Genomic DNA, 117,152 nt, shown 5'->3' on the forward strand with positions numbered 1-117,152 from the left:
ACAGGAGTGTAACAGGGTTGTATGACAGATGACCCATCAAATTAACAAAGCAAAAGCCTGACATTGTCATAGGAATTGTTCCAAAGTCTCATCATTTTCTCCATTTGCCCTAAACACGCTATGACTTGCTGCACCATAGTCCTTAGTGTCCCGTAATGATACTGATAGCCATACTGACCTACTTCCAACTTTCTCTCAATTGAGACCCAATTTGTATTGTTGGACAAAAAAGTCAGTTTTGACGGTGCAACAGATGCCAGATACCAAATTTTAATAATAGATTTGTAATCTACTTCAAATACCTTTCATTTGATAGATAACAAAGGTATGGGAGGAGACCACCGTAGCGCAGAAGTTAGGATGTCTGCCTATGACGCTGAACGCTTGTGTTCGAATTCTGGAGAGAACATCACAACATTTACAGCGATGGTTATCCCCTAATGCTAGCGACATTTGTGAGGTACTTTGCCATGTAAAAATTTCTCCCTAAAGAGGTGTCACACTACGGCATGCCATTCGGACTCGACTCCGCTATAAAAAGGAGGGCTCTTATCACTGACCTTAAACTTGAACCATACCGTACTCATTGATATGTGAGAAGTTTATCCCTGTTCCTTAATAGAATGAACATGAGCAAATTTGAATTTCCAACGAAGATATGGGAATAGTTAGAGACCAGTAGCATTTTGTCATTTTCCCTTTACGAAATCAGCTGGTATCAATAAGTTGGCGAACAAATCGAGTAAAAAATGTTAGTGAGGCGTGCTTTAACCAGAATCTATGCCTTGTGCACAACTCTGATCTAAAGACTGGCACTGTATTCACTTTTCGCGATATTTTTCTCCGACTACTTTTTTGAGATAATAGATTTTAAACAAAATAAACTTGCTGATTTCGTTGAGTAGGACATTCCTCCTTACTTATGGTAAAATTTTAATAAAACGGTTATTTTATCATTGGGTTTTCAACGGTAAAAAAAACGAACAAAGTACCAGCCATAAGAAAAAAAAGCAAGATCGTGCTAAGTTGGGCCGGGCCGAATCTTATATACCCTCCACCATGGATCTAAGAAGCCATTGTACAAAATATCTGGCAAATAGGAATAGAACTGCGCCCTATGGAGGCTCAAGAAATCAAGATCCAAGATCGGTTTATATGGTAGCTATATGAAGTTATGCACCGATTTACAGTTGTTGGAAGTCAAAACAAAACACCTCATGCAAAATTTTAGCCAAATTGGATGAGAATTGCGACTTCTAGCGGCTCAAGAAGTCAAGATCCCAGATCGGTTTATATGGCAGCTATACCAGGTTATGGACCGATTTGGACCATATTTAGCGCAGTTGTTAGAAATGATACCAAAACACCACGTCCGCCCTCTAGAGGCTCAAGAAGTCAAGACCCAAGATTATATGGCAGCTATATCAAAATATGGACCGATTTGGCCCATTTGCAATGCCAACCGACCTACACTAATTAAAAGTATTTGTCTAAAATCTCAAGCGGCTAGCCTTACACCTTCAAAACTTAGCGTGCTTTCGGCAGACGGACGGACATGACTAGATCGACTTAAAATGTCATGACGATCAAGAATATATATACTTTATGGGATCTTAGACGCATATTTCGAGGTGTTACAAACAGAATGACGAAATTAGTATACCCCCATCCTTTTGTGGAGGTTATAAAATGCGATCGAGAAAACACAATGAGCCACACAGTAGTCTTGGCATATAAAGGGACAAGTCTGTTATCATCCTATTATCAACCTAACCTAATAGAGCTTCTAATCATTCTAAAAAAGATTCTTTTCTCAGTCTTTATATTACTAATTTTGAAAGACAGAAATAAATCCTCTGGGTGATACTAGCTAGATCCAAAGAAACATTGGCAGCGTTTGGTTCTCTTCAAACTTAAGACCTTAAACAAATATGTATACCTATAGCATTAATTGTTATCATGTAAACTTTAAGTATTGCTTAATTTTTTTTAAATTTCAACTCTATTTATATCTGTGCTAATTTTTCTTATTGCCATTGTTTACAATTTTAACAAACATTAACTTTCCGACAGTAATTTTTATGTAGACAAAAGGTTTTATATTTGTCATAATATGTGATTAGGTGTTTTCATTATCACTCATAATCATTTTAAACAGTACATACTATAAATATTAAAAATTTTTAATTGATCAATATTATATATAGGTCAAACATCAAAGACGACTTTGGTTAAGTAAAGCAAATTGATTAAACTGTGACAAAACAATTACATATGTACTAACCTTGCTGATAGTTTATAATTGATAAGTTTTTAGATAATTGTTTAAAAACTTAAATTTGATACTGGCTAAATCTTGATACACATGCTCGAGTTTTGTTTCCCTTTTTAAAATTTTTATTTGGAAACGATGTGTACTCTCTCTCTCTCACATGAACTTTAGGGAAGTATGAGCTGCATGAACATGAACGATCCCTGCAAACATTTTCAATTGTCAAACGAACATAGACGATTCTCGGTGATGATTAATTTGCTCACAGATGAGCTCGTCAAAAGATAAACGTCGGAACATGAACGTAAAGTAAGTGTTTATTCGAAACGATTCATTCGAAGGAGTAGTACGTGAAACATATCGATGAGTCTTATCTATTATAATCTATTATTTTTGTGAAGATGACATTTGAAAATCACTATATTACATTTTTGTAACTGAAATTAAAAGTTTGGAATTTTTTGTGCTGGGTATGCACCTCTAGCGAAATTTTCAGTTGCAGCCAAGACATTTATGACGCCACTGAAAAATAGAAAATAGATGGAGACAGAAATCAATTTTTCACGAATTTTAATAATTTTTGGCAAATAAAGTGCATATGTGCTGTAAAAAAACATTTTCATTCGTAGTTGCAAGAAAAATTCACAAAATTTCGCCAGAGATGCATACTGCGCTTATAGCAAGAATTATTTACCGTTATGTTGAGGTATACACCAGGATACACTAATAAGGTGAGGTCATGCGAACAGCTGAGTACAGTTTTTTTACACACAGCTATAATATTTTTCTAAAATCTTAGAAACATGTTCTATTTGATCCGATATTCTACACATAAGCAACAAAACAGATAAGTTGTAAAACAAAGTTTATTTTTTAAACCACTTTGGCATTTCGATTTAAGGCATTTGCTACTCAAGGTAGTTTGTTGCGGGTAGATTTTTGTTATTGTGCTAATGACGCTACCTCTTAGTTGTACCATGGGTATACACTAACATCGCAATTCACAAAACTTCAAAAACATTCAAAAAAAGAGCCGCAGAAGATTTGTTTTTTTTTTCAAACAATCCTATTGCTGAGTTTACATGGCACATCTGATGTATAGTCATTGTAATAGTATTGGTGAAAACAAAGGTTATTCGTCACATATACACACAACCATCAGTCATGGCTGAAAAATCATAATCATTTGATTTTTTCGTTGAATGACGTCTATTGATTACCGTTTACAAATGTCTAATCATTAATTGACACATATTGAAATTGATAGGATTGAAAAACGTTCTGTGACAAATAAGGTTAAGAAATGAGAAAAGTAAAGTATGAAAAATTAAATAAAATCAAAGACAAAAAATCGATGTACCGTTTTAGGCAAAAGCTGTAATCAACACGTACACACGATGAATACGATCATGATGTGCCATGTAAACTCTGCTTAAGAAATTTCTAAAACTGTTGGCAGGTTGGCAATTTGGTTGGCTTTGAGGGTCAGTAGGGCGGAGCAGTTGGGGCCCACTGACACTTGGCCCTTAGATTTTAATATAAGGATTCATACTCTACTCCCAAATATATTTCATTTAAATTGTTTTAACTACCGATCCATCTATCCACCCGTTATGGGTTATTTGAGGGTAGGCGGGCCTACTAAGCTTGGCCCTAATATTTGTATCAGATCCATGCTCTACTCTTAAATATATTTAATTTAGGTTCAGTTTGGTTTATATGACCTTTTGATGGGATTCATGGGGAGGGGTTTCTACCAGGGCTGCGGAGCCGAGTTTTTTAAGGCCGGCGTCGAAGTCGGAGTCGGACTATTGAACAAGAGTCGGAGTTTGGTTTGGAGTTCAGCATGTTAGCACCGACTCCGAACCGCACTCCGACTCCGGCTTAATACTTCGACTTAGACTCCGACCCGGGGCCCTGGTTTTCACCCAACGAAAATTCAAATAAATCGATCCACCTATCTCTGATATATCTCGGATATACGTGTATAGGTCATATTAAAATAATGGAAATTTGCCCATGAACATTCTTTTAAGGAACAGGAGCAAACTATTCACATATCAATGAGTGCTGGACCATATCTTCATTCTACAGTGGGACCTTTTCTTTACAATTTTGGTGCTCAACTGTATTCATTGTACTAAAAAAACAACAAATTATGGCACATTTACTAAAATCTATATATGAGCTTCTTCTATTTCTTTCTTTTACAAATTTGTACTCTATTTTAAATATCATTCCAATCTCGTCAAAAATCATACATGAATTTATACCCTAAATTATTTTATGCATTTATATCCCAAGTTTTAACTGTAAATAACATTAAAGTATTTGGGGTGGCTATGAAAACTGTGGGGTCTATTTGCATGTAGATGTTTTGGGTGAAACTGTATTATGAAAATACACCCTAAACTTTAAAACAAAATTATAACCAAATCTAATATGTGGGCTCAAAATGCATATATCTTTGGGTGCATTTGTTTTGGAGTCGATTTTCATTATGAAAAATCACCACTAATTTGGGGTCTTTTTTCTTCTTCAATTAGGGGCGTATTTTTTGGGCCCATCATCATGGCACTTAAGAGAAAAAGTAAAGCGATCGATAATTTGTGACATAAATTAAAGATCTTTGGGAATGGAGTACAAATCAGACAACAATATGGAGCGTCTTTGGGAGTAAAGTACGAATCTCATTTCAGGTTAACCCAACCTGAAAATATGCGCATGGTGCCAAGACATATTCATTTACAGATAGTGGCGGTTGTCCAACAACAAAATATTGAGTGCACTATCTGTCAAAATCAGTGATTAGTGCAACTCTGATTTTGAGTATGTTACTAGTTTGCACGATTTTTTGTTGTTTTTGTGTGTGTTATAGTTCTTAACTATAATACACACACACACAACCACATATAGTTGATAGATAGTGCACTTCGAGAGGAAAAATTGTACTATGTTATGCATGGTGCTTTGTTATGACTTCCAGAAGTCATGCAAAGTGTGGAAGATATGTAGATATAACTCCTATATAAACCTATTTTCCGATTTGGAGTGTGTATGGAGTCTGGATGATATTTTGTACATGGTGTTTGTATGAAATTTTACATCTGCACCCAATATGGTCCAACTTGGTTGTTAGCCAAATATGGCTCCCACATGAACCGATCTTACGATTTGACCTGTGCAAATATTATCCGATTTGGCTGACATTTTACACATGGTGGCCCCCAGTGAAAATAAGGTACTTGTAATTTTTTGTAATTCGAAGTTGAGGCAGATCGTGCCCCTTGCCTTAATTTCCAGAAACCCTAGATCTCAAAAATGACTTCACTGATTAAAGCGATTTTGTTACCACCCTTATAGTAAACCGCAAAATTGTTATAAAACTTTTGGGTTCGAATAACCAGGGCAGGTCCCACAACACTCACCATATTGACATGTAACAAGAATAGAACAATATAGGTATCAAATTAAAAGTATTTTAGAGTAGAGGACGAATCTGAGCAACAATTTGGCCCAAATACTAGGTGACCGCCCCATAGTCAAACTTCCCTCCCCAAACCCACCAAAAATATATGTTTACTCGTGCGAAGACATGCTGTCCAAGCAATACCTTCTGAACTGTTATCGCAGAGGCCATCCAAATCAACGTCTTGTGGATAGATATCCACCGCCCGGAAGCCGTAGACTGGAACTACTTGATCAGGAGCGAGAGGCTACAAGAGAGAACCTGTAGATAAAGCTGGTCTACACAACATTCATGCATACACGGCATCAGTTGCAGTGAATACCTACCGCGTGCATTTGATCCTTGGGGAACGACCGCCTCCCATTGCAATTGCAGAAATTGATTTCCCCTCAAACCATAGTAGTTCTGGCTCAATTACGATCCGGCAGATGCAGCCGCTTCAGAGCCGACGTGCAGGATGTGTGTCTTGATTGTGAGCTGGGACCACACGTCACCAGTTTTACTGACCAGCCAGACCCATTCGACTCAGAACCAGATCCCTCTGTACGCACCCCACCGTAGTCGCTGAGTTTCTGTCCTCTGAATATTCAACAGAACCCAGCAGACGAAAGATAGAACACAACACTCTGCTACAACTACAACAACCGCGCACGGGATAGCTGTAAGCCCCACACAGGCTGGAACATTGAGGTTCGATCTGTGTGGTGTTCATTGCTATTACGAGAAGCTTAGCTGCGAGCTACAGAGCGCGTCCACAGGTTGCGGATAGTGGAATGCTTCATGCGGAATAGCTGCAAAGGCAGTCTGGGACAATCAACGGTATCGAGCGGAGTCTCAATGACAGGCCTGGCGGCATCGGCTCTTGCACAAATACTGAGTGCCTATGATGCCCGACAAGGCGAGTTATTGGCGCCTTTAAATAACCAATGGCCACCCTGTTCCCGCGGAGATCGGTCCTTTCGACCGGAACGAGCTTGTTCACATACAGGAGCTTGATGAGGATCGCCACCCCCACATGAAAATGGAAGACCCTAAGAAGTCCGTCAACCTAAAAGTTTGTAGGTCTTACCATATATAACGATTAACATTAAAGCGGACAAACTATCGATAATCGCAAAATTTGATATTTTCGATAATTTTAATAAATAATATCGATAGTATCGTTACTATTGCATTGCTCACATACAGGAGCTTGGCGAGGATCGGGACCTCCACATGGAAATATGGCTACAACAACAAGAGTCGTGGTAACATTTGGAAGACCCTAAGCAGTCCGTCAACCTAAAATATTGTAAGTATTACCATATATAACGATTAACATTAAAGCTGGCAAACAATTGATAATCGCAACATTCGATATTTTCGATAATTTTAATAAAAAAGATAGTATCGATACTATTGCGAATCACCTAAATTTCAAACGAAAATGATAAGTAAAAATCAGGAGATCGATTTATATAGAAGCAATAACAATGCACAGACCGAACAAAAAAACAATTTAATAAAGTCAATTGCAAGTTACGGGAGAAATCATTGTAAAAAATTTTAGCCCAGTCGGACGAAAATTGCGACCTCTGTAGGCGCAATGTATCTTATAGGATACTTCCACTTTGCAAAAAATTTAACTTTACCGATAGTATCGATAGGGAAAATATCAATCGATATTCAGACAAAAAATAAAATATCGACGTTGTGTCAGCTCTAATAAATATTGCAGTCAGTGATCGATCCAGGGTTACCCCTGGCCAAGGACTGCTCCTTCTCCGCAAATTTACCGCTGGAACAACAACAACTACCCCACGGGAAATGTGTAGTCAATTGTCCCACATATACCGGTCCCAAACTGGACAATTAGTTACCTGTTACAGGACATATCCTACAGGGAATGAAAAGTTTCAATTGTTATAACCTTTGATTCTTAATAATTTTTTAAAAAGTCGCTTAATTATTGTTAAAAATTTCTTAACCGTTAAATATATTTGCTAATGTTATGTCCCTTACAAATACTTGCAAAGTATGCTCATCCTTTTCGAACTGTCCCAGCACCTATACTACGGTGTTAAAATGGTGGCAGTTCGTCACCTCGAACGACAAACCCTTATAAGTGATAGGTTTTTTCCATGTAAGGGGACGAGAACTGAGACCTGTCCCTATCACCAGAGGACCTACCCCGTCATAGGTTTGGAACCTATCCCATATTCCGTAGGGTATGTATAACCCAATTCTTTTATGCTTTCTTTTGCAAGATCCGAAAGCGTTGTTCGATAATGTTAATAAATAATTTTCAAAACAAGATTGTTTTGTATAAATATAATAGATTTTGTATGGCTTTATTATGTGATGTATAATAGTGATCATAATGATAAAAATATTGTGAATGCTTTTTTTTGGTATTTAATTATATTATCTAAACATTAATTTATGTGGTAAAAGTAAATTTAAGAACTCCCGGTGGATTTGAGTCTTGTAGAGATTGTTTGAAATCTAGCTTGAGATATTGATTGCTATACATGTAACGAGGATCCTGAAAAGAAGAAAGAAAATAAATAAAAATTTTACCAGCACATATAACGACAAAAAATAATTTAAGAAATCTTAAAATTGACAGTTGAGCCCAGTATCTTGCCCAACAATTATGGCATTCTGAAAGATGAACCAGCAAGGATGGGTTAAAGTTGGACAAAGCCGACTGTTTGATACCCTACAACGAAATTAAAATTTCCTTTAATTTGATGTGTAGGATTTTGACCAAAATCCATTCATATTGCAGGAATGACAAAGGAAATCGTTGTGCACAACTTTGAGGCCGGTTTATAAATGCCTTTGCAAAGCTCCTAAAAGTTAAAGAGGGGAGATACTTACATTTATATGGGAGTTATATCTAAATCAAAAGCGATTTCTTTCGAATTCACTTGTGATTAGAAAAGTCGTAAGAAAGAATTCGTTCCTAGTTTGTATCGGTACATATACATGGGAGCTATATCTAAATCAAAACAGATTTCTATAAAATTTACCAGAGAGACTTATTGTTGTAGCAGTGGGTAGTAAACCGAGGCGGCATTCCTTTCCGAAGAAGGAATTCATCAGATCAATCCGATACGTACAAACGGCTGCCATGGGATTAACCAGAGAGAGTCTTAAAGGAATACCTTGTGAAAATTTTCGTGAGAGTCGGTTAACAAACGACGATATTATGGCAATAAAAGTCCAAATCCGATGAACATATATATGGGAGCTATTTTCAAATCTGTACCGATTTCTTCCAATTTCAATTAAGTTTCGCCTTAAATTTTAAGACGAAAATTGCGACCTGTACTTCGTATACATATTAACATGGACATACAGACAGACGAACGGATATACCAGCGGACATAGCTCAATCGAAACAGAAAGTGATTCTTAGTCGATCCGTATACTTACCAATGGGTTTATTTCTCTTCTTTTTGGGTGTTACCAACAAATGCACTAAGTTATAAATAGACATCGGAAACATATGCAAATGCGTATATTTTTTGAAGCATCGTTAAAACTCTAAGCAATTTTTGCATATATTGCTTATTATACCCACCTCCGAAGGATGGGGGTATATTCATTTTGTCATTCCGTTTGCAACACATCGAAATATCCATTTCCGACCATATAAAGTATATATATATTCTTGATCGTCGTTAAAATCTAAGACGATTTAGTCATGTTCGTCCGTCCGTCCGACCGTCTGTCTGTTGAAATCACCCTACAATCTGTTAAAATAGAGACATTGAGCTGAAACTTCGCACAGACATTGTGCTGAAACCTTGCACATAATCCGATTCGCCGATTTAAGGTCTTAGGCCCATAAAACCCACATTTATTATCCGATTTTGCTGAAATTTGATACAGTGCGTTGTGTTAGGGCCTTCGACATTTTACTTCAATTTGGTCCCGATCGGTCCAGATTTGGATATAGCTGCAATATAGACCGATCCGCCGATTTAGGGTCTTAGGCCCATAAAGCCACATTTATTATTCGATTTTGCTGTAATTTGGGACTGTGAGTTGTATTAAGCCCTTCGACATCTTTCTTCAATTTGGGCCAGATCGGTCCAGATTTGGATATAGCTACCATATAGACCGATCCGCCGATTTAGGATCTCACGCCCATAAAAGCCACATTTATTATCCGATGTCGCCGAAATTTGGGACAGTGAGTTAGGTTAAGCCCCTCGACATACTTCTGCATTATGGCTCAGATCGGTCCAGATTTGGATATAGCTGCAATATAGACCGATCCGCCGATTTAAGGTCTTAGGCCCATAAAGCCACATTTATTATTCGATTTTGCTGTAATTTGGGACTGTGAGTTGTATTAAGCCCTTCGACATCTTTCTTCAATTTGGCCCAGATCGGTCCAAATTTGGATATAGCTACCATATAGACCGATCAGTCGATTTAGGATCTCACGCCCATAAAAGCCACATTTATTATCCGATGTCGCCGAAATTTGGGACAGTGAGTTGGGTTAAGCCCCTCGACATACTTCTGCATTAAGGCACAGATCGGTTCAGATTTGAATATAGCTGCCATTTGGACCGATCTCTCGATTTAAGGGTTTCGGCCAATAAAAGGCGCATTATTGTCCGATATCGCCGAAATTTGGGACAGTGAATTAAGTTTCTGCAATTTAGCCTAGATCGATCAAGATTTACATATAGCTGTCATATAGAACGATTTCTTGATTTAAGGCTTCGGGCCCATAAAAGGCGCATTTATGTAGGGCTTTTCGACATCCGTGTCGTATATGGTTCAGATCGGTTTATTTTTAGATATAGTTACTGAAAAGACCAATATGTTGTTATATACAATTGAACAATGACTTGTACTTATTAGTATTTGGTCCAAATCGGAACCTATTTCGATATAGCTGCTATGGGGCATAAGGTGGTATGCATTTTTCACCGGATTTTGACGAAAGGTGGTTTACATATATATACCCGAGTTGGTGGGTATCCAAAGATCGGCCCAGCTGAACAATATTTCTGCAATACATTTAAAATATGCCATGATTGGCTTTCTATGTATCGAATTTCAATAAATAAATAACTAAATCAGGAGATCGGTCTATATGGTGGCTATATTAAGATACACAACAATCTGAACCATATTCGACATTGATATCAAGGACCTTAACACAACACGTTATGCCAAATTTCATCGCAATCGGATATAAATGTGGCTTTTATAAGCATAAGAACCTTAATCGGAAGATCTGTACAAATTTGGACGTTGTAGGTCCTCAGGATACAATTAGAGCAAAATGTGTCTAAATATCACATTTGCATGCAGAAAAGTACTTAAAAACTGACCATTAACTTATTTAAGATTCTGAATTTCTCTTTTTGGCTTGTACATTTTACACATATTTTGCATAAAAAAATTCATATTTCAGATATGCATTCAAAGTTCGTTTTCTTTCACCAAATTATGCCTAAATACAAATTTTGGCCTAAGATCGTAAATCAGAAGATCGACACAAATTTTGGCGTTGTAGATCCTCAGGGTACAATAAGAGCAAAATGGGTTTAAAGATCACATTTGCATCCAGAAAAGTACTTAAAAAACTAATTGTTAACTTCTCTATATCGGCTAGTACATTTTACATATATTTTTTGCATAAAAAATGCATATTTCAGACATGCACTCAAAATTTCTTTTCTTACACCAAATTATGCCAAAATAAAAATTTTGGTAAAAATCGCCCCACAAACAAAAAATTCATATATTTCCGCTCTCTAGTTTTAATGCACTAAGTGGCACCAGAGGCTTTGGTCTGTCGCTCCAGGGCTATAAGAATGAAGAAAATTGTGTAAGCGGACCTGTTTAAAAAGGCTGCCACGAAATTGGGATCACATTACAAATCGATTCTGTTTAAAAACAATTGCCAATCTCACTTTTTAGGTACACAAGTTCTTAAAGTGATTAGCAGGCTTAAAATCGCATTAAAAAAATAAAAGCCAAGATATTCTAACGACTAGACGCCCCCCAAACAATTCATCTACTCTATTTATTGCCAATTATTACCCTTGAAACAAAAACAATAGCAACTAAGCTTGTTGACGTTGTTAGATAACCTAACAAGTTTATCGTAGCTGACCGATAATGGCGCATGGGAGGCCTTCAACGGACGGAGAATGGACGCACACAAGGGAATTTCACGCTAAAAATTCATAAACAAGGTGTGTTTAACCCCCCTTTCATAGGATGCAAATTTTTTTTGATTGCCTACTTAAGTAGCTCTAGCTGTACAACCGATTAATCGATTATTCATGACCTTTCAAATTATCGAACAATTAATAATTATAAATTTCCAAATAAACACATAATATAGGACGGTAAATCTATTAATCGTCTGGATGTTAAACAAGTAAGAGCGTGCTAAGTTCGGCCGGGCCGAATCATATATACTCTCCACCATGAATCGCATTTGGAGAGTTTTTTGCGCGGTATCTCGTTTTAGGCAAACAAAGAATAATGGATAAGAATTGTTATGCTATCGGAGCTATATCAAGTTCTAGTCCGATACGGAACATAAATTAATTGAATGTTGAAGCCCATAGTAGAAGTCATTGGGTAATATTTCAGTCCATTCGGATAAGAAATGCGCCTTGTAGGGGTTCGAGAAGCATAATCGGGAGATCGGTTAATATGGGAGCTGTATCAGGCTATAGATTGATTCAGACCATATTGGACACGAATGTTGAAGGCCATGGGAGAAGCCGTTGTACCAACTTTCAGTTAAATCGGATAAAAATTTCGCCCTCTATGGGCTTTAGAAGTCAAGATCCCAGATCGGTTTATACCGGTTATATACTGTTGTTGTTGTTGTAGCAGTTTATTGTGTTCTTTCTTTCGTCTGCTTGATTCTGTTGAGTGTCTAGACTCAGGAACTCTGCGACTAAAATGGGGTTGTCCACAGGGATCTGGATCTGAGTCGAATGGGTCTGGCCGGGCAGATAAACAGGTGACATGTATCGTGCGGTCCCTGGTTACAATCGGGACATACATCTTGCACGTCGGCGTCAATCCTTGCTCTGTAGGAGTTGAGGCGGCTTCATCTGCCGGAACGTAATTGAGCCAGAACTACTCTGGTTTGCCGGGGGAGGTCGATTTCTTCAGATGCAATGTGAGGCGGTCGTTCTCCAAGGAATACATTCACCCGGTAGACAATTATCGCATCTGCTACCGAGTCTGCATGAATGTTGTTTAGACCTGCTTGATATGCCGCTTGATCTAGGCGTTCTCTCTTGTAGCGCTGAACCTCACGCTCGAAATCATGTAGATCTACCTTAAGGCTTCATCCACAAGATGATGTTTTGGATGGTCTCTGTATGTAGTTATGTCTTCGCACTGGTAGGATCTTTGTCTCCTGATGGAGGTGGTCCACATAAGAGCTAAGGAGACAGCCCGTCGCAATTCAGTGGGCGGCATTCTGACAGATCTGAATATTATTCCACTGTGTGTCACAAAGTTGGCGAGACCACACTGGCGCATCGTACCGTTATGAACCATACTTAGCACATATTTTGGTAGTCATAACAATACACTTCATGCACAATTTCAGCCAAATCGGATAAAAATAGCGCTCTCCAGTGGCTCAAGAAGTCAAGATCCAACATAGGTTTATATGGCAGCTACATCAGTTTATTTACCGATTTAAACCATACTTAGAACAGTTGTTGGAAGCCATAATCAAATCACTTCATGCCAAATCGGATAAGAATTGCGCCCACTAGACGTCTAAGAAGTCAAGATTCCAAATCGGTTTATGTGGCAGGTATATCAAAACATGGACCGATATGGTCCATTTACTATCCCAACTGACTTACACTGATAAGAAGTTTTTGTGCAAAATTTCAAGTCCTTAGCTTTAGTCTTTCCAAAGTTAGCGTGCTTTCGACGGACGGACGGTCGATCTAGCCATATCGACATAAAATGTCACGACGATCAAGAATATTTTTTACTTTATGGGGTCCTAGACGAATATTTCGAGATGATACAAACGGAATGACGAAATTAGTATACCCCCATCCTATGGGGGAAGGTATAAAAGGCTTAAAATATATGAATTGTGCAATTTGAATTTTTTTGACCATCTGGGCCCTACTCGGGTAAATTTTCATTCAATAAGGATGAGAATATTTTAGTCGGATCCATATTTAATCGGATCCATACACCCTATTTACAAATCAAATCGACATACATACATATATGAGATATGTCTATTGGACATGTTAAACAGTTAATCGAATAAATGACATCCTCTTGCGGTCTTGTTCGGTTCATCATTTCAATTGAATTTTCAAATATACTCTTAATCAAATAATCCAAAAATACAAATAAATGTACACCCTCCTATTACAATTACAAGTATACAAATTGATTTATTCTGAGTTTATTCCGACTCAGATTAGCTCCATGAATCTGGACTCTTCAATTAGAGCAGTTAATAGTGATTTTGTAATTAGATAAATTTGTATTTCCGGACATGTAAATAGGTGATTGTTGTAGGGGGGTTCTGTTTGGCATGCAGGGCAGATATCAGGGATGGTGCCGTCTAAACTGGTCCACCGTAGCTCGAACTTCTCGGACATGTCTGTCTTTGACGCTGAACGCCTGGGTGCAAATCGCGGCAACACTCATTGGTATGAGAGAAGTATCCCCACTGTTCCTTAATCGAATGCTCATGGACACATTTAAATTTGCATCATCTAACCTCGAGCGATATGAGTTTAGTTTGCTACACCGTATGGATCATAATTGAGCCATAGTAGCTGTGGTTTCACTCGTTATCTGCAATGGGTTGTGGGCGTTCACCAAGGATTATATTTTCGTCTGGTATGATGAAGTCGCTATGGCTACAGCATCCCGGTGAATATCCTGCAAGCCCATTCTTCACAGCAATCCCGTGCCGGCAATAGCAGTGTGTTGTACACTGAAGGTGATGCACATGCAAATTTGCCCATGAAAATTCCATTAAGGAACAAAGGCAAACTTCTCACATGTCAATGAGTGCTGCCAAATTCAAGTCTAAGCTCAATGTTAGGTGGCCTCCTTTTTATAGCCGAGTCCGAACAGCGTGCCGCAGTGCGATACCTCTTTTGGGGAAAAGTTTTCACATGGCTACCATAAAAATGTCGCCAGCACTAGGAGGAGATAACCACCGCTGAAAATTTTTCGATGTTCTCACCAGGATTCGCCCGGATTTTTCAGTGCAATATGCGGACATGCTAACCTCAGGGCTATGATGGCTTCCAAACCGAACGTTGTTGTTGTTATAGCAGTGTGTAGTACACTGAGGCGGCAGCCCTTGCCGATTAAAGACCCCATCGGGCCAATCCGGTACGTAAAACCGGCTGCCATGGGATTGCCAAATTGAACGTCATATCCATTGGTTATTTAAAGGCGTCAATAACTCGCCTTGACGTATCGAGCATTATAGGCACTCAGTATTTAAACAAAAGCTACTGCCGTCCGGTCTCTCACTGGGACCACCACTCAATACCACTGATTGTCCACGACACCAATTACTGTTACTCCGTATGGATCATTCCACCATCCGCAACTTGGGGACGTGACCGGTAGCTCCCAGCTAAGCTTCTCGTGATAACGATGAACACCAACAAAAATCGGTGCGCAGAGTTCCAACTTGTATGGTGGTCATAGTTATCCGGGTCGGCCAATCGTCTTCGTCTTTGTCCATACCACAAGTTCGGCCGCCAAAGATTTGATAACTTTGTTTCTTTTCAAGTCTTATTCAAGATTGCAGTAGCTTGTACTAAGAATGAGAAGAGGCTCTCGAAGGTCATCCCTAGGATCTTCAGGAGATATGCCTTCGGAATTTTTTGTTTTTCGACTTTGATTCATGATCCATTGAGTAATCTTTCGTGTGACTGATGATTTCCTAGGAAAGAATTTTAGGTTGCGACTCCTAGGAAAGAATTTTAGGTTGCGACTCCTAAAAATATCTGCTCTTGGAGATAAACGTCATCGACTTTGCGGCAACAGGGAACGGAACAGTCATCCAGGATAGAGCAGTCATCCGCGTATGATATTATCACCACCCTAGTAGGGGTGAAGGGAGCTGAGAGAGGTGGATGCTAAAAGTAGGGGGAGAGAACAACGAGTTTTTAAGCTCTACGTATTGCTAGAGGCGGCACGTGAAGTTCACAATTCAACTCTTCGTCCAATTCGGGAGATCTGACGTGATGACGTTATCAAAGAGTATGATGTGAATGACCGCATTTTTCATACCTCAGGTATAACAATTATGAAGGACAAATTAAGGGGATTCCGTCAGGTATTTGACTTCTAATTCCCCTCGACGAGAATCGTAAAAAGTACAAAATACGTACACTAAGGAAATAGCCCCTTGCCATGGGCCAATTGCTCGCACAATTGTCTTTGTCGTTGTATGTTTTTCATCTCCTTACCTATTATCTATGCTTATGGCTACAAATTATATTTCCACCTACCTGCAATATGCCTTTATCAATCTCAGTATCCTTGAGCCAAATTTCCAATTCTCTGGTTCGCCATTTCTGCTTCTTCATCATTTCGATGCAACGCCATACCACAGATTCCGTAATACCACGAAGGCAACCAGACAAATTGATCAGCCTCAATTCACGACAATTTTGGACAAAACTCAAAACACCACGTTCACTTTCCAAATCACATGAGCATAAATGAATCTCTTCCAATTCAGTAAATTGTCTACTTATATCACTCAACATATGATCATGTATAGCCTCGGTGTCAAAACCTCGACAGGCATAGAACAACTTCTTCAAATGGTTCATGTGATTTAATTCACGAAAGAACCTTTCAAAGTCTGGCAGCACTCCATTGAATTTGAAAGCTTCAATTTGTTTGAGATTTGTTCGGGAAATTCTCTCTAAAACGTCGAAAACGAAATTTTTCGAATAAATTGAGAGTTTTTTAAGCCTTGGCATACGCAAAATGTCATTAACAATATCTGTGTCAAAGCACAAATGATAATCGGCTATCTTGATATGCTCCAAGGTGGGACACTTCTTTAGCTCAATCAGATCACAGCAATTGATTTCGTCGCAGTCTTGCATTATGTCCAATTTTCTTAATTTCAGTTCTTGAAATACTTCTTGGAAATTTTGTGATTCTAGGCACTGACATGTATCCAAAGACAAGTGCTTCAAAGGCAATAGATGGGCCAAATATTTCCCAGTTATTTGACACGACTTAAGCTTTAGTGATGTCAACTTGGGAAATATTCGCACAAGCATATTGACATCTTCATCTAGAAAATGATTTTCCCGCACGACCTCGACATCCTCCAACTCTTCAGAGTCCAAGCCCTCCGTCAGGCCTATCCAACAGAAACTTTCCGTCTGAACGAATTCCAAATCGCTTAGAAGTCGTAGGTATCTAATATCACAGAGCCTCATAGTCAGTCTCTTCATATGTGGGGCCATCTCCATCATAAAGGCCACAAACATGGAATCATCTAAATTCTCAAGCATCTCAGAGTGTAGACTAACATGGTCGAGTTTACAACGCCAAAGGGATTTTACAATTTGCTTGAATCTTGTGTGGAGCTTGGATATCTGGTATTGTTGAATAATGTCCAAGCGTCGTAGTATCATTTCCAAACAATCATCGTTTAAATCTAATATATAGGCTGGCCTTTGCATTTGGGATATTTCTGGAACAGAGAGAAACTTTAACTATTTTCAAGGAATCGAGAATCAGGTCCTACCTTTCGATGTTACCATAGCTAGTTGAGTTTTTAGGACAACAAGCTGCAAACTTATTTAAAAAATTATAAAAACCTTTCTTTGGGCAACCAAACCGATAAAGAAAATTGTTTGTTTTGGTTCTTGTTCTTATTATTCATTCAATGGATTTAATTGAAGGATATCAATAACTGTGAATATCAACCTGATTAATGGGTAAGCCTTTCGATAGCAAATCCAAATACGATTAACGATAACTGGCTCCATAAATGTGGAAGATACAGTACATCAAGGTAGATTTTCAAGTGAATGGTTTGTAATCAGCTGATGGCGTGGACCCTTAATACAAGGTATTTTAATGAAAGTATTTTTATTTTGAGCGTATTAAGCGTGTTATTTACATATTAAAAGAGTGATTTTTTTGCCAACACTGGTGTAAATATCTCATGCACGTTTCGTGTTTTGTTTCACTGTCACACATTTTCAGTTTTGCCTGTAATTTAACCATGAATCATCTTACAAACGAACAACGCTTGCAAGTTATTGAATTTAATTATCAAAATGCGTGCTCAGTTAAGAAAGCTCTTCGCGCTAAAATTGTGTTCATCGGCGAATCTCATTTTTGGCCCAATAGATACATACATAAATAAGCAGAATTGTCGATTTTGGTCTGTTACGGTTTATGGGCTGGTGGCATCATAGGACCGTACACCACTGACAACAGAATCACCAGAGCTGCCGCCACTGAGACATGTTAGGACGAGTGTCTAGATGTTTAAAGACGAAATCTGACAACATATTACCGGTATGTACGCTTTACATACCGAAAAGCAAGCCCGAAAATGTATGTAAAATATTCCGTGGAGCTCAAAAAATCCTTATTCGTTATCTATACCCACTCTACTCCACTTAGTTGGTTCAATTCTGATATTGTATCTGCACTACACTGACACTGTTTGTCGAATGATACCGGAATCCATACTGATCTTCTTACTACCGATCTCGTCTAAAACTCTCGTCTTCTCACGGTTCGGAACCCCCCATTACATTTTTGTCATCTTGCATATCGTTTCACTTTGCCACAGTACTATATTCGCGCTTGTCGTCCACTTCCTAAACTCAGACGGCGTTGATCTAAAGAGCTTCGCATTCATCAAGTTTATTGGTGGGAGTCCCATTCAATTACTCCGCTTTGACTGGCACCTGATTTTTGTCTTCCTTCAGACCTGAAGAAGTAAACTTCTCACGTCAAAACAGAGTAGTTTCTGCTTCACTGCCATTCGGCCTATACTACTGCCTCAATTCCCATAGATGTGTATCTCGCTTGTTTGCTAGGACCACACGTCAGCTGTTTATATGATGAGCCAATCCCTTTCAATTTACAACTAAGCACGCCCTCTTTTGCAGAGATCTGGATATTTTACAACAACGTAGCCATCAAAGAATAGATGAAGGCATAACCCTTTGTTAAAACAACATTTAAATTAATAATTTCATGGTTTGATATTTATTGAGAATTCTATATAAAATATGTATTTACCAAAGATCACATATGGGCTTAATTTGCAAGATGTCGCGAAGCTAAAAATTTTTCCATTCTTAATTAATATTTATAATTCACATTTGTTCGATAAAAATTTTAAGTTTAATTTTAAAAATAAATGAAGACTTTATTTTTCTACAGCAAAGACTGTTCTTCATAACTATAATTATATTTGACAGAAGATTATACATATACAATGTACGTAAAAATACTGCATTAATATATAAAAAAAATCATAACGGTAATGATAATAGTAAAAAAAAATTTTACGAAATAGAGCTTTTAGTCCGGTTTATGAAATAAAATCTAAAAACTATCTCTAGATATATTATATAAAACCTTATGCACTATAAAACTTTTAGAAAAATCAACAGTGATATATAGTTTGGGGAATTCTCTTATGATACATTTGCATTTGCCATGGGAGTATTGATGAAACTAAAAAAGCTGCTAGAGTTTAACAAAGGTCCACCTGGCAACCCTAAATATACTCTAAAGAGATTAACGACGAATCGAATTATCGCTACATGTGAGCGATGTATTAGAAATGTATTTGACATTTGTTCTTTAGAACTTACGGACTGCTTACACTTATGAATTATCTGATAAAGTTTTGATATATGTATTCATAAATGTAACTGATATATGCTCGTTTTGGCATGCTTCTTCGAAAGTAAACAGCCCATAATGATGTTCTTATTTTACTACTGTCGTCATAAACTATTCTCATTCACAACACTGTCAATTAATGTATACTCATAGGCATTCCTATTGGAAGGATATGGTGTAATGGCTAGTGATTTGGTTTAATTCTGGCTACTTTTGCCATTTGAAATGCTGCTCATTGGATTAGATTTCTCAGTCGTTGCCTCATCTTTGGCAGTTTTTTTCAATAGCGGTGACTGGTCAGGTGTGCTGTCTGAATTTCGCTTCTTTGGAATGGAAGGCGATTTTGTAGGTGTATGATTTAAAGGCTTCAACTCACATGGTGAGGCTTGGCCCAATTTACCATTTTCAGTACCATGAATTTTACTTGACTTATTACGGCTGCTATTTGAACACAACTGTTGCATGGGATACCAGCCCATCATTAAAAGCCCCAGTGCAAAAAGGATACCGGCAAATATTTGTCCGCCCAGTAGTACGCGAGGAATCAACTTCAATTCGGTGGCAATTTCTGGAGTAATACGAACTTTTTGTTCGAACCAAATCAAGGGAAGGAAAGTACGTGGCACATCTTCGTAAAGACTGAAAGAAGATAAATGAAAATGTCTTTAGTATTTAAGTTCTCATAAAAATATTTTTTTTAATAAAAGTCAGAGTTAGTTTTGGCAGAAATAGTCACTAATGATATTGATACCTATGGCTCAATAACAGGATGTACTTATAAGGTGAGATCATGCGAACAGCTGAGCACAATTTTTTATTTGTTTTGATTTTTTGGTAAATCTTAATTTCAAAGGCTTGATCACTTTGCATTTAGAATTCGTCTGAAGTGGACGCTTCGGGATTCGGTGCATAGTCATCGTTATACTCAGTACAGTTATAACTGTACATTGTTTTTAATTCTGTAATTTTATTACACGTGTTTTTATATACAGTTGGTGGGGACACCAACTTCGGAAGTACAACCTGGCATATAGAGTCGTACTCTGCCATTTCAATTAAAGTCCAAAAAAAAAAAAAAAAAAGGCTTGATAACAGCTGTGATTTTTTTTTAATCTCGAGGGGATGTTCTATTTGATCCGATTTTCCACACATAAGCCACACAACAATGTTCTAATGATGAAAATACTAAAATAAATCACATTTGAAGAAAATAAGTTGTAAAATAAAGTTTATTTCTAAAACCACGTTGATATTTCAATTTACGGCATTTCCCACTCAAGGTTGGTTTTTGGGGCTAGAGTTTTGTTTTTGTGCTAATGACCCTACCTCTTAATTGTACCATGGCTCAATAATCAGGTTGTCTTATTTCTAAAACAATCAAAAAACATCTGGTAGAAATCCACAGAATAGGCTATCTTGTCATCAATAAGAGTGTTTGGGTACTTTCCAGCAAACATTTTGAAGACTGAATGAACAACCATTACTCTCTTTCGTTATTTAAGTAAAGCGGTTGGTCCCACAAAACATCTGTTCGAAGCTGTAAATTGGTGATAGGAAAAAACTCCAGCAGAAATTTAAAGGCTCCCAAATATAAAATATTGGAAAATTTTGTGTATGTTATTAGTTCGCGCCATTTTTCATTATATGTGTGTTATATGGTTCTTAACTATAATACACACACACAACGAAAACTCGATGACAGATAGTGCACTTCGCGAGAAAAAATTGTACTCAGCTGTTTACGTACTCAGCTGTTTAAACTACCTGGTAATTATGTCATGGACAATTAACATGTTTAATAGGGCCTTTCCATTTGCGAAAAACAACATGTGTTCCAAGTTCTTTTTATTTAAATTCTTTTACCTGACTCCTTTCAGAGGCTCTATCAACATGTTAACTTGAAATCGAGCGACTACTTCCAAAGCAATTCCCGTTCTTGGTTCCAATACCATGTAGAACTCATGATGCTTTTTATTGGGATTCAATCCTTCAACTTGATCGACGTATGACGGATCGGCCTGATAAAAATGTGGGAATGACATGAATACTGGTGTACCGAAACGACAGGATGAGACATTCATAACACCAGAGGGAGTACATTCACCACCACAAAAACAGGAATTCTCTGGATACAAGGTACCTGAAATATAAAGATTAAAAATGTGATAACAGCTTACATAATGATAAATCTATTACTAAGTATTTTCTGTCAAATTAGCTGCCACTCTTTTCGCTAACTGTATGTTAGGTTAGGTCGGAGGGATCGCAATTAGCAACCTCGGTTGATAGCCGCTTAACTTGCAGATCTTAAGCTTTTTGTGTTTGCCCTAGAAGAAGTTAGAAGTTAAAAAGAAGATGGGGAAACGGCAAGAGAGATACACCCCAGGTAAGCTGCAAGACAAAAACACCCAAACCATTTTACAAGACAAAAATGTAAGGAAAAAAGTGGGAAACCATGAAAATTGTAGCCGAAACGAAGAAAATCAAGCCTCCACAAAACTCCAGAGTGACAAAAAGTCATAGTGCATGGAGAAAACCCAGGATCTGTAATAGCCAATTTGCCTGCAATTGCCCGTCAGTAGCACAAATAGTGTTCGACCATCTTAAACTTTTTCTCGTGATCACATAACCTGCATAAGTCAGCTTCTCCCTTAAATTAACGTGACGCCAAGGACCTAACGCTGCAATGACCAGTCAGGACTCCTATCAGCAGTCCGAAGTCATTTATTCTCAGCGATGTGGGGTTTCTCGAAATATTCGGCCACAGAGCCTGCAAATCATAGGATAAGCTTAAGTCTCAATCTTTCAGATATCGAAGAAAGATCCCACCCTACCAAAAATCTCATACAGGAGAGGGTTCACTGCTTCCTTAGCAAGATCCGCACTTGTTAAAGATCCATTCCTGGCCAGCTTGACGGCGCATAGTTCCACGCCACCTCTTGGGGGCCTGAGACTAGGCAGAGCCTGACCGCAATCCCATGGTTTCAAGAATTTCTTGTAACTTTCAACCAGTCATAACCCAACGTAGCCCAATGCTATGGCCATATATCGTGACACATCGATCAGGCTGCCTGGGACGTTGTGCCCCGAGTCCAGAGATCCCTTTCCATGAAACTACGTCCAACCCCATTAACAAGGAAAATAATGCGGTAAATCATCCCTAGTGACGCATGCAGCATCTCCAGCCCACGGCAAAACAGAAGATAGCCCAAAGTTTATGGAGTATCATGTACCTGGAAATGCAAATTGCAAATTTTGCCCATGAACATTCCACTAAGGAACAGGGACAAACTTCTCGCATACCTCACAAATGTTGACAGCATTAGGAGGGGAAAACCACCGTTGAAAATATTTTTCTTATGGTCTCGCCAGAATTCGAACCCAGGCATTCGGACATGCTAACCTCTGCGCTACGGTAGCCTCCTGTCATGTACCTGTCTCCCTCAATTTTAGGGAACCATCGTCTCGACACATCCAACATACAGGTGCAAAGGCCAAAGATCGAGAATAACATTTAGTGCCTCTCCCAGGGAGCTTTCCCTTGCCCCAGAGATCAGCACCACCGCGTCACCCTGAACCTTCTCGATCATAGCACTATTGTCCTGAGGCTGATGACACAATATGCATCCCTAGGTTAGAATCGGCCGAAGAACTTCCGGAAATATCCAGTGTACCGTCTCTGGCCTAAGACCCCAACTCCTACCTATCGAGCTGCGACTGGAGTGGAACGCATTCAGTTTTCCTTTAGCATTTCCTCGACGTTCTTTTCTCTCTGGTCTAGAATTACGCCAGGTACTTGGCCTCCGGAGGCCGCGCAGAGGATAGCATATCCCCCTATGACGCTGAACCCCTGGGTTCAAATCCTGGCGAGACCATCATAAAATTTTCAGCGGTGGTTATCCCCTCCTAATGCTGACGACATTCGTGAGGTACTATGCCATGTAAAAACTTCTCCGCAAAAGAGGTGTCGCACTGCGGCACGCCTTCTGGACTCGGCTATAAAAGGTCCCTTATCATTGAGCTTAACTTGAATCGGACTGCACTCATTGATATGTGAGAATTTTCCCCCTGTTTCTTAAGGGAATGTTCATGGGCATTAGTACTTGGCCGCCGGAGAGAGCTGCAACTCCACCACATCCGGGACTGGTCCTATAGAACTACCCTGCGATTGGAGTGGATCACATTCAGCCTTCCTTTCACCATTTCTTCGGCGTTCCTTTTTTCTCTGGTCTAAAATTACGCCAGGTACTTGACCTCCGGAGAGAGCTGCAGCTCCATAACATCCGGGACTGGAACTTGAAACTACCCTGTGAAAAGCATCAGCTCAGTCTTTCTTGGGTTTATGCCTAGCCCCTTTATTATTATTAATATACCACAGAGTCCCATTGATAACCAAAAAGCACATTGCGGAGTTCCTCTAGTCACAATCTTCCTAATCGAGACATGCGCAAGTGATGCGTTGATAATCTGACTCTTCAGCATTGTATCAACCCAATTCACCAAATGGGTTTCGCAAGGCCAACAGAAAGACATGTTAATTGTAAATTTTAAACAAACAAAAGATCTGCACATCCAGGAGAGCATATCAATCTGAGCAGTCCCAAGGATAATTAGCATATCATACTCTACAGAGTAGATGTCTGGAATGTAAGAACAAAACAAACAGACATCACGCCGAAACCTAGACAGATTTTTATAAAACAGGATGTAGCAGCATTATGCTCGATCGGAGTTCTGGATAACAGTTAATAACTACTAACATTGGATTTAAGGTTTTATTTTTATTTATAATAAACTTTAACTTATCTTCCATTTAAAATCCCACCACAAATAAGAAACGTAACCAAAATATTTTTTTAAATGATCATCATCATCTAACTGATGACACTCACTTCAAGAGAAACCATTGGCCTATTTAAATCATCCTTCAAATTCTATTCTATCAATTTGAAATTATTCACAGCCCAATGTCTATTTATATTGACACATAGAAGTCAATAGACAATATATGATAATGATTTTGCCTTTTTACAGCAAAATTGATTTTGGGATGAAAATAAGGTAGGTCTATGACCAGCGTTATCAATGATGGTGGAATTAATCGTTACAGCTTCATAAATCATGATGATTTGGTATTACTTTTTCTTTGTCTGCATTGGAGCATATGGAAGATTCATTTACCTCAATATTGATTTAAAGGTTCATTTGTGGGGCAGGTGAATGAAATATTCTGATTTAGTGAAGCCAAGGAAAAATGAGCACAAAGTATCAGCGTTTAATAAGTTAAAGTTTGCTGCACTTGGGAAAATTTTACTTTACTCGGGAGAACGTTTCAGTCTTAACATTTTCGTTAAAATTTTGAAGAATACCTTTTTCGTCGCAGATTATTATCATACGCTTGGTCATAAGGCTCCTTATCAGGTGGCGCATCAACCCAGCTGATAGAACTTGATATGTCAACTCATTTTTGAATTCGCCTTACAAAAATATAAGCTTCAAAATATATATTTTTTAAATAGATTTTTGTGTTTACTGCTGTTATGATTCTTTAACTTAGATTATATGATGGCACGCGTATAACAACCTTAATCGCTATAAATTTCAGGGAACTTAGGTCCCTTGTGTCGCCCCAAAAAAGATTGAAAATGCGCAGAAGAACCCAGGTATAATTTACGTCAAAACAATGTCAGACATTAGAATAAGAAGCCAACATGCATGACAAAACGGCGACCAGGCGGACTGAAGAGTTTTCTCTAATCTGCCATTTAAGGCTATAGTTGTCAAGAAAGGCGAAAGGACTAAGTGCCTAAATATAATTTAGACCTAAAAAATGTGTTCGTTTAGCCATAGTCCTGCACCTGCCCTCGCAATTTCTGGGCAATGCCACGATAGGTGCTCAATCGTTTACAGCTCATCCTCATCCCCACAAATCAAATGTATGTCCGTCATATGTCCAGCGCGACATCAAAGTCCTGACATTGCAATAAGTGCGGTAGCTTCATCCCATCTAGGAGAGATCCCATGAACACACCAAATTATCTCATATTGGTGAATAGCACAAACTTTATCTTTCGGAGGATACATCAGGCCCATTTGTCAATCTTGCCACACGGCCACATGCCATAATGACAACGTCATCCTCATAGCCAACATATTTTAACTGTCCTCTTCAAATGACCTGAAAATTCCACGAATATCCAAGAGCTTCAAAAAGTCAATATCTTCCTTTTTGAGCCCTTTGCCCTATGATAATAATTCTGCAGTTTTCTACATCAGCTTCACTTGTAAGCTATCTACCGCTATAATAACCTTGTGAAAACGACGCCTTCTTGACGGTTTTGTGCCTTTGGAGCTAATGGGAGTTTTGTACAATTGTAAGTTTGTTTTTTTCTAGCTTGACACTCAAAAATAAATAAACTTCTTGCTCTGATTGGTCGAAACAAATTTTGCGAATAGAATTTTATTCGCCTTGCTTACAAATTTTGACATATTAAGTTCCCAAAAAAGATGCTTTGTTGTACCAATTCGCCGATACGGCCACCTTATTAAATACGCCTTGGCTCCTTATAACCATAACAAACAGTGTTGCCAGATTTATAGTTAACATAGCGGTTATTATCGATAATACCCGCACAATGATTTATCGACAACAACTCTTATAAAAATTAAAAAACTTACCATTGTCTACCGATCTTGGACCGCCAGCATATTTGTAACCTTTAATCCCTTCGATTTCCATAGTCTCTGTATAATCCAAAGGTACCGTGCGACACATATCAGGTGTGAATAAACCCACAATGCTGTCGGGTGTCAAATTGGGTGGATAAAATTCTCCAGCCGAGCCATTTGTCATACCACAGTGAGAGTCAAAGAAGCCGCTATGTGATTTATAATTCCAGGTATGCATTTGACCTAAACGGGAAATATCATCAGCACCAGTGTAAACGTTAAAAACGCCCGTTAAATCGGCACTGCCGTTGCGCTAAAAATTAACATAAAGTGTATCATAACAATTGCCAACCATTTGGAAGAATAAAACCTATTCTTACCGTATAAAACCAACCAAATTTATCGAAAGGCACCTCCACCTTCTTACCAAATATGCTTGTCATGGTACGAGCTGTCGTTATCATATCATCACTATAGCCTGTAAATAACAACTCATCGACAGTTTTTGTTACCGTCATCTCCTGCTGATACATAGTAAGCCCCATATTAACCAATCGTGTGTTCATGACATCCCAATATTTGGTTTTAGCACCAGCCGACTACAAAATGAAACATTTAATTATGTATATGCAAACAAAAGGCCCAGATCCTAAACTTACCAATGCCACCGCATTGAGTGTTATAATCTCATCATCTAAACTTCCATTGCTGCCAGCAGCATCAAAGTAGTAATAACTTTTTCTGCGATATGTTACCGAGGCATTCTTGTCGTGCCAATCAATATCAACTTTGTCCGGTTTCTCCACAAAACGATAAGGACCACACTGTTCCAGTATAGGTTTTGTAGAAGAATTTCCAAAATCTTCGGAATTTGTCCAATTGTATAAATATATGTCTAGATTTAATTCTACCGGTGGATTTTTCCATCTGTCATAAACTACTGAATTTGGTCGAAGGATCATTTGCTGAAAGTAGATGTTATTTGCAGTTAGTATTGAAATATAACGGAACAATCCATTACATGAGAGAAAAGTAACTTTCAAAATCTATGGACTTTTTTGGATTTAGTTAATGGTTAAATATGGGTTTCTAACGGGTAAATACCCAATAAATACCTTTTTTGGGCATTTATTTGGGTACTTATAATTTTGCAGATATTTGGGTATAAAAAAAATTTCCAAACAATTTTTGATGATTTCTTATTCTTCTGATCTCATTAAGTCGGATTTTAGTTTTATATAGCCGCTATATAGACAGATCTCCAGACCTAAAGTCTTGAGGCAATAAATTGGTAATTTTTCATCCGATTTGGATGAAATTTGGCACAGTGAGTTCTGGTAGACCCCTATTAATTTCTGTGAAGTGCGGTTCAGATCGGACTATATTTGGATAAATCTGTCATATATACCGGTCATACCGAAACAGTGTGATTTGATAGACATCCACACATGTTTGTTGAATATCGTCCAGATCGGACCATATTTGGATATAGCTGCTATATAGACCGATCTCCCAAAATAGAATGAACCCACGCGTTCGAATGAACCCAGACGTTCGAATGAACCCAGGCGTTCGAATAAACTCAGGCGTTCAGCCTAATAGGCGGACATGCTAACCTCTGCGCTACGGTGGCCTATTGTGACTTCTATACGGATGGTGCCAAACTAGACGACCAGGTGGGCTTTGGGGTGTACTCTGAAAAACTAGACCTGGTCATATCGAAAAGGTTACCTGACAACTGTAGTGTGTATCAAGCGGAGATACTTGCAATTAAAGATGTGGTGGAATGGTTAAGATATAATATTATAACGACGATTGGCATAAATATCTTCTTAGACAGATAGGCATCAAATCCCTGGAGAACGTATTTCTGAATTCAAAAACCGAACCGACTGTCGCATATCTCTCAACGAGATAGCTGAACAGTTCAAAATACACCTCTTCTGGGTGCCGGGGCAGAGAGATATCCCAGGGAATTGTAGAGCAGACGAGCTTGCGAGATTAGGAACTACCTTACACATTCCAAGGGAATTGCAATTTGTGGGCATGCCTCTAGCGACATGTAAGCTAAGTTTTCAGGATCAGGCCCAAAGGCAAAGGTATCACAGATGGTCACAAAGGGTGGGTTGTGAACATTCCAAAATTATGAGCCCTAATCTAGACTTGAAGCGGTAGACCTCTTCAAGTTTAGATTAGGCCACAGTCTAGATTAGACAGCTGCTCAGTGATTGTGTCCGTCATGACAGGTCACTATCTGATCGGAAAACATGCTGACAGGCATGTTGTTGGCAGTAACGACTTTATTTGTAAATATATCATTTTCAATTGTTTGATTATTTCGAAGGAATAATAGATTAATCGAATAACGATTAATCGAGTGTACACCATACTACTTACCTTATTTAGTAAAGCATTGAATATCTGCTCCCAAAACATGCCACATAAAATACCGCAAATGCCGAGAATGAAGCCTAAAATACCTATGAAAAGAGCTCTGCGGCTTGCAGAACTCCAAATACGAAGATCTCTTGATTTCTGTGGCATTTTGATGAGGTAGATAAAGTCAGAGGAGTAGCCTGAAAAATAGTAAAAAAAAATAAAATTACTTAAAAAATATATAATTTATAGAAAAAAAAAAACAGTTATACCCCAGGTTTGCTTCACTACCCACTTTTAAAAAGAATGGCCTAGAGAATCATATTGGTCTGGAAGGAAACATTTGCTATACCCAAAAATTGAAGTGTACCAATCGGAATAACATGAGGCTCAAACGAAAAGTATTCAGGAGCAGAGTACCAATTTCATATCAAAAATTGGGTTCAAGTAACTAGGGGGCCGCCCCAAACCCCTTAAAACAGGTTTACTGGGCGATCATGACAATATGGGACTTAAAGAAAAGGTATTCGGGTGTAGATTGCGGATATGGGCAGGAGAGAGGAACAGGATTTATAGTTTTTTGATATCAAAAGAGTGCGAACCCTCCCCCGATACCCCAAAAACACCGACCAATATCAAAAGTGGAGCGATAATGACAATATGGGTATCAAATGAAAGGTATTGTAGAGTAGAATACAATACGGTATTAAAAATTGGGTCCAAATACGCAGGAAGTCGCCCTAACCCCAAAACTCCTCCAAGCAGACTAATTAAACGTTTATATCAAATGAAAGGTATTCGGGAGTAGATTACAAATCTGGAATACAAAATCAGATTGAAGCATTGGGGGTCACACAAACCCCCCGAATACGCCCCAAAGGGGCATATTAACCAATTATGACTAAATGGGTTCTGGTTTCTTTGTTTGTTCCGTAAACTCAAAAACGGCTTAACCGACTTTCCTAAATTTTTCACAGATTGTGTAGGTTGGTCTGTTTGGGGATAAGAAATAAATCACTCCCTCAACTGAGCTTCATTTGGGCGTCCCACCCCCAAAACGCCCTCTAAACGATTCACCTTTACCGACCATGGCAATATAGGGCTCAAAAAAAAGGGATTTGGGAGTGAATCACAAATTTAATATCGATATTTGAGTCGAAATGTCTAAGATGCCATTCTCCCCTAAAAAGCATTTCTCATTACCCTAATTTTCAAAAAAAAACAGATCTGGGAGATTGGTAATGCGATTCGTTCCAAGTTTTTTTTGCACTCTTACTGTCACCTAAAACAAAACATGGTTTCTATTGTTGGGATCGGGGGCCACCCAAAACCCGTCAAATGGATATATAGACCAATCACGACAACATAGGGCTCAAACGAAAGGTTCTTGAGAGAAAAAATAATAATTTGATAATTAATTGGAGAGCCATGTGTTTGGGGGTCGCCCCACCCCAAAATACCTTCTTATCGGACGTATTTACCAACCATTGCAATATGGGAGTAGAGTACGAAATTGATACTCATATTTGGGACGAAGACCCTGGGTTCCACCCCACCCTCAAACAGAACTTATTTACCGATCATGTCAATATGGGGCTCATATAAAATGTATTTGAAAGTGGAGCACGAAGCTTATATTTACTTTTAGGGCCAAGTATCTGGGTGGCCACCCCACCCCCAAAATACTCCGTAAACAGGAAATATTTACCAAAGTTGTAATATGGAATTTAAAAGACCATTTTGGAGTAGAGTAAAATTTTCTCACACATTAATGAGTGCTTTCCGTTTAAATGCAAGTTTAAATGCAATAATAAGGGACCTTTTTTTTAATAGTCAATTCCGAACGGCATAGGCGGACTTGGGCTACAGTGGCACGAATTCGATATCTACATTCAGGACAAAGTGTCCCCACCCTAAAAAGGCATTAGAGAGTTAAAGAAGGCGCAACGGAGCGGGCCCGGTTCGGCTAGTTTAAGAATATTATTGATATTTTCGCATAAAAAAAAACAATTGTTTTACTCCAGTCGATTAATTGAGAATGAAAAATTAAATGTGTTGCATTAAAATATTTTGTCATTTTATTAAAAAGAAAATTGTAATGATTTTTACAATAGGAGAGGATCTTTATGGCACAACAAAGGATAACTATATGAATCTGAATACTCAGCAGTCTGAGTTTATATATATTGTTGCGTGAATACTGTCTCCATACAATTTTTTCAACCCTGATTGCCTTTTGTCTTACTGCGGCCAATAACAATCTTTTGAAAATGTGGCTTCAAATTAAAGTTAATAAAGGAACATTATACATAACTATTTCCTTCATCTATGCCTCATACAATTGTCAATTATGTTAAGTGAATAATGAAGAAATTAAAATATGGAATTAAATTGTAATGGGTACCAACATCAGTATTTCGCGTATAATATCTCGAAGAATTGATCCACATGAAGGGATGTAGTTTGGAAGTAATACTTTTGCCAATTCCAAAACAAAAGGGTAAGATTAATATACATAAGTGCCTTATTTAATTTCTACAAAGCTCTCCATTTTCGACTGCGTTTCGCAATACAATTGCCCCTCCTACCATTTCCACTTTAAATTTATTTTATTTCAAAATTATTGAACTTATACATATGTATATTTTACACTTTCCAGAGTTTGTTTTTTTGAAAATTTAATATTGTTTAGCCATATGTTTTCTTGACTTACATCAGGGATGCACGAATGAGAAGCAAAAAATTTTGTTGTTGCATTCAGTGGTGTATGCGTACATATATGTTTGCGTCTTATTGACTCTCATATTAGGATAACATGTATGTGAAACACAATACCATTACCTTTTGTAGAAACAGGTACATACTGTTTATGACCTTAAATAACAATTTTAATTAGTGTATTTCAAAATTTTTTGTTAAACAATAGTCTCTGACTTTCTTTTCCCATTTGCAAAGAAGAATCTCCAATCATTGAACTCATCTCGAAAGAGAAACAAACTAAATTTAATTATCTTCGCTCTATCAGGCAAAAAAAAATTGGAAATGAAAAAATTCGGCAGATCCCAGACGGGTTTCGAATCTGGACACACGGAGCCACAGCATGAGCCGTTGCCGTTGTTTAGCATTCGAAGCCATCAATACAACCTTCAACACATGCACAGTATGTAAGCATAGGAGTAGTGTAATTTGTGTAGACAAAAAATCTGCCATTACACAAAAACATAAGCATTGAGAAAAGTACAGCTAATAGACAGGGTTGTCGAACGTAGTTAATGTGGTATTTATATCATAGGGGCGTTTTCGGTATAAGTACAACATACCAACGTACGAACCTTGAAGCCTTCACAAATAATATGGCCCATGAGATAAAGAAACCCAATATCCAGTGATCAATCAGTCAATCATTGCAATATCAGGAAAACGATATAACATATCTTCAGTGACTTCAACATGTTACAAAGATTTCATAATGGTCCCAAGATATTTAAGCTAGCGGGAAAATCTCAAAAAGTAAAGGGATATGCTCTTGATAGGGTTAGTATCATAGATTAAATGTGGTTAGAATGTAAGCTAACCGTTAATATAGTAAAACAATCTCCCAAGATATCTAACACTATGTTCCATTTTACTGGAAATTCCAACAAACAAACAATGACAATATATTATATCATTTTCGTCAACATTTGCCTTTTTTCGTTTAGCAATCATATTTAAAAGCAATTATAAATTATTTCCACTGAAACAGAAATGCTTTGTCATATATTTTAAGATCACAAAGTGTTAAGTAACTCCAATATTTTAATACAACAACCTTACAAATAATTGTTAAATAAAATTTCAAACAGATTATTACAGATGAATAATAGAGGGGAAAATACGATTTTATGCAACAGACCATACTTTCTAATTGAAGTCGAATTCAAACTTTTTGAACGATAAAATGTTTTCTAATTAAAATAATAAATTTGTACTACATTCTAAAATTACTCAGGTCGGGACAGAATACCAGACATGAACCAACTTGGGGAAGTGGTATGGAAAACAATTAAGGATTTTGTAAGTAGCACTAATAATTTTCTTTTTCGAGGTTACTTTTTATACCCTCCACCATAGGATGGGGGTATACTAATTTCGTCATTCTGTTTGTATCACCTCGAAATAGGCGTCTGAGACACCATATGTTATTGTTATGTAATTTTAAGTCGATCCAGCCATGTCCGTCCGTCCGTCTATCCGTCGAAAGCACGCTAACTTTCGAAGGAGTAAATCTAGCCGTTTGAAATTTTGCACAAATATTTTAATTAGCGTAGGTCGGTTGGGATTGTAAATGGACCAAATCGGCCCATGTTTTGATATAACTCCCATATAAACCTATCTCCCGATTTTGCTTCTTGAGCCCCTACAAGGCGCAATTCTTATCCGAATGAACTGAAATATTACACAATGACTTCTACAATATTCAGCATTCATTTATGGTCCGAATCGGACTATAACTTGATATAGCTCCAATAGCATAACAGTTCTTATTCAATATTCTTTGTTTGCCTTAAAAGAGATACCGCCCATAGAACTCGACAAATGCGATCCATGGTGGAGGGTATATAAGATTCGGCAAGGCCGAACTTAGCACGAACTTATAGACATTAAAATTTATTTTCGGCTCAAAGTGCATTTGTCCTAACATTATAGGTTTGAACTAAAGATAATGAATTAAATCAAACATTTTCGAAGGAAAAAATGTTTGTCCATGGTGAAGATAATAAAAGACTTGCCCCAGCCGAAAAAATGTGTTTACTGGATTTTTCATTAGCTCGAAATTATTATCAAAATTTGGTGATCAAAGAAAATATTCTTTTTTTCTGTAACGCAAAATTCTAAAGCAGCTTCAGCAACAATTTCAAGAAAATGGTAAAATCGGTTCGAAACTACAGAGATATCCAAAAAAACAATAAAACCCACTTAAACTGCTCCCCAGTAGGTTCTCGGACTATCTAAGAACCTGATATTTTGTACATCATCTGGCTAACACCTTTAAAATATTTTATTCGTTAAAAATTATTTTTTGTTTTATTGTTTTCTATCCCACTGTGCGCAGTTCAGACTCGGCTATTAGAAAAGGTCCCATGTCATTGAGGTAAAAGTGTAATCGGACAGCACTCATTGATAAGATAGAAATCTCCCCATCTGTTCCATAATGACAGGTTAGTAGGAACATCTGAATTTGCATTGCACGCCAGATATTTTGGAGAAGACTATAGGATAAGATAGTTTTATCTATTTTTCGCAAAACGAATCCGTTTCTGCGGCATGCATTGCGAATGAGAACTAGCATTAAAAAAAAGTTAGTTATTTAGTTTTTATTTTTTTTTGTTATTCATTGATAAGCCTCAAATGCCAAAATTTAAACAAATTCGTCAGGAAATCCATTCAAATCCGTGTATAAGCTGATTATTACTGTTAAGATACCAATGGCTGATTGGCGAGTGGAGCAAAACATTAAACTTGAAGGCTATTGTGTATTGTATAATATCAGAGAAGGCAGACTACCACTTAAACTTCAGTGATATATGACAAATTTCAATGAAAATGGGTCAGAATCAATATCGATAAGAAAATTCGCAATAGTTTTGACGAGAAACGGAAGAAAAATGGTGGAATTCTATCTAACTGGAAGAGAAATATATGAGAGTGGAATAATGATAAACGTTAAATTACACCCAAAAAAAGTTTATCCTAACTTTAAAGATTTGATGCAAAGACAACGAACTTAACTTTAATCTGTCTCATCTATGAACGATCTTGGGATCGATTTGGATCGCCGACTAAACATCCGCAAACATATTTCTGTAATTACTAACAAGGCATAAAAAAGCATAGGCTTTATAAATCGCTGGAGTAAAGAATTCTCAGATACAATAGTTACTAAGCAGTTGTATATTTCTTTTGTGCGTTGTATCGTAGAGTACGGTTCTGTAGTTTGGGACCCAGTTTACCTTATTCATTCCAATAAAACAAAAAAAAACAATTTTTTATTATTTTGCCTCAGGAATTGTGGCTGGAACCGGCAGGATTTGCCTAGTTATAATTACAGATTGAATCTAATTCAATTACCAACTCTGAAAAGTCGTCATCTTATGCAATATGTAACTTTTCTAATGAACATTATTCATGGTAAAATATTATCAGATTTTATTTTAGACCGACTTTATATAAACGTTCCAATCAGACCAAAGCAATAGCTCAAAACAATATATATACATATATTTTTGTTTGTACATATATATTTAGCATTACATTTAGTCTCTAAGGATTTTGTAATCTATAGACTTAAGACAAATAAATAAAAAAACAAATATGCCTATACATTTTGTCAACTATTTAAGGAAATCTTTACTTTGGTAAACCATTTTTAATCTTATTACAGGTTCAATAAGTTCCTAAAGTTTGCGTTTTAGTTTTTAAGAATAAATATTCTAAAGGAAATTGGCCTTAGGATAAAATTGTTAATTGCAAATTTGCCCTTGAAATGCAAATTTGCCCTTGCCCTCCGATTCAAGTATTTAGCTCAATGATAAAAGTCCTCCTTTTTTTATAGGCGAGTCCGAACGGAGTGCCGCAATGCGACAACTCTTAGGGGCGACGTTTGTACCTGATTTCTATGCATGGCAGAGTACTTCGCAATTGTCGCCAGCATTAGGAGAGGAAAACCATCGCTGAAAAAAATTGTCTGGCCTCCACCACAATATTTTCACATTTTTACAAAATTTTCAACGCTTTGAAATTTATACAAATATTAAAGCATTTTGGGACGAATGTCGGGAGGCTTAAAATAACCCACTATTTTAAATTTTAGCGATATCGGGTAATAAATAAAGCTTTTATGGGCTTCAGACCCTTTATCAGAAATCGGTCTATATGTCATCTATATCTAAATATGGACCGATCTAATCCATATTTAAGTCAGAAGTCGGGAGGCTTAAAATAACCCACTGTTGCTAATTTCAGCGAAATCGGGTAATAAGTAAAGCTTTTAGGGGCTTCAGCCCCTTTATCAACAGATCGGTCGAAATGACAGCTATATCTAAATATAGTCTGATCTGAACCATATTTGGGACGGATGTCGGAAGGCTTAAAATAACCCACTGTTCCAAATTTCGAAATCGGATAAAAAATAAAGCTTTTATGGTCTTCAGACCCTTTATCGGGAGATCGGCCTGTATGGCAGCCATATCTAAATATAGTCCAATCTGAACCATATCTAGGTCGACATCTGACCTGAGGCTTAAACTAAAACTAATGTTTTAAATTTCAGCGAAATCGGGTAATAAATAAAGCTTTTATGGGCTTCAGACCCTCTATCGGCAGATCGGTTTATATAGCAGCTATATCTAAATATAATCCGATCTGAACCATATTTAGGTCAGTTGTAGGGAGGCTTAAACTACTCACTGTTTAAAATACAGAATTTACGGGCATTAGACCCTTTATCGGCAGATCGGTCTATATAGCAGCTATATCCAAATATGGTCCGATTTGGCCCGTTCAAGAACTTAACCAGCGCGCTTCAAAAAAACCGTATCTGTGCCAAATTTCAGCTCAATATCTCAATTTTTGAAGGCTGTAGAGTAATTACAACGGGCGGATAGAGGGGCAGACACACGGACATCGTTGAATCGTCTTAGATTAAGACGTCCGTCCGTCTATCCGTTTGTCTGTTGAAATAACGCTACAGTCTTTAAAAATAGAGGTATTGAGCTGAAACTTTGCATAGATTATTTTTTGTTTATAAGCAGGTTAAGATCGAAGATGGGCAATATCGGACTTTATCTGTGTATAGCCCCCATATAGACCGATCCTCCGATTTAGGGTCTTAGGCCCCATCGATTTAAGGTTTAAGGCCCATAAAGGGCGCATTTGTTGTCCGATTTTGCCAAAATTTGTGACCGTGAGTTTTGTTAGGCCCTTCGACATCTTTCTTTAATTTGGCCCAGATAGGTTCACATTTGGATATAGCTGTCATATAGACCGATCTCTCGATTTATGGTTTTGGGCCCATAAAAGACGCATTTATTGTCCGATTTCACCGAAATTTAGGACAGTGAGTTGTGTCAGCTTCGACAACTTTCTGCAATTTGGCCCAGATCGGTTCAGATTTGGATATAGCTGGCATATAGAACGATCTCTCGATTTATGGTTTTGGGCCCATAAAAGGCGCATTTATTGGGCGATTCCATCGAAATTTGGGACAGTGAGTTGTGTTAGGCCCGTTGACATCCCTCTCCAATTTGGCCCAGATGGGTTCAGATTTGGATTCAGCTGCCATATAGACCGATCTCTCGATTTAATGTCTTAGCCCCATAAAAACCACATTTATAATCCGATTTCGCTGAAGTTTGACACAGTGACTTATGTAGGCTTTTCGACATCAGATCGGTCTATATTTGGATATGGCTACCAAAAACGAAAATTTTTTGTTCTCCAAAATTGAGCAATGACTAGTACATTTTGGTCTAAATCAGACCATATTTCGATATAGCTGCTATGAGGGCATAAATTATGCATTTTTCACCGGATTTTGACAAAAGGTGGTTTACATATATACCCGAGATGGTGGGTATCCAAAGTTCGACCCGGCGGAACTTAACGCCTTTTTATTTGTTTGTTTAACTTAATGTAGATATTGAATTTTATAAATCTATAAAAAATTTGGACTTTGATGATATTTAATATAGAAATCATATCCAAATTCTATCCTACCTTGGGACCCCTAGTAATGTGGCTACCACAACAACAATCCACAGTAATATTAAAAACAATTACAATTTGTTATATGTTCGTATATTACAGTAAAGTTAACATAGATGGACCAAACTATTTAAATCCTCTAATAGTCCTCAGTTTTAGTAAATAAATCAATAAGTTTTTTATTTTAGAAACATACGTACTTAACATGCCAAGTGAGGTCCATGCGTTGCAGTGTGCTTCACGAAAAATATGTTTTTTCCAGTTTCGTTGGCTTCGAGTTTGAAGTTTCAATTAAATAATCAGATTTAATCACACAGGCCGAACAACACAAAAATTTTATCGGTCTGAATAGCATATATATTTTAAAGTTTAGCTTCTTTGGCTCGCAAACATTACGAAAATTCTTTGATAAAGGAAAAAAAAATCAATTTGTAATATTTATTTTTTTTTTTGCAATAAAATCAAAAACCTTGAAGTCATGATTTTCCAATTTCAGAAGAGGTGCATTCAATTAACAGAAGCTTGGGTCTATGCGTGCACTATTAAGTCGATGGGGTCCTAACTTTTGCAACAATTTCTCTGCTCATTCTAAGTGGAATACATGCTCCAAGCTCACCATTCCATATGGAATAATTACGTGTGTGTATGATTTCTTTTTTGTTTCATTGCCTTTCCTTGTGTTCGTTGTACTTTGGAGAAAAAAGAAGAAAAGATGACGATGGACCCATAAAGACGACAAAAATTTAATGTACTATAATTGAATAAATCAATTGACCCCATGATCCCGTATGTTGATTCTATGGGTCTTTGACATTATTGTTACTCTTCGTGTTTTTTTTTACTTTTTTCCTTAAAAGTTTTCTTTTGTCGCAAGTTAGTGACGAAAGATAAAACATGCAATCAGCACCATCACGAAATGGTTCTAGTATGGACAGATAACCTCATGTATGGGTGGACAGACGACCAGGCAACCGCCGACAGCAAAGTTTTCTGGGCCATATCAAATATCATTTTGTGTCTATGATCGCCATAAACGCAGCCAACAACAATGCTGATACACCGACGAATATGCATCTGCTGCTGCTACTGATGGGGCTGGAACACATTCACATAAGAGCAATAATCAATTATAAACGACAGACTGGCCGGCTGACGACTGTTCGTGGGTTTTATAATATGGATGTAGTGTTGTAATTGTTGTACTTTAATTTTTGTAGTTGGGAAAAATGTTTAATTATTCGTCATAATATTAATTGCGCTGATATTGGTTATTGGGTCGTAGCAATAAGGCGGAAATAATTGCGAATCAACAACAACAAATGTTCTCTCAAGATGAGAGAGCAAGAGATCATGAGACAATCAATGAAAATGATGACCATGTACTCGTATTGTTACATATAGAAAAGAGTATTTATCTCATAAAAGTTTTTTTATTTCGAGAGTATAACAAATGAGAGGTACGCTCAGGGCTGATATATTGTATTTGCCGGTTTTTTAGCTTCAAAAATAGCAAAATGCCGAATATCCAATTTTTACTTTAAAAATGCCGTTTTTATACCCACCACCGTAGGATAGGGGGTACATTCATTTAGTCATTCCGTTTGCAACACATCGAAATGTTAATTTCCGAACCTACAAAGTATATATATTTCGGATCGTCGTAAAATTCTAAGACGATTTAACGATGCCCGTGTGTCTGTCCGTCCGTCTGTTCTGTGTAAGCACTCTAGAGCCTTCCAAAATTGAGATACTGAGCTGAAATTTGACACAGATACGTCTCTTTTATGCCCGCTGGTTAAGTTCTTGAACGGGCCAAATTGGACCATATTTCGATATATAGACCGATCTGCCGATAAAGGGTCTAATAATGCTTTATTTTTTATCCAATTTCTCTGAAATTTGAAACAGTGGATTACTTTAAGCCTTCCCGACATCTGACCCAAATATGGTTCAGATCGGACTGTATTTATATATAGCTGCCATACATACCGATCTGCCCATAATGGGTCAGAAGCCCATAAAAGCTTTATTTATATATTTATATATTATATATATAGATTTCGCTAAAATTTGAAACAGTATGTAATTTCAAGCCTCTCGAGATATGAGCTAAATATGGTTTAGATCGAACTATATTTAGATATAGACCGATATCCCGATTTAGGGTCTGAAGACTATATGAACTTTATTTTTTATCCGATTTCGCTAAAATTTGAAACATTGAGTTGTTTTAGGCCTCCCAACATCCGACCTTAATATAGTTCAGATCGGACTATATTTAGATATAGCTGTCATATAGACCAATATCCCGATTTAGGGTCTGAAGACCATAAAAGCTTTATTTTTTATTCGAGTTTGCTGAAACATGAAACAGTAAGTTATCTTAAGCCTCCCGACGTTCGACCTAAATATGGTTGAGATCGGATTATTTTTAGATATTGCTGTCATATAGACCGATATGCCTATTAAGGATCTGAAGCTCACAAAAGCTTTATTTATTACCCGATTTTGTTGAAATTTAAAAAAACAAAATTTTACAGTGACTTATATTTATTAGACCACCCAATGTCCACGCGAATTTGGGTGCTTGTTATCCAATTTTCACCGGATTTTGACGAAAGGGTTTATATATATATATCCGAGGTGGTGGGTATCCAAAGTTCGGCCCGGTTGAACTTAATGCCTTTTTACTTGTTTCAAATATTTTAAAAATTTATTTTTTTTTTAATTTTTATACCCACAACCGAATGATGGATGTATTTTTATTTTGTTATTCCGCTTTCAGTACATCGAAACTTCTATTCACGACACTGAAAGGTATAAAATTCTTAATCATAGTAAAATTATAAGACAAACCCTGTCTGATAGAAATCAATCTACAGTCGTTATTTTTCCCCTGTGCAGATTAAGTTCGTAAAAAGCCCATATCTTGATATTGTTCACATATCAAAATTCATATTTATCTTCTTCAGTTCACAAAGGGCGTATTTTTTACCAGATTCGACTAAAATTGGGTACACAAAAAAAACAAAAATTGGTTTCAATCACGAAAATCATTAATACAATTAATTTTTTAATTGAAACTGCTTCAATCACGAAGATGATTGTAACAATCGCAGCATATTCAATTAGAAAAATGAATGAAAATTTTGAAATTTCCAATTAATTTTTTAATAAATCCAATTAAAAAGATTGTTGAAATGTTCAATTAATTTCTAATTAAAAACATGATTGAAATTTCCGTAATATCCTATTCTTTTTTGAATTGGATCGATTAAAAATTTAATCGACTTTGAACATAAATAAGATTAGAATTGCTTGTAAAAATTTAAACATCTACTGTTTTTAAGCGAGTTCAGTCTTATATACAATATATCTTATATATAGGAATCCATTCGTTTTGTTTGCTTGTTTGTACGTTTGTTTATTTGTCTGTTTGTTCAGTATAACTTAAAAACGACTGAACCGATTACCTTGATAATTTCACAGATTATGTAGGTTGGTCTGGAAGGAAACATAGGTTATATAATTTTTTGATATCGGAAGGGGGGCGGACCCTCCCCCTTACCACAAAAGTACTACCCAGAAATAAAAGTGTACCGATCGGGACAATATGGGACTCAAATGAAAGGTATTTAGGAGTAGAGTACGAATTTATTAATAATTGGATTCAAGTAACTGGGGGCTGCCCCGACCCCAAAACCCCTTAAAATAGGTCTATTGGAAGATCTTGGCAATATGAATGAAAGGTATTGGGGAGTACATTGCGAATATAGGCAAGAGGGAGGAACAGGATTAAAGTTAAAGCTCCGAAATGCCTTACAAATGAGAGAGTCTTTAAAACCAAAGGTACTAAGGATACTAAAAAAAGAAATTTAGAGTCATCTGTGAAGTAAAATGAGAACCAGTTAGCAATTGAAATTCGAATTGGAAGATAGTGTCAGTTTGTACATAGCGCCTTCAAATTAAAGATAGCATCGTTATCTCAAGATTCGTTTCTATGGTTGCAACCATTACAAAAATCCTTCGATCAAGGAAAAAAATCTTTTATCATTTGTATTCTTTTTTTGTGGTCATCGAAAGATTTAACTAGCATCATGCATTGTGATACAAACTGCCAACTCATTTTTGTTGTTTTGTAAAAATATTGTAAATCACATAAAATTATACCCAAGTGGGCTTTTCCTCACATTTTTTACAAACCATATTTACATTTGTCATAATATTGTTTTATCAAAACAAAAAGTGTCAAAAAGCATGACCGAAACAATACACATGGGATGTCGATAATTATTAACAAAGCATGTCATCCATCATTCATCATCATTCGGCAAGTTTTGTTTTGCAGCGCAGTTGCAGGCAACACTATAAAGGTTTCAATTAAAAATTCAAATTAAGAATTTTTTTTATACCCCTCCCAATTCTTTAGTGCTATTGGATACGCTCAGAAGGGGAGAGGTAGAGCCAAGTATGCAGATCGTCTTTGAATCATTTTCTGAGTCGATTTAGCCATGTATGTCCGTCTGTCTTTCCAAAGTATATTTGTTTATTTTAATGTGTAAATTTAAGGGTTTGAGCAAATGATAAAGAACTTAATTTAAAGATGTCCGATGATCTAAATTAAAAAAAAAAACTTTTTTTAAACAGTATATCCATATTTTGAAGACTTGCTTCGTTGCTTATCAAAATTCTAAAATCAATGAAGAAAACTCCAATTTTTAGAAATATTCTTGTTTGTGTATTAAACTTATTGAAAAGATTTACTATATGTATGTGCATTTATACTGGTCCACTGTACTTATTTTATAGTTGTTGTCATTGCAATAGTTTTTTTTTTTTTTGGCTGCATTATAGCTTTCTTTTTTCTGATAACAAATACAATTTTGAAAAAGAATCATGGATGTTATCAGTAATACTTTAAATTGAGGGCATAATTTGTAATCTCTCCCTGTTCCTGTTTCAGTCTCTTATTTTATTTTTGTCATTATTTAAAAATAGTTTTTTTTTCTTATTCAAATGACAATTACATTGGTCGTCTACTTTTAGATGACATTTAAAATGCACATGTAAACAGCTGACAAAACGGGCAATTTTATTTCTTGCATGTTGATATGTAGATACATATTATAAGAAGATTCGAGCTTAATGCACACGAGGAGGTCGAGACGTCTCTCCGGCAGAAGGATTACACTTTGGCGGCCTTCTTGATGTTGAGGGGGCTTTCGATAATGTGTAGATTGGGGCGATAGTCACCGCATTGAATCGCACGGGGTTTCAACCCTTAATCTCTTAATGGACAAATAATATGCTTTATGGCAGGATTATTAATGAAAACACGGGAGATTGTGTGGCGGGTGACCAGAGGAACGCCCCAAGGAGGGGTTTTCTCGCCGATAATGTGAAACCTCGTGATTAATGAAATCCTGATGGATCTCGGTGGGGACGGCACGAAGATTATCGCTTATGCGGAAAACGTCGTGCTGCTGGTCCGAGACAGGTTTCTGTCAACGATCAGCGAGATCATGGAAGGGTCACTGAGGAGGTTGTCGCGATGGGCTACCAGAAATGGGTTAAGGACCAACACAGGGAAGACGGAGCTGGTGCTCTTTACGCATAGGTATAAGATACCGGAGTTCAGACTCCCGTCCTTGGACGTGGTCACCCTGCGGCTGTCGAAGGAGGCGAAGTACCTAGGCATAATCCTAGATTCGAAACTGTCCTGGAAGAGGAACACCGAGGAAAGAAGACGAAGGACCTGTGCGCTTTTTACAGGAGGATGTTCGGTAGAAAGTGGGGGGTAACTCCCAAGATGATTTATTGGATGTATACGACCATCGTGAGACCAGTACTGGCCAATGGAGCATTGGTGTGGTGGGACGCCGTAGGGAAGAGGACGCGTGCGAGGAAGTTCGAGAAGGTCCAGAATCTGGCCTGCATCGGGATCACAGGGGCGCTGAGATCCGCACCTAGAGGCAATGCTGAATATGCAGCCCATTGGGACCTATAATTGGAACTGCGCCGCCAGGGTAGCGCTTCGGCTTGGAGAGCTCGGCATGCGGCCACAGTTCGATACTGGGTGTTATGGATACGGAGGGTAGACTAAGGGAGATCTCCGACTACCTGGCACCACTGCCGACTGGAGTGAGGGCATTTGCGATTTTTTTCCTGAGAGGGACGAATGGAGGGCGGATGGTGTACTTGAGAAGGAAGAGACCTCGATCTACACAGATGGCTCCAAGGTGGAGTCACGTACTGGATTGGGGGTCTACTCTGATGCACTCAATATCAGTATGTCTCTGAGACTGCCGGACGAGTGTACGGTCTTTCAGGCAGAGGTCTGTGCCATTGCAGTAGTCGCAAGAGAAATTCTGGCAAGGGGCCTCCCACCCTCGAAACTCAAAATATTGTGGACAGTTTGGCTACGCTCTAGGACTTGGGGTCGAGCATGGTGAGGTCGAGATGCGTGGCGGACTGTTTGGAATCCCTGGATAGGCACCAGTCATCGATCTTGCCTACGTGCCATTTGTCCAGCTACTGAACACAGTAGAGGGGATGGCAAGGGCGGCGTCTGTGGCGAGGTGGGACACGGTGGATGATTGTCGCAAAGGCGCTATGACCGGTCATCGACCGGAGGAGGACGAGGGAGTTGCTGGCGTTCAATAAGAGTTCGAAGAGTCTTTGACCGGGGTCATAACCGGACGCTGTGCCATAGGCTGCATGGCGGCGCGCATGGGGATACCGCACAATGGCTTCTGTAGGAGTTGCCTCGATGAGGATGAGGAGGAGACTGTTAAGCACTTGCTTTGTTCCTGCCCGGGACTGCAGAGACGTAAGTAGTAGTCTTTGTCTTTTTATTCGTGTATAACCTCTAGTACGAGGTCTCACATTTTCATTTTTCTTCCCTTTCTCTCTCTAGGCTACCACAATGGACCAAACTGGCCTCCAAGTTAACTCACCTCTGGTGGGCGACCCATTCAACCTAACCTAACATCGAAACCGCATAGCTATAATAGGCTTAAGCGAAAAATCCGCATAAATGAAACTCAATGGAAGTAATCATTTTTTTGCCTTATCCAATGCATTTGAATTTGCTTTACGTGAAATATCGCAATACAGCATATCTTAAAATACCGCTTAACTGAAAATTAAACTGTATTTTCAGTTATGCTGTATATTCAAAAAAGGCAAAGGAAAAGTTTTTTACAACCCAAATTTTGTTTTACATGAAAATAAAATCGCATAACTAAAAGGTATTCCTGCAGTAAAATATCTGGAATTGAAAACAGTTGCGTCATTTTCAACTACAGTTATTCATACACAACTAGTATGATGACGTAAAAATTCTCTTCACTTATGTCTTATGGCTTAACTGCAATTCAATTTCACTTTTCCGAACCACGCTTAACTAAAAATTGCTTTTAAGTGAAACAAAATATATAGAGTTTCACTTATCCGGTTTCCACTGTACATAAGTTTCTATACATTGTTATATAACCACATTTTTCGATCCACCCTAATTGAATGGATCAAAATAGTTGATAACTGTATGTATGCATCTCTTATTTGTAATTATATTATTTTTTATTTATTTATATTTTTGCTATTCCAAATGAAACAAATTGCTGAATTCCCACCTGGAAGTGAGAAAACATTATAATTAAAAAAAGGTGTTACATGCAAGGTAAGTTTATTTCCATGAATGACATTTAGTGCACATGAAGTGTACAGTACAATATATAAGATATAAAGGAGATTGTTTAATTTAATTGAAAGCAATCTGAAAAGTGCCTTTTGAGCGTAGACATAAATCCCTGTAATTTTGAATAGTTAAAGCTGAGGTGTTAACAAGATGATGTTCAAAATGCACGGCCCTAGTTAGTCTGGGAGCTTTGGGCAAACTCCTAAAGTTGATCAAATAAGTTCGCCTGAGTACTTAAAATTCTCCTGAGAAGCCTTGTACTAAAAATAGCTTATAAAACATGAAACAAGCTAAACATTTGTTGTAACATTACCTTTATTTATAAAATACTAACTGAGCCACGTGAAAAAATATTTCTTATTCTTACACCCAGAAAAATTAGTCTGCTGATATCAGCAAACACTGTCTGCTGATAATAAATAAAAAATTTTGAACTTTTGAATAAATCCATTCAAAATTTTTGAACTTCGTAACAACAATTGGGGCGTTTGTTATATATTAGTAAAAAAAATTGTCAATTTTGGTCGCTAACTTTTTGTTTAAAAGCATATATTAGAACGTAGTTGTTATTTCGTCTGCTGTTAAATTGTAGAAAATTTTAAGTTATATGATTGTAAAATTTAACAATAAGATGGAATATCAAAATTTTTTAAATATTCATGCCATTTTTGAGCTTTTTCTAACTTTTCCATATTTGAAAACTGCAGAAAATGTATGCTGCTTTAGCAACGAATAACTGCTATCTCATTTTCAGCAGACTTTCTTCTGTTTCAGCATTCATTTGCTGTTCTTACTAAAAAAATTTTATGAGTATACTCTAAAATTGTGACAAGATTTTAATTTATCAAATTATTCTCCAAAATTCTTTATTCTTTAGAAATTTTTTGTACTTATGTTTATCTACTACAACGAAATTCCTATGTTTTTTTTTTCTTTACAAAATCCCTATAATTTATTATACCTTCCACCGTAGGATGGGGGTATACTAATTTCGTCCGTCTGTTTGTAACACCTCGAAATATGCGTCTGAGACTCCATAAAGTATATATATTCTTGTTTTTATTTATTTTTAGGACCGATAGGTTGCCATAATAAATATAAATGCTACATGATCAATTTTGACCACACTGCCCTATCTCTGTTCGGGTTGGCGTCTCCATTCAGTTTGTCTAATTGTATACAGCCAATAGATGGCGCTAACTTAAATGTTAGTGCTTCTCCCTTAGAGTGGCTTAACGTCTATAACATTGATCATCATGTGGTAGTTGTATATTAATGAATACCCCGAAGGATGGGATATATTCATTTTGTCATTCCGTTTGCAACACATCGAAATATCCATTTCCGACCCTATAAAGTATGTATATTCTTGATCAGCGTAAAAAATCTAGGACTATCTAGCCATGTCCTTCCGTCTGAAATCGCGCTACAGTCTTTAAAAATAGCGATATTGATCTGAAACTTTGCACAGATTCTTGTTTTGCAGATAAGCAGGTTAAGTTCGAAGATGGGCTATATCAGACTGTATCTTCATATAGCCCTTATATAGAACGGTCCGCCGATTTAGGGTCTTAGGCACAGTAAGTTGTGTTAGGCCTTTCGACATCCTTCTTCAATCCAGATTTGGATATAGCTGCCATATAGACCGATATTTCGATTTAATTCTTTGGACCCATAAAAGCCGCATTTATCGCAGGGATTTGAAACAATGAGTTGTATTAGGACCTTTGACGTTCTTCATTAATTTGGCTCAGATCGGTCCAGATTTGGATATGCTGCCATATAGTCTGATCTCTCGATTTAAGGTTTTGGGGCCATACAAAGCGCACTTATTGTCCGATTTCGCCGAAATTTGGGACAGTGAGTTGTGTTAGGATCTTCGACATTTTTCTGCAACTTGGCTCAAATCGGTCCATCTCGATTTAAAGTCTTGGCCCCATAAAAGGCTCATATATAATCCGATTTCACTGAAATTTGACACAGTGACCTATGTTAGGCTTTTCGACATCTGTGTCGTATATGGTTCTGATCGGTTTATTTTTGGATATAGCTCTTTAAAAGACCAATATTTTGTTATACACAATTGTACAATGACTTGTACTTATTACTATTTGGTCCAAATCGGAACATATTTCAATATAGCTGTTATGGGGCGTAAGGTATGTATTTTTCACCGGATTTTGACGAAAAGTGGTTTACATATATACCCGAGGTGGTGGGTATCCAAAATTCGGCCCGGCCGAACTTTACGCTTTTTACTTGTTCTTTATTAATTCGAATTGCCATATTAAACGATTTTCTGTGCTAAAGAACTAATTGTGAATAAAAAACTGTTGCGACCGTTTATCGGTGAGCTAATAATGGTGGCAACCTCAACCTTAAGGTTTCCAACTCCTTCTATCACGCTTAACGTAATAATTTTGGGGGTGTGGCGGCCTAAATTTATTTGTGTCCCCAAGTTATATAAATCACACAGTGTTCTGTTAGGTCATTATGATTGATTGACTATTTTGGGGTGAGGTGGTCCATATATGAGCAGCATAAAGATATAGGATTCTCAGTCCACAACCTTATACCTTTCATTTGAAGCCCATATTGTCATGATTGGTGTATACAGCCGTTTGGTGGAGGGTGCCTACAGGAGGGTTGTGCGCCACAAGCCATCCGCCACTTGAGCACAAATTTGAATGACACACTACACACAAAAAAATATCTATCACTTGATCCCCAATCGTTTAAATGGTTCAAATAACCTATTAGAGGCGATTTTAGGAGATAAAGGACCACCTAGATTCTTGGCCACAAAGTTTAATTTCATATTCGTAATCAGCCCCCAAATATCATTCATTTGAGTCTCATATAGCTATGATCGAGTAATATTCCCATTTGGGCGGCTTTTTGGGGGTAGGACCTCATTTCGTATGTCATATTCGTAGTCTACTTGCAAATACCTTTTATTTGAGTTTTGGAGGTGAGTGACCCCTTGGGTACTTGAACCTAATTTATACAGTAATATTCGTATTCTACTCTCCAATACCTTTCATTTGATACCCACATTTTCCTTATCGGTCCACTTTTGATTTTGGGTGATATTTTTGTCGGAAAGGGGGAGGGTCCGCCACCTTCCGATATTAACAAATTAATCTACTCCCAAATACCTTCCATTTGAGTCCAATATTCTCATATAAGCCTATTTTAGTGGGTTTTGAGGTTGGGACGTTCCCAGTTACTTGGACCTAATTTTTAACATGAAATTCGTAGTCTACTCTTTAATACCTTTTATTTGAGCCCCACATTGTCCCGATCGGTCCACTTTAATTTTTGGGTAGTACAGATATCAGAAAATTATATAGCCTATTGTTCCTTCCAGTGGTTTGGACCCCACAAATCTGCCAATTGAAATGTAAAAAGAATGTAAAAAGGGAACAAGTTGTTATCCTCAATGCCAAGTACTGCCAAAAACTAAAAAAATTATGTGTCGGCTGATCGTTTGGCTTTACCTTAACCTCCACCACTGCGCGTCGTACCGCAGAGCGACACCATTTAGTAAAGAAGCTTTGCACAGCTAAATTCCTCATGAATGTTCCCTGTATTAGCGAGTGATATCCACCGCAGAAAATGAGTCTGGCTCTCCTCATTCTTAGCGTTGCAAACAAGTGTACAAGTTATAATAAAGATGTATGGATTAACGGCAATGGGGAACCTCCTATTTTGTTACTCATTGTCACGTACAGGAATACGAGTATAAATTACATGTGATTTTCATACTAACCAATGGGGGTTATATGAATCGTAGAGACCAAAAAGATGCATATGATCTGCATTGCTCTAAAACATGCGTCATGCGACTTAATAGTTCTGAATATGTTTTTTTATCACTGTCATGCCCTTTGATGCTTCTGTTTTTGGATGTATAGACATAATTATAGCCATACTTCATACTCGTGTTGTATGTAGTACATATAACAACATGCTCTATTTGCTTATCTGTGATAACCAGCGAGTGTCTAAGTGCTAATAAAAAACCTACAATTAATTGAACGCGCCTATGCATTGTTTATAAACAATGTTGGGTTTAGTCCTCAGGTTAACACTCCAAAACCCAAAACATGCATCATCATCATCGTCATCGTCACTGCCATGCAATTGAAGGTGATTATTATCGTAACGCAATCGAAAAACCAAAACAAATAATATTCTTGCTAAAAACAAAAACAATAAAAATGTCTAGATTGTGATGCACGAAAAAGCCCAAAAATAACATTTACGGCATGTGGATGCTACAAAGGAGTTATGGGTATTAGAACCCTAAAACAAATCGAACATGATTTGCCTACAGATAGTTTTAGGGTAAAAAATAACTTGTGTCAATAAGCAACAATTTGATTTGTTGAATATATTACTTTCGCATTTTCTCCTTTTTCGTCTAGGTTTGAAAAAAGAATGCATTTCAATACAGTAATGAGAATTTTTTTTTCCCCAAAACTACAACCCAAAAATGAAAGTAAACCGATCGGGACAATATAGGATTCAAATGAAAGGTGTTCAAGAGCACAGTACGGATTTCATAATAAAAGTCAGGCCCAAGTACCTGAAATGAAAGGTATTCGGGAGTAGATTACGTATGTATATGGCCTGCAATAGACTTTATAATTTACTGATAAAGGAAGGGGTCAGACCCTCCATCGTTACCCTAAAATCAAAAGTGAATCGATAAGGACAATAAGGTTATCAAATGACAAGTAGATAACGAATCTGGCATACAAATTCATCTCGAAGTATAGGGGCTCACCCCACAAAAACGCCCAAAATAGATACATTAGGCAATCACGGATATATGGGACTCGGTTTGTTTATTCCGTATAGACTAAAAAACGGCAGAACCGATTTTCTCGAAATTTTCGCATATTGTGTAGATTGGTCTGGAAGGAAACGTAGGCTATATAATTTGTCGGTATCGGAAGGGGGACGGACCCTCCTCCATATGCCAAAAACACAACCCAAAATCAAAAGTAAACCGATCGGGACAATATAGGTATCAAATGAATGGTATCAATGGAGAGTAGAATACGAATATGGTATTAAAACTTGAGTCTAAGTACCCGTCGAGCCGCCCCAATCTCAAAACTCCTCCAAACACACATATTCATTTCAATATGGGGCTTAAATTAAAGGTATTCGGGAGAAGATTTCGAATCTGGCATACAAAATCAGATCGAAGTATAGGGGGTCACGCCACCCCTCAACAACGCCATTAGACCCATTATGACTATATGATACTTGCCTGAACCGATTTTCTTTAAATTTGTATAGATTGTGTAGGTTGGTCTGCAAGGAAACATAGGCTATAGAATTTTATGATATCGGATGGAGGCGGACCCTCCCCCTTACCCCAAAAACGCCACCCATACCCGAGGTCCGATGGGCGCAAGGGCATCAAATGAAAGGTATTGGAGGCCAGAAAACGAATATTGCATTTAAATTTGGGTCCAAGTACCCAGCGGGCCACCCTCCAACCTCAAAACAGATATATTCGAAGTTTATGTCAATATGAGACTCAAATGAAAAAGCAGTAGATTACAAAAATGGCATACAAAATTAGGTCCAAGTAATAAAGAGGTCGCCCACCCCCAAATACCCCCAAATGGGCATATTAGCCGACCATGGCTTTATGGGTTCAAATGAGTAGATTACGAATATGACATTAAAATTTACGTTCAAGTCTAGGTGGCGCTTTTCCTTCTAAAGATACGTCAAATGGGTTAATTGACCCATTATGAGAATATGGGGCTCAAATGAAAGGTATTTGAGAGTAGAAATTGTTTTGGGGTACGCCTTGAAGCACCCCCTTAACTAAACTTCAATTTCGACTATGGCAATATGGAGCTCTAATCAACGGTATTTGGGAATTAAGAATGAATTTGATATCTATTTTCAGTGCAAAGTGCCGGTGGCCGCACTTGCCCTAAAACACCATCCAAACGGTTCATATCTACCGACCATGGCAATATGGGGCTCAAATTAGAGGGATTTGGAAGTGCAGCACGAATTTGATATGCATATTTAAGTCGGAATGTTTGAGGTGTCATACCTCCCTTAAAAAGCACTTCTCATTACCCTAATTTTTAAAAACACCACGAACCGAGCAGGGGCAAACTTCTCACACATCAATGAGTGCTTTCCGATTCAAGATTAAACTCAATGAAAAGGGTCCTTTTTTTAAAACCGATTCCGAATGGCGTCCCACAGTGCGACACCTCTTTGGGGAAAATTTTTTAAATGACCATGCATGGCGTTGTACCTAGCAACTGTCGCCAGCATTAAGAAGGGATAACCGCCACTTTGTTCGATGTTTCCGCCAGGATTCGAACGCGTTCAACGTCATAGGCTACAATGACAAATACAAATGCAAATTTTGCCTATGTACATTCCACTAAGGAACAATGAGTGCAGTCCGATTCAAGTTTAAGCTCAATGTTAAGTGGCCTCCTTTTTATAGCCGAGTCCGAACGGCATGCCGCAGTGGGACACCTCTTTGGGTAGAAGTTTTACCTGGCATAGTACCTCACCAATGTTGCCAGCATTAGGAGGAGAAAACCACCGTTGAAAATTTTTCTGATGGTCTCGCGAGGATTCAAGGCGGACATGCGAACGGTGGCAGCAATGGCACGAATTCGATATCCACATTCAGAGCGAAGTGTCCCCACCCTAAAAAGATTTTAGAGAGTTAAACAAGAGCGGACCAGGTTCGGCTAGTCGACTTATAAGACTATATCCCTACAATGAAGGATCATAAGTATTTTCGCAAACTTTCAAATATTACAAATGTGTCCAACCATTTTTCTAATTCCGAAATTCAAGATGAAATATCTGTATTTTGATCACTGTTTGACAGCCAATAATTGTTTCTTCACATAAATCTTGACAACTTTTACTTTTTATGTACATACGTCAGATTTTATGCAAATAAAAAAAAACACATCAAAAGATTGTGATTTTGAAATTTTGCTGAGATACACCTCATGTGGACTTATAAAAGTGGGTGCATATGTATTTGTATGTGTAATCATGGGAAAAATGCAAACTGAATTAATTTGTTGCTCTAAGTACAAGTATATAAACATTTTACTCATAAATATTAAATTTATTCAATTATTACGAAATATATTTTACTGAGACGTGATCAAGTTTGAGGAAAAATGATTTTATAATAAGCAAGAAAAATGTGCTATGTTTAGCCAGCCCGAATGTTGTATACCCTCCACCATGGATTGCATTTGTCCAGATAGGCCATAAATAGATAATAGCTGTGTTTTATTTCAGTACTGTATAGTGCAGTGCAATGAAATTTGTATGCAAATGACATCTATCCAGGACAACGAAGTTCTGGATAAATTACCGGTGCAAGCTTATGTAGAGCATCTGTTGCCAGGATTGAAAGACATGTTTATCACAAATAAGTGTTGCCACTTGTAGAAATACCTCTATTGTGAATAGTAATATAAAATTGAAACCAATTATTTATACCGCAAAACCAGCCTGTTTCTTTCTCAAAATGTCAAGTGCCGGCTAAATACGCTGCAGAAGGAGACTTGCCAGCACGTTTAGCAATGTAATCCCCTTCCAGTTTTTACACTGGACGAGGTCACCCTTATTTAAGATTGTGACCATGATCCCATTCTTCCATTCCGAGTGGATAGTGTTTGTATCCAAGGCCTCTCTGATTATTGGGGTGATCGCTTGAGATATGGGACGTGCAACAGTTCAGCAGGTATGTTATCAGGGCCGGCTGATTTCCCGTTTTTGAATGAGACGACTTAAATTTCTTCGTAGGTGGCTGGAGCTGTAGATATATCACTGCGTGGGTTTTGGCGCTCAGGGGGATTAGAAGGGTCGGTTGCTGGTCCTTCGAAGTTGAAGGAACCGCGCCATCGCTCTAATTGCTGTTTAGGTGTTATTTATTCCAATCCGTCCTCATCTTTTATTATTGCCGTGGGCCTTATATTGTTGCCGCTCATTTGTTTTATTGACTCGTAACCACTAGGTATTTGACCAGCAAAGCGAAGGCGCGATATTTAGTTGCGGTTTCTGTTACACTTGATTTTGTTCATAGCAGAGCGTTGCGTAGACGTTTCCGGTCTTTTATTTCCTCTATAGTTTCGTTGCTTCCATCGTTTATGAGATGGTCGAGCAATGCCTATGATGGAGGTGGCCGTCTCCGTTCATGCCGCTGTTATGTCGGCCCATGTATGGGTGTTACTTTGCAGCTTCTCCTTTAATGTTGTCTTGTATTCGCGCGCTGTTACGGGATCTTTTAAGTTCAAGAGTTTAAACTTTGTGCTTTTTTGAGTCCTTTTTACTACGACATGGTGTAGACTAAGAGAGCATGTGGTCACTATCGATTTCGGCTCCTCGTCTAGTTTTTAAATCCATCAGAAAACCCAGAAAGAGTTTGCTGATAAGTACGTGGTCGATTAGATTACGGGTGTTTCCATCTGGTGATTCCCAAGTATATTTGTGTATATTTTTTATGGGGGAATTTGGTGCCTCCAATAAAAAGCCAGTTTCTTGCGCAGAAATCAACCAATCTGTCGCCATTGTCATTTCTGGTATGGCCAAGTCCTTGCATTCCCATGCAATCAATCATGGGATTAATTGTTGTTATAGATTATTGTTGTTACTGCCCATCATGGCATTAAAATCTCCCATAACAAGTTAAATGTCTCCTTTTCGTAGAGAGTATGTCACTGAGTCGAATTGGGAATAGGATTGATCCTTTGATTCGTCCTCATGGGGTTCGGTTGGCGCGCAGCATTGTACAGTAGATATTTTGCAGAATTTTGCATTAAATCTTGCGTCATGATGCGCTCAGCTTGTTTTGCTTTCCGCGACAGTAAAAAACCGACCCCATTTATTCGATGGATTTCATTGCCTGAAAAAATGTAGTGGTAACCACCTTAAAGATCCAGAGTTCCGGATTTCGGCCATCATACTTCACTTAAACCGAGGATGTCTAGGTTGTAGTTTGACATCTCGTTTTGGACTTGGTAAAGTATCGATGCTTCTGAGAGACTTCTGAGGTTCCGTGATCATAAACCATGTTCTGAATCCACATGTCGTCATCGGGGAGTTGTCAGATCCATTATTTCTTGTTGATGTTTCTGTAATCGTGATTTTTAGATGGATGGCGAATTGGGCCATCGCATCGGCACATAGTGCTGGGGCTTCCAGCGACCCCCTAGGCTGGGTTTTCTTGATGGTAAATCTTCTGAAAATCTGCGAGCGCCACCATTGGCCATTTCTATTCGCTCATCCGCTGTCGACCCTATTGCACGGACCCATCGTGTTCGTGCACCGACACGAAGGTGCAAGCGGGACACCCTTGCTTGTGCTTACTTTTTAATTCGCCTCGCATATTTTATTTCTGCCGTACCCGTCATATCTGATGAGGTTTCCCCAATTCACCACCTTGGGAGGGGTCCGATGGGAGAAGTACCATGAAAACTCCCACGACCGCTATCGTAACTTCCACGAACGGGCAGGCGGACGATCAAGAATAAATATACTTTATGTGGTCCTAGATCAATATTTCAATGTGTTACAAACGGAAAGACTAGATTAATATACGCCCTTCCTATGATGATGGGTATAAAAATCAAAACAACTTGGTTTTATAATATTACATTGTGAAATTGAATTTCAAGTCTGGAAGCTAACAATTAAAAAACTGTAATAAACCGATTAAGATTAGATTATTTCGAACAAGTAACAACCTTAAGCCGGCGATTTCAATGTGTAAAATTTTTGCACATTTTTGCACGCCTATAATGTTTTTTTCAAAACGTGCTGACGTATTAGGACAGAATTTTAATTGACATGATTAAAGAAAAGTAGCTAACTTTATTAAAATATTTGCCATTAATATGTGATTTCTTATAAATATTGACAAAATGTTACATTTGTATACCCTACACCATTACTGTGGTAAAGAGTACTAACATTGGCCATTCTCAGCCGATAATCTACATCTTTATCTATAGCCTAAAGACTTAGCCTATTGAAAATGGCAGAAAACAGTTCAGATTTCGATATAGCTCTCATATTTATGTTCGTCAAATTTAGTCTAATATTGCAATAAAATGGTAATTTTTCAACCGAACCTGACGATAATTAGCGCTAAGTCTTCTCTTACTATCTCTTCTCTCAGACTCCTACTGTCACATTTTGTTACAGCTCTCATACTGGGTAGTTAAACTTCACGCCGGTATATCTGTGAAGCTAGAAATTACAGCTACATGATATTTTTTTTAATGAGGAGCTGGAAAATTGTACTCGTCTATTGTTGGCAAACTGAAACACCTCAAAGTGAACAAATCAAACTAATGGCGTTGCCAAACGCCATGTTCTTGACCCAAGAAAATGCAAAAACACCTGAAATGGTTCTGCGAGTGAAGGCTCGAATTCCTCGCCTTAGTGGCCATCAAATAAAGATCTAACAAGTAAAAGCGTGCTACGTTTGGCCGGGCCGAATCTTATATACTCTCCACCATGGATCGCATTTGTCGAGTTCTTTCCCGGTATCTCCTTTTAGGTAAACATATGATAAAAGGAAAAAATTGCTTTGATATTGGAGCTATAATATCAAATTATCGTCCGATTCGGACCACAATTGAACTGAATGTTGGAGACCATAGTAGAAGTCGTTGTGTAAAATTTCAGCCAATTCGAATAAAAAATGCGCCCTTAAGGGGCTCAAGAAGTAAAATAGGGAGCTCGGTTTATATGGAAGCTGCATCAGGCTATAGACCGATTCAGACCATAATTGACACGTATGTTGAAGTTCATAAGAGAAGTTGTTGTACAAATTTTCAGCCAAATCGGATAATAATTGCGACCTCTAGATGTTCACGAAGATCAAGATCCCAGATAGGTTTATATGGCAACTATTTCAGGTTATGGACCAATTAAAACCATATTTGGCACAGTTGCTGGAAGTTATAACAAAACACCTCATGCTAAATTTCAGCCAAATCGGATTCGAATTGCGCCCTATAGAGGCAGTAGAAGTCAAGAGCCCAGATCGGTTTATATGACAGCTATATCAGATTATGGAACGATTTGAACCACACTTAACACAGTTATTGGAAATCATAACAAAACACCACAAGAAATCAAGATCCAAGATCGGTTTAAAGGGCATAGGATATGGCCCATTTACAATTCCAATCGACCTACACTAATAAGAAGTATACGTGGCAAATTTCAAGCGGCTAGCTTTACTTCTTCGAAAGTTAGCGTGCTCAGAGGAATATTTCGAGGAGTTACAAACAGAACGACGAAATTAGCAACATATGTATATTGTAAAGTCATACAAGTTCCAAAGGCACACGAACTTACACCAAACCAAAAATATGTTAGACTCGAAAGAGAAAAAAAGTTGCTCCGCCTGCACGAACGTTGTGAAATTCGTGCTATCTGACGAGAAGATTTCGCAATTGAGCAATTTGTTTACTCCTAAAATGAACGTGTTTACTTAACCGAGCGCTGATTTTCAAACATACAAACGGCCACCTAAAGTAATTTTCCATTTCTAAAGATGGTATTAGCAGTGTGCCGCTGATGACCGCTCTGGCCTGGCGTTAAAGTAAATGCGACTTATTATCGGGAAAACATTTTAGAAGATGTTTCCTAGCCGTGTTTACCCAGAAATTTCTGTCGTGAAGCATAGGCGTACAAACAAGACTCAGCAAGTTCACATTAAGCACGAGTAAACCAACCATAACTAAAAAGATATGTTCCGCTATTCATTTCGTTCGCAATTCGGCTATCGATTTGCCAGAATCCAATCCGATGAACTTTTCTATTTAAGCCTTTTTAGAGAACAAGGTAAGGACTAAAAACTATGCCAGTACGGAAGCTCTGAACAAAGCGATTACATAGGAATTAGCCAAAATACCGACAGATTGCATTCATGCAGCTTCTAACTCGTTTTTTGAACGACTCAGAGCAATAGTCACGGAAAAAAGTGGTCATACCGAGCAAAAGTGAAATGAGTCTGACATTTGGATTACCACACAAATCTATTTCATTTGAATTAATAAAAATATTTTCACATAAAAAAAATGTATTGTTTGAATTGGTAACCCTTCGTATCAGCTACCCTGCATAAAAAGGTCCTGTTTTATTTAATAACTATGCAGCGCAGTGCAACGAAAATTGTATAGAAATGAATTTATACAACGAAGTTCTGGATAAATTACGAGTGCAGGCTTATGTTGAACATCTGTCTTCAGGATTGTGGGATACTATGTACATGCCTTCATACTTTGAAGGTAAAATCTATTTAGGACTCGTGTAAGTTTGGTAGGCTGAGAGAAAAATAAATAAAATTAGTTAGGTTGTTATAGGCGGAGATCCGGGCGATCACGGAATGCGTGAAGTGGTGTGGTGCTAACGCGAGGACGTCGAGTGTGAACATCTTTACCGACAGTAAAATTGCCATAAGGGCAATAACAAACAGGACGGTAAGCTTACGAACAGTCTTGCAGTGTAAGAAGGAGATTAACGCCTTCTCTGAGGATGTCAAAATCCGCATCGTTTGGGTGCCGGGCCATAACAGAGGGGAAATGAAAGGGCAGACGATTTGGCGGTGAAGGCCAGAGGACTACCGCCAATAAATTTGGTTAACCCGAAGCCTTTCGGGTCGACGCGGTCCGAGTTAAGGGAGTGGGCGACGAGTGGACAAATCGTGAGAAGACGAGGCTATTACTGAGACATAATACCAGACATGAACCAACTTAGGGGAGTGGTATTGAAAACAATTAAGTAGCACGGAATTCCTAACTTAAAATTTTCTTTTTATTGGGTTGCCCAAAAAGTAATTGCGGATTTTTTAAAAGAAAGTAAATGCATTTTTAATAAAACTTAGAATGAACTTTAATCAAATATATTTTTTTTTTCACTTTTTTTTCTAAAGCAATCTAAAAGTAACAGCTGATACCTGACAGAAGAAAGAATGCAATTACAGAGTCACAAGCTATGAAAAAATTGGCCAACGCCGACTATATGAAAAATCCGCAATTACTTTTTGGGCAACCCATAGATCGTCTAGGCATAAGATGTAGCAGATGTAGACGATCTAGCGATGTCCTAGATAGATAGATACTTTATAGTTTAGTTACTTTATAGTTTTTAGAGCGCACAACAAGCCGATTACTGGCTTTGGTGTATGTTCACAGTGGCATGGGGCGGATTAATATCTCCACCCTAGGTTGGTATGGAAAAGGAAAAAAGAAAATTTTGATGATTAATTGAAAACTTGAATACATACTTATTTTTGTGCTACCGAGGAAAAAAATTATTCTTAAAACTATTGAAAATCAAGAAGAAAAAGGATTAAAATTGTGCCAATAAGAACATAAAAGCGAATTATAACTGAACTATCTACAAAGGCGCTATCTGAAAAGAGTTGTGAAAACAGTTCGGTTCGAATTTTAAGACCTTAAGGTTGAAGTCAATTTGCAAACCAAGGACACGTTATGGACCTAGAATTCACAACTAACTAATTGGATGCCATAAATTTTTATGCTCCCCTTTTCAACATTTCGCTGAAACAAACATTGAATACTTAAATTACGATTTTAAGCGAATGCGTCAAATTAAATGTTTCAACTTTAAAAAAATACATGGGTTTCGTAAATAATATTTTGGCTTATCAACCAGGGGCAAACTTCTCACATTCAATGAGTGTAGTCCGATTCAAGTTAAAGCTCAATGATAAGGGCCCCCTTTTTAAAGCCGAGTCCGAACAGCGTGCCGCAGTGCGACATTTCTTTGGAGAGAAGTTCTACATGGCATATTACTTCACAAATGTTACCAGCATTAGGAGGGGAAGATCACTGCTGAAAATTTTTTCTGATGATGTCGCCAGGATTTGAACCCAGGCATTCAGCGTCATAGGCGGACATGCTAATCTCAGCGCTACGGTGGCCTCTTTGCAAAAATATAAACATTAATTTCATCACAGTTATTGTAAGTATTTTTAGTTAAAACCAACGTTTGTAAAAATATAATATGAAATTAAGAAGACCACCGTTAACAGGCCTGAAGACATCGTGGTATTGATTTGGTATGCCCAAAAATACGGGATTCTCTACTTAGTAAATAATTAAATTTTACTTAACTTCCCTTTAAATCGAATTTTTAAAATAAAATTAACAATTTTTATCCAATCATTGATCTCGTTTCGAAAGAGAAACTAACGCAAATTATAAAATTTTGTGATCTTTGAACTAAGAGGCAAAAAACTTGAAAATTAAGAAAACGAAAATTATTAAATTTAATGATCTTTGCCCTAACACGCAAAAAACTTGAAAATTAAAAATCTTTCTTTTACACTCAAAACTTTATTCTTGCATTGAAATACGTAAAACAAATATTCAAGATTTTTATCTTTATGTTAATTATCATTAACTTATATATATAAGTATATAATGCTTTGTTGTTGAATATGAAACTTTAAAGGGTTTCATTATGTCACGAAAAGCGAGAGCAATCTCTTAGAAAGTATTGAGTCAGTGAAGAGAAGTGGTGAGTCAGCAGGTTGGGAGACTAAAGAGTCCAGAGCAACAACCTTACATCTAATGTTGCTCACTATCTAATAACGCCACATATCCGGGTTCGCTCGGATATATCGCTAACACATGGTACAATTAGAAGGTAGCGTCATTGGCACAACAACAAAAATCTACCCCCTAAAAAACTACCTTGGGTGGCAAATGCCGTAAATTGAAATGTCAAAGTGGTTTTAGAGATAAACTTTGTTTTACAATTTATATTCTTCAAATGTGTTTTATATTTGTATTTTCATCATTATAACACTGTCTTGTTGCTTATGTATGGAAAATCGGATCAAATGGAACATCTTTTGAAGATTTTAGAAAAAAATTCACAGCTGTGTTATCAAGCATTTGACATTTAGATTTACTACAAAATCAAAAATAAAAAAAACTTGTACTCAGCTATTCCTACGACCTCACCTTATAAGTGCATCCTGTCGCTAAAACTAAAACACACGCACATTACATATGACACAAGAGTTACCTTACACTTTACTTTTATGCGGTCGTATCCGAATTACTCTCTGAAGGAAAATAACTGCCACAAGACTGAGCACGGCCGGGGCCAGAAGGTAGCCAGCTCCGGAGAGGACTGAAGCAGATGTGCATGTCATCACAGTTGTCATTAATGTTTTTCCCAATTAAGTGTGGGCACCTGCAGAAATACCTTTATTGTGAATGGCAGTATAAAATTTAAACAAATTTTTTGTGCTAGATACCTGACGCATTTTCCAATTGCCGATACCACCTCATGACAAAACCAGTAAAGAAAGGCAAAATTCGAATGGTGCCGACTGTATAATACCCTATAAGTGGGAGCTATATCTAATTTGGAACCAATTTGGTAGACCTTGGCGTATGTTTTCAAGTGGGTTATTAAACAATCCGTATCAAATTTTCAGCAAATGTGTTCAAACTGTAAAAACTACGGTTGATAATTACAACATTATTGCAAAATACCCAAAATCTGACCAACATATATATGGGAGCTATGTCTAAATATTGTAGTGTTCGTCGAGGAAAGCGTTGTGAGCTTGCAGTGGCGGAATTCAAATCGGGAGATATATTTTTTCCATCACCTCTTTCAAAAACTTTTATTGATATTATCATTTTTGTGTTTGAGCAATTAAAAAATTAATTGAATCAATTAATTTTGTGATGGAAACCGATTTTTATTTTTCTGTTTTGTGCCATTTCAACCAAATCAGCTTCTAATCTCCGGACCAGTTTTTGGGCCTATATCTGTACGATGCTTAAAGTGGTTGTTTCACAGCATTAGTGTACTCTGCGTTCCAAATTTCAGGCAATTTTCATGCTGTTAACTCAGACTCAGTTTTAACAAAGAGTGGACCCGTTTGCCACTGTAGCGCAGAGGATAGCACATCCGCATATAACGCTGAACGCCTGGGTTTGAATCCCGGCGAGACCAACAGAAATAATTTTGTAATATTTTTTATAATATTGTATAATTTTGCAACATTTGTAAGGTACTATGCCATGTTAAAACTTCTCTCCGGAGGGGTGTCGCACTGCGGCACGCCGTGCTTAAATTGAATCGGACTGCACTCATTGATTATGAAAAGTGTGCCACTGTTCCCTTGTGAAATATTCATGGCCAAAATTTGCAATTTGGACCTATTTGTGAGCCCGGACCATCAATTTAAAGATTTATAAATCAACGAATGAGTTGCTCTTACTTTAGCCCTCGATCAGGAAAATTACACACTTGTTGAGAGAATGTATTGTTTTGGCATAGGTGGGGCAAAGAGAACCAATTAATTGATTCAAACCCACACGGAAGCACGGGTTGGAATTCTGCGCTCCGATTTGTGTGATTTACACCTGTTGTCGAGGACAATCAGCAGTATCGAGTACATTTTCTCAATGAGAGGCCGGTCGATGCCGACTCTTGCCTAAATGCTGACTGCCTGTGCTACACAGAAAACATAAAAATTGGTTTCCATCACGAAATTAATTGATCTTATTAATTTTTTAATATAATATAATTGATAATATGAATCAGTTTTTGAAAAAAACCATTGACAATTTTTTCAATAAAAAAATTGCATATTCCATTAAAAAATTACAGCAGTTTTCAAACAATTTTTAATTGATCGAATCAAAAAAATGATTGAGTATTCAATCAATTTGTTAATTGCATATTTTATTGAAAAAATTATTGAAATTTTAAATTAATTTCTTAATTGATCAAATTAAAAAAAATATTGCAATTTTTGAGTTTCTCCATTAATTTCTTAATTGAAAATTGAAAATTTTTGGAAATTCGATTTAATTTCTATACTTGGTACACATATGTTTACCTCCTGGAAGTTGGCGTCCGTATGAAAAAGTCCCTAGCCCTTGGTAGATGAAGGACTCCATAGGGTTAATCCGGCACGTCAAACCGGTTGCCATGATGTTGCTATAGATTTTTCGAAATGTGGGACGTATGGGTCTTTGAAATTTAACTATATTTACTTAAGCACAATATTAGACAATTTTTTTAAAATTCGACAAAAAAAAATTTGTATTTTCAATTGAAAATGACATAACAACTTTAATTGAAAAAAATCATATTCAGTTAAAAAATGATTAAATCAATTAATTTTTTAATTGATAACAATTTTATTTTCAATTAAATTTTAATTGTAATTTTTTTCATGTATTTGATATACAAGGCGAGTTATTGGCTATAACGAACCCGTGGTGTTCGTATGGACCGGAATAAGTTCTCACCTACGGAGCTTGGCGAGGACCACTAACAAATGTAGCGACAATAACAACAACAATTGAGGTCGGGTGTGAGACATTTTTTCTAGCGTCACAATCTTCTATTGACTGAAATCTAATAGTTCATACTACTTGAAAGGATCAAAGATAGAAGAGAGAACTCGTCTAGGCGCCTGTATTAAGAACCTATAGACCGATTTCTGCGTCAGGTGGTATGCTTTTAATGCGAGCAAGTCGAGGGTGAATATCTTCTTGGATAGTAAACGGCCAAGAACAGTCCTAGAGTGTAAGGAGCAATTGAAGCCTTCTCTGAACATGACATTATTTAAAAAAAACTTACAGACCACCACTAATAACCTGATTGACGCAAGAACGTCAAGGATGAACGTTTTTATGGACAGTTAGTTGTCTAATAGGGAAATAACAACCAAGATGGTGAAGTCACGCACTGTCTTGGAGTTCTTGCCTTTAGTGAGTATGACAAAATCCGCATCGATTTGGTGCTGGGCCATAGTGGAGTAAAGGGGAATGAAAGGGTAGACGTCCTGACTGTAAGGGCTAGAGGACGGCAAAATTCCATTTTATTGGGCGCACTTTTCGCTGAAATTTATTGTGTAGATGTGTGTTGACCCCAGGACACGAAGCCAAAGTCTGTTTTTGGGGCCGAGACCCCTGGGCCTCTCTAGGGGAGAATCTTGCACCTTGTTAAATATACATCCATAGCGGCATAAGATAGGAAAAATCTTTAAACCAGCACCAAACCACAAAAAAAACTAATTTTTTATTTATTTTTATTAACAATTTGTCATTGTCAAATAACCGGAATTGTCATATAAAAAAAACATCAAAAAAATTAGAAAAACATTCAATAGTTATTATGTGTTTGTGAATACGAAATTTTAAAATCAGTTTTTAAGCAAAAAAGGAGTATTAGTTAAAATACATTTTAAACCCATAATAAATTTTTTTGTGAATAAGGCCGTATAAATAAATATTTAGCTATTTAAACTAGAATGCAAAATTTTTATCTAATTAAAAAGAAATTCTGAATTTTAGCTTAGTTTCTTGGCTTTTTCCTCAAACCAAGTTAAAACCACTTTAGAATTTAATATTATTAATTTCCATAACCTGTAAAAATACGAAAGAGTTTTATATGTCTTAAACACTTATGATTCATTTAATTATTTTAAAAATCATTTTCATATAAATACCCAAAGTACTTACAAGAATTCTAGTTTGGTAATGTTCAAAGCAATCTCTATATTCCTTTCAATTAAGATGTCTGTTGTTGTTGTTGTTTATTTGTTTTACTTAGTTTATTGTAGTTGTAGTCGTTTTTCCTGGTGATTATCCCAGCAGTTGTCTGACGCTTTTGTTTTGATGCAAATCAAAATATACGTTTACATTACGCATTTGATACCAATGTGTAATTTATGAAACATAAGTAAATATTGATATACAATTGCGATTATTTGGCTATCGATTTGCGTGTCAGCCTTTTGTTTATACACCCCCGAAGTTTCACCGACTAGATTAGCTTGTAATGCGAATAAAAGGGAAATATGCGACCGTTATGCTTATTTGTTTTTGTTTTGGATGCCTTATTAATTCACTTAATCTAACAGCCGACGCCTGTTTAACGGTTTTGTAAACGAAAACGACCACTCTCGCCGCATGCTAAGTTAGAACTGCAGAATGAGCCGCACTCAGTTTGCGAGATTGATAATGACGACGACGACGACGATTCAATGCCGGCGTTGAGTGTGCCTGCTGCTCATTAAGAATAAAATGCGACCAATTTAATGGAACAAATACATACATGTATAGAAGCTGCTTAGCTCCACAATGCTCCATCCAGACAAGCAGCCAGTCAGTCTCAATCGCCTTCACTCACACTCAATTTTAGCTCATAAAGCTAGGAATGATAGTTGCTTTAGTTGTTGTACTTGCCAACGATGATGTTGATGAGAGACACTGACTGAAATATGTCATCAAATGAAAGCGAATATAACTGTAAATTTCTCAATGGGTTTATTAGTGTTCGATCGCAAGCGCCCCAGTCAGCATCATCTAATGATTAGTGTTGCCAATTTTTATACCCTCCACCATATGATGGGGGTATACTAATTTCGTCATTCTGTTTGTAACTCCTCGAAATATTCGTCTCAGACCCCATAAAGTATATATATTCCTGATCGTCGTGACATTTTATGAAGATCTAGCCATGTCCTTCCGTCTGTCTCTCGCACGCAAACTTTCGCAGGAGTAAAGCTAGCCGCTTGAAATTTTGCACAAATACTTCTTATTAGTGTAGGTTGGTTAGGATTGTAAATGGGCCTTATCGGTCCATGTTTTGATATGGGTGCCATATAAACCGATCTTGGGTCCTGACTTCTGGAGCCTATAGAGGTCACAATTTTAGTCCGATTTGACTGAAATTTTGCACGTAGTGTTTTGGCCAAGTATGGTTCAAATCGGTTAATAACCTGATATAGCTGTCATATAAACCGATTTGGGGTCTTGAATTCTTGAGCATCTAGAAGGCGCAATTCTTATCCGATTTGGCTGACATTTAGCATGACGTGTTTCGTCACAACTCCCAACAACTGTGCCAAGTATTGTTCAAATCGGTCCATAACCTGATATAGCTGTCATATAAACCAATCTTGAATCTTGACTTCTTGCGACACTAAAGGATGCTATTCTTCTTCGATTTGGCTAACATTTTGGACGAGATATTTTGTTATGATTTTCAACAACTGTGCCAAGTATGTGTGAAATCGGTGCATAACCTGATATAGCTGTCATATAATCCGATCTGGGGTCATGACTTCTTAAGCCTTTCGAGGGCGCAAATCCTATCCGAGGCCACCGTAGCGCAGAGGTTAGCCTGTTCGCCTATGACGCTGAACGCCTGGGTTCGAATCCTGGCGAGACCATGAGAAAAAAATGTCAACGGTGGTTTTCCCCTCCTAATGCTGGCAACATTTGTGAGGTACTATGACATGTAAAACTTCTCTCTAAAGAGGCGTCGCACAGCGGCACGCCGTTCGGACTCGGCTATAAAAAAGGAGACCCCTTATCATTGAGCTTAAAACTTGAATCGGACTGCACTCATTGATATGTGAGAAGTTTGCCCCTGTTCCTTAGTGGAATGTTCATGGGCAAAATTTGAATTTGCAAATTTGCAAATCCTATCCGATTTCGCTTAAATTTTGCATGACATGTTTAGTTACGACTTTCAACAACTGTGCAATTTATGGTTCAAATCGGTTCATAATCTGATATAGCTGCCATATAAACCGATGTGTGATCTTGACTTCTTGAACCTCTATAGGGCGCAATTATTATCTTATTTGGGTGAAATTTGTACAACATGACCTTCAACATACGTGTCAAATATGGTCTGAATCGGTTTATAGCCTCATACAGCTCCCCTATAAAACGATTTCCCTATTTTACTTTTTGAGCCCCTAAAGGGCGATATTCTTATTCGAGTTGGCTGAAATTTTACACAACGACTTCCACTATGGTCTCCAACATTCATGTCATTATGGTCCGAATCTGACCATAACTTGGTATAGCTCCAATAGCATAGCAATTATTTTCTTTTATCCCCCTTCCTTTATTTTGTTTGCCTAAAAAGAGACACCGAGAAAAGAACTCGACAAATGCGATCCATGCACGATTTTACTTGTTTTTAGTTACTTCGTATGATTGTGTGTTTTACCCTTGCACGCAGAAAAGTACTATGTTGCAATTTCTTTGATATATTGGGTTGCCCAAAAAGTAATTGCGGATTTTTAAATGAAATGAAAGTAAATGCTTTTTTAATAAAACTTAGAATGAACTTTAATCAAATATACTTTTTTTACACTTTTTTTCTAAAGCAAGCTAAAAGTAACAGCTGATAACTGACAGAAGAAAGAATGCAATTACAGAGTCACAAGCTGTGAAAAAATTTGTCAACGTCGACTATATGAAAAATCCGCAATTACTTTTTGGGCAACCCTACATAATTGATAATTGGTTTAGAAAGAAGGCATATAAGTCTTGTCACGCCAAGATTGGCAGAAAGTTTATGCAAGTGTATTACGGCAATCAAAAATTTATTAATACCTTAAGGTTGACGCTGTGACTCTGAACGCCTGGGTTCGAAGAAAAATTTTTCAACTATGATTTTCCCCTGTAAAACTTCTCCACAAAGAGATGTCGCACCATGCCGTTCGAACTCGGCTATAAAAAGGAGTTCCCTTAACATTGAGTTTAAACTTGAATCGGGCAGCAGTTGCTATGTTTTATTTACCAATCTAGCGGATCAGCTCTAGCGTTGGCAGCTCCGACACCACATATGAAATACTTAAATATCAACAAATCAAACAAAATAAGCCATTTAAATTTTAAATAAATGTTTCTCAGGGTTCATAATGTTATTTTATTAAAACCCTAAGCAATTTTGCCATTTCAGAACTTTTAATCAGCGAATAAATATGTTGCGTTTTTCTTCTTTCAGTTTTGTCATTCAAATTGAATGATGACAACATATATTTTAATTAACGGCATGGTAACCGGCGAGAAGATTGGCCGCTTAGCTAAACTTGGATAGCATTTTTCTCATGACATTATTACTAGGTAGTGCAGGTAATGTATCGTAAACAGCTGAGTACAAATTTTTTCTCGCGAAGTGCACAATCTGTCAACGGGTTTTGGTTGTGTTTGTGTATATTATAGTTAAGAACCATAACACACAAAAACAACGAAAAATGGCGCGAACTAGTAACATATACAAAATCTGAGTTGCACTAATCACTGATTTTGACAGATAGTGAAATCAACATTTTGTTGTTGGACAACTGCCACTACCTGTAAATGAATATATCTTGATTTTGATGTGATTTCAATTGTGAAAAACGAACATTGTACCAGCCTTTACCCCATTTAGTGGCATAAATTAACTTCGTCATGCCGCTTGTAACATCTTTAAATATTGACCTAACTACTGACCACCAAAGTTCAGAGGTTGGCATGTCAGCCTTTGACGCTGAATGTCTGGGTTCGAAACCCGATGAGAACATTAGACAATTTTTTCAACAGTGGTTGTCCCATCCTAGTCATGGTTGAACATTCCATTAAGGAACAGTGGATACTTCTCTCATTTCAAAAGGTGCAGTCTCATTCAAGTTTTAGCTCAATGATATCTGTCCTCCTTTTTTAGGCCGAGTCCGAATGGCGTACCGCCTTGCGACACCACTTGTTAGAGAAGTTTTAACATGGCTGGATACCTTACAAATGTCACTAGCATTTATAAGACCACAACCACCACTAACAAATTTTTTATAATGTTCTGACCAGGATTCCAACCCAGGCGTTTTGTGTCATAGGCGGACATGTCAACCTTTGCTCCACCACAGTGTCCTCCTTGTGAGGTATTTACCTCAGATAATCAGTCATATAAACTTCTCCACTAAGGCTGGTACTATATTCGTTTTCCCCAGTTGAAAACACACATTGTTCACGGTTACTTTTTTGAAACACTACAATAATCTCTATGAAAACACAATACTTCTATTTTCTATATATCGAAAGGGGTTTTCAAAATTAAGAGCTGCTAGAATATTTCAAAAATTCAAATCTGAATCAAGTTTTATGAATATCGATATTAGCCTGCTGTCTAAGTTTCATTATGTCGAGTTTCATCATTTCATTATGTCGAGTTTCAAAAATAGTACATATCCATTAAATTCACTTAGAATGATAATATCAATTTACTTTGAGACTATTTTTATATAAAAAAAACTAATCTAAACAAATGGTAGGTAGGCCTTTTGTCAACGTAAGCAATGACTAGATAGGCAAATGCATTCAAATGTTGTTTGAAGATGATTGCCACACAACCACATGAAGTGCACTTTAAGTGCATTTGATTTCGTGCAAAAACGTTATTTGATATGTATCTAGCACCATGAAATAAAATTTACAGCAAAAATTTTTGTTTGGCTATTTTTAGTTAATTCATCCAGATTTGATTTTAAAGAAAATTTATTCAAAACTAATTTTTCTTTAATTTTTTTTTCAAATTTGATTTTGAAGTTAACTCTGTTCGTCTTTCGGTATAGTTGTGAAAAACTTTAACAACATATCTTTTTTTTTAAACATAATTACAATAAATTTCTTGTACCAACTTGATTTCATATTGCACTAGAATTGATTGTTTCTAACTACTATAGCTGATCCATAAGCGCAAAACGGTGTGGCGTTTTTTCACACATTTTTCATTTAAATTTGTTTGTTTTTTTATATGGATTTTGACAGTTGTTCACGTGAAGAGACGAACAGAGTACCAACCTTATTATAGAAAATTTTGTTAAAATACAATTTTTATAGAAAATTTCGTTAAAATTTAGTCGAAATTTGATTTTCAAAAAATTTTGACAAAATTTGACTTCCATGGAAAATTTCGATGAAATTAAATTTTTATGGAATCCTTTGGCGATTTCCATAAAAAATTAAATTTCAACGAATTTTTCTTTGAAATCAAATAACGACGAATTCTTCTATGCAAATCAAGATTTCTATGAAAAGGAATATTGTAAAGGCTACCGAGGCCACCGTAGCGCAGAGGGTAGCATGTCCGCCTATAACGCTAAACGCTTGGGTTCGTATCCTGGCAGGAACATCAGAAAAATTTTCCCTATTGCTGGCGGCATTTGTGGGCTACTTTGCCATGTAGAATCTTCTCCCCAAAGAGATGTCGCTCTGCGGCACGCCGCTCGGACTCAGCTATAAAAAGGAGGTCCCTTATCATTGAGCTTAAAATTGAATCGAACAGCACTCATTGATTTGTGAGAAGTTTGCCCCAGTTCCTTAATGAAATGCTCATGTGTAAATTTGCATTTGCAAGAAAAGGCTAAAATCGGGCGGAGCCGACTATATAAAACCCTACACCACTGAGTATACTACATTTTATACATAGAACCTAAATCCAGTCAGACTTTGATTTGGTTATGATTATCGAATAGAACTTTGCAAGATCTTCTTATGATAGGACCTAATTTATGGCTGGTGCAGTCTTAAAAGCGCATATTAGCCAAAAGATATATATGGAAGCTTTATCTAAATAACGATCGATTTTGACGAAACTTTGCGCAAATATTGGGTTGTTAAATAAAACACCTCATGATAAATTTTATTAGGATCAGGCTAAAATTTTGGATTATACAGCCGTATAAGGGACGTTGAAGAAAACACCTCATGTTAAACTTCGCCAAGATAGCACATTGTTGCTTCTACAACCTAAAGGGCCATATCAGATGAAACATATATAGGGGAGCTATATCTAAATCTGAACCCATTTTTATGCACACACATAGAGATGTCAAATTAAACATCTCACGTAAAATTTTGTAAAGATCGGACCAAAATTGTGGCTCCCACTGTCTTAAAAGGCATTATCGGGTGAAAGTTGCATATGGTATACATCTAATACGATTTTGTTCAGAATAAATTTGGTTGGTGCTTGGACCAAAAAAGTCACTTGAGCAAAATCTTACGAAAATCGGACAATAAATCCGACCTGTACCTTGATCACAAGAAGACAGACAGACATAGCCATGACATAATTACCAGGTAGTGTACCACAGCTGAGTAAAATTTTTTCTCGCGGGTGCACTATCTGTCAACGAGTTTTGGTTGTGTGTATTATAGTTAAGAACCATAATACACAAACAATAAAAAATGGAGCGAACTAGTAACATACATACACAAAATAAGAGTTGCACTACTCACTGATTTTAACAGATAGAGCAATCCATATTTTGTTGTTGGGCAACTGCCACTACCTGTAAGTGAATATATCTTGGACATAGCTATGTATATCTAATCAGGAAGTGATTCTAAGTGGGTGCAACGATTTAAGTAAAATTTCGTATGCCCCTTATGGTAGCCTAAAAACACCAAACTGTTATAAACCGTGGGGGACGACCTACCTCAAAACCCACCCAAACGGACATGTCCACCGTTTGGTACATCAAATGGGTATCAAATTAAAAGCATTTAAGAGTAGAATTCGAACTGATATAACAATTTGATCGCAAGTGCCCCTCACCCAAAAACCGTCCAAAAATTACATATTTACCGATTGGTTTTATATGGGTATTTATTGAAAGTAGAAAACGAAACTTATACAAACATTTTTGGTCAAGTCATGTATACCAAACGGGACAATATGGGATTCTAACAAAAGGTATTTTACATGTGAACATGTCAAAAGGGGGCCGCAATCACTTAAGGTTGTAGCGAAGCACACCGGGCCAGCTAGTCTATAACATAAAAATGGAAGTTTTTGGTCAAAAACCACTAAACCGATTTTCATAAAATTTTCAAAGATGATGGAGTTTGCTCCTCCGGTGAATATACATATTAACCACATTTCGTCAAAGTACGGTGGAAAATGCACTATGAACCCATAGCAGCTATATATATCTATAATCTGATCTCCACCGTATTCTGGAAGGCTATACGATATAAGGGTCTAACACAACTTTTCTTTTTTACATCCCAAGAGATGGCGTACCCCCCACCTCACACAATTTTCAAAAAAGCCAGATCTCGGAGATGGATGCACCAATTTAAGTATTCATTGGTAAACCAAAAACACAAAATTGGTATAAAACTTCGGGGACGAATAACCTGGGGGGACGCCGCGCCCCAAAATCCATCTAAAAGGTAATGGATGGATTTTACCTTTATCCATTACCTTTTGGGATAATGTGGGTATCACATTTAAGAGCAGAGTACGAACTTCAAAGAAACATTTGACCACAAGTATCGGGTGGTTCACCCACCCCCAAAAACCGACCAAAAATAACATATTTACCGGCGCGGAATAACTATGAGCATCACACAGGCTGGAGCTTTGAGCTCCAATCTGTGTTGTATTCTTCGTTATAACGAGAAACTTAGCTGGGAGCTACCGGGCGCGTCCACAGGTTGCGGATAGTGGAATGCTCCGTATGGAATAGCTGCAACTGCAGTCGCGGACAATTAGCGGTATCGAGCGGAGGGTCTCAGTGAGAGACCAGGTGGCACCGGCTCTTGCTTAAATACTGAGTGCCTATTATGCTCTATACGACAAAGTAAGATACTCGTACTGGTGCCTTTAAATAACCATCATAATCCTGCGGCGTTCGGTCGCACAGACCTGAACGAGCTTGACGAGGATCGCCACCACTATATACAAATGTGACTACAACAACATCATCGTATTTACCGATTGGGGTAATATGGGTATCAAATGAAAGGTATTTAGAAGTTGAATATGAATATGGTATGAACGTTTGCTTCAAATATCTTGGGGCCACCCCACATCCCAAAAATCGCCGACCTGATATTGTTACCGACAGGTTCAATATGGCTATCACATTAAAGGTATTTGGAAGTAAAGTACAAGTCTTAGTGAGAAGACTACGAATCCAGTACAAATATTTGGGACAAATTTTTTGGCGATCGCTCCACCTCCAAAAAAACCCCAACCAGGACATGTAGGACAATAAGAAACTTGAATGAAAGGTATTTGATAGCAGAGTATGACTCTGATATTAATATTAGGGTTCAAGTATCTGGATCATATCCTGTCCTTCACGGAACATGTATATTGCGACAATAAGAAACACAAATAAAAGGTCGTTGATAGTATAGTACAAATGTGATGTTATTTGGGACTAAGCGGGACTAAATGGTACTCAAATGGAAGGTCTATGGAAGCAGAGCACGAATTTGATACTTAGGAAAAACAAACGGACATGTATGTCGTTTAGGACATAATAGGACTGCAATGAAAGGTTGTTGGTAGTAGACTGCAAATGTTGACCTCCAGTTTGGGTTGACATAGCAAGAACCTGAAAATGGGATGGACAAATAAAAAGTGGGATTTGAAATATTCCCATACCTCTAAATGATTTGATAATTTTTAAAGCAATAACATTTCGACAAAATTTCAATCAAATCTAATTTCAATTTCAACGAAATTTTATAGAAAATCCAATTTCATTTTTCTATGAAAATCAAATGTTGACAAAAATTTCAAAAAAAATCTAATTATAAATCAAATATAACTAAAATCCCTAAAAATCAAATTTTCAGTAAAAATTAAAGTTTTAACCTAATTTTCAAAAATCGAATTTTGACAAAAATTTCTATAAAGCTCAAAATTCAACGAAATTGTATATAATTAAATTTTTGGGAAATTTTCGATGAAAACGAATTTCGACAAAATTTCATTATTTAAATTCGACAATATTTGATTCTCATAAGAAAATTTCTTTAAAATTAAATTTTCATAGAAAACTTTTTCGAAATTTGATTGCATAGAAAATTCCATCAAAATGTATTTAAATCAAAATTTTGTCGAAATTCGATTTTCATATTTTTTATATTTTATTAAAATCTTTTGAAAAAAAATTGTAGAAATTTGACAGTGTCGGGACTAGTTAGTCTATTGTATGCATTTCATACAGGGTCTCTCGCAATTTCTTCGAGATAAATACAACCTTCCAATGTACGACCTTTGAAACCCTCACACCTAAAGACTTCTGATGATAACCTCTTTACCAAGGGGCCGAAAGGCTTCAAATCATGGTTGGTATGGTGTATGTACTATGTATAAAAATTTTCCGATCACCAAGCTCATCTCGAAATAGAAAATTTACACATCATAAGAAAAATTATCTTCGCTCTAACGAGCAAACAAAAATGGAAATTAAAAAATTCGGTGGAGCCATGGAGCCGCTCTACAAAAGTATATTAATCTTAAAAAAAAAAAACTTCAAATAAGAACAATTAAAAAAAATAATATCATGGTTTCACCTTTAAGTGCATCCTGAGATTTTCTTTAAAATTGCTCTGACTCGACTATTAAAAGGACAACCATTGAGCAACAATTTCAAATTGAACATCACTCAATGATACCTTAGGAGTACCTCAACTGTTCAATCCCATGGCAGCCAATTGTACGTACCGGATTGACCCGATGGAGTCCTTCATCGGCAAGGGCTGCCGCCTCAGTGTACAACACACTGCTAGAACAAAAACAACCTCACAAATATCGCTAGCATTAAGAGAAAATAACCAAAATTACAATTTGCATATGAACATTTCACTAAGGAACAGAGGAAAACTTCTCACATATCAATGAGTGCTGTCCGATTCAATTTTTAAGCTCAATGATAAGGGACCCCTTTGTATAGCCGAGCCCGAACGAAGTGCTTCTCTTTAGGGAGAAGTTATTACATGGCTGTCATACCAAATGTCGCAAGCAAACCACCGCTTATATTTTTTTGTAGTTTTCTCGCCAGATTCGAACCCAGGCGTTCAGCGTCATAGGCGGAAATGCTAACCCCTGCGCTACAGTGGCCTCCATACACCTCAATAAACGAAAACTGTAATGAGTCTGATTGCAGAAGTGCCGTTGGATATTTCGGTATTTATCTATGTAGTTGGAAATAGTTGACCTGTTGTTTTTATTTGGAGTTAGTTAGGCTAGAGGTCATTTGTTATTTATCAATTGTTGGAAATAATAACTATTTTTGAGAGTAAATGTTCAATTTAATATGATTTATTATATTTTGTAAGATTAACTTCAAACTAACTTCTAATTCAGATATTTTTTCCAACTGACGTGTAAAACAAAACGCAGACATAAAATTCAAGTACATATTCAAGCAATAATTCAGTGGTGTGGTAATTAGTACATAAAAATAGAAAATCAAGTTTTTGTCGACACCATCTATATTATATTTAAGGTTCAGAAATCTGTTTAAAATCAGTTGATACTAAATAATAAGCATACATATATTAACTAAATTCCTTAAATATACGAAAATTCGCCTTACTTAAGATAGACCTAGATGTACATCTTCACACAAAATATTGTGGTTTGCGCATAGTAATACCATGGTCAGCCAATGCTGGAGTTAAATCTTCTATGGCCAGTGTATATTTGCGATCCTTTATTGATTTCTTGTCCTGCAAATTAAAAAAAAAAATAGATATTTTATAAAGATTAAATGCTGAGATAACATAAAGAACAGTAAGAAAAGGCAAAAGTCCGGCGGTACCGACTGTATAATACTCTACTCCTACCCTAAAGGTACAAAGTGGGAGCTATATACTATTCCAAACCAATTTGATGGACCTCGGCGGATGTTAACAGATGGGTTATAAAACAATCCGTATCAAATTTCGAGCTATTACGTTCAAATTATAATAACTACAGTTGACAAATGACAACATTAATGTAAATTACCCAAAATCTGACAAAAATATATATGGGAGCTATATCTAAATCTGAATTAATTTCGACCGAACTTTATAGATTATTGGTAGTCGTGGGGAGCAGCGTTGTGCAAGATTTGTCAATTAATGTGCTTGCAGTGGCTCTAGAAGGGAAAATCAGGCGATATACAAATATGGCATATAAATCTGATCCGATTTCTATGAAATTCACCAGTAACATTAAGAATCATAAGAAAATCCTTCCTGACAAATTTCGAGAGATTTGTTTAACAAATGAGCAGCTTATTTCAATATTTTTCAAAATCGGACGAACACATATATATGTGAACTATATTCAAATCTGAACTGATTTTTCAATTTCAATGGGCTTTATCTCTTTGCCAAAAAAATGGCAGTACCAATTTTGAAGACGATCGGATGAATATTGCGACTTGTACACTAAATAACATGGATAGACGGACATCGAATCAGAAAGTGATTCTGAGTCGATCGGCATACTTATCAACGGGCCTATCTCTCCTCCACAGAGCTGGTGTAGGATATAAATATTCATATTTATAGTATTTGTGGATTCAGGTTTCGCTTAATGGTTAGGAAAAATGCCTTGCCTATGAAATTAAACTTACCTTATTTGATCCATGACCTCCTGAATGTTGGCTATTGCTGCGAGTTTTGCAATGTTGTAGTGCATCATTTGCAACATCCGATATGAATTTTTGCGCTGTCACCGCTATGATACGCACAATGCGTGGATCTACCGTTTCAAATCCGGCCATATGTAAATATTTTTCAGCAACTGCATCAGGGACAGTTGGTGTATAGTCCTCCAAATGCTGTAGCAGCTCGCTTAAAGCGTCACCAGGAGCAGACTCCAAGCCTTCTAACGCAAACTCACTAGAATCAATTTCATCATCATTGCTGACAACCATTATGTCGATCAACAACTGTTTAATTAACTATTTACTAATTATAATTTTTTTTACGATGCCAATTGCAAATTCAACTATCTACAAATCAAATCAGCTGTGTTGTCTTCAATTCGCTAATACGTTTCCTAAACAATGACGCAGAGAGGATTTGAAGTGACACGATGCAATAATGAAGGGATCCCACAGACACACAAATAGGAATAATTTTTAACGCATAGATGGCATTATATTTAATGCGATGGAAATACTACGACATATTCTACAAAAATGACATATATACTGGCCCAGTGCAAGTGCGGCTTAAATTAATTGATAAATATATTTATTTATTGGCTCACTTAAAATATTGAATTTTAGGAAAAACGCAAAAAAAAGGTCGGGTGAAAGTGACCTGTTGGCCACTACTTGTAATTAAAAGATGGAGCCAATTTTATTAACAACATTTGACATACAAAAGTTGCAATCTTTACATATTGTATGTTTTTGGGATCTCTCTGAACGCCATATAAAGCACTGAAACTTTCTAATTTCATTATTCTAAATGTTTTCATGCTAATTATTTTTCTATAGATATTGTTGCCAGTGTCCAAAGCAGCCGTTTTTTATACATAAATATCACACTGAAACATTTATCTACAATATCCGTGTGAACGTGAGCATAACGATAAACAGCTCACAATTTTTCGCTGGCATTTGTTCTAGGGATCCCAGGTTGGGATGAAAAGTCGACTTTTCGACTTTCATCAAAACGACAAGTCAATTTCTCGAGTTTTTTTTTGGCAAAAAGTCGACTTTTTGACTTCAAAGTCGATTATTCGTATTTGGTATACAGTAAAAGTCGACTTCGACTTTTCTACTTTTTTATACCAAAAATCGATTATACGATTAGTCGAAAGTCGACTTTTGGTTCCCTAATTTATTTGTCTGCAAACATGATTGGTACAAACTTTGGTATTTTTCGTCCTGCAAATGCCAGTTCCACTAGCAATGGTCCTACCCAGAATTCTACTTCTAACACGGGAAATCCCATACAAGAAGTAAGTAAAAACACGTACGTTGTCCTAAATAATCTGTTGCAATGATTTGTTTTAGGGCTCTCAATTAAGTGATTTTCTCCTTCAGTTGGAAGATTATGTTCCGACTGTACCCGATCCTGTTACTGCATTTTACTTAAACTCTGCCGGATTCGATTCAAATGATCCCCGTATTGTTCGTCTAATATCGGTGGCGACTCAGAAATTCATTTCAGATGTAGCCAATGATGCACTGCAGCATTGTAAAACCCGTACCAATAATCAACAAAATGGTTCAGCCAAAATGATAAAACCCAAGGATAGAAAATACACTATGACCATGGAAGACTTAGCTCCCGCTTTAGCAGACTATGGAATAACAGTGCGAAAATCCCAATACTTTCCTTAGTTCTATATCGAAAGTTTTATTTTTTTAAGTATAAATAAAATGTATACTAGGATTAATACAAGTAATTATCAATTAAATGATGTCTTTTTGTGTGTCTAAGACTAAATTGGAGTATATAAGGTTAAGTTTATTGGCATGTTACAAAACGTTTAAATGATCGTCCAGTACCGCCAGCTACGCGATATGCCAGAACAGCGGTAATTACAGTTACAATTAAATTGATAGATAAGGAAACGGCATAAAGTTGTTGAGCATTAAGTAATGTTATAAGGCTAACAAATAAGTGGGAGCCCACCACATACGAAACGTGTATATAGTTTGTGGTATCGAATGCATTAAAGAATATCACACTCCAGAAGACGTGAAGTAAACATATTGACAGAGCCTGGGCCGCAGAAACCATGAAGAAACTTTCGGTTCCTCCATTTAAACCCAATGTTCCGGGTCCAGTCTGAAAAATTGTTTTCAATGGTTAAAGAACCTTTAAAAAAATATAGCTTTTCTTACCAAATCTGCCAAAACATTCACCAGGGCAAACATAGCTGAAATTATACCAAATCCAAAACCAGACACATACGCCAGTATGTGTTTGTTTTCTATTAACCTTCTGTCATCGGCCACAGCTTCAAGGCCTTCTTCAAATTTTCTCAGCAACAAATAGAGCAAATAACGAAAATACTCTTGAAATAAAACTGAAAATACGGTTCCAAATGCCAGCACACTCCTTAAAGGCACCACAGAATACCACAGCAAAGAGGACGCCACCAGGGAGAGCAGCCAGAAGAAGGCAGCCACCACCAGTATAATTACTCGAATTGGATTCTTTGCAATGGTAAATACAAACAAAGAAAAAGGGGGACCAAAGGCTATTAAGGAACAGCCGAAAAATTCCGGTAATGTCATATTTAAAGCTGTTTTGTTTTATTAAAACTGAAAAAACCTTTCACAAAAAATAACAAAACGGGATTAGTCAACAGCGTTCAGAAGAGAACAGCTGTTAGTGGGCGTTTTGCACAAATATAAGGAATGACGTAACGCAAAATTGAAACGTAAAGTGGTAATAAAATTTCAACAATTTTTTGCAAAAATGCAGAAGAAATCACGAAAATGTGCCCATAAATTAATTTAATGAACCATTTTACAAACAAGCAAACTTTATGTTGAGAATAAATCATTGGATTTATTATTCTGAGTTCTGTAGTCCGAATTTACATCCCTTGAAGTTACTCATCAATTCTCCCCAGAAATTAAAGTAGTCTTTCAACAAACAATAGCAATAGCAAACAGGATGTCATTTGGCATCCCAATCTAGTTTAACCAACTTGACTTCGATTTTATGACACAAAAAGGGTTTGTGTCAATTGATAGCTAAGTTGAAGAATTAGTGTGGGAAAAACTTGGTTATGGTGAAAAAAAATTGTTTAACCATTAACATTTTTGACAGAAGAGGTGTAAGTTTTGACATTTACAGAATAGTAGTAAATAGATGCCCAGGTCTAATACAATTGCGTGCGTTGATTACTAGCCACTTCGACACATTAGTTGTTTATAATATAATTATAGTATTATTAAAAATATTACATTATGAGAATGCCTTTCAAAAAATGGATGATAACTCACTGTTGAATGAAAATGGCAAAACAAATTGTTTTCATTAGAGACATATCCAACCGCTGTGTAAAATTTTATTTGACGGCGTCGACATCACAAATCATTTGGCTTTCATATATTAATGAAATCTTAGTACAACAAAAGCATTAATCCAAAGAGACTTTATTTCTGTGAACAATGCCCAAGTATTTATATGTTCTTATAGCAAGTTTACTAAACAAATGATTTTCAAGCAAGTCATGGGCTCAATTTTTTTCAATAAATTTTGATTATTTAAATAGCGTGGCTTGCTTTTGCTCTGCCAGAAATTTAATACATTTGCATAGCGAGAAAGTTACCTTTTGACACAGCAAAATTTTATTTTTTCTCACCTGTTGGAAAAATATTCACCAAAGCATTTTTATATCTCACCATTGTGAATTGTTATCAATTGGCACACACCCAAAGTAGTCGATGATTCAAGTTTGGGTTCTCTTTTTTTAAATTAACATTAAACAATACCTATAACTTCAAACCGCCTGTTCGGAAAATTAAAAGTTAAGAGCAAAATTTATAAGCAATAAAAATTAAGCTGCAGGCATAAGAAAGGAGCAAAGAAAAACACCTTAAGCACCCTTGATTAAAAAACTCTCAGGGTCACTTTGAACATCCTTCCTGCTTGAAAACACAAATATCTGGGTTTAATTTTCATAGAAGTTCTCTAACAAAAGCTTACTGAATTAATCATGCAGTGCGAAGAGATAAAGGATGATGAAGGTCCTTCCAACACACTGGAGCATTTTACAGAACTAGAGCAGGTTTTGAGCATGATCGATAATCTACGGCCAACGGATGCTGCAGGATTTGAGAAAGACTTTGAACAATACTCAGAGGTTCTGTCAAGGTATGTAGTACGTATGTAGTGCCTTTAACAAAGGATTACCAACTTCTTTTTATCTGTCACCAGATATCAAGAACAGCCTCACCTGCTGGACCCACATTTGGAATTGCTGCTGCAAAAGTTATTGACAAAAGTACGTGACGCCAATTTGCCTGAGAACCAAATGCATGCTGCCTTCAAATATCTATACATCATCTGTAAAGTTCGAACCTACAAAGTCTTAGTAAAGTTTCTACCACATGAACTGAGCGACCTGGAGTTTGCTCTGGATCTATTGGAAAAACAGAATCCCAAGGAGTTTAAGCATTGGGAAACTCGTTATATGCTTCTCCTATGGATGTCCATATTGGTTCTGAATCCTTTCCATATGTCTCGATTGGACGCATATGTCGTCGATGGTGCCAGTAATGAGTTGATAACAAACCATATCCAGAATAAAACCAAAATGGAACGTATTTTCGACCTGTGTAAATTGTATACATCTTCCAATGATACATGCAGCAATATGTCAGCTTATTTAGCTGCAAAATATTTCGTTAGAGCTGACATTAAAGATTTGTATTTGGATCGATTTTTCGATTGGGTTATATCACAACATCAGTCTGCTACAGTGGAAATCAAATTTGGACAACTAGCCGCCGTGGCTGCCATATTAAAGCATGGTAAACGTGAAGATCTATTGCCGTATGCAGACAAACTGCTGCAGTGGATAGTAAGTTGCGAGTATAAAGATGGATCGGACTTCTTGAAATACAAGTCATATATAAAGATTATACAAAGGATAGGTTTGATTTATCTAAAACCTCGTATAGCCAGCTGGCGCTATAAAAGAGGTACACGCTCGCTTGCCTCAAATCTTCAAGGGCACAATGTACACAATTCAATTAATACAAGCGACGAAAGGCAGCAGCAGCCAGAAGAGGTTGAAAGCTCGGAGGAGGAAATTTTGGTTCCCGATGCAATAGAAGAAGTCATAGAGGAACTTTTGCAAGCCCTAAGAAGTGGGGGCAATGACATACGCTGGTCAGCAGCCAAAGGTATTGGCAGAGTTACAAACCGTCTGTCTAGAGAATTGGCTGACGAGGTCATAGGATCAGTCATTGACATATTAAATCCCTTGGAACCCCATGAGGCCTGGCATGGTGGCTGCTTGGCCTTGGCCGAATTGGCAAAAAGGGGATTATTGCTGCCCTATCGCCTAAAGGAATTGGTTCCATTGCTGCTGCAAGCATTATTCTATGATGAAATGAAGGGTTATATGTCTGTAGGCCAGCATATTCGAGATTCCGCCTGTTATATGTGTTGGGCATTTGCGAGGGCCTATAATCCAGATGATTTTCAACCCTTTGCCCAAGATGTTTCAGCTGGTCTGCTAACAGTAGCTGTTTTTGATCGTGAGATCAATTGCCGCAGAGCCGCTTCAGCTGCTTTTCAAGAAAGTGTTGGACGTTTGGGTAATTTTCCCTATGGCATTGAGATTTCCACTACCACGGATTTCTATTCAGTGGGTTTGAGGCATAACTCATACCTAAACATTAGCAACTTTATAGCACAGTATGAGGAATATCAAAAACCCTTAATTGATCACCTTATCGAGCGCAAAGTAAATCATTGGGATCCAGCAATAAGGGAGCTGACTGCCAAAGCGCTGAACAAATTGACACGCAGGGCGCCTGAGTATATGTCGCATGTAGTTTTGGATAAACTGTTTGTAAAGACTGATTCAATCGATATAAATACCAGACATGGCAGCGTGCTAGCCTTGGGTGAGATAATATTGGCATTGCACCAACTGGAGGATGAACGAGAGGAAAAGATCAATTCACTATCCAATCAAACAATTTGCAACATGAATGAATTAATCGCAAAATTTTTGCAACGTGATCTGTTTCGTGGCATGAGCGGAGAAATGATGAAACAATGTTGCACTGACTTCATACGCAATTGTAGTTCGGCCAAGGTTTCATGCACTCCTCAATGCTTGGGTAATTATGGGCATACTTCTATGACTTAAAAAAGTTTAATTGATTCATTTTTATTCATTTTCTGTTTAAATTTCAGATTCTTGGCAGGATGTTATTGACAAATGTTTGCTTCACAAAACTGCGCCCATTCGAGAATCGGCCACTTTGGCCTTTTCCAAACTTTGCGAAGCTCATTATAATACACCAGAAAGAAGTTCTGCCAATGCGGAAATTGTCACATTCTATCTTAAAGGATCCGACAATGACCAGGAGGAGAATATACGCATGGGTTATATAAGTGCATTGGGAGCTTTGCCTTTATTTATGATTGCCCCGCTATTTGATGATATTTTAGAAAATCTCATAAGACATTCCTTAACACCATATCAAGCAATTTGTGAAGGTGAATCACTAAAAGAACAAGAAGTTCAAAGCACAAAAAACTGGAGCGAAGCTCGTAGAGATAGCGTTAAAGCCCTTAACAATGTGGTAAAGGCTGTTGGCTTTGAAAAAAATGCAAGAGGTATTTAGAAATGCAATCTATAAGATAAAACTTTTAAAACTTTAAAGCACTTGTTTGTTTCCTAAAATTTTAGTATCGTTTGGAAATTCCAAATACTTAAACAGAGTAATCGATTGTTATCTAAAAGCCATGGATGAATACACCTTGGACAATCGTGGTGATATTGGGGCATGGGTTAGAGAAGCCGCCATGAGTGGTAGGAGCATGATTTTTTATATATTCTATCCGGGAATCGTTATCACTTTTTTTCCTTCCATTTTATATTAAAGCTATTTTTGATCTCCTAAAGCATTGTCCCAAGGATTTACTACAACCACAACAAATACGAAATATTATACTTGGTTTTATGCAACAATCAGTGGAAAAAATAGATCGAACTCGTGGTCTGGGTGGTCGTTTGCTATGTCAAATTGTACACTTAGATCCCATCATACCTTATATATCTCATCACGAAAAACTACAGGAAATCTTTCCTCAAGATGCCAACTCTGTGTTATGGCTATTTGCTGATCACACATTTCCTCTATTTTGTTCTTTACTCGAATTTCCCGAATATTCCAGAAGGATTTTGCTGGGCCTGAGTGCAAGTATTGGCCAACTGACTGAATCCCTTATAAAGTATGCATCGGCGGCATTATTCCAATTCCTAAGAAGTCACAATGCCGAAATTGGGAGACTATGTAAGGAAATTGTATTGAACTTCGAAGAAAACCTTTTGAATGAACGCGTGACATATCCCATGCTGAATTTTTTGGACATTATTATAGCATCGGGTAAGTAGTCGATATTTCAAATACTATTTTTTATTATACCCACCATTTCACGCATAAGGGTATAAAAGTGTTCGTGGACTTGACAGCAACAACAAAAACGGATATGAACAGAAACAAAATAATCACGAAAATAATTAATTCAATTAATTTTTTAATTGTTTTAACTTAAGCTAAGCTCACAATAGATACTTATCTCAGCATTCGTATTTCGTTATACGGATTTCGCCAAGAAGTTTTAAAACATACAAAGCAAAGCATGCGAGCATGGCATAGGAGCTGTATAGCTTTTTATTCGCAACAGCTTTATTCGTGCCACAGAAACTACTTGGTTACTAAAGAAGAATGGGTGGCAGCCGTAATGGCCATTACTAAGTTTCAACTATACGTGGAAATCAAGCAATTCTGCGTAATAAGCGACCATACAGCCTCCAGTAGCTTAAGAAAAGGCCTCATATCTATCGCCAGATATGCTCTCCCACGTACCCACAGCGGAAGAGCTGGACATTGATCAAGTGTTTGAATTCAAAACAAAGAATTTGATAGCCAAGAATATATTTGGCAAATTGCGCGGTGTGCAAAGAAACCAAACCAACTAATGAATACACCCAACCGCCTATTGAAAATGCAGTTGTCACCGACGGCGCTTTCCGAAACTGTATATTGACTTTTTGTGTAACTACCCCAGATCTAAAAACGGAAACAATTTTATAGTTCTCTATGTGCGTTCAAGATCACGTGTTTTTGGTTGGCATATGGAGAACTATCCAAAAAAAAGCAGACAAAAAAAAAACCAAAAATTATAACCATGGTTCAGATCGGACTATGTTTGGATATAGCTGCCATATAGACCGATTTCCCGATAAAGGGTTCTGAAGCCCATAAAAGCCTTGTTTTTTATCCGATTTCGCGGAAATTTCAAACAGTGAGTTGTTTTAGGCCTCCCAACATCCGACCCAAATATGGTTCAGATCGGACTATATACAGATATAACTGCCATATAGAACGTTCTCCCGATAAAGGGTCTGAAGCCCATAAAAGCTTTATTTTTTATCCGATTTCGCTGAAATTTGAAACAGTGGTGATGCAGATGTGTATGTCCCGTTTTGAAGCAAACGAGTGACGTCTGTGTTTAAACTAGCACCGCAAATACTTATGCTCATGTGTCTATATGCGACGGTATGATGAGTGTTTGTTAAAAAAAAAAGCAAACACTGCAATTTTTTTTAAATAAAAAGTTTGAAGAAATCTTATAATAAAATTAGTAATAAGGAACGAAATAAAATGGTGCTTTATTATCTTCATTGCAAAAGCAATACCGCAATTATGATTCGAGCCAATGGGTTTTGTTGAAGCGTTTTTTCCATTCTCATCCTACATTCACTCGTAACGCCACGGTCACGCCAAGCATAAAATTGAATGTACCATTATGCATACTATCGCCACTCCTATCAGTATGCTGGTCATAACACCGCATCATTTGCGGTGGCGATAAATACTAACACTGCATTTTTATGAGAATACCGCAAATCGGAAAATATCATCGCTTGCAGTTTTTTGTTGTACACTGAGGTGGCAGCCCTTACCGACGAAGAACTCCGTCGGATCAATCCGGTATGTACAACCGTCGGGTCAATCTGGCATGTACAATGGCTGGTCATAATTGACATATCAAAAGACGGATTGGGTCCGAGAAATGTACATAAATAGTTAAAAATTTTCATTCAAATGTTGTATACATAAAGTGTTAAATATATTTTTTATTGCATATCTATAATTTTATACCCCCCACCATAGAATGGGGTTATACTAATTTCGTCATTCCGTTTATAACACATCGAAATATGCATCTAACATCCCATAAAGCATATCTATTCTTGATCGTCATGCCATTTAAATTCGATCTAGCCATGTCCGTCCGTCCACCGAAAGCGCGCTAATTTTCGAAGGAACAAAGGTAACCGCTTGAAATTTTGCAAAAATACTTCCTATTAATGTTGGCCGATTTATAATTGTAAATGGGCCAAATCGATCCATGTTTAGGTAGAGCTTCCATATAAACCAATCTCCCGACATGTGAGTGAAGATAAATTCCGAATTAAACTAGTGGAGACACAAACCACTAGCTTTACAGCCATATGATACTGGCATAGCAGGTCACTGTTAAACATTTTTACACATATTAAAAATTAAATTAAATCTGAAAAAAATCATTTATTAATACAAAATAATTTTCAAGCGCAACAAAGCCCTAATACAATTAAAAATTTAAATGAATAATAAAATTTATTTCCCTCAATATCAATAAAATGCTCTAACAGGATAAAGAATATTTCAAAATCTTTTAAACCACTGTGCAAAAATGGAAGAAGTTGATACGTTGAAACCGACCTCAAACTATAGCTTATGAAGTCTAGTTTCTAATCCAAAAACGCCTATATTCCAAATAATCGTATAACTATCGAATTTTTGAGAAAAACTTGAAAAAATTCGTTACAAGTCTTGAAAAATCTATTTTGCTTGAACCAATGTGCAAAAATAGAAAAATTTGATACTTTGAAACTTATCTCAAACGGCAGCTTATGTAGTCTAGTTTCTAATCCAAATGGGCGTATATTCCAAATAATCGTCTAACTATAGAATTTTTGAGAAAAACTTGAACAAATTCGCTACAAGTCATGAAAAATCTATTTTGCGTAAACCAATGTGCAAAAATAGAAAAAGTTGATACTTTGAAAACGATCTCAAACGACGCCTTATGAAGTCTAGTTTCTAATTCAAAAGGGCATATATTCCAAATAATCGTCTAACTATCGAATTTTTGAGGCGCTAGAGATCGCACTTCCTATTTGCACAATAACTCCTCCTATGACCTCCAATATACAATACTTGCCAATTATTGTCTCAATCGGCCTAAAACCTGATATAGATCCCATATAAACCGATCTCCCGATTTGACATCTCGAGCCACTGGATGTCGCTATCATTATGCGATTTGACTGAAATTGTGCACGCAGCGCTTTTTATGATTTTCAACTTCCGTGGCAAGTATTTTCCAAATCGGTCTATAACTTGATATAGCTTCCATATAAACCGATTTTCTGATTAATCTTCTACGACCACTAGGAGCTTCGATTTGTGCCTAATTTAGAATCATAGCATGCTTGTACTTGTTTTGTATGTGACAGTATTATGTAGCCATTTAAAAAATGGACAATTTTTATTATATCGTACGAACTTTATTTTGTAGGCTTCTGTCGACTTGCTCTTATGCCAGCGGGTGCTGTCCGATTCATTTTGAAGCTCTTCGACTGAAGCGTATAGTTCCCGATTAATAACACCAGGTTAGGTTAGGTTGAAAATAGGGTGCAGATATTAATCCGCCCCATGCCACTATGGACATACACCTAAGCCAGTAATCGGCTTGTTGTGCGCTCTAAAAACTATAAAGTAACCTCTAAAAAGAAAATTTGAAGCTCTTCGGCTGACGAGTATAGTACACGACTAATAACACCAACGAATTACATACTCCAATGACGAATTACATACTCCAATGAAGTGATGCGTGCTTTGTTGTGGTCGAAGCCACAAAGAAAGCCCTACCTCCGAAGTAGAACTTTACATTTTTTTTAAACAATATGTATGTCGAATAATGAATACAACCCAGGCGGATTGAATGCCCATAGCCTACGGCGAGCTATAAATCTAGTTGGAAAGCCGAAACTCAACTCCAATATAGGGGAAATTAACGAAATGAAATTTATTAAATTTTGCAATTTATTTTTTAATTGATTTAAGATAATTGAACATTTTCAATTAATGGTCGGATTTTGAAATGTTTTTTTTTTTTTTGAAAATTCCAATTGTACGCTTTTTTATTTCCAATTAAATTTTTGTTTGTGCAATTTTTTCGCATGGGTGTAGGTGAGCTAAAAAACTCACCAAGCGAAAAATTCTAAACAAATATGTCCAGAAATCCATGGGTCTAAAATCTAAATAAAGCTTGCAACTTGTTTGGCTCCGCATAAAGAACACTTACGAGTTTGTCATTAAAAATCAGAAACTCGATTTAGATTTTAAACCCATAATTTCTTGTGAAAAAAATTCTTGAAATTTGTCATAGATTACGATTTTGACAACCGCCAAAAATTACTCAACCTAGTGTGTATCTCCAGTTATTCACCCCCTAACTAGACCCTTTTCGTAAAAGGCCTTCTTTCCTCAGCGCTAGGTCTGGCTAAAATATTTATGTATATATAAATTATTTAATTATTTTAACTTGACACCACTTACTTCCTAATGGTAAAGCATTCGAGGACCTATTTAAATGTTTTCTTTCTTTTCCTAGGTACAATTAATACCGTTCTGCTGGATGATTCTTCAACATTTGCCGATGATATATATCGTTTACTCAATTTAGAAATCAAAGGTCACAAAAAACTTTACAAATTGGTATCCAGTATTAATGTCTACTGTCAACTGGTGCAAGTTCCACGTTTATGCAAAAAAGTCCTTTCCAAGATGTCTGTGTTTCTCGGCCTTACACATGTGCATGTGCGCAAAACTACAGCCACCAAACTCTATGAAGCCTTGGCATTGCATGGTGATATTTGTGAGATAAGTGAAGATAATATGGACGAGATCTTAAATATACTCTCGGAAACGGATTGGGGTTTGCCCTTGGTTGAAGTTAGGCCAATACGTAATCAACTGTGTGATCTCATGGGCATAAAAGCACCCATGTCTGCAGCAACTAATAGCACTAATAATTAAATAACAATAAAAAAAAGAAATCACAAAACCGTTAAACGGATTCCATTTGGCACAATAAGAAAAACAGAAAACGTTAATATATTTGAAAATAAAACATAACCCATAATAATGCAATTACTTAACCTTTTTGTTATTTCTCTGTTCTTTGTTTTTATTGTTTTTACTCATATATGATAATATAAGTTCATATATGACTAGATCAATGGCATGAAAAATAAGTGATGTACAATTAGTAATGAGTTGTTTTCCTTTACCTGGGTCACTTTGCTTCTTTGAGTAGCTTTTCAGTTTGTGTGCATTCGTGTAACTGTTGTTTGTAACTACAACGACATTTGTCTCGCTTTATTTAATGCCAATTTTGTTTTCAACACATTCATCGCTTTTCCATTTAATTTGACTAATTTTTAAACTATATATCTAAGTCAGTTTATAATTGCTTTGCTTGCTTTCAAAGGAGTATGTACGAGTATGTATGTATGCATGTTTTTAGATCAACTTGAAATGATTGAAATGAAAATTAGTTAACAGGTAGTTGACAGGGTTTGCAATACAATCTGTTTTTTGATTATTTCCTATATGCTAAGGTATAACTAAAAAATATGTTGCATTTACTTTTAATTTGCCGGTTGCTTTCATGATCAAAAACAAACATTAACAAATTCAATTTTTGTTAAATTAAAAAGTATAAATGTTACAACTAAAAATTTACACATTAAATTAAAATATTTAAAATCTTTGAGAATTTCTTTTTTGTCGTTTTTTTCTTTTGTCAAAGTCCAATTAAAGTTGTTTTGTTTTTCATATTACTCATATTGCTGATTGCATAAATAGAGTAGCAGTAGTAGTAACGCACACATATAAATTTAAATATTTTTAAATTTAGCGATATAATCGGGTAAACGTCTTCAAAGCCAAAGTGACTGATTTGGTGGTTGTTGATCTGTAAATGGAAAAAAAACAAAAAACAATTATAAAATGTTATAGCAGGGAATCTTAAAAGGATTTACTTCATAACTGTTTCCTTAAATTCAAGTAGTTGTGCATCTGTGGCCGTCACATAACCTCCAGTGTTTTTCTTTGGCAAACTTTGTAATGCTGTTTTGAGAAACGCCTCCATCTGCTCTGGTGATATGACATCCTTCAATTCGGTCAACACATCCGCCACATCGGGCAGCATGTATGAGTGCAAGCAAAATACTGATGCTTGTATAAGATTAATAACTAGGGCCTCACCATTTTGTTCGGCTATTTCCTTGACCAGTGGCTTACATTCGGCTAATTTGTAATTGTTGCTGCGGCCCCATTTCAGGAGATTTACGAAAAATTTCATAACTGAGGAGTTGGCTTCGCGATGGTCCAGCGTACAAGCCAAAAGAGCACATTGAAATATAGGCGTTACCAGGGAACTTTGCAAAAATGGCAAAGGACAACAGTCAATGAAACGCGAGCACAAACGAAAGAAATCGTCCACTGTGTCAGGATTATTCTTTAAACCGTTTTCTACTTGCAACATTTTGAAAGTGGGTTCAATGAAAGATTTCAACATTACCAAGAGACCATTGATGCAATCCTCCACCTTGGCGAACTCATCCACCAGCACAGAGCCCAAATACAGAAAGCAGCTGTGGTGGTGCAAAGCATACAGAGTCACCATTTGATGTATAAGTGGTTCTACTAGCATAGAGGCTTGTTTTCGCACCATTCGCACACTGTAACGTATGAGTCGACAGGTGCGTTCCATAACGCGCACATCCGTTTGATATTTATCCATAACACGTGATATAAGAGGCCAGGCATCCGTCAGTATATTTAAAGTGGGATGTATTTCGCTATCTGGTACGTCGGGGTTGGTATGACGTATAACTGCACAGGCTCTATCTACCCAGTAGGCGGGGTCAGTACGTTCTCCTTTACAAATTGTGTTTGCTGTGGCGGGACTTTCCACCATTATTGCTAGTGGCTGCAATTGAAATGATATAATTTCTCTCATCGCCGACTCCAGCTGGCCTTTGGGCAACCTAGACAGTATCAATGATATACCCTTGAGTAGGCCAATGGCCAGATCATTGCCAATTTCAAAACTATCCAAACTTCTTGCTATTTCAACCAAACCACTAATGTGAAATACCATTTTTTGTCTACACGAAGCACAAATCGAGGTCAAAGCAATGGCCGCTGCTCCCGCTAAACCATTCTTTTGTTGCAATGAGAATAGTAGGAAATTTAATACAGCCTGAAGACTTTCTGCGTGGTTTTCTATCCAATCGCATAATTCTCCTAACAGCATAATGGAGGTATAGCGTACCGCAATGTGCGTGTTTTCGGGAAGATTTAGAATTGCCTCAACCACCTTAGGTATAACTTCGTTTTCATCACTGTAGAGAAGGGAAGTCACATTAGTAAGACGAACATTTCTCTGTTCCTTTGTTACAAACTTACGGTATTATGTTTTTAGCCACATTTTGCATGATAAACAATGCAGACTCAGTTGATTCCCAGGTACAACCAGGCTCTTGAAGTTTGTAAAACATTTGCTTAAAGCAGTTTCCAGATCCCACAATGAAAGCCACATCCTTTATTAAATCGGAAACCTTTCGTCGAAAATCCTATAAATCCTTCCATGGGTTATTGTCCTATTACAAATAAATTACATTTCTACTCACATTAAAGCCATCATTCTCATCTATAAGTCCCTCTTGATCAGGTTCCATTTGTGTCAAACGATATAGTGCACCCAGCAATCGTTCTATGTGCGGGGTAAAGTGTGATGTCAGTTTGTCGTTGTTGCGCTGAAAAAGCTCTTCACTTAGGCGATACCAAAGGTTAAAAGTAATTTCCGCCACTTCATATTCATAGTGGCCCACACAAATCAACACCAGATCCAAGCCCTTAGTCGAATAATGAGGTATGTCTTCGTTGGCGAACATTTCATAGAAAAAGGCTTCGCACAGCACCGTAAATATGCGACAATAATTCATAGTCTTGTCTATATCTTCCATGCCGACCGATGTATGGTAAGCAGATTCAAGCATGCAGACTGCATTAAATATTTGCATCTTAAGCTGAGGATCCAGTACATCACGCCCACTATTCGCTTCCATACAGCTTAGCAGCGCACACAGGCATTCGGTCGAGGTATCGTGTAACTTTCTCGAAGTAGTATCCATACTCAAAAGACGGAAAACTTGCTGGGTGAGAGGATTTTGTGCCGATTGCTGCAGAGGAATTGCTTGTATGGCAACCCAGGCACAATAACAGCGCAAAGTGGAGTTGATGATCTTTTCTTGAATTGTATCACCATGCTGCATGCACAAACACAGGAATTCCAACACTTTTGGAGCAGCTGCATCCAATTGCTTATGTATCTCCTCGCGGCGATTGGCACCCAACCTCAAATATCTTGAGTCAATTTCTTCCGGTATTAAAGTTAGAATTTCCAGAAGTGGCCACACGGATTGAGGTTGCGTCGACAGCATATCCAACAAATCGATCACTGGCTGTTTCCATGTTGCCATCAGCAAAGCCAAGTCTGCCACCGCCAAGCACAATTGTGTTACAATGATGGAGTTTGTTTCGTCCGTAATTTGCCCCACATGCACAATCAAGGAATCCCTAAGGGATTCGTGCGAATTCAATGGCAGCTCATTAAACGAGTTTTGTATTTTGTTACGCATAGTCTGGGCAGCGAAATAGCATGAATGCAAGTCTCTCTTTTGCTGCAACAATTCATCAGCTATTGTCCATGAATATATCTGTGAAAGATATGCCAAAAAAATTAACATTAGGTGCTCGCTCGCTCCCATACCAAATTTATTCTCAAACGATCCTCTTCTTTACTCACTGATTTCTGAAACTCCTCCAACCATTTGTTGGCCTTCTCCTTTTCTTTGGGATTGGTGTTGTGAAAGAGTGTGCATATGCCCTGATACACCAAGTCAGCGGTGGGCGCCGTCTCCATCATTGTTTTACCAAAAATGAACCTCGTTTTTATCAAAAACTACTTTAGAGTTTTTACATTAATTTCTGCACTGAATTAAAAAATAATTTGTTGATGCAGCTAGTTGTCAGTTGGTGTGACAAAATCGTAACGTAGAACGTATAGAAAAACAGCGCCAGCTTGCAGACTAATTAGACTAGAATAGAATATAAGACCCCAGTATGCACGGGGGCTTTTTTCATAGGGTGTAGATGTTGGTGTTCTATATGGCTTTTCCCGTGAACAACTGTCAAACTTTATATAAAAGTAGAAGGTAAAAATATGTGAAATAAAAAATGCCTTTTCACGCTAAAAGTAGGCATTAAGTTCGGTTTTTACGGCGAAACTATATATAAACAACTAGTGGAAAAAATCTGTGAACATATTTTCCTTTGTGGTACTAAGTTCTTCACTGAGTAGTAATTTGACATTCATAAGAAGCATGTACGAAACTTTTCTCAACTGTGGCCAACATGAAAAAAAAATAATTTTTTCGCATTTTCGTACATTGTATTTTAAATAAATTACAATTATTAGCAAATACATATCTTCCACTTTTATTTTTTATGATAACACTACGCAAATTACGCAATTTTCCAAATGCTGGTGGTAAAACATATGATCTAGTTTTCCTATAAGTGTGAACTCAACAATTTGTGCAAATGTGCACAAATTGTTACTGGAAGTCGTTCGCGTACTATATTTGCCAGCAGAAGAGAGTGGGAGAGTACGTGAGGGCAAGCAAAATTTTGGGAGTTTGGTAATTGAGAGCTTGTAAATTTCTACTAGAGGATTTTTTCTTAATAGAAAATTGCAGTCTGTTTTCAATGGAGCGGCAAATCTAGAGCCCGGGAATAGGCTTACAATGGACTCCAAAGACCCAACAGCTGTGGGTGGTGGTATCAGGCCGTAGCATGTTGTCTGCTACTGAAACCTCGACTGGTTGAGCAGCTGCTGCAGGCTCCACTAGCCGACAGGTCAGCAGGGGCTTTTGACGAAGGCACCTGGCTCGAGTCTAAAGGGCAAGGCCGAACATATTCTTTCTTCGCATGCCTATAATTTGCCTAGGTCATCGGCCTTTCCCGGCAAACCAACACGCCAACACAATGATCCTAACACTCTCACTAATAGTGAAAGAGATTCCCTAAATTGGACTCGGGAATTCGCTGCACAGGCTACCCCAAAACAACACGTCTAGATTCGGAAACTGCACTGCCGTCAGCCAAAAGGCTGCGGTCACCTGGAGGGCATCCCATGCCTAAAAGAACTAGGGCGAACAACAGTAAGATGGGTCCAAGAACCTTTGCTAATGTAAATTTAGTCAAGAAGGAAGATATTCCTTCTCTACCAATGGCGCATGCTTGGATACCAAGGATTTCCTCAGATCCTGAAGCGATACTTGGAAGACTAAGGGAATGTAATCCCGATCTTTCAAGATTGGTAGATTGGATGAGGCTAATGGTGACCGGAGACAAGCAGTATTCAGACTAAAGTCCGGCTGTCTCGCGGACCTCAACAAGTCTGAAGGGGTTGTATCCTACGGATTCAACAAGTTGAAACTGAAAGTCTTTAGAAGCGGTGGGGTTGGGGAATCAGGAGACGACTCAGCGGTTGTTACTGACTACTTGTCTGAGGAACTATCGACCACAAGGCTAAAGTTTTTCGGATTGCAGGAGACTGAAAATCCTCCTGCCACAATCGAGACAGGAAGGGATTGCATCGAAACGGGACTCGAAAAGCCTTGTGTGGGTGGGTCACAAAGTTGGACTGGGCTCAAAGTGCCCAGTCCAACTCAGAAGTACTTCGACAGCAGGAGTTAGTGAAGAATCTAAGAAGAAATCGTCCACACCGCAAGTGCCCAGTGTCCTGAGGAAGAGTGGTTCCATAGCTTTCTCACCTGCCCCTGGATGCGTACGGAAGCTCATCATGACAAGTTCTGACGAATTTTGTGAGGATGAACTCCTGGTGGAGTCAGAAGACGAGACTAACACAACAGTGGTGGAAGTTCTGAATCCTAGCTATGGCCCGGTTTCTACAGATAAATCTCCACCATTGTAAGGCCGTTTCGGCGGCACTAAAGGTCCTCCTGATGGCTGGGGAATTTGACATTGTTCTTGTCCAGGAACTATGGGTGTGTGGAGGAATGGTACGTGGACTAAAAATTCAGGGATTTTAACTTCTCAAAGGTACGGGGAATGGGAGACACAGAGCATGTATTCTTGCAAAGGGTAGTCTAAATGTTTTTCTTCTTCCGTCGCTTAGCACTGAAGATTTAGTAGTAGCCAGCCATGAAATAAACAAGTTTAGTTACTGGCTGGCTTCCCTATATATGGCACACGATTCAGAGATGCCGCCTTCAAACCTTAAGTCGCTGGTTGAAGTTGCTTCTAAAGGGAACAAAAGTCTCATTGTAAGAGTGATGGTAATGCACATCACCAGATATGGGAAAGTTCGGATGTCAACAAAAGGGGTGAGCCGCTTTTTGAATATATTATAAGCTGCAATCGGGCGATTTGTAATAAAGGGGATAAACCGACCTTTATTACCGGGGACAGGCAGGAGGTACTAGATATTACCTTTGTATCGGAAGATATAAGTGGAAGAATATGCGACTGGGAAGTGTTGGACGATTACAGCTTCTCTGATCATCGTTATATTAGTTTCAGCCTTGGAGAAAATACTAGAGTAGTGGTCCCTCGGCTAAACAGAAGAAAGGCGGATTGGGATAAATTTTGGCACAAATTCTGCACCACTATCCCTTCTAGACTAGAAAAGGAAGTGGAAATTACGGAGGATATAGACATAGTTGTCAAGCGGATCACGAAAGCCCTGAATGACTCGCTTGTGTCAGCATGCCCTAATGCCAAGCCAAGAGGCAAACAACGACCGCCAAGGTGGCTGCGTAGAGGGTTCTCTCGCTGTCAATAAATATACAATGGTAGCAAATCTTGACATTAAAGGTGCTTTCAATAATGTAAAACCGACGTCAATCATAAAGGTGTTGCAGTTTCTAGGCATCAACTCTACCGTAAGAAAGTTTATTAATAACTTACTTACTAAAGGTTGCATTATGGCAGGCTTGGAATCTGAGGATCTTAAAAGATGGGTCAGCAGAGGAACTCCCCAAGGAGGTGTACTGTCTCCTCTACTTTGGAATATAGCCATTAACAATATGTTATTGTCTCTGAAAAAAGGCGGAAAAGTGGTTGCGTTTGCTGACGACGTGGCAATTGCGGTATGGGGAAAGTTTCTCAGCAATCTAAGAGATATACTTCAGGAAGCTCTACGTGCAACTGCAAAGTGGGCTACCGAAAGTGAAAGATAAAAGTAGTTCTTTTCAGAAGGAGATACAAGTTGCCTAGAGTGGAACCTGTCTCCTTGGGTGGAAAGAATGTTCCATTTACAGCAAGCGTAAAATACCTGGGTGTATTGCTGGACAGGAAATCGAACTTCAAATCCAACATTTTGGAAAGGGCAAGAAAGGCCACTTTTGCCCTATACATCTGCAAGAGAGCCATTGGCAAAAGTTGGGGATTTAGACCGCTTGTCATGCATTAGGTATATACTGCAGTTGTCAGACCTATTATGCTATATGGTGTTGTGGTCTGGTAGACGCGCTTCAAAAATCCATCTACTGCTTAATACTTAACTGGATTCAAAGGATGGCTTGAGGATGGCACTGAGGACGACACCATCTGATGCACTGAATATAATGCTACATCTTATGCCTCTGGACAGTGTGGATACGCAAATTGCAGCGACCACTGCCGCGAGGTTAAGGGAGCTTTCTCATTGGTCATGTGGCGACTACGGACACTGTGTTATCCGATTGGAACTACGATATCCCTGGTAACAGAAGTTACATAGAATTCTATACGGATGGTTCCAAACTAAACGACCAGGTGGGCTTTGGGGTTGTACTCTAAAGATCTAGAACTGGTCACATCGAAGAGGTTACCCGACCACTGCAGTGTGTATCAAGCAGAGATCATCGCGATTAGGGAAGTGGTGGAATGGCTACCATTAAATCCCAGGAGAACGTATTTCTGAACACTAAAACCGCCCTCGAAACCGTCGCAGATCTTTTATTAAGATGGCTGAACAGTTTAAAATTCACCTGTTCTGGGTGCCGGGCCACATAGATATCCCAGGGAATTCTAAAGCAGACGAGCTTGCGAGACTAGGATCTACTTTACATACTCCAGGGACACTGGAATCTGTGGATATGCCTCTAGCGACATGTAAGCTTAGTTTTCAGGACCAGGCCAGAAGGGCAACGAATAATAGATGGTCACAAAGACGGGGCTGTGAGCATTCCAAAACTATGTGGCCTCATCTAGACTTGAAGAGGTCTACTACTTTGCTGTCATTGGCTAGAACAGACATCTCAGTCATTGTGTTCGTCATGACAGGTCACTGTCTAATCGGAAACATGCTGACAGACTGAAGGTTGCCAGCAATGACTTTTGCAGAAGCTGTACATCGGGACATCGAGGAAGAAGAGGCTATAGAACACCTTCTGTGTGTGTGTCCCGCACTAGCAGTTAGAAGGAGTTCCACTTTAGGTTCTCATTTCTTTGAGAACCTGTCTCAATTAGCGGATGTGAACACACGCAGGTTATTGGGATCTGGATGGTTCAACGGCAGGAACTAGAAGGATCTTTCTTCTTCTGTTCCTGTTGTATCACAATGGACGAAAACGTCTAAGTGATGAGTCTGATGGCAGACTGCCACTTAAACCTAACCTAACCTATGGTAGCGAAAGTAGTGAACAGCTATCGAATGAATGCCGTTCATGGATACCATCCTCCCATAAAACCTGATGAGGTTAACCTCCCCAACGGCCGTAACGTTCTCACGGCAATCGGTCCAAATCACCGGAACGAGCTTGAGGATCGCTACCTCCACATACAAATATGTGGCTACATAAACAACAACAGGATTGAAGGCCTACTTGTAACCAGGGGCCTCACGAAACACGTTTATTCATCTGACCTACAATCTTAATCAAACTAACAGATGGATGCATCCCATTCAAGTTTCTAGATCTGGGTATTGAACCGATAAAAACATGACAAACTTGTCACAACAACACCTAAGACCGCCACATGGCTCATAAAATATTTTCTGTAGATCAACGCTAATTCTAATTTAATAATTTTAATATCTTAGTTTTTAGTACTCTTTTTTTTTTGTTTTATGGTAGTGTGGTTAAGTTTTACTGGCATAATGAAATTGAAAGTTATATGTACTATTATCATCAAATTTTAAAAATTTTTTAGGCTGTTATCGTTCAAAAATTTATTACACTGTTACGATAGACAGATTATAAATTTCATATAGGAACCACGCGTATTCTATTTTTTGAAATAAAATCAAGCATTTTTTATAGATACATGTTTTTACTATATTTATACATAATTTTATGCTACGAACGTAAACGTTCAATTTTTAGAATATATAAATATTCCCCAGGTATGCGCCTTTCCATAAACTTTTTACCCTCAAAGCCAAGTTCCAGTAATTTCTCAATAATCTCGTCAGGTTTATTTTCCCGAAGAAGTAGCAAATAGAAAAACCCTTTAGGTGATAAAACTTCATTTAACTTTAAAAGCAAAATATCGATTATACGCCTTCCATCTTTACCACCGGCCCAGGAATGTACAAGATTGCCACGAGTGCAATCACCAAAGGTCTCTGAAGATAAAACTTCATCATCCGAGGTCACAACGTAGGGGGGATTGAATATTAATAAATCAACTTTGTTCGATTTGAAAGCATCCACCAAATTGCCTACTATGCATTCGACTTGTACGTTGTTTCTTGCGGCGGTTCTTTTTGTTACTTGACAGGCTGTTCGATTTATATCACAGGCAAAGCAGAAACTATTTTGCAGTCTCTTGGAAAGAGCCGTAATTATAATACCACTACCAGGTCCAATTTCTAAACATACAAGTGGCTTCAATTCTCCTTCTATAAACTCCAAATCGGATTCTAAGGCATCCAATAGCAGGAATGAATCTTCGGCTGGCTCGTAAACACTCTCGTAGTCCTGAGTAGATAAATGATCGATATGTGGGGTCTCCATATTCCTTGTCTCTTAAATATTGCTTATGTTTTTGTACGTTCTCACAAGTTAGTTTAACTTCTTTATGAGATATTTGTACTGATGGCCGAATCTAACAGAGCTTGTCTCCTTCTCTGCTCCTTCTCGATTAGCTTGTGCAGACCGGCCAACCGCTCTTGACTGCTGGTTAGGATATTTGCAATAACGGTAACTTTATGCTTTACGTTTATCAATTCTTTCACCTTATCGGAGAATTCAGGTATATTGTGTTGAGCCTTTTCAATATCCCTTAACTGAACCGACAATATGTCCAATTGGGTTTTAAGTTCTTTCTGGGCTTCTCTTGTTCCCTGAATACGTTCGTCCAATTTTTCCACTACAGGCTTAAAAAGGTTTAAAATGCCCTCGCCGAGAATATCTCTGGTTTGGTTGCTGCAAAAATTTTCGGTATTCTCGTCCAAAGATGTGACAGTGCTATCAGAATCTTTATCCATCGTTGAATTTTTATTTTATTTGTTATTATTCATTTAGGGAGCTAAAATTCTTATCGATAAATCGAATTTTTGCGTAAAACAGAGTAGACTTTTATTGGATAAAAAGTAATCGAATGGTCGATTTTATGTTCGAAAATCCAAAGCTGTGTTTAATATTCTTATGTAAACTTCATGTTAAAGCGGAGTTTACACGGCACATCAAAAGCTTATGATGGATTTACATACCTTGTGCAGAACTTATGCATACTTAGACTAGCATATAAAAAAATTAAAATAGGTTAGTTTCCGTTGTGTGAGTTACACAACTAATGCACGCACGCATCTAACGGAATAAGTTAATCAACTCTCAACTTTAAACGGGTTTCAAGGCGCAAAACATATGATTTGAATATGATTACTATTCACAAATTGTTTTGCATTCCATAAATTAGAGAAATTATTTTAACTTTCCATTGAAATTAATTTTAAAATGATATAAACAAGCTAATTTTTAAAAATTCGTGTGAAGTGAAAGCCGCATTTTATGTAACTCAACCCAAAGAACGCATGTGGGCGCATCTGATTGCTTAAGCACGCATAAGTGCTCCGCGTAATATATAACTGCAGCTTTATTCATCGACTTTATGGCTTATACTATCAAGATATATTCATTTACAGGTAGGAGCTGTCGCCCAACAACAAAATATTGAGTGCACTATCTGTCATAATCAGTGATTAGTGCCACTCTGATTTTGAGTATGTTACTAATTCGAAATTCTTAACTATAATACACACACCAACCAAAACTCGTTGACAGTGCACTTCGTGAGAAAAAATTGTACTCAGCTGTTTACGGTACAATACCTGGTAATTATGTCATGGAACTTATTACCACTCTAGGTAGATTTAAGAAGGTAAAGTCACAAGCCCAGCCGATAAAGTTTTCCAATTTCAGAGTTGTATCCAAATACACTCTTATGGCAAATGGTTTATTTAGATTTTAAAGTTTTCTCAACATTTTGTTTATTTTTTCACATTTTTAATGTTTGTATTTATAATTTTACGTTTGTAATCACAAATCTCTTAAAAACTAAAATTTCAATTAATCTTCCCCAGCAGGATATTAAAGAGATCACACGATAAGTTTTATTCTCGTTTGGTATTGATTGGTTCAGCGGGTAACCCATCTGCTCCTGCTGCCTTGTTGTTCTCCAGCCGGGTCACTGCTACTTGGACCTATTTTTGAATAGGAAGTAAATATTCTTAATATACCATCATCAGGGTTCTGCGGTTATCCTCTTGGTCGCCGTTGTCGTTATTCAAAAGAAAATCGAATTTCTATGTCAAAAACTATAAACCAATTAACCCTTTGTTTGAAAAGTGTTTTTTAAGTCTATTAAATCGGTCAAATATAGGTCTATATTTTTTTTGGTGTAATGATTTTCACTAGCTCAAGCACGAAGAATTTTAATTCACGATGCGATTGGATTTGAATCTTATTCGCGAATCACTTGACTCCTGCCTTTACGAATTGTTTTTGTGGTAAACGAATCGTTTTGTTCTTATAACATTTATATGCAAAACGAGTCGTTTTCAATGCAATGCGTTTAACCCAAACCGCTTTAGTCTGAATCAGTCAGTCAGTCAGTCTATTTTCTAAACACTTTTTAGGTCCATTGTGATACAACCAAGATTCGGCTTACCTGGAGCTATGTACAGTTGAGCCTCGTTTATCTATGCCTCTATTAACCGCCATGCTGTGCTTTTGCTTTTGTACCTCTATTAACCGTTGTTAACCTCTTTTATCCGTGCTTCAATAATGCTCCCTTTATTAAACGTGCTTACCTATATTATCCTCGCACCACACACTTGATTGATGTGCAATTCTGGGTTACCCCTTTTTATTTGGAGTTAAAGTTCCATCTGACAGTCTGTAATTGAAAAATGGCAGGTCAAGGTGTTTGTTCGAAAATAGCTCCAACAACAAAAGAGAAAAGAAGAGAACGTAAAATCTTTTAAATCAGGAACAATTAGAACTGATTAAAGATCATAAGAAATACACATCTCGGTTGGTTTGTGTTAAAAAAAAATATGATGTAGACAAACAAAATTTTTTGCTATTTAATAAAAAAAGAAGAAACCAATTTTAAAGTATGCCCCATAGTTAATCTATGGATGGTTTAAAAAAAAAAGCCAGAAGTAAGACAAATTCTACAAAACATTAGCTTCGATAAGGAACGTAAAGTGCTTATGGATGAGAGCACAACCAGATGAAAATGTTCTGAAATCCGAAAAAGTTACAGTAATATTCTTAGGCCAAATTCCACAGGTTAATTCAGCCTTAGGAACAAGGAGCAATCCGAAGCTTCAAACACCGTAAATTAATCATCCAAAACTTTTGGCTTCAAAAAGGAGATATAATTTTATATCTCTGAATATCAAGACACGTTTGTAGATAACTGGTATATCTTGCGCCAATGTAGGTTAGGTTGAAAAGATATTAATCCGCCCCATGCCACTATGGACATACACCTAAGCCAGTAATCGGCTTGTTGTGCGCTCCTCTAAAAAGAAAATGTTAAGTTAAGAATTCCGTGCTACTTACAAAATTCTTAATTGGTTTCAATACTACTCCCCTAAGTTGGTTAATGTCTCGTATTGTGTCTCCACCTTAGTGCCGGTATCTGTTAGATGCGAAAGCCGGCAATGACAAAGGAAATACTCCAACGTCTCAAAATCGCACCGATTTTACATAGATGAGCTCGTAGTCCTATGTGTCCCGTTTTGATACCAATACCTTAACTGGTCTCTTTCTTGCTTCCTTTCACTAATAGTCTCGTCTTCTCACGATCTGGACCCCCATAGGATTTTCGCTATCCTACCGACCGTTTCGCTTTTCCACAATGTTGCATGCGCATTCGTCGCCCACTGCCTTAACTCGGACTGCGACGACCCGAAAGGCTTCGGGTTAACCAAGTTTATTGACGGCACTCCTTTTGCCTTCACCGCCAAATCGTCTGCCCTTTCATTTCCCCTTACTCCGTTATGGCTCGGCACCCAAACGGTGCGTGATTTGCCATCCACAGAGAAGGCGTTAATCTCCTTCTTACACTGCAAGACTGTTCGTGAACTTACCGTCCTGGTTGTTATTACCCTTAAGGCAATTTTACTGTCGTTAAAGATGTTCACACTCGACGTCCTCGCTTTAGCACCACACCACTTCACGCATTCCGTGATCGCCCGGATCTCCGCCTGCAGGACCGTATTACGGTTAGGCAGTCTAAAACAGATCTCAGTCCCTGGGTTCTCAATGTATACCCCCAGGCCCACTCTGTCCTTTAGCTTTGATCCATCCGTGTAAGATGATCTTCCAGATGGCAATACTAGGTTCCGTCCATCCAAGACTGTGCCGATGGCAGCAGTGCCTCGCACTCGACTTCAATGTTCATCTTTGGTGTCGCATAACTTGCCTTGCCGGGCTTGGGTATAAACACCACCCTTGCCACCTGCCAGGCTTTCGGAGTATATGCAAGTCCTAGGCACGCTGTGAAAATTTTGGCCAGATGAGGCGCCAGATAGACTACCTCTTTATGTAGTAACGCCGGAAATATTCCATCAGGTCCGGGTGACTTAAATGGTTTGAAGCTCCTCAAGGATTCCTTCGCCATAAATTCCGCCGTTATAAACCTTCGATCAACGTCATTATTCCAAGATTCCGGTATCTCCGTGAGTCCCGTCGTTTCCTGTGGAAAATGGGTTTTTATCAAAAGCCTCAACATGTCCTCCATTGTCTCTGCTCTCACTCCCATGTCGTCTACTAAAGGTTCAGTTTGGACATGGGTTTTTGAGAGAAACTGTTTTATCTTGGCCGCGTCATTAACGCTATTAGCCTGTTCGCAGAAAACCTTCCAGGAGGCACGTTTTGCCGATCTGGTAATGTTATTGTATTCCTTAAGCCGTGTGTAATACACTTTCCAATAAACTTCCGGCGTGCTCTGTTAAAAAGTCTGCGGACCTCGTTCACAATATTGCGAATCTCCCCGATCATCCAGGGTTTTTCTTGGGCTGATTTCCTTTCGGCAAGTTAAACGTAGTGTTTGGAACAACCTGCTGTCCCAAGATGTGGAAGTAGTGAATTATGTTGCTGAAATATGGTAATGTTCAATTAATGAACTCTCAAATTAGAGAGAGTGCGATGATGATCCTGTGCTATAGAATCTGATGTCATAATTCATACGGCTAACAAAAGCGAAAAATACAAGCAATTGAGAATTTCGAAGAAACAAACGTAAGACCCAGAAATTCCGCATTAGGTCAAGCAATAGAGGCATACAGTATTCTATTGGAATTTTTGAAAACAATAGTAGTCCAAAAATTTCAGAGCCATTTTTTGGGTACATGCATACATACATAAATATTGACATTTGAAAAAAAACTCTATTAACGGTGTTTTCGATTTTCCATGCTAAGCACGGTTCGAGCGACCCGGATAATCGAGGTTCAACTGTATATCAGGTTATTAACCGATTAAGGCAACTCGTTATCGACGATGAAAGTCGTTATAGAAGTATTGCGCCATTTTGGGACATATGAAAGAAAATCGAGAAAAAGTTTTTATGGATCCTATTGGAGAATATAGTCCGATTTAGACATGGAAGCTGGAAGTCATAAAATAAGTTTTTGTGCACAATTTCAGCTTAAGGATAAGACTTGTCCCTTCTTGTGGCTCCAGAAGTAATATAGGGTCATTGGTCTATATGGAAGCTATATCAAGGTATAAACCAATTCCAATAATTAATATAGATGGGCGATGGGTAAATACCCAAAACGTATTTACCCGGTAAATTGGGTAAATACCTGGGTATTTATAATTTTGCAGATATCTTGGGTATAAAAATATTTTTCAAACCATTTTTGATGATTTCGTATTCTTTGTATATAAACCTGATCTTCTGATCTCATCAAATCGGATTTTAGTTATATATAACCGCTATATTGACCGATCTCCAGACTTAAAGTCTTGAGGCAATAAATTGGTTATTTTTCATCCAATTTCGACGAAATTTGGCACAGTGAGTTCTGGTAAACTTCTAGCCATTTCTGTTTAGTGTGGTTCAGATCGGACTATGTTTGGATATAGTTGCCCATTTTTTGGTTACAGTACACACCTTCGAGTAAACACACCTGAGATAGGTTAGGCAGTTAATGGAGGAGTAGATAAATATTTTGCAAATAGCTTCAACAAAGCGAGGTTGGCTTTACTCACTTCAATAGGATATTGAGATTGAAACAATATTATAGGCTTTTTTCACTTAATTTGTTTTCATCCCATTGTTAGACATATTTTGTTTCGAAACCGAGAAGCATGTACCTACTATATTTGATGTACCTATGACAAACATAAAAATTTGAGCAAAAATTTGTGTGCCCGTCGCTGGGTTAACGTTTTTCTCTTTGCTCCATATAAAGATACAGTTTTACGGCGTATTCACAAAACTAAGCGAAGCCTTAAAACTGGTTTATTAGACAGTCCAAAAAGGGAAATCTGTCAGATAAACCTATTTCAAAGCTACATTAAGTTTTGTTAATACCGATGTTAATCAATATGTGTAAATAGGGTAATAAATGTCTTCATATTATAACTATTGTAATTTCACTATGAAGATAAGGAACAAAAGCATCTTTTTATAAGGATAACTAATAATAACCTCAATAGGTAGACATATTTTTTACTCTATAATTTTATATACAATTACGAATATGCATCTGTAATTAACGTTGAAAACTCTTAATATCTAAATAGCAATAAATACATACTTATATGTGTGTACGTGTCCATACATACCTATGTATATTCAGTACAGTTATATTTCATTGAAAGGAATTAATAGTAGGTATGTCCTTCTCAAGGTGTACTACAAACACACGCCATCACATTGTGCCACACAGTGTCGCCATTGGGAGAGGGGAAAAAGTGCGTGTAAATGCTCACCTACTGTACAATGTGGTCTATAAATTTATCAGTTTCTATTCATGGTGTTTATGACCTTCAGAGAGGGTATAGAAGGCGCATACCTATCCATGAACCCACACCCAAACGCCTTTTGTCTGACCTTTTTCTGTTTTTTACATGGTAGGTACACATAATCGTTCGTCGTTTACATTGACTATTTTCAAAGTGACATACCGACCAACCGACCGACAGACCTGCCGAATCCGCTCAACGCATTTCCTTTAACACATGCACACAAACCCATCCAGATGTTTGTGAAATGCGTAAACAGAAGAAATGCCCATAATTTTTTCCCACTAAGACTGTACCTCGGTTTCGACAGAAAGTTTTTAAAAATTCCCCTTATTTATGGCGTAACCGGCGTCAGTGACGGCGTTGACGACCCAAGCAGAGGCAGAGAAAAATTGCTTCGTTATTGTTGTTGTGTGTAACATGCTGCTTGGCGGTGTAGCATAAACAGTTCGGAAATACATGTGTTTGTATGTGTACACATCACTCACATATCGTGTACGTTTGCTAGGCCAAAGAAAAAAGTTGTTTGTCTTATTCACCACATTCATTCGACACAATCCTCCCCAACTCTTTACCGCTTGTCATGGGCAGTTCAATGTGATTGGGGATGTTGCTCTTCTTTAATGGGCCTTAACTGATATATAATGTTGTATGAGTAAATGAATCTCACCTTATGGTTTCGCTATACGATTACTGTTGTTGAGCTCCATTTATAGCCTCTCATTGGTCAAATGAGAAGAATGTACACTATGTGAAAAAAGTCTGCCTTCATACAATGGTGAAAATAAAAATTACACGCAAATCATCAAGGGTGGTATTTATACAAATTAGGGCAAATTATGCTGCACCAAAGGCCAATAAACCTTACGTCCTCTCTACTCAAAACCATGAAAATAAACATTGTGGGATAGATTCACAAAAAAAGCTAGGAAAAAAACTACCTTTTGAGACCGGGTATAGATATATCTCTGAAATTTCATATGGTATAGGCTCGATTCTATTCCACTGCATGTAATGTGGATACCATGATAAAGAGTAGGACATCCAATGAATAGCTCAGATACTGGCAGCCCTGCTTGACGTTGTGCATAAAATAAATAGATGCCAAGACGTACACATTGGCGCTATGCGTTGACGTCAAGAGGGCTTTTAACAGTATAAGAACAGACACCCTGACCCAATCCTTAGACCAGTACTGGTCAACCCGGGTCAGCCATATGCTAAGGAACCGGTGGATAAATTGTGGGCCCCATGATATAAAGATAATGGAGAAAGTGTCACAGGGTCCATATTATTGCCACTCTTTTAAGTGACCACCATGAATAACCTATTGTATTATGGATTCTGAATGAGGAGGGAATTAAACCCATCTACGCAGAAGTTGAAAGAGGGGGATGAAAGTGCTGATGATTGGCCGTAAAGGTAAGTGGACTGCGTCAGTAAACTTGGTTAATCCGAAGCCTTTCGGGGCTACCAGTCCGTGATAAGTAGAGAGCGGATATATATGTAATTTTTGTTTATGGGCTTATTTTGACCAAAATTTGTATTTAAGCATAATTTGGTGTAAGAAAACGAATTTTGAGTGCATATCTGAAATATGCAGTTTTAATGCAAAATGTTCGAGCCAAAATAGATAAGTTAAGAATCTTAAATAAGTTAACAATTGGGTTTTAAGTACTTCTCTGGATGTAAATGTGCCCTTTAAATCCGTTTTCCTCTAATTGTATCCTGAGGTCCAGTTAAACGTTCAAATTTGTTACGATCCTCCGATTTAAGATCTTGGGCCTATTGTGGTCTTATTACCCCATTTCGCTAAAATTTGCAACAACCCGTTGTAATAAGTTCCTTGATATTTTTTACGAATATGGTTCGTATCAGTCTATATCTTAATATAGCCCCCCATATAGACCAATCTTACGATTTAAGGTACAAAGGCAATAAAAAAACACATTTTTTATCCGATTTCGCTGAAATTTGGCACAACCATTTTTATTATGTTCCTCAATATCTGTGCCAAATATGGTTCAGATCGGTTTATATCTTAATAAAGCCATCACATAGACCGATCTCCTGATTCAAGCTATAAGGCTTATAAAGGCTGCATTTTTAATTTGGCATAGTGAGTTATACTAGGCTTTTCAATATACGTACCGAGTATGGTTCATATCCGACAATATTTGGATATTACTGCCATATTTAGCGATCTCTGGATTCAAATTCTTGTGCCTTTAAAATGTGCTCGATTTCACTTCAAACTAGCACAGTAAGTGCTAGTTTGAAGTGTTAAGCCCATAAAAACCGCATTTATTGCTTGATTTTGCTAAAATTTGAAAGTTATACAAATAGTTCACTCGACATCTAAACCGAATACGGTCCATATCGTACAATAATTAGATATTCGAGGGCCTTAAGCCCATACAAGGTGATTTTTTTTTTGTAATTTCGCTGAAGTATGGAGGTGCGAGTTATACTAGTCATCTTAACACCCCGTGTTCTGAATTGCACACAATTCGAGTAGCACTATGGAACAGTGAAACAGTCTATAAGAGTAATTTCTAACACCTAACAGCGAGTTGTCTATCTCTGCTTGGGTTTTCCAACGGAGTTTTGGTCTTCTAACTAGGCGGTAGACATTGTATGCTCATTAGGGATTGGTTTTGAGGTATCCTCCTCGAAGCCACTATCGGATATTAGCAGCTGGCAAATTCTTTCTATATCCTAAAGCTGGTATTACAATAATAAGTATTCTCATACATGTTTTTTATAAAAGTGCAATACTTATGAGAATAAATGCCAATTAGAACTGGCTCTATTTGTTTTTGACGTACATAAGGAAAGTCTTGTGGATACAGAAATTGACAGCACATATATGAAGCACATGTCGTGTAATAGCACCTTAAGCAGACTATCTGAATCTCTTATCAAATCCATTGGATTGGTGAAGAATTCTTTCACGTGTATAACAAGAAGGTTATGTGATCCAAAACGATGTTCGTTCCTGGAATGAATTTCGTAGGTCTTACAGACTGGATTAATGCCCTTAATCTATTGCAAACCGATAGATTTGGTTTATCACTTTTTGGGGGTGGAAAGCCATGTGACCTTGTGAATATCACGATTGACTGCGTATACAGCACCTTCTCTGAAGAGAGTTCGGACATTCTAACATTTAAACAACAGCTATACCCAAATATGGTGCGATCTGAACCATCTTTGAGTTGGATGTCGGGAGTCTTAAAGCAACGCACTGTTTAAAATTTCAGTGAAATCGGGTAAAAAATGCAGCTTTAATGGCTTCAGACCCTTACACGGCAGATCGGCTATATCTTAATATTGTTCGATCTGAACTATATTAGAGTCGGATGTCGGGAGGTTTAAAGCACTCACTGTTTCAAATTTAAACGAAATCGAATGGGCTTCAACCTCTTAACCGGCAGATCGGTCTATATGGCAACTATATCCAAATACGGTCCGATTGTGTCCGTTCAAGAACTTATCCTGCGTGCATCAAAAAGACGAATCGGTGCCAAATTTCAGCTCAATTTTTGAAGGCTGTAGAGTGATACTGCTAAGTTCGGCCGTGCCGAATTTTATATACCCTCCAACATAGATCACATTTGTCAAGTTCTTTAAATGAATTTTTCAATATATATATATTAGCAACATCAAGTTATTCACCGATATTATATTCCCCGAATTGCGGTTATAAACTGATTTAGACGATACTAGGCACAGGTGTTGGAAGCCATACTAAAACGACAATTCGATAACAATCGCAATCGGATAAGAATTGCGTCCCATAGAAGTTCAAGAAGTCAAGTCTTAAGATCGGTTTATATGGCAGCTATATCAAGTTGTGGAGTGATTATGACCATACTTAACACACCTGTTAGATGTCATACTAAAACGGTATGTGCAAAATTTCAGACAAATCGGATTAGAATTGCGACCTCTAGAAGCTCAAGAAGTCAAGACCCATAATCGGTTTATATGGCAGCTATATCAGGTTATGAACCTATTTGAACCTTATTTAGCACAGTTATTGAAAGTCATAATAAAATACGTCGTGCAAAATTTCAGCCAAATCAGATAGGAATTGCGCCCTCTAGAAGCTGAAGAAGTCAAGTCCCCAGATCGGTTAATATGACAGCTATATCAGGTTATGTACCGATTTGAACCATACTTGGTACAGTTGTTTGATATAATAACCAAACAAGTCCTGCAAATTTTCATTCCAGTCGAATAAGAATTGCGCCCTGTTGGCTCAAGAAGTCAAGACCCATAATCGGTTAACATGGCAGCTATATCAAAACATGGGCCTATATGGCTCATTTACAATCCCAAACGACCTACACTAATAAGTAGTATTTGTGCAAAACTTCAAGCGTCTAGCTTTACTCTTTCGAACGTTGGCGTGCTTTCGACAGTCGGACAGACGGACATGGCTAGATAAATTTTGGTTTCTTAAACGAATTTCACTCATAAGCCACAAAGCAGTGTTAAATATAATGATGAAAATACTAAAATACATCACATTTGAAGAAGATAAGTTGTAAAACAAAGTTTATTTCTAAAACCACGTTGACATTTCAATTTACGGCATTTGCCACCCAAGGTAGTTTCTTTGGTGGTAGCGTTTCGTTGTTATGCTAATGACCCTACCTCTTAATTGTGCCATCGTTTAGATTTGGATATAGACCACATGTTAGCCCATCCGCTTATTTGAATCCATAAGACTCTAGAAGACTCATCTTATTTGTCCGAAATTTGATATATGAAGTTAAATTTTCACTCCAAGAACCACATTAAATTCCGTCCAGGTAGGTCCAAAAATAGATATATATATATATAGCCCCCATTTAAAGCAATCCCCAATTTGACTTCTGGAGCCTCTATATATTGTCTATAGGAATCAAAAGTCATCCCTTTTGGCCTATTTGGCTGACCCAGGTCAAATAGAGCATACCATATAAACCGTTACACCGATTTGACTTCATGAACCCCTAGAAGAATTTTTTGTCCGAATCATCTGCAATTTGGTGCGGCAATTTAGCCCCGTAATATGCCATTAAGCACAGGGAAAACTTCTCACATATCAATTAGTGCTGTCCGATTCAAGTATAAGCTAAATAACACATTTATATAACAACATAAAACATAAGCCAGAAGGTTCATAAATAAATACAGCCCCATATAAGCCGATGTCCGACTTAAATTCTTGTTTCTGTAAATGCAAATGCAAATTTTGCCCATGAACATTCCACTTAGGGACAGGGGTGTCTGTAGTGGTCCCAATTTTTATCCGATTTAATTGAAATATTGTACCCGTAGTACACTCGATTTATAAATCTTTTAAAACATGCCATGTCCTATGTACATTCCTGCAATAATCTTACAAAATCTTTTTTGTTTATGTTTCCTCCTATTTATAACATTTTTAATCGGCACATTTTGAAATCCTCAATTCTCATGGGGCCTTTCCACCTCTTTTGGGCAAGTGACTTAACTTTCATTAAAGACTCGGCCCGGCCAAACTCAACACGATTTAACTTGCTTCATTTACGTTATCAATTCGAACTTGGTGGTGTTTTATATTAGTTGTACTATTTGTTTTAGAATTTGCAGTCATAAATGTTATGAGCAAACTACACGTCTACATCGTTTTTCTATGAGTGTATGATGAATACAAATCGGGCAACTTATAAATCACACTTCTGCTCCGGATATTTCTCTCATTTCTCACACAAATACACATTATAATGTACGTGTATGCTTTCCGTAGGCCATCAGGCATAGTAACTCTCGGTTCTATGAACTCACAAGAGTATCGCTATGTTCTATTTGAATCAGATACTCGAAGAATTTTCAGTCGAATGGCTGTTGGCTTTCGCTTGCGTTTAGTCGGAATGGAATAATTGAAATATTAAAATCAAACAACGAAATCAATTCGACTTGGTTATGACAAATAAAAAGAATCATTCACCCCCTTCTACGTTGCTAACATCGTATCGATTTTAATTCTACTAACATGTGAATAAGCAATTATTTATATTTACACACATAGTGAGCACCTTTTGGCTGCGAATTATCTTTCATATACTAAAACAAATACACCTGTATATGTTAATACTAGTTAGCAACGTTGTTGTTTTAGTAGTTTTCAACCAATTTTGATAGAAGAGGTATACGATTTTCTAATCTGTTTTGAGCAGTGTAATTGCGGCCTTAAATATAAAAAATTTTTTCTTGGGTACATACATTTGGTGTGATTATTTTGGGGGTGAGCTAAAGTGTACTTTCCATACGCAATTTCAGACAAATAGGAGCAAAACAAAGGCCTTTTCGGTTTTAAGTACATAGTTAATTCGTTTAATCGGTCTGTATTTTGACAAAATGCAATGGTTGGAGGGCAATGATATACCTCATGTCTATCGGATAGATATTGAATTTAAAAAATCGGCGTTATCATATAATATTACATCAGTTTGGACGCGAATTTTTTGGGTTGATTATGGATTGCAACCCAACTTTAGTTTAGTTGCCAACGGCCAGATTTGTTATAGAAATTTCTATTTCTATATTACATTGGATATGTTGTAAAAATTTACTTAGTAGCTACACTATACTGATCTTGAATGAAATTGAGAAAATCTTTCAAATTTGTGCCAATTTGTTTACCCTGTACCACTACTGTGATACAGGGTATTAAAACTTAGTGCATTTGTTTGTAACTCCCAGAAGGAAGAGAGATAGACCCATTGATAAGTATACCGATCGACTCAGAATTACTTTCTGATTAGATTTAGCTATGTCCGTCCGTCTGCGCATGTTAATTTGTGTACAAAGTACAGGTCGCAGTTTTCATCCGATCGTCTTAAAATTTTGTACAGGCATATTTTTCGGCCTAGAGACGAAGCGTATTGAAATTGGGAAAAAATCGATGCAGATTTGGATATAGCTCCCATTTATATGTTCGTCCGATTTTCATAATAATGCAATAAAATGGTCATTTGTTAACCTATTCTCTCGAAATTTGGCAAGAAGGATTTTTTATGACTCTCGACATTACTGGTGAATTTCATGGAAATAACCAATCTTCCCATAACTTCCTACAACGTTTGCTCGAACCGGTTCATATATGTTCGTCCGATTTGGAGTACTATTCTAACCAAATGGTCTTTTGTCAACCGATTCACTCGAAATTTGGCAGGAAGGATTTTCTCTTGACTCTCGACATTACTGGTGAATTTCATGAAAATCGGTACAGATTTAGATATAGCTCTAAATCTGTACCGAGTCACAGCAAGCGTCACCCTTCTTGCTAAAGTCACCCATCTTGCCAAAATTTTGCAAAAAAGTTTTCCTCGACGACAGCCACAGTATCTGAGAAGTTTGCTCAAAATCAGATCAGATTTAGGTATAGCTCCCATATATATGTTCGTCCGATTTTGAAAAATATTGCAAGAAAGTGCTCATATTTTAACCCATTGCAGGAAGGATTTTTTTATGACTCTCCATATTACTGGCGAATTTCATGGAAATCGGCCCAGATTGAGATATAACTGTCATACATGTATTTCGCCAGATTTTCACCCCAAGTGCCGCTGCAAGCATTGTTTGACCAATTTTGCCAAAATTTTGCACCACGCTTTTCCTCGACGGCTACCACATTATCTGAAAAGTTTGCTCGAAATCGGTTCAGAATTAGATATAACTCCGTGAGATTTTGTATAATTTGTCAACCGTAGTTATTACAGTTCGAACATTTTTGCTCGCCGAGGTCCAACAAAATTGGTTCAGACTTGGATATAGCTTCCAAATTGTACTTATAGGGTAAATGTAGGGTATTATACAGTCGGAACCGCCCGACTTTTGCCCTTTCTTACTGATTATTTCATGATTTGATCTCCTGGCAACGCAACTATACTTGGGGGACCATCTATAATCGACAACTATGATTGGTCGGTGACTAAACGACCCTGTCTCTATAATCTGCATAAAGTCCAAATTCTTTTACATCCGTCGTAAAAACGCTCATACCCCAACAGAAGGACAAACGGATCAAGGATACAGTGGGTTACACTTTATTTCATACAGTGTATACTATTAACTTCATGTTTTCATTACTTTAAAGTGAAAATGCATAAAAGCTGGTGCTATATTCGATTTTCGCAATATTTTTCGCCGATTACTTTTTCTAGATAATACATTTTAAAGTAAAAAAATTTGCTGATTTCGCTTACTCCCTCAATACTTATTGTAAAATTTTAATAAAATTCTTATTTTATCATTGTTATTTTCGTAATGTTTGAAAAAAGTAATCGCGAAAAAAGGAGTTTGAACCGTGAAAAACAAACATAGTACCAGCCATAACGCTGAAAATAGGCTTGAAACGTTGTGCTTTACCAGAAAAACAATATAAAATTCTTCCCTCCGATCCCAGTAATTGAGAAAATAATATTCAGGATCTGCTATCAGTGCAAGTTGAACTGTAATAATAAACGATTAATCCTAAATTACACCATATAGTGGGAATATACGGTTTTCCCCGGTTGTTGGTATCCGGTATGGGCGGCGATGAGGATTCCGCAGACGGTATAGAATGTATAAGGCAAGATATATTTATTAACAGGTAGCGGCAGTTGCCCAACAACAAAATATTGTGTGCACTATCTGTCAAAATCAGTGATTAGTGCAACTCTAACTTTGTGTATGTTACTGTTCGCGCCATTTTTCTCTGTATGTGTTCTTAACTATAATACGCACACAACCAAAACTGTTTACGGTACACTAGCCTGTAATTATGTCATGGTATACAAATTATGTCATGGTATACAAACCACCTTTCCCACAACTTTAATAATTTTGACGCATAAACTGATAAAAAAGGACGGTACTTTGCCAATACTGGCTGGTATTATATTGTCATTGTCAAATATATTTTTAATACCATTTGGTATCAATTTAATACCAGACGAAGAAGGCTATTATGTATTGACGCCGTCACTTATGTATTCTTGTCATAGCGGCAAAAATGTAGCTTTGTACTCAAAATATTTTCGCTATATTTGTGTTAATTTAATAAAATGTTTTAACACGATTTGTGTGCGTAAAAACGTGTTCAAAAATAAACGAAAGCGGAGAAAATGGTAATAGTACAAACTCTAAGGACTTTATCTATGTAGTGTAAGTGCTCCAAAGTTTGGCAGGTACCAGTAGTCGGCACTTTTGTTTTTTAAACTCAAATAACTAAGAATATGTAAAACTTTTTATTTAAAAAATGATTAATAAACATCAATAATAAACTCGGCTCACTTTGTAAACAAAAATATTTGAGCTGAGATTACAGTTTACGGCAGAAATTCCCTTTTACTGAGAGGGTGTCCATCAACAAGTGCGAAAGCGCCTGTTCTTAAGAAAAAAAAAAATAGTGGAAGTATCGACTTTATAATTTTAAAAGGCGAAGACAAATTTAATATTTTTTATCACCAATAATTTTTAATGGTAAAGGGCAATTAAGAATATTTTAGGTATAAAAATTATTTAAAAAAAGTAAAAAGGCGTTAAGTTCGGCCGGGCCGAACTTTGGATACCCACCATCTCGGGTATATATGTAAACTACCTTTCGTCAAAATCCGGTGAAAAATGCATACCTTATAGCCCAAGACTTTAAATCGAGATATCGGTCTATATGGCAGCTATATCCAAATTTGGGCCAAGTTGAAGAAAAATGTCGAAGAGCGTAAAACAACTCACTGTACCAAATTTCGGCGACATCGGACAATAAATGCGCCTTTTATGGGCTCAAAGCCTTAAATCGAGAGATCGGTCTATATGGCGGATATATTCAAATCTGGACCGATCTGGGCCAAATTGAAGAAGGATGTCAAAAAAAAAGTTGGATATCATCTAACGGTAGCGCAGCGCATTCACAGTTTAGTTACGATTCGCATCATCTTTGAAGAAGTACGGTTCAATGATGCCACCAGCCCATAAACCGCACCAAACTGTGACTTTTTCTGAATGCATTGGTAGCTCTTACAATGCTTCTGGCTGATCTTCACTCTTAAATCGACAATTCTGCCTATTTACATACCCATTGAGCCAAAAATCAGCATCGTCGCTGAATACAATTTCGAATGAATGATCTTTCTTAACAGAGCACGCATTTTGATAATAAAATTCTATAATTTGCAAGCATTATTCGTTTTTAAGAGGATTCATTGTTAAATTATAGACCAAGCTGAGGAGGTTTGACAGTGAAACAAAACGCAAAAGGTTCGTGAGCTGTTCAAACCAGTGTTGCCAAAAAGATAATAGCTAAAAAATCACACTTTACAACCTCTTTATAGCCGATCTCCCTGTTTACCGAAATTTCCAAAAATGTGTTAAGATGTAATTTTATTCGAAAATGGTCTATATCTTATCAGATTTTGATAAAGTTGTCACATAGTTAATCTCGCAATGTAAGGTTTTAGGTATTTAAAAGCCGATTTCGCAAAATTTTGCATGATTGCGTTGGAGAGGGAGAGAGAGAGAGCGGTATGATACGCTCTATATTCGCGTCGAATGCGATCCATATCGCATCGTATTTAGATAAATCTTCTATACAAATATACCTCTCGATTGAGCTTCATGACCTCATAAATGCCTACTTAGTCCAAAGTAGCACTTTTTGCCAGTATTATTCTTCGCTTTATCTCAAAACTGGTGTCATTCGTTTCGGTTACGGCGGTGTCGGGGTAGATAAATTTGTTGACTATCTCAAAGTCGTGGTTCCAAGCTTTCGCCATTTTCTTTATCTGCTCGGTTGTACAAGGTGTTTTGGGAGTTGAAACCGTCCATTTTGTTTTCTCTCCATTTAATGCCAGCCCAATTTTCACCGACTCTCTTTCGATTCTCTCAAAGACAGCAGTTACTACTTCCGGTGACCGACCTATGATGTCGATGTCGTCGGCATAGGCGAGTAGCATGTGTTCTCTTGTGATTAGTGTGCCATATCTATTCACATCTGCATCTCGTATAATCTTCTCCAGAAGGATATTAAAGAGATCACACGATAGGCTGTCTCCTTGTCTGAAACCCTGTTTGGTATTAAATAGTTCGGAGAGATTCTTTCCTATTCTTAGTGAGGGACGCGTGTCAGCAAGTGTCATCCTGCAAAGTCTTATTAGTTTTGCAGGGATACCAAACTCAGACATGACTTGAAATACCTTTGAACGTAAAGGAGTATTGAATGCGGCTTTGTAGTCAACAAAGAGACGGTAGGTGTTGATTTGTCCTTCTCGGGTATTTTCCAGGGTTTGGCGTAGTGTGAATATCTGGTCCAGGGTGAATTTACCAGGTCTAAAGCCGCATTGATAGGGCCCAATTATCTTATTGACTTTAGGTTTTAATCTTTCACACAGCACGCTCGAGAGTATCTTGTATGCGATGGGGAGGAGACTTATTCCTCTGTAGTTTGGACATTCCGTCTTGTCTCCTTTCTTGTAATTATTAGCAAAAATAATCGAAATTAAATTATTTTCAATGGTCTTTGTCTTGGTTCATTAGGGTGTGCAAAATTGAGTAACGGTTTGTTATTAAGACCAATAACGGTGTGGTATTAAAACCAATAACAGATTGATATTAAAATCAATACCAGTAATGTAATAAGGCTAGTACTTAACGGTACTAATCATTTTATATTTCATCTATACCATGCGGTATTGCTTTAATATCACTACTGTATTCTACTGAAATGAGCACATTTGGTATCAACTTTTTTCTGGGTGCAGCGGCTTCAGTAAGAGCGCTAGCTGTATGGGATAATTAAAATTTCACACCCCTCCTAAGGAGTACACTATGACTAATGATAGGCATTTACCCAAAAAATAAATTCCCACACATTTGAAATTTATAGTGAATTTTCTGGGTAAATATTCAATATTTACCGGGTAGATGCCCATCTCTGTCTATGACTAATGAAAATTAAAAAGTAAAGGAAATGACAAAGGATTTTTATTTCGAGAGAATCATTGCTATTCTCAACAAGATCAACTCATTTTGTTTCGAAAAAATGCTTGCTTACGCCAATCCCGAATACAAGTTTATTCTTTATATTATAAAGAACAAACTTGTAAACTTAATGTTATTAAGTTTTAAATCATATTCAGTATGACATATTAAAGCCTTCGTTAACCTATTTTCAATAATAATCATTTGGATGTACGTACTACGTATGTATGTACATGCATATGGATATTCTCAGAGTGTGAGAGAGAAATGGTAGCAAATGTGTTAATATACACATCTATGTATGTATGTAGAAGTGTTCATACATTGGTTCTTAATTATTGTTTATAATACTTTCAATTAGAATTGCATTGTAATTCACACGGTATATTTGTTTATATAATTTCTATATTTGGGAGAGGGGTTTCTTTGTATTTACAAAAAAATATACGTAGGTACATATGTATATGCAAAAATGTGTGTATGCAAGCAAAGTAATGAGTATTTTGTTTTTCTTCTCAACAATATTTATAAGAATAGAACGTATATATATGTAAGTAGGTATAAGCTTTGTATAAATGTAGAGATTAAGAATCGTGGGAAGGCAATTAATTATCTATTCATTCAATGAAGTTAACGATACGATAGTGATCGATTACATGGATCATAACTAAAATATTGAATTTTCACAACGATAAAAAATGGTGTTTTTAAATAATTTTCAATGCATTTTTCGTTAGGATTTTTTTATACGACTGTCTGCTCCATAGCATATAACAGGAAACATTTTATTATTCTTTGGTTTTTTGAGAAGTCATGTGATAAAAATGTATGAAGTTTTACACTCCATTCCAGTGAAAGCCCGGGCGGCACCGGTTCTTGCACAAATACTGAGTGCGTATGATGCTCGATATGACAAGGCGGGTTTTTTTTGGCACCTTTAAATAACCAATGGCCACTCTGTTCCCACGGTGATC

At 37.3% G+C, this 117,152-nt stretch overlaps 9 protein-coding genes and 2 long non-coding RNA genes across 11 annotated transcripts; 2 read left to right on the top strand and 9 right to left on the bottom strand.

Annotated features, from left to right (window-relative positions):
• Positions 1-8,047: 8,047 nt before the first annotated feature.
• Positions 8,048-17,645, bottom strand: LOC106087224 (uncharacterized). The gene is made up of 3 exons (XM_013252198.2): positions 17,512-17,645; positions 16,250-17,457; positions 8,048-8,265 (listed from the first exon to the last, which is right to left on the bottom strand). The coding sequence occupies exons 1-3, from the start codon at positions 17,525-17,527 to the stop codon at positions 8,161-8,163; spliced, it is 1,329 nt and encodes a 442-aa protein (XP_013107652.2). The 5' UTR covers positions 17,528-17,645; the 3' UTR covers positions 8,048-8,160.
• A 1,452-nt stretch (positions 17,646-19,097) lies between these two features.
• LOC106087237 (protein peste) lies at positions 19,098-64,191 on the bottom strand. Its single transcript, XM_013252207.2, has 7 exons — positions 63,702-64,191; positions 28,707-28,885; positions 26,969-27,274; positions 26,690-26,908; positions 26,319-26,622; positions 21,504-21,780; positions 19,098-20,279 (listed from the first exon to the last, which is right to left on the bottom strand). Exons 2-7 carry the CDS (start codon positions 28,851-28,853, stop codon positions 19,838-19,840), a joined length of 1,695 nt encoding a protein of 564 aa, XP_013107661.2. The 5' UTR covers positions 28,854-28,885; positions 63,702-64,191; the 3' UTR covers positions 19,098-19,837.
• A 7,888-nt stretch (positions 64,192-72,079) lies between these two features.
• Positions 72,080-72,538, bottom strand: LOC106087231 (uncharacterized). The gene is made up of 2 exons (XR_001221241.2): positions 72,424-72,538; positions 72,080-72,373 (listed from the first exon to the last, which is right to left on the bottom strand). It is a non-coding gene; the product is annotated as an uncharacterized LOC106087231 (long non-coding RNA).
• A 1,528-nt stretch (positions 72,539-74,066) lies between these two features.
• LOC106087227 (transcription initiation factor TFIID subunit 10) lies at positions 74,067-75,808 on the bottom strand. The gene is made up of 2 exons (XM_013252201.2): positions 75,395-75,808; positions 74,067-74,498 (listed from the first exon to the last, which is right to left on the bottom strand). The coding sequence occupies exons 1-2, from the start codon at positions 75,695-75,697 to the stop codon at positions 74,391-74,393; spliced, it is 411 nt and encodes a 136-aa protein (XP_013107655.1). The 5' UTR covers positions 75,698-75,808; the 3' UTR covers positions 74,067-74,390.
• Positions 75,809-76,584: 776 nt separating this feature from the next.
• Positions 76,585-77,196, top strand: LOC106087222 (transcription initiation factor TFIID subunit 10). The gene is made up of 2 exons (XM_013252195.1): positions 76,585-76,734; positions 76,790-77,196. The coding sequence occupies exons 1-2, from the start codon at positions 76,630-76,632 to the stop codon at positions 77,117-77,119; spliced, it is 435 nt and encodes a 144-aa protein (XP_013107649.1). The 5' UTR covers positions 76,585-76,629; the 3' UTR covers positions 77,120-77,196.
• Positions 77,121-78,100, bottom strand: LOC106087221 (gamma-secretase subunit Aph-1). Its single transcript, XM_013252194.2, has 2 exons — positions 77,627-78,100; positions 77,121-77,570 (listed from the first exon to the last, which is right to left on the bottom strand). Exons 1-2 carry the CDS (start codon positions 78,020-78,022, stop codon positions 77,247-77,249), a joined length of 720 nt encoding a protein of 239 aa, XP_013107648.1. The 5' UTR covers positions 78,023-78,100; the 3' UTR covers positions 77,121-77,246.
• Positions 78,101-79,170: 1,070 nt separating this feature from the next.
• LOC106087232 (tubulin-specific chaperone D) lies at positions 79,171-87,757 on the top strand. The gene is made up of 6 exons (XM_013252204.2): positions 79,171-79,613; positions 79,677-81,595; positions 81,672-82,097; positions 82,171-82,293; positions 82,367-82,870; positions 87,216-87,757. Exons 1-6 carry the CDS (start codon positions 79,456-79,458, stop codon positions 87,638-87,640), a joined length of 3,555 nt encoding a protein of 1,184 aa, XP_013107658.1. The 5' UTR covers positions 79,171-79,455; the 3' UTR covers positions 87,641-87,757.
• Positions 87,758-87,944: 187 nt separating this feature from the next.
• LOC106087233 (transportin-3) lies at positions 87,945-91,705 on the bottom strand. The gene is made up of 5 exons (XM_013252205.2): positions 91,482-91,705; positions 90,304-91,392; positions 90,080-90,246; positions 88,648-90,015; positions 87,945-88,580 (listed from the first exon to the last, which is right to left on the bottom strand). The coding sequence occupies exons 1-5, from the start codon at positions 91,599-91,601 to the stop codon at positions 88,520-88,522; spliced, it is 2,805 nt and encodes a 934-aa protein (XP_013107659.1). The 5' UTR covers positions 91,602-91,705; the 3' UTR covers positions 87,945-88,519.
• A 5,293-nt stretch (positions 91,706-96,998) lies between these two features.
• Positions 96,999-97,704, bottom strand: LOC106087225 (methyltransferase N6AMT1). The gene has a single exon (XM_013252199.2). The coding sequence runs from the start codon at positions 97,702-97,704 to the stop codon at positions 97,045-97,047; it is 660 nt and encodes a 219-aa protein (XP_013107653.2). The 3' UTR covers positions 96,999-97,044.
• A 62-nt stretch (positions 97,705-97,766) lies between these two features.
• LOC106087226 (SNAPIN protein homolog) lies at positions 97,767-98,249 on the bottom strand. The gene has a single exon (XM_013252200.2). The coding sequence runs from the start codon at positions 98,175-98,177 to the stop codon at positions 97,767-97,769; it is 411 nt and encodes a 136-aa protein (XP_013107654.1). The 5' UTR covers positions 98,178-98,249.
• Positions 98,250-99,162: 913 nt separating this feature from the next.
• LOC106087235 (uncharacterized) lies at positions 99,163-104,512 on the bottom strand. The gene is made up of 3 exons (XR_001221243.2): positions 104,002-104,512; positions 99,860-100,087; positions 99,163-99,392 (listed from the first exon to the last, which is right to left on the bottom strand). It is a non-coding gene; the product is annotated as an uncharacterized LOC106087235 (long non-coding RNA).
• Positions 104,513-117,152: the final 12,640 nt, after the last annotated feature.

Source organism: Stomoxys calcitrans, chromosome 3 (genome assembly GCF_963082655.1).
Source record: "Stomoxys calcitrans chromosome 3, idStoCalc2.1, whole genome shotgun sequence".
Classification (NCBI taxonomy): Eukaryota; Metazoa; Arthropoda; class Insecta; order Diptera; family Muscidae; genus Stomoxys; species Stomoxys calcitrans.

Excerpts from the sequence above, each read along its gene's own strand:
- LOC106087226 (XM_013252200.2), bottom strand. The coding sequence starts at position 98,177 with ATGGATAAAGATTCTGATAGCACTGTCACATCTTTGGACGAGAATACC.
- LOC106087227 (XM_013252201.2), bottom strand. The coding sequence starts at position 75,697 with ATGGTTGTCAGCAATGATGATGAAATTGATTCTAGTGAGTTTGCGTTA. Across the intron at positions 74,499-75,394 it reads GAGGTCATGGATCAAATAAG|GACAAGAAATCAATAAAGGA; the intron begins GTAAGTTTAATT and ends TTTAATTTGCAG.
- LOC106087233 (XM_013252205.2), bottom strand. The coding sequence starts at position 91,601 with ATGATGGAGACGGCGCCCACCGCTGACTTGGTGTATCAGGGCATATGC. Across the intron at positions 90,247-90,303 it reads ATGAGAATGATGGCTTTAAT|GATTTTCGACGAAAGGTTTC; the intron begins GTGAGTAGAAAT and ends AAGGATTTATAG. Across the intron at positions 90,016-90,079 it reads GTGGCTAAAAACATAATACC|TGATGAAAACGAAGTTATAC; the intron begins GTAAGTTTGTAA and ends CCTTCTCTACAG.
- LOC106087222 (XM_013252195.1), top strand. The coding sequence starts at position 76,630 with ATGATTGGTACAAACTTTGGTATTTTTCGTCCTGCAAATGCCAGTTCC. Across the intron at positions 76,735-76,789 it reads CGGGAAATCCCATACAAGAA|GGCTCTCAATTAAGTGATTT; the intron begins GTAAGTAAAAAC and ends GATTTGTTTTAG.
- LOC106087237 (XM_013252207.2), bottom strand. The coding sequence starts at position 28,853 with ATGCCACAGAAATCAAGAGATCTTCGTATTTGGAGTTCTGCAAGCCGC. Across the intron at positions 26,909-26,968 it reads CACTCAATGCGGTGGCATTG|TCGGCTGGTGCTAAAACCAA; the intron begins GTAAGTTTAGGA and ends TTCATTTTGTAG. Across the intron at positions 20,280-21,503 it reads GAGCCTCTGAAAGGAGTCAG|TCTTTACGAAGATGTGCCAC; the intron begins GTAAAAGAATTT and ends ATCTTCTTTCAG.
- LOC106087232 (XM_013252204.2), top strand. The coding sequence starts at position 79,456 with ATGCAGTGCGAAGAGATAAAGGATGATGAAGGTCCTTCCAACACACTG. Across the intron at positions 81,596-81,671 it reads ATGCACTCCTCAATGCTTGG|ATTCTTGGCAGGATGTTATT; the intron begins GTAATTATGGGC and ends TTTAAATTTCAG. Across the intron at positions 82,098-82,170 it reads CTTTGAAAAAAATGCAAGAG|TATCGTTTGGAAATTCCAAA; the intron begins GTATTTAGAAAT and ends CTAAAATTTTAG.
- LOC106087221 (XM_013252194.2), bottom strand. The coding sequence starts at position 78,022 with ATGACATTACCGGAATTTTTCGGCTGTTCCTTAATAGCCTTTGGTCCC. Across the intron at positions 77,571-77,626 it reads TGAATGTTTTGGCAGATTTG|ACTGGACCCGGAACATTGGG; the intron begins GTAAGAAAAGCT and ends ACAATTTTTCAG.
- LOC106087225 (XM_013252199.2), bottom strand. The coding sequence starts at position 97,704 with ATGGAGACCCCACATATCGATCATTTATCTACTCAGGACTACGAGAGT.
- LOC106087224 (XM_013252198.2), bottom strand. Across the intron at positions 8,266-16,249 it reads TTGATAAAGGCATATTGCAG|GATCCTCGTTACATGTATAG; the intron begins GTAGGTGGAAAT and ends TCTTCTTTTCAG.